The sequence below is a fragment of the Halictus rubicundus genome, chromosome 14 (genome assembly GCF_050948215.1).
Source record: "Halictus rubicundus isolate RS-2024b chromosome 14, iyHalRubi1_principal, whole genome shotgun sequence".
Lineage (NCBI taxonomy): Eukaryota > Metazoa > Arthropoda > Insecta > Hymenoptera > Halictidae > Halictus > Halictus rubicundus.
The window spans coordinates 1,526,409-1,670,587 of record NC_135162.1 but is presented as its reverse complement, the minus strand read 5'-3'; the positions used below and the strand labels follow the sequence as shown (position 1 = coordinate 1,670,587).

The 144,179-nt window shown below is 41.7% G+C and overlaps 5 protein-coding genes across 5 annotated transcripts in view; 3 read left to right on the top strand and 2 right to left on the bottom strand.

Annotated features, from left to right (window-relative positions):
* Positions 1-9,099, top strand: part of LOC143361072 (VPS35 endosomal protein-sorting factor-like) — a 10,206-nt gene extending 1,107 nt beyond the window's left edge. The window contains exons 4-18 of the mRNA XM_076800334.1: positions 1,196-1,358; positions 1,436-1,644; positions 1,718-1,848; positions 2,082-2,258; positions 5,805-6,149; positions 6,232-6,332; positions 6,413-6,594; positions 6,663-6,806; positions 6,890-7,053; positions 7,120-7,282; positions 7,367-7,559; positions 7,631-7,770; positions 7,859-8,020; positions 8,095-8,361; positions 8,451-9,099. Coding sequence (XP_076656449.1) covers positions 1,196-1,358; positions 1,436-1,644; positions 1,718-1,848; positions 2,082-2,258; positions 5,805-6,149; positions 6,232-6,332; positions 6,413-6,594; positions 6,663-6,806; positions 6,890-7,053; positions 7,120-7,282; positions 7,367-7,559; positions 7,631-7,770; positions 7,859-8,020; positions 8,095-8,361; positions 8,451-8,537 — 2,628 coding nt within the window. The 3' untranslated portion in view covers positions 8,538-9,099. The remainder of the gene's footprint in view (positions 1-1,195; positions 1,359-1,435; positions 1,645-1,717; positions 1,849-2,081; positions 2,259-5,804; positions 6,150-6,231; positions 6,333-6,412; positions 6,595-6,662; positions 6,807-6,889; positions 7,054-7,119; positions 7,283-7,366; positions 7,560-7,630; positions 7,771-7,858; positions 8,021-8,094; positions 8,362-8,450) is intronic.
* Gabat (4-aminobutyrate aminotransferase) lies at positions 8,633-17,337 on the bottom strand. The gene is made up of 10 exons (XM_076800335.1): positions 16,964-17,337; positions 15,056-15,183; positions 13,604-13,771; positions 13,169-13,255; positions 12,867-13,062; positions 11,684-11,856; positions 11,457-11,597; positions 11,151-11,308; positions 9,414-9,682; positions 8,633-9,155 (listed from the first exon to the last, which is right to left on the bottom strand). Exons 1-10 carry the CDS (start codon positions 17,025-17,027, stop codon positions 9,040-9,042), a joined length of 1,500 nt encoding a protein of 499 aa, XP_076656450.1. The 5' UTR covers positions 17,028-17,337; the 3' UTR covers positions 8,633-9,039.
* Positions 17,338-22,780: 5,443 nt separating this feature from the next.
* Positions 22,781-23,857, top strand: LOC143361023 (uncharacterized). Its single transcript, XM_076800263.1, has 2 exons — positions 22,781-23,047; positions 23,166-23,857. The coding sequence occupies exons 1-2, from the start codon at positions 22,948-22,950 to the stop codon at positions 23,855-23,857; spliced, it is 792 nt and encodes a 263-aa protein (XP_076656378.1). The 5' UTR covers positions 22,781-22,947.
* Positions 23,858-32,437: 8,580 nt separating this feature from the next.
* On the bottom strand, positions 32,438-33,417 carry LOC143360794 (uncharacterized). The gene is made up of 2 exons (XM_076799924.1): positions 32,759-33,417; positions 32,438-32,605 (listed from the first exon to the last, which is right to left on the bottom strand). Exons 1-2 carry the CDS (start codon positions 33,395-33,397, stop codon positions 32,438-32,440), a joined length of 807 nt encoding a protein of 268 aa, XP_076656039.1. The 5' UTR covers positions 33,398-33,417.
* Positions 33,418-79,589: 46,172 nt separating this feature from the next.
* LOC143360812 (uncharacterized) lies at positions 79,590-136,697 on the top strand. Its single transcript, XM_076799968.1, has 8 exons — positions 79,590-79,703; positions 88,430-88,560; positions 93,485-93,594; positions 118,100-118,245; positions 124,061-124,259; positions 130,884-131,000; positions 131,512-131,639; positions 136,251-136,697. Exons 1-7 carry the CDS (start codon positions 79,610-79,612, stop codon positions 131,627-131,629), a joined length of 915 nt encoding a protein of 304 aa, XP_076656083.1. The 5' UTR covers positions 79,590-79,609; the 3' UTR covers positions 131,630-131,639; positions 136,251-136,697.
* The last annotated feature ends 7,482 nt before the right edge of the window (positions 136,698-144,179 follow it).

The following is a 144,179-nucleotide window of genomic DNA, read 5'->3' as shown; positions in this document are numbered from 1 at the left end:
TCTAAACATATTGTCAAATGTTCATTATCATTTTAATGATCCAACTGTCTTGTCACATATACTTTGATCTTTTTGTTCGTATTGTAATAGTATATGGCTTATAATTAAAAATATTATAGACAATGGTATCAAAGATTATGTCATTAAGAACATCTATATATAATTGTGCTTGAAATATGTCTGCTTATTTTTTATAAATACAAGAAACACATATTATTAGGTATTAGTATAGATAATTATTGTGTTATTAATAGTACAAGATAGGGAATAGCGACTGGTGTGTGATATGGAAGAATGAGTGATATAAGATAAATTGTAAACGAAGTCCCATTCATTGACCGCGACGTCGAAATTGAATAAATATATATGTATACATATAAGAAACAAATACATACACTCAGGTAGTAATTTGAGGACTACTCTGCTTAAATTTCATATGAATTAACTTTTCATTGAACCAATTGTAAAAACATTTCACTGTTTTGTTCCAAATCACTTAAATAATGGAGGTCTAATTGGGCAAAACAATTCTGTCTTCTGAATGTCATGTCTATACTGGGTAGATCTGTTTGCAAACAATTTGACCTCCTGAATGAATAATGCTTTTATGTACTTATGTACACTTAACAAAATGAAACTTTATTTCATTTGCAGTTGAACATTACATTTATAAAAAAATGAATTACATTCTTTCTAAGCATAAATTATATCTAACTAAAACATAAAATACTATTGGCTAATGTCACATAAATAAAAAGTTATTCACATTTTTTTGTTCGGACGTCAAGTTTTCTATGGTTATGTATTTACATACACAGTAAAATATTCGTATTTTTATTGCTGCATATAATCGCAGTGTACGTAAGTAGATGTCCGACACAAAAACAATAGGTTTAAACAAAGTATTTATAAACAGCTGCATTTCTTGAAATAAATAAAAACCCTAATGCTGGTATTGTACATCAGGATACCTATTTCTTAGAGATAATATATAACCAGTCGCTACAGGTGTTTCAAAGAAATACACAATGCATCGAAGTTCAAATATAAAGTGTACGTAGGTATATGTCTGCCACTGTATACTCACAAACGGTACTCCGCATACAGTACCACAGATAGTATTATAAGAATTAATATTTGTTTCATACAGTATTTTACATTATTTGTAGTTTGAAATGTAATATTTATTTTACAGTGGGATTATTCTGGCAATATTGCTACTACGAATAAAAAGGTTAAAGATACTGCAGAAGAATTAGTAGAACCCTGGTCAGCAAGACGAACTGCAATATTAAGCAAATATACAACTTCAGAAAAGCTATCAATTGTTACTAGCTTTTTAACAGGTGGTGAGAAAGGTAGATTTTCCTTTTTATAAATAAGCTATGTTATGTATGTAATGGAAATTACATTTGTCGTAATAAATTTATTATAGTTGTTGTTAAAGTTCAACCAACTGGCGGTGTAGTAGATAAGGTAAGGACGAGATTGGAACAACTAGATGATTTCGAAGAAGGATCTGTTAGACAAATGTTAGACCTATCACAGCAGCAATATACCGCAAGAATTGAACAGTTAAATAATGAACTTGTACAAGCTTGGCATTCTGATCAAAGGGTTAAAGCGCTAAAAATAGCTATTCAGGTTTTTATTTTTCCAATGTTATATTATTAATTATATTTAAAGATGCACAAAAATTAATATAAAATTATTTTAGTGTGCCAAATTGTTAGTAGACACGTCTGTTACGGCTTTTTACCCTAGCAAATTTGTTCTTATCACTGACATCTTAGATATTTTTGGGAAACTTGTGTATGAAAGGTTAAAAGTTAAAGCTGAGTATTACAAGTTAGTAATCAATTCAACGTTTAATAATTTTCCTCTTTATCTTCTACTCAACATGGAATGATAATACGGTGACCCATGCAACTATGATTTCTTATATTGTTGAATCAATTTATATAGGAATGTTACAAGCCAAAAATAGATGGATATAAATATAATTTATTGTAGTTGTATGGGATACCGAATTATTATAGATCATTTTATTGCAAAATTATTTATCTCATAATATTTTGTAGACCAGGTAGTAAGGTACCAACAAGTTTACCTGATAATTTTACACCAAATATGGTACCTGAGAATGCAAAAGAAACATGTAGAAACTGGTTCTATAAAATTGCATCGATAAGAGAACTAGTTCCACGGCTTTATGTGGAGATGGCGATAATAAAATCGTACAGTTATCTGACAACAAGGTAAGATGTACGTTTTTTTATATTACATGTGTAGAAAAGACAATCTGTATAATGTTCATATTATGCAACATGTAGTGAAATACTTCACACAAATATTTCCACCACTTGAAGTGTAATATATGTTTGTTTCACTTTTTTTACTTCAACCTTTTTATGTTCAATTTTTAATAACATTCTCCCTAACAAATAAAAATTTTATTTTAAAAATTATTCTATCCTACATTAAATTCTTCATTTTTCAAATAAATCTATATAAAATATCTATTCATATATACCCGGTCAGCAAAACTTGCTTCGAGCACATCTTGATCAATGTTTTTAATCGTACTTTGCAAGCAAAAGCTGGTCATTTTGGTGTCAAAAGCATGCTTGAAGCAGAACTTGGTCCCTATTTGCAAATAATTTGCCACCAAAAGTTGTCGAAAAATTCCGAGCCTAATGCGGAAATAGAAGGCTCTGTAGTTGAGTGCAAAGTTTGCATGCAAAATGAACGAAGTTACTTAGACTTAATAGTTTATTATGTATAAAGTTTATTCATTATAATTGTACCAAGTAAACGATTTGCTTTTGATTTGCTTTGAATTTGTCACCAAAATTTGTCTACAAATTCCGACTCATCTATTTCTGCATTAGGTGCAGTATTTGAGTGTAAAGTTTGCAGGCGGAATTCTATGCCAAATGAAAAGCAAATCGAGACCAAACCTTGGCCTCCTTACAGAGGGCAGATCGATCGCACTAAGAGTAAATATCGGGCAAAATCGGAGGAAATCTTTCTGTAGGAGGGAAAACGGAATTCGAAATTAAATAATTTAAAATTTTATTTATTTTTTAAGATTGAAATATTTACAGATCTTAAAATTGTAGTTTTTTCCCCTCTTACAGCAAGATTTCCTCCGATTTTGCCCGATATTTACTCTTAATGCGACCGACCAGCTTTCTATAAGGAGGCGAAGGTTTGGTCTCAATTTGCTTTCCATTTGGCATAGAATTCCGTCTGCAAACTTTACACTCAAATACCGCACCCAATGCAGAAATACATGGGTTGGAATTATTAGACAAACTTTGGTGGCGAATTCAAAGCAAATCAAGAGCAAATCATTTACTGGGTACAATTATATTGAATAAACTTTATATATAATAAACTATTAAGTCGAAATAACTTCGTTCATTTGTAATTTTTTATTAGTTTAATGAAACTAAACAATCGAATCGATAATAATATACAACAAAGTAATATACATGTACCAATTATAGTACATTATCTTAACGTAACTATCATTTCTTTGCATTGCATCATATGTATACTAACACATAAGGAACTCTTGTTTTAAAATATTATCTAATTTTTGTTCATTTAACAGATCTTTTACAAGAATTATTTTCTGTAACTGACATTTCATCTTTTATGTTCATTCTGTCTTCTTAAGATAAGTTTGCATGTATTTTGTTTCTAAACATATTTATAAAATCTAAATTTATCATACCCTTGCTTTGTTTTTATTATGAAGACATATGTCTTGTTTGAAATAAATTACAAAGCGTTACACATGAATATCTCCAAAAATATTGATTATACGCAAAAATGTTTCAGATGAAAGTAGTTCGGTACCAAGGGTGACATCATGTGTTGGGACTTTTATTTTTACCGGTGGATACTCCAAGGTGAGGTGAAGGTCAACTTTCTTGTTTTAAATGGAATGATATGTTTTTTTATCCATCATAAAATAGTACGTTTTAAGATGAGTTCAATGACTCACGGTCATTCAAGGTTAAACATGCAGGGAAATGCAGAAAAGGTGTGATCGTTTTATTTGTACTTTACTTCGTGCCTTCGAATTTTCACACCAAAACAATAACATGTATTCAACATCAGCATTACTCAGGACAACATCAAAGTCATTATCAATGAAATGAAAACAAACGTATTTATGTAATTACTGTGCTCTTCTGCAAGATAGTCAATTTACTTTCATTACTATTCGTGCTAAGCTATCCTTCTCTGAACGATATTACTGAAATAAGTGGTGAAAATGGAAATGTATAAGAATTGTTTCGATATGTTTATGGTATTAGGGGAATGCAGGAAAAATTACAGAATGGCTGCTAATTTGTAAGCACAACGCTACCCAGATCGACCATCAAAGTCACATGTGGTATTTAAAAGACTAAAACAGCATTTTTTCCGTTCAGGTTCTTTGCAAGTGAAAAAAATCTACCTCGAACTGTGGCTAACGATAACGTCGCTACTGATGTATTGACATGAGTTAACGTGCATCTTCATGCAAACAGTAGACAAATTGCAAGAGAACGTGGAAGTAGTCATACAACTGTATTGAAAATTTTACATTCCAACAAGTTCCATCCATACCACATAACATTGCATCAGGATTTGTACGGAGACAATTTCGTCAAACGATCGAACTTCTGCAATTGGATTCATCAGAAGATAGTTGAAGATGATTCGTTTTTACCTAACGTCCTATTTTCTAATGAAGCAACATTTACAAATACTGGCAATGTAAACAGACATAACATGCACTACTGGGCAGCTCAAAATCCGCATTGGATGAAAACAACGGCGTTTCAAAATCCATGGACCCTGAACATTTGGTGCGGCATTATCGGAAATGTTGTCATTGGCCCGCATTTTTTCGAAGGACATTTAACTGGGCAAGTTTATGTTAACTTCCTACACAATGTACTACCCCAATTATGTGAAGAAGTTCCTTTAAATAAAAGGCACGTTATGTGGATGCAATATGACAGTGCGCCTCCGTTCTATGCATTATGCTCTCGAACAGCAATGAATGGAATCTTTGCAGAAAGGTGGATAGGTCGAGGAGATCCTGTAGCCTGGCCATCCTATTCGCCGGATTTAACACCACTGGACTACTTTGCATGGGGTCACATTAAAAATTGCGTAATGTCCATTAAACCTACGACGCGTGAAAACATGAAAGTCAGAATACGCGAAGCTTCTGCTAATATAAATGTTGAAATGCTGAGCAAAGTTAGAGAAACATTTAAACCAAGAATTTTTAAGTGCATTGAAGTAAAAGGTAATCATTTTGAGCACATACGAAACTAAAGTACAAATAAAACGATCACACCTTTTCTGTATTTCCCTGAAAGTTTGACCTTGAATAACTTTGAGTCATAGGCCATTGAACACACCTTAAAACGCACTATTTGATAGGGGATAAAAAAACATGTCATTCCATTTAAAAAGAGAAGGTTGACCTTCACCTCTCCTTGGAGTATCCACCGGGAAAAATAAAAGTCCCATCACATGATGTCCCACTCGCTGCTAAACAACTTTCATCTGAAACATTTTTGCTTATAATCAATATTTTTGAAGATAGTCGTCTGTAACGCTTTATAATTTCTACCCTGTATACTTTGTTTACTATCACTTATTCGTTTTCATTACGTCTTTGTTATGTTATTGGTATGTATAAAAACTTGTGTAAAAAAGCATGAAGTCTACAAATTCAGTTACATATAACAGATTTATGCAGTATTAATTTCAATTCTTTCCATTTTCAGTGAATTTAATAGCGCACTTCTCAGAATAACTCAAATGATACGAGGAATTGGAAATCCTCTTATAGCTGTATATGCTAGATGTTACTTATGTCGTGTGGGGTTAGCACTAAACAAAACGTCTGATTTTGAGTTTATAAGAAACAATTTTTATGACTTTCTTTCTACATACCAACAATTATTCAGCCCTTTTGTAAAAGATGAACTGACTAAGCAGAATATGACTATACATTCGTATTTAAATCTTTATTCGCCAGCTTTAGATTGGATTTTACAAATTTTGGTAGCAACAACACCTGAAAATCAATTGGAAGCTGTGCTTTCTCAATGTAAAATACAAACAAATAGGTGATTATCCTTTTATTACTACTATTATACTATTTATCAGTAGTATCCTGTACTTATATTAATTCAGCTTATTGTTTTACAGTTCATTGCTGTTAAATAGTGTGTTAACAGCCTTCAAACCATCATATATTGCTGTCCGTGCAATAGATTTTTTAAATTTGATAATTGCAATTCAAGATGATGGTAATTTAAAACAATAATTTCACTTACTTAAGAGTTACATTTAATATTTTATAATTGCATGCGTTTTTATCATTTCTCAGGCTATCCACAATACCAATTATACAGAAGTTTCGGTGAATGTTTAATACAGGAATCACCACCAAAAGAAGATTGTCAAACTATTCTCAATATAATATGGAAATATATAACGGACTTAACAAATCCTAACAAATTTATGCAATGTGTTGAAATTTGGATTCAATTTACTGCTATACACTTTTCTGTAAGTTTCAATATTAGTCATACTTAAGAGTAAAAGCTCATTTAACAAAGTTACTAATGTCATTGCAGGTAAATGAGTTAAATCTGTTTTTTGGAAAAATAATCGATCGACTAAATCCAAACAAAAACTTTGAACATTACTATTCACAGTTACAAAACATTATTGAAAAAATTGTAGCTCATACTCAAGATTTTGAATCTTTACTGGCTATGGTAATTATTATCTGTCTATTATGTTCTATTACACAGTTTTTCATCAATTATATGTACAAAATATTCTAGGAAACATTTTTCAGGATAATTTCTTACCTTTTATCGATCTGTTTCACAAGGAAACTATTAAAGTTGAAGTTTGTAAAACTATTATAGAAGGTATAAGTGCTCAAAATAGTTCCATAACTGATCCTATTGTTATAAATGCTCTCATGTTTATCGCTAGAATAATGCACGATTCTGTTAGGTAAGGATACTTTTTTTCTTCAAGAAATATATGTATATTTATTGTGTCATGAGTCAATAATTTCAGCGCTTTAACCGTTGAGGATGAGAAACGACAAATTGGTCAACTTATATGCAGTTTGGTGCAGCGTGTCGACTACGATCGCGATTTTGAAAAACAACTCAACTTTTACGCAGAGGCTAGAGCTGCTTTTCCTAATCTCGATAGTGTACATGTACAACTTGTACAGGTTTGTTATCATTGAAGAATCATTTGTTTGTTGTATGAGATAAATATTTGGTAATAAATGATAACCATGCTTGTCTGTGCATAGTGTGTAAATAGATTATCGGTCGACACTCGAAAAATTGTTCGGGGACATCACACAAGAAGAACGTCAGCATTTGTTCGTGCATGTGCTGCGTTTTGCTTTATTACCATTCCATCGTTAACATTAGTTCATACACGACTGCAGTTATATTTATTGTCAGGTCAAGTGGCACTTTTGAATCAATGTTTAGGCCAAGGTGAATATTTATATTTGTTTATAAAAACAACTTTATTCACAATTATAACTAAACAAACAATATTTTTTTAGCTGATGCATGCTTTAAGGCTGCTTTAAGCTTAGTTCCAGAAATGCCAAAAACTATAGACATAGATGGAAGACAAAAAAACTCACAACCATATTTACTTTCATATTTATCAAATTTTTTGTCAACTTTGTTAGTGGTTCCGGTATGTTTTCTTGAATTTTTGTAAAATAAGTAATTCATGTAGAAAGTGAACTTTATACTAAAGTGAACATTAATACTAATTCTATCAGGATAGTCCAGAATATGGTGTTTTATATTTGATGAGAGGATTGCTCAATGCTGTTCAACGTTCCTTTGAGGAAAATGTATCAACAAAGGCATATCTGTATTTGCGTGTGCTTGATCTATTATCAGTAGTAACTCAGGAGAATTATCCATACCACGTTGACAAGGTATTTCTAATAGGAAAGTTAATTTAAGAGAGTATGTATACATTAATTTATTACAATTTTCATTACACGTATAGGTTGATTCTAACGATAAGTTGTATGGGTCTGATAAAAAGTTTATCAGTGAAGTCAACAAAATTTGTTCAAAAATTGTCGAAGAGATTTTGTCTCACTTGAAGTATCTTGGGACCACGGATCAACTTGAGAAACAAGCAAACCTTGCTCTCGAGCTCTTTAATTGTTTTGTTATTAGAGCAGACCTGCGCGATCCATCATTAGCTCACATGGCTGTGAATTTATGGAATTTATCTCAACGCTATAACTTCATTGATTCAAAAGTTAAGGTAAAAGAGAGTGAAGGAATATTTCTTAGTAAAGTAGCTTATCGATCCTATGAAACTTATGTATAACTATTATATAACTATTTTTTTAGATGAAAACGATTGCTTATATGGTACAAAAGAGTCACCATAAGGAGTATAAACATTTTGCGGATATTTTAAAAAAGATGCTAAAATAAACGTTTCCTGGAAATATAAAACTAAACAAATCAAATGTGTAATTTCGCATATAGTTATGGAGCGGAAGTAAATGTAGAACTTTGACACGCAGTGTAGAAGGCATTTCGTAACAGTTTTTTTTTTTAGAAGATGCATTGATTGTAAATACATTGAGTTTGTCTTAACATTAAACATTTTCTATACGTATAACAAAACAAATTATAACGTTTATGTACGTCTCATAAAGTTGGCATACATTATTAATTTGTAATAGCGTTTGAACTAAATCATATTATATCCTAGAAGATTGACAAATTTCTTAGATAAATATAAATAGCATTTATATTTTAATAATTATGGATATTGATTTGTTCTATAACATGATAAAATTGATATACAAAAATAATGCACCAATTTTTAAAATTATTTTAATAGACCTTGCAATATTCATTATTTTAATGGAAGACTTTTGATTTTGAATGCCGTGAGGCATACAGTTCAAAATGCAATATACCTATATCACTATTTCTTTAAAACTGATCGGAGTCGGTCTAAAAATATATCTGCGTGATTTTCCGTAAATGTTAAGGCAGGTCTTAATCTTATTGAAGCCGCACCGCATCCACCACTTTGAATACCTGTAACAATAAGTAATCTTTCTACATTTTGTTTTACTTGAAATTATACACAGTGGCTTTTGGTTAATTGGGTCGTAGCTTAATCGGGACAAATATTGAAGATCGGAAACAAAAACTTGAATACAATACTATTGAGACAGTAGGCCGCTTAATTGAGACAAATTATCCGGTCCCGATGTGTCCCAATTAAACGGAGTCCACTGTAATTTTATTTTTTCTGTACCTAGTAAAATTCGAGTATTATTAAACGAGAATTACCTTTGGTTAATAATTTCTTAACTATTTGGTCTCGGAGTTCAGGCGTTGTACAGTTAAATGCAATAAATGTTCCACGACCACGGACCGAATTGATTGTACTGGAAAATTCGTTTTGTAAACTCGTGAGTTGCTTTAATGTGTATTCGCCGACACGTATAACTCTTTCCAGGAGTTTTTCATTCTTAATGGTTTCTAGAACTGCTTCCAGTAGTATCACTTTACTAGGATCACCCATCCAGGTGTTAAATACACGGAACCCTAGGTTGGGCCTGTAATAACATGATGATTGCATACATTGACCTTTATAATTGATCATGGTAAAATGGTGATCAATGATCGCAATTGCACATAATTTTCACGAGTTTTAATCGTGTATAACTCATAAACAAATGATTAATAATTTCAGTATATATATAACTTATTTGTCTCCGTAAAACACATTTTTAAAATTTTCATTACACACCCAAACAAGTAGATTCCGATCAAATTTTTCAAAAAAATTCATTATACATTATCTAGTAAACTAATCCATCTAGCTTTGCAGGAAAACTGAAATCGTTTGGTCGATTTATAAAAACGTTACTCAGATTTGAAGTGAGTGCGATCAATTATGTAAATCACTGTATGTGCATAGTGTGCCCGAAAAATAGAAGGCTTTCCGAAATATTCATATTCTTTCACGCAAATACTTCGAAGTCCTTCTTCAATTATGCTCTGTTTTTTGGAACAGACACATTTCGGAAGTTGAACCATTACGGTAAAGGACCCAATTACTGTGCTTACGTTAATTATACTTATTTTCAAAGCATAATGAATATTAAAAAGAGGTACATAACATATAAATTAAATGATTTTAATTTAAAAAATGTAATATCTCTTTTCTCATATTCATGATTATGCTTTAAAAATGAGTATAATTAATATAAGCACAGTAATTGCCCAGTAAGCATGAATTTGCCACCAAAATTTGTCTACAAATTCCGATCCATCTGTTTCCGAATTAGAGTCGGTATTTCAGTGCAAAGTTTGCAGCCAGAATTCCATGCCAAATCAAGATCAAATCGAAGCCAAACCTTGGCCTCGTTATAGAGGGCAGGTCAGTCGCACTAAGAGCAAACCGAACCTTGTTCTAAGAATAAACCTTGCTCGTAGGAGGAAAAACGGAATTAAATTATTGAAAATATATGAAACTTACAATTATATAATTTAGAAGTTTAAATAAAATTCTATTTTTCCTCCTATAGCGATTTTGCCCGATATATACTCGTAGAGCAAGGACTTAGTGCGACCGACCTGTCCTCTATAACGAAGCCAAGATTTGGTCCTAATTTGGCATGGAATTTTGCCTGCAAACTTTGCACTCAAATTCCGATCCATCTGTTTCTACATTTGTCTCGGAATTTGTCGGCAAGTTTTGGTGCCAAATTCGTACAAGACACGGCTCAAATTCTGTTTCAAGCAGGGTTTGGTCTCAAATGGACAAGTCTTTTGGTCGCAAAGTGTGATACAAACATTGTGCAAAATTTGTTCCACATAGCATTCGGCTAACTGGGTGGTACCTCCACAGTAATTGGGCCCCTTACTCTAGTTTCTATTCGATTGTAACCTGGACATCAAATTTTCGTATGCAAAGTATGTAGTAAAGATCTTGCGAATTTGTATTTGCGCGAGGAATAACCATGTTCCGGAATGTCCTATATTTTCTTGATGGACACTTCTAAGTATATCTTAATTTACTTTAAAGCTTCGGCGTGGTAATAGCCACCAATTTGCATTTTTTTACTGAATGTTACTAATTCTGGCGGAGATTCCAAATTGAAGTGCTCATGACACCACATTTTCCCTGTTGGCCCACCTCCTGTTTGAACTTCGTCGATTAATAAGGCTGCTCCGTGCTAAAATGTTAACAATTATCTTACTAGAAAATAAAACTAATTTACAACATTCTTACATTTTATCAAATAAGGGAGCGTGATATAAGTTTTCAGAGTTAACAGCACCGTCCATACTTTGCAAGTGAAAATATACATGAATAATTATTACTTTTTTTGTTATACGTTGTAATCCTTGGAAAAATTCGGGAGAAGCGTGATTATCCCCTCCTTCCGATTGAATTGGTTCCACTATCACACCAGCAACAGGAACTTTTTTTTCAGTTTTATACTTTTCGAACAATTCTTCAACCTAATAAGACAATATTGTAAGGTTCTTTGCTGTAATTTACATGGTTATTTAAATATGATACAATTAAAATTTTAGCAACTATATACTTCGGCTAAACAACGTTGATCTTCCTGTTGATTCTCCCGTATATGTTCATTCAATGGATATTTGTACTGAGGGAATGAGGCAATCGGCCAATCGAAAGCTGGAATATCTATTTTATGAATATATTTGCTATGCGTCGTCGACAGAGTTCCCAATGTTCTCCCGTGAAAAGCACCTAATAATATTGATAGTATCTTTTTAAACCGTTCCATTTATCGAAATTTTCGTAATTTCTGTTTGTTACCGATTAGGGTAAGGGACCTAATTACTGCAAGCGTGCCAATTACTGTGCCTACATTAATTATACTTATTTTTAAAGCATAATGAATATTTAAAAAGAGATATAAATATAGCATATATGTTAACCGATTTTAAAGAAAAAAATTTAATATCTCTTTTTTAATATTCATTATCGGTATTATAGTTAAAGCGTAATGAATATTAAAAAAGAGATGTTAAATTTTTTCATTAAAATCTTTAATATGTATGTTATATCTCTTTTTAAATATTCATTATGCTTCTGAAATAAGTAGAATTACACAGTAAGCAATTTGCTATGAATTTGCCACCAAAATTTGCCTACAACTTCCAATCCATCTGTTTCCGTATTAGGCTCGGTATTTGAGTGGAAAGTTTGCAGCCAAAATTCCACGCCAAATCAAGACCAAATCGAAGCCAAACCTTGGTTTCGTTATAGAGGGCAGGTCAGTCGCATTAAGAGCGAACCGAATCTTGTTCTAAGAGTAGACTTTATTTGTAGGAGGGAAAACGGAATTAAATTATTGAAAATATATGAAACTTACAATTACATAATTTGGAAGTTTAAATAAAATTCTATTTTTCCTCCTACAATAAGGTTTCGTAGAGCAAGAACTTAGTGCGACCAACCTGCCCTCTATAACGAAGCAAAGATTTTGGTCCCAATTTGGCAAGGAACTTTGCCTGCAAACTTAGCATTCAAATTCCGATCCATTTGTTTCCACATTGGGCTCGGAATTTGTCGGCAAGTTTTGGTGCCAAATTCGTACAAGACACGGCTCAAATTCTGTTTCAAGCAGGGTTTGGTCTCAAATGGACAAGTCTTTTGGTCGCAAAGTGTGATACAAACATTGCCCAAAATTTGATGGAAACAACATTTGGCTAACTGGGTAATATAGGTACAGTAATTCCTTATCCTATAATTACCTTTAAATGAAAGAATTGAAAATCGCGGGGCACCAGGAAGCTGGTTCATCATGCAACTTTCGATTTCATCTTTCGTGAAAGGGGCACCTTTCCTGTGTTTCTCAGCATACCAAATAAAAATATTTTTGAAAGCGTTTTCGTTGGAACAAGAACCGCACATCATCGTTGTAATGTGAGATAATCCTGGAGGAGCAATCTGTGCATATCATAAATAATATAAAATAATAGTATAGTATAATAATAATATAATATATATAATAATGTATATAATAATGTATTCACGCGATAACCGTGTTACATACCCCTTTTTCAAGCATAACCTTTTTCAATCTACTCGGCCAATCCTTTCCGGGGAAGACCCCCAATGCTGGTCTGTTAGCTATAATTTTCTGTTGATAGAAGTAAACGCCGCTTAACATTAACATTATAAGAATTTCATTTATTGCTATAATGTAAGAGTAATCTTTTATACAATTGGGTAAGGGACCCAGTTACTGTGGCGTTGCCATAATTACTGTGCCTATATTAATTATACTTATTTTTAAAGGATAATGAATATGAAAAAAGAGATATTAAATTTTTTATTAAAATCAGGTAATATATATGTTATATACCTCCTTTTGAATATTCATTACGCTTTAAAAATAAGTATAATTAATACAGGCATAATAATTGGGTCCCTTACTCTATTTCGTTGCCCTATTGAAATATTTTCTATTAGAGTGATTCCTGATTACCTGATTAACGGGATCAGCAAGGGCTCTTAACATAGCAGGATGGTTGTAGCCTAAAGGCATCGATGAAATTTGCATATACACATCGAGCAGAGAATTTCCATCCACATCCATTATGTAGTTACCTATCGATTTCTCGTAATCCGCGAAGAATTGTACGGAAGAAGCTTGCTGGAGACATAAATTGCGACATGTTTCATCACAATTGTACATATTTAGCAAAAACCGAGTATTATACATGAAAGTGATTTATTGCGGCAGACAGACAGCTAATTTCATCTTCTCGCAAACTAGCGAGAATAAAAATTTTAACGTAAGAAAGCAATTCTTTTGAAAAATATTTGCCGGTAGGACGCGTTTTGAATCAATATTATATTACGTTCGTGATTAGATATCTCATCCAACAATTCCTTCCCTCGCAAAGCAATAAAAAGGACATTACAGTATAATGAAAAATAAACCTCACAAACAAAATACAATTCTCAGTCAATGAGAACAAAAAAAAATATTCATAGTAATTACATTTACTGTCTGGACTTCGAAACATTAATCGTCATAATTCCAGTCGACATAGATTTAGGCATATAAATCATGTAGTCTGACAATGCAATCTCGAGAACCGTTAAAGAATCAAACTAATTAACACTAAACCTACCGAGCACAAAACATATAAAAGTGAAACGTATTATAGAAGGGAGAAGACTGAATTCATTTAAACTTTGTACGATTTTCATTATAATACAATATATGCTTAAATAAAGAAGTCAATTCAGTAATTTCTTATAAAAACGTTTTTATAATTTCAATAATTGTGAAATAGAAAACCGGTCATTTTGACCGTGGTAGGTTTAGTGTTAAGAATCTGCAAAGAATAAAGTTACAACTACCGTTTAATATTGAGGAGTTGATTGCAAACGCTAACTTATTATTTAGACATTCTATTTACAGTGTTTACTCTATATAAGCCCCAAATGCCAAACCGATAAAAGTCCCAGAACTATACTCAGTGCCGCGGGGTATACCCCGTCAGGAGCCATGAACCGAAGCCTCTAGAGCTTCGCTGTCCTTTTCTACGTTCAACGTGGATCAAAGAATAGTATCTCTTGACCGATATATGTCCCTGGCTAAATCCGTGTTTTGGATATATCGAGTCAACACCGTAGTTGGAGTATTTTTTAGAGTGTTGCGCGACGCTCAATAAGAATATCGTCTGAAAATATTTAGATCATTCCCGTTCAACAAGTCTTGCGGCGGACAAGGGGCGTCCGCCGATGCCCGCGGGCATAGCTGAGGGCAATGTGACGCGAATGGGAAATATATTTTCATAGGCTGAACCATCGAAAAGAGGCGTAGCTCGTTGCCCGCCAAGTCGCTTATGCCCGGGGAACCAAATTCTCTGCCCGCACGGGCCATAGCTGAATTGTAGTGATTTAGATGTATCTATATTCAATATACTTGTATCATATTGAGGTCTCGTAACAAAGCGCGTGATTGAGGTCCCGGTATTTCCGTTGTGACTTCTGGCTTTTTTGGTTCTTCCGACAAAACTCCAGTCAGGCATCTTTTCCACGGAATTACATGTCCTGCATGGAAATAGCAAGGTATTACTACATATGCCACGCTGAAATGTTGCGCTTAACCATTTGGCTGTTTTTGACAAGTATACTCATCATGAAGAGATTACAATATTTTGTGTTATGACGAGTATACTCGTCAAAACAGCTGGCTGGTTAATTTTTGCGACACAATTTAGGTACACACTTTTCAAAGAGGTCACAATAGCTAAATGGTTAAGGAAACGACGTTGATTTATATTCGTATTCATTCGTGTGTAGTCGATTCGACGAGTAAATATGATAAATATTCATTAGTCAGAAGAGTTTTGACACGACAATTTTACGAATAATTATCATGTACATACAGCTAAAGCGAAAATGTTTGTCACAAATTCACAGATACGAGATAGAGTACGCTTCCTCAATCACGATAACATTTGCCTCGGACTAGCGTATCGCTGCTAGTATCGCCGACTTAAATCACGTTAAGCCCTCGGGTTTAATAGACCTCACGTTTAGTTTTATTGATGTCACTTAAGGATGATTGGTTGACATACTGACGCACTTTCACACAACATATGCTCGCTACATTACAATGGAGTACGCTTGTTTTGCATTTTATTTGCTAATGTTAAACATGTTTCTTTATTTTACTCTTTTAGAAATGTATTTATTCCTTAATGTAAATTTTTGTGGAAGTTTAGCTGTTAAAAAGGTCCATAACGAACAGGGATCCAATTAATGTGGGGGTACCAATTACTGTGCCTATATTAATTATACTTATTTTTAAAACATAATGAATATTTAAAACGAGATATAAATATAGCATATATGTTAACTGATTTTAAAGAAAAAAATTCAATATCTCTTTTTTAATATTCATTATCGGCACAGTAATTGGGTCCCTTATCTATGTTGTTTAAAAAAAATGAAGATTAAATAAATCTGCGCATTACGTAAAAGTTCATACGTTTTCGGTATATAAAGTCGGAAAATTTATGTGATTAGAGTTTAAAAATCGATGTGCAGTTAGTTTGTTTAATGCTGTTGCACGTTCCGCAATATCGTTCAAATATTGTTTGATAAAGTGTCTACCAATCGATACTTCAATATTATTTTACACTAACGTACTTTACAACTGTCGCAAAAATCTGATTGTAAGTTGAACGTTGTATATATTAAGAATAAGATAGTATTTAAGTTTCCAATTTATTTCTGGAAGCACAAGGTCGATAAACAAGTTTATATGCTATCCAAGCCGCATGTACGTGCGTAAACAGTCACAATTTTGTTCAACTGTACGGTATTCAAGATTTCGATAAGATAAGCAATGAAGCAACTGTAGAGAAATTTTGATAAGGAAAACAAGAGAATAAGAACCCAAGATTATCCAACTCGTAGTACTGTCCGATTATCGTACGACAATCAATTTAATATTTCTCTTTTATTTTAAACAGTATAAATGTAATTGACGGATTGTGGCGTCATTTGTTTCAGCAAAAGTCGGGTATTTATCTTAATTAAAAATTTTCCATAATAAACACGTTCACCACAAATGAAGATCAAAATTGTTTAAACTATTAAGAGAAAAAGAAAGTGTGAGAGAGAGAGAGAGAGAGAGAGAGAGAGAGAGAGAGAGAGAGAGCGAGAGAGCGAGAGAGAGGTTTGAGGAAGAAACCGAGTATCGATTCTTTGGGTACCATGCGCGGAGTGATTTACACTTTCAAGTTTCTGACTCTCGTGTGGATGTGTCGTTGAATATAACGCGTAAAAAGCGTAATATATAGCGTAAAATGATGATAAATACCGTTGATAAATTGCCATGACAAGGTTCGGGTACACAATACTGCTTGACACTTATTGACGAGCATTTTGTACTACTCTATGGTAGAACGTGCCTCGCGAAGGGATGGATTCGCACTGGCCACGGCCACTGTGACACAGCTCCGCTGATCCTTGCGCAGGAATTACAATCTGGTTGCTCCCGAGACTGTACGAACCTTCACGAACCAGTTGGTTTTAATCGTACATTTTTCAGCTGAAACACCGCTCGAATCAACCTAGACTCGTGTAATCGAGAACAAGCCTCTAAACAATATCAACTGATTTCATAATATGTCGACAGGCCGCAGTCAGATTACGATCTGAGTCTGGACATATCGCATTATTGATAAAGACTGCGGAGCCCCATCTTCCTATAGGGCGCTTTCGTTCGTACACGGTCCCGTACGAAGTTTCACGAATATTCAAACCCAGTGGCGCGTATACTCACAAACACTTCTTTCACCAACCTGTACTATAGTAGCGCTTCTCTCTGTTGTTCAGCTCGTAACCCCCTTTATTTTCCCAATTCCCCCCCCCCCCCCCCGTTTTACAGAACACCACACAACGAGAGATCTGTCCATTATGGCTGAGCGATCATCGTACGGTTAAGAGCGACAAAGTGAGCGTTCAATATATTGTCTATTAACCCTAGCACGGGTGGGGGGGGGGGGTGTTTCCGCCGAACCCACAGTTTGGAAAACTTTAAATTTGGACTATTTTTCTTGGGTGAAAAATTCTCAAAAAATGATTTATTGTCGCTTGTACATGTAAGTTTAATATTCCGAAGACCCGTTGCTATAGGAAAAAAATTACAGTGAAAAGAAAGGAAAAACCAAACAATGCATCGCGACGTCACTACAGCGGCAATGATGCGAAACGGCCCCCAACGCTCCTTTTATCTCCAAAGAATAACAAAAATAATCCCAGAACTAAGAATCGAATGACGGAACTGATTGACAAGGAACGATGGAGTATTTGAGTTATATATACAGTCAAGCATTCAATGCAGTCAGAAGTAAATATTTATTCTGAGAGAAGACGGTTATAACTATTTTCTATTTTCTAAATATACATCTAAATGTAATGTAAAATGTTCATAAAGCATCATACGCTTAAATATTACAAAACTTTTTCTTAAAAAATAATTTCTTTTAAGAGAAATGAATGAAAAAGAGTATGGGTTCGAGGAGAGAGAGCCCCACCCCCCCTGGGAATTCGCGTGACGGCTCGAGGTTTGGGAGTACTAGGGTTAATATGGAATTATATCGTTATATGTAGTAACTGTAAATGTATTGGTCAGATTGTTCTAATAGGGATTCGATTACGAAACGGCATTTTGAATTAATCCACTGGTTTCGCATTCTATATAATTAAATACAGATGCACTGGCGGTCAAAAGAAATTTTAAATATTAATCTATATGCGATAACCATCACAATTTTTACAAACTGAAATTTTATTTTAGAGTAACATTTTATAAATATTTACATCTTATGAGATAATGGAAGCGAGAAAACTACAAAAGGGGATAGAAAATTCGTAGTTTGTAACGCGACGGGGAAACAATAAAGCGTCAAGACCCCTCGTCACCCCCCCCCCCCCCGATGTAACAGAAGAATTGCGCCGAGGCAGCGTGGCCGGCGGTTCAAGGGGAACCGCGGGGTCTGGAACCTTCTAGACCCCTAGTAACGCGTTATTGATAAAGATAGCAACGAGTCCATATAAATATCGGTAGATTACCGCGGAGTAGCCACTCTTGCTGCACCTGTAGGAGAGGACGAGGTAAGACCACGGCCGCCTACAGGATGGGAGAGTACGAAGCAATGCTATCGGACGCCCAGCAGCAGGGCTGCACCTGTGGGAGAGGACGAGTCAGACCACGGCCGCCCACAGGACGGGAGAGTACGAAGCAATGCTATCGGACGCCCAGCAGCCCAGGAGAGGACAGGGGTTGCACCTGGACGCCTCTCTGGATACATGGGAGAGGACGGCCATGAAGGCCGGCCGCCCGCCGAGAGGAAAGAACAGGGTAGCTTCCTGGCCGCCTGAGAGTAGGGACGCCTGGTTCCTCTGTACGTTTCGGAGAGGACGGCCATGAAGGCCGGCCGCCGATCGGACATGAGAAAACAGGCGAAACCGCGTCGTCGTCGTATTCCCAGAGGGAGAGTACGGTTGAAATAAACCGGACGCCCGATGGTGGTATCGCGTATTATATAAAATCTTTTCCTAAATTAATCGTTGCTAGCTTTGTCTCTCACTCTTTAGAAAGAATCTATTTTATAACAAAACCTATTTCCTCATCCTTTGTACTAACGTGTTTGGAAAATATATCCTATGTTTCCAGACATTCCGACTCCTGTCATTCCGCCACCACCGCAATCCTTTACGTTACAAAATGTTGTCGCCCAACGTGCAGGCCGAGGCTCACGACCAGAACTCCGACTCCACCTCCAATCCTGACCTGAGTCCCAGTCCAACGGTCCAGTTTTCTCCGAGCCAGTTCTCACAACTCCTCGGATCGTTACACGATAAGACACCTAGTTGTCAAAGAAGCTTTACGAGATGCAGGGAACGCTTCGACGGCTCTCATGACTACATGAGAGTCAGTGCGTTCATCGCCGCTGTATCGATATTTAAAGATATCGAAAATATTAGCGATGAAAACGCATTAAAAGGACTTCCACTACTCTTCGAGGGACATGCAGCTGTCTGGTGGCGGGGTGTACGAGCATCCGTCTCATCGTGGAAAGAAGCATTGGAGACAATAAAGTCGACCTTCGCACCTCGACGTCCCGCGTATCAGGTGTACACGGAGTTGTTCCGGACTACACAGGATTCAAATACCCCGACGGATCTTTTTATTAGTCGGAAACGGGCCCAGTTGGCAGAATTACCAAACCCGCACCCGGAGACGGTCCAGATCGATATGATATACGGTCTCCTTCGTCTTCCGCTCCGGAAAAAGATTCCCCGGGAATCGGTGAAAACATTCACCGAGTTGATCAAGCGTGCCCGAGATGTAGAAGACCTCGAGAAGGAGGATCAAGGTAAAACCCATCACCGTCGGACGGGCGGAATATTCGTCGAACCATATCCCAGGGATCACCGCCGCTGCAATATTTGCCGCCGTCCAGGACACACCACCACTGAATGTCGTTTCCGAAAGAACAACATATCAGGACCGAAACCGACGACCGCCGCAACAATGTTACAGCCGAGACTCTTACAGCCCCAGGGAAGTCGCACTCCGTTGCAATGCTACGGATGCGGAAAACCGGGAGTTGTACGCAGCAAATGCCCGGACTGCTCGAAGACGACCACACCACCTACTTCCGCAGCATTTTGCACGGTAAATGCATCAATGCAACCACGACAGCGACCAGCGGTCGACGTCACCATCGCCGGAGAAAAGGGACAGGCCTTCTTCGATACGGGAGCGAAGTGCAGCGTGGCAAGCCAAAACCTATACTTCCTGCTGATGAAAAAGGGACACGTTTTCGAGGAACGGAGAATGGAAGTCGCGTTGGCAGACGGAAATCCGCGCATACAGAGTGTTAAAGCCGCTCGGATGGAAGTAGAGCTTCGTGGTCGCCGCCTTTGGACCACCTTCGTCGTCTTGCCGGAAGGAAGGGACAACCGAACCTTACTGGGCGTCGACTTCATCGAAGACGCTGGAGTTGTGTTGAACGTTCCGCAGCGAATATGGCACTTCGTAGACGCACCGAAACAACTACACGATTTCCAGGGAGAAGTTCCGGTCGGGAATGCACCTTTCGGCAAGGGGGAGACAGGGACCCCTCTATCGTCTTTAAAAGCAGATCTAGTTCGTGAGATGCAGGAGTTCGCGGAACCGCCACCAGAATGTTTGAGCCCGATCCGTGAAGACGCGAAGGAAGTCAGTGCATTCCTACGCGAGGAAACCGAGGTGGATGAGCCAGTGTCGAACAACCATTGGCCAAATATCGACTCATTATTTGAACGATGCATCCGAACATTTGAAACAAGGATGGACATCTCGACCGTTGACATTGGAGAAATTAGGGAGGACGAGGCGGTAAGTACCTCTCCAGATGAAAAACAAGAACTCCACAAATTATTGCAAGAACACGCCGACTTATTTCAAACAGAAGCACCACCGACAGCGGAAGCTGTCCATCGAATAGACACCGGGGACCACGCTCCAATCGCTGTGCCACCGTACCGCATACCACCTGCGAAGAGGGAATTGCTGCGCACAGAAATAGAGAAAATGATTAAAGCAGAAATCATCGAGGAATGCGAATCACCATGGGCCGCACCCGTAGTTCTGGTGCCCAAAAGGGACGGCAGTATTCGGATTTGCGTGGATTATCGCAAGCTCAACGCTGTTACCGTTACGGATTCGTATTCTTTGCCGCGGATCGACGACCTGCTCCATTCGGCTAAGAGAACGGGATTCATGTCTGCGCTGGACCTACAATCAGGTTATTGGCAGATTGGTGTACGAAACGAAGACCAAGACAAGACTGCTTTCACAACGCCTTTCGGAATTTTCCGGTTCAAACGGATGCCGTTTGGATTGAAGAACGCACCGGCTACCTTTCAACGCCTTATGGATCGGATGAGAGCTGGATTGGGAGGCCGAAATATTCTCGTTTATCTGGACGATATACTGGTACTCTCCACCGATTTCAAGGAACACCTCGAGGACTTGAGAGCAGTTTTCAACAGGCTTCGACAATTTGGTCTCCGAATGAATCGACAGAAATGTCGTCTCGGATGCCCAAAAATCAAATACCTTGGACATGTATTAACAGCGGAAGGCATACATCCCGATTCGGAAAAGGTCAAGGCGATTCAATGTATGGCTACACCGGCGAACTTGAAACAACTTATTTCGTTTTTACAAACTTGTTCATGGTATAGGCGATTTGTACCAAATTTCGCCACAGTTGCCCAACCTTTGACACAGCTAACAAAGAAAAAGGCAACCTGGGAGTGGACGACGAGCCAACAACAAGCCTTCGAGCACCTGAAAGGAGCCCTTACGAGCCCGCCAATCCTGCGATATGCCGACGAGAACCAGCCCTTCATCATACGCACCGATGCCAGCGCCTACGCCATAGGAGCGGTTCTGTTACAGGGCGAGAAGGAAACGGAACATCCCATTGAATATGCCAGCAGATTACTGACGTCGGCGGAACGCAACTATTCAACCACAGAAAGAGAGGCACTAGCAGTAGTCTGGGCCGTCGACAAATTCCGAGGTTACATCGAAGGAACTTCTGTCACTATTGCCACGGACCATCAACCCCTGAAATGGCTGATGTCTTTGCGTTCTCCCAGCGGTCGTCTCGCCCGATGGGCATTGTTACTTCAACCATATTGTCCTAATATACAATATATTCCAGGTCGATGCAATGTTGTTGCCGATATGTTATCTAGACTACCAAGCGAGCCATGGAACGAAGAAAACAGAGCAGAGGTCGCAGAGATTTCCGTTGACGTACCGGCACGAGGACCAGCAGTAACCCGAGAGGAACAATTAAAAGACGAGGCCCTGAAGACTATAATCGAAGCACTAGAATCGACTACGCGAGACGACGAAATGATCAAGTGGTCCATGAAGGGATATCTGGTCAACAACGGAGTACTCTATCGACACGCTCCAAATGTGGACATGGAAGAAGCACAGCTGGTTGTACCTTCGCACGAAAGAAAGGAAATTCTTCGAGCGTACCACGACGATGCCACTGCGGGTCATTATGGAGCACAACGTACGCTACACCGAATAATCAGCCGATACTTTTGGCCAGGAATAAGCCGGGAAATCGCAGACTACGTCCAAGCCTGCGTGGAGTGCCAGAGGTATAAAGCGAATAACTTAAAACCAGCCGGTTTGTTACAGACGCCCGTTATGCAGCAAAGATTCGAAGTGCTCGCCATGGACCTCTTTGGGCCTTTGCCGTCCACGACGAAAGAGAATCGATGGATTTTCATCGTAGAAGATACAGCCTCACGATGGGTAGAACTGTTTCCATTGCAGCAGGCCACGGCGGAAGCCTGTGCAGAGGTCCTCATCAACGAAGTTATGCTTCGGTTTGGGATGCCACGACGAATAATCAGCGACAATGGCACTCAATTCGTCAGCGGGGTCATGCAGCAGGTAGCCCATTGTTTTGGGCTGCATCAGGCTTTCACCCCAGTCTATCATCCCGAGGCCAATCCGGTGGAACGGAAGAACCGTGATCTGAAGGCGCAGCTTGGAATCTACGTCGGTAGGGATCACGCTACGTGGGACGAGAGGCTGCCAACCATCCGATTCGCAATGAACTCGGCCAGATGCGTGACGACCGGGTACTCAGCAGCCTACCTTACTTTCGGGAGAGAGTTGAGGACTCCCGATGACGCCAATCGGGACTTGAGGGCCATCATCCAAGCAGAAAATTTCCTGCCGGAAATTACTCCAAAGCTGCTGACGCTGGCAGACACGATGCAGGTGGCCCAGCAGAACCAAGAACGACAGCAGGAGCAGAGGAAGGAGTATGCCGACCAACGACGCCGGCCCAACCCTGGATACGAGAGAGGAGACCTGGTGTGGGTAACCACTCACACCCTCAGCAGGCGAGAGCGGAACTACACATCAAAGTTTGCACCAAAGAGGGATGGACCATACGTGGTGAAGCGCCGCGTGGGTTCCAACAGCTACGAGATCGAGACCTGTGATGACCAGCCTGTATGCGTAGGGGTGTACCACACCTCGGCGCTAAGGCCTTACAACGGGGCACGAGCAGAACCACCAGAGCCAGTAACATCCATCCGCAAACGGGGACGACCTCGTAAGCAGCGTGAGGGCCCATCAATGGAGCACCCAAGGAAGCAAACGAGGCGCAGATGAAGGAATTCCTGGACTACTTGTCGGGACGCCGTCGTGTCCAGAGGGGGAGTCTGTAACGCGACGGGGAAACAATAAAGCGTCAAGACCCCTCGTCACCCCCCCCCCCCCGATGTAACAGAAGAATTGCGCCGAGGCAGCGTGGCCGGCGGTTCAAGGGGAACCGCGGGGTCTGGAACCTTCTAGACCCCTAGTAACGCGTTATTGATAAAGATAGCAACGAGTCCATATAAATATCGGTAGATTACCGCGGAGTAGCCACTCTTGCTGCACCTGTAGGAGAGGACGAGGTAAGACCACGGCCGCCTACAGGATGGGAGAGTACGAAGCAATGCTATCGGACGCCCAGCAGCAGGGCTGCACCTGTGGGAGAGGACGAGTCAGACCACGGCCGCCCACAGGACGGGAGAGTACGAAGCAATGCTATCGGACGCCCAGCAGCCCAGGAGAGGACAGGGGTTGCACCTGGACGCCTCTCTGGATACATGGGAGAGGACGGCCATGAAGGCCGGCCGCCCGCCGAGAGGAAAGAACAGGGTAGCTTCCTGGCCGCCTGAGAGTAGGGACGCCTGGTTCCTCTGTACGTTTCGGAGAGGACGGCCATGAAGGCCGGCCGCCGATCGGACATGAGAAAACAGGCGAAACCGCGTCGTCGTCGTATTCCCAGAGGGAGAGTACGGTTGAAATAAACCGGACGCCCGATGGTGGTATCGCGTATTATATAAAATCTTTTCCTAAATTAATCGTTGCTAGCTTTGTCTCTCACTCTTTAGAAAGAATCTATTTTATAACAAAACCTATTTCCTCATCCTTTGTACTAACGTGTTTGGAAAATATATCCTATGTCTCCAGATATTCCGACTCCTGTCATTCCGCCACCACCGCAATCCTTTACGTTACAAGTTTATTTAAAACATTGAAACAAGTAAAGAAACTGGATGGATAAAAATAAGTTTAATTCTACAGTTTTGTGATTAGTAGACAAATATTATTTTGCTGACTGGAAAGCATTATATATTCTGGTAAAAATGAAAGAAAAATACTAGGGTATAGAGGAATAGCGCGGTAGAAGGGGAAATTATAGTGCGGGAACAAGTCTTGATCTGGCAACTATGCTTTGTATGATCTCTGTTCAAAATCATTGCAGGCGTTACCGGGAACCCCGGTAACGCAAGAAACCGTTCGACACAAATAGACCCATCATAAAGTTTTTCCGCCAATACGCAGGCGAGCGGCCTCGGTTCTCGGGCGACAATAGACAGCCGATCGAGCTCGGCGCCGAAACCGGGTCAACGCACGCAGACGTAAACTTTATGTTTACGTCTGACGGATTACTTGTCGCGTGGGCCACCGATTCCCATACTCCAAAATATCAAATCCGTTACCCATCGTCCTTGTTTCCTGTGCAGCAGCGGCCGTTAGGGCATTGCCCTCGTACGCTAACTAACGCTCGACACTGCCAAATCCTTTGTCATTTTCAAAAACCTCACTCCTTATTCCTTCCGCTGTCGGTGGCCCCGCACAGTATAAATAACCCGCGACAACCCCAGCGCGGGGTCCTTTGGCAACTTTCTGATCAACTGATCACTATAGTTCACGCGTCTTATCATACGATCGACTGATCGCTGGATTGTACAATTCTGTACTCGCGGGCTTCGCATTTAGTACGTATTTTCGTGACGACGTCTCAGCTCATTGTACGTGCCTTTGTATCCACCTATTGTTTTAATATATTTAAGTTTCCATTATACTCAGAATTTACTCTACCCGCATCTTTCTTACATCCATTCTCCAGTCACCTGCCTATATCACTTTCCTACCGATCCTGAGCCACTCCGTGCCTCAGTCTCCTGTCTATATTTTCAACAATCTCTATTGTCGTCTATTATAACGTACATTATCTCTGCACACCCTTTATGGTTACAACAATTAGAACTTCATTGTCTGTATTAGTTTTACAGAAGAGGGAAGAAAATTTGTATTTATCGCATGTTGTACAAGATGCGCGCGTGTTGGCGCAGTCGCGGCGCGATCCTTTGCGCATACCAGCAGTGAGCGTGGCGCTGTGGGCTCCTTCGGCTGCCAATCAAAAGGCCAGCGGATCGGTCATCCGGCCAATCGGACATATTTACTGGTTAATCACTGTATTAGATCTTTCCAGAAAGGTCCGTTGCCGAAAACAGGAAATCGCCGGTTTTCGTGCCTCTCGAAAACGGGTTAACAAATAAATATGGGTGCCGACGTGCCCTCACCCTCTTTGGCAATCGATTCTCGGAATAGTCAGATCCTTTTTCGGTACTACCTGTCTTAACTAGCGATTTTAAAAGACGTGCTTTTCAAAGTTCAAATCAAGAACCTCGCGGTGTTGAACCTCGTGAATTTATCGAAAAAATAAGAGTAATTATAGTGTATAGAAACCAAAGTGTGCAGCTTTATTTTAAATTTATTTATTAAAGAATATTAAAACAAAGTGTTTTCGACACAAAAGTTACTTTTCCCTGTGTCCGTCTCGTGAACTCTTTTCTAATTGTGATAATCAAGTGAAATTCCTTGTACGTCTATTGAACATTTTCTGGTCCTTCAAGCGGGATTCGCGTAAACGAGCCTGCGTCTTGCGTCGACCACTTGAAATCCAGTCTTCATATGCTATCTCGCCATCTTGTCCTCGAAATGGAACTCTCGGCCGACGAATTGATCCAGAAGCTAAATAGAAGAAATAATAGAAATCTAAATAGAAAGAGAATAGAGAAAATCTAAATAGAAAAGAACAGGCAAACAGAACTCAGGCAGCGATACATACGCGATTCCAAATGTTGGACAAGCTCTGGCAAGAATTTGAAGCTAACACAACGATATCCTCACCTTCAGGCACAAGGAATCGCTGAAATCGTAGAGGAGGAATACCTCGTCCAGAGAGAAACACTGCAAGAATACAGCGATCAATTGGCAGAGAAAGCCCCGAAGGTGCTGAGAGCTTCATCATCAGCCCCGAGTAACCCCACCTCCAACCATAACACGCTTACTCGAATCCAAATCCGTCAAAGTCAAAGCCCGTGGGAGTGTTTCTTTGGTCGCTTGGTCCTGCTTGAACAACGACAAGGTATTGATAACCGCTCTTATCTTACCTAAACTTACGTCGTATATCAGCAGTCGAAAGTTGACTGGCCCCACTTATGAGATCTCGAGTTGGCGAATCCAAACATCACGTCATCGGAACCAATCTACAGTCTGTTCCACAAGAGTGTGGACGCGATATCTGAGTGCAAATAAATCTTTTCTGTAAAAAAGGTTGTATAGGTCGAAAGTACATTTAAAGAACTAATACGCACTTGTTTAATAATGTGTCCAATCACCACCATTAGCGATTATTGCTTCTGATTATTACCAAACATTTTCGATTGGATTGGCATCGAGGGACTGAGATGGCGAATCCAACACGCTGACACAATTAGCTGTTTTCCAAGAATACTGCTTCGAATTGTTTAGCGTATACGGCACTCATCTCGAAATGACTTGAATTTCTCAGTGACAGAAATGATACTAAGACAATTGGGGCTATTGCGTATTAGAGGAGACATTGTATGTTTGGACTGGCACAATCTTTGCTGCATTGGGTATCAAATTTCACAGATATTGCGTCCACGCTCTTGTGGAACAGACTGTAAGTCATCCTTGGCGCCGACGTCTACTTCGCGATAATCAAGGACGGTGTCCGGAAAGGAGATCAGCATCAACCAGCAACCCAGAATACAATATTCGGATGGATCACAGTGGGTCACAGTGAGAGATTCACTGTCAGCACTGGTGCGGCAATTTTGGGAGCAGGAAGAAGTTCCTTCTGTCTCCAACTCAACCACTCCAGAGGAGCAAGAGTGTGAAAGCATCTTCCAGGCCACTCACGCACGGAATCATGGAGGGCGATTCATCGTCAGACTCCCTTTCTTTAAACCCGTGCCCGACTTCAGCGCCTCCCAAATCACCGCAGCTGCTTCTCTGACTACAAAACTTCAGAAACTGTACTTCGCGTGTCAATGACCGCACCAGGTAAGAATACCTTCTACTTACCGTGCAACGAATTTTTCAGAGCCTCCAGCGCAACCACACAACTGAAGGTTGTCTTCAATGGCTCCTGGAATTCCTCGACCAGAGCCTCACTCAACCAGCATCTGCACACGGGGCCGACTTTGCTGCCAAACCTCAGTGACGTCATACTCCGGTGGCGAATGCATGCAGTCGTCTTGGTGGCAGACATGGAAATGTACCGCCAAATCATCATCCACCCAGACGACCGCGACTATCAACGAGTCCTGTGGAGGAGAGCGGAAAGAACGGAAGTTCACGAGTACCGGTTGAACACGGCGACCTACGGGCTAGCCTGCGCTCCGTACCTGGCAGTCCGGACGCTGCGCTAACTGGCCGAAGCCGAAATCGGAAGGTTCCCTAAGGGTGCCGCCGCCGTACTGTAGAACACCTACATGGACGACGTCGTCACCGGAGCCGCCGAGGTCCAGGAGCTGCAGCAACTAAAATCAGACCTCACTAGTCTGTGCATGATGGGCGGCTTCCCTCTTTAGAAATGGGCCTCGAACTGCCCAGAACTGCTCACTGGGGAGACCGAGACGAGCACCTTCGACGTCGAAGCCAAGGCTGGGACAACCGCGGACCACACGCACCCAATGTTGGGACTGCGATGGCAGCCGGGCGAAGACTACTTCGCTTTTTTTCCGCGGGAAAATTCTTTTCGCATGCCCCGGCTCCCTTGGGGAAGCCGGGGTTATGTGAGACTGTCTCTGAGGGGAATCCCCAGAGACACCCACTAAAACGTAGAGACTACCCTCTAAAAACCCATACCCACTTAAGCTAAAGGGGAGGTGCCTGGATCACGCGAGTACTCAAGAGGACACGTCCCAGATAACATACTACCCGAGGGAGGAGATTAGCCTCCCCTATTGCCTACGCTATAAGCTCCCGGAGTCTTCGTGCCCCGCTCGGAGCCGGTGTCCCGGAGGAACCAGCCCCGGCCGAGGCAAGAAGACGGCGCCATCGGAAGGAAGGGCCGTCGGAGGCACGATCCGGCACGCTCCGACCCTTCCTACTCAACCCCCCACGAATCCCTCTCCCCTAGGGGAGGGACGGACCGACACCCCCCACACCGAGCATAATCCCGGGGGGTCTCGTCCCAACACGGGGGGAGCTTAGCCGGGGTCAGCTCACTCCCTGAGCCCCCGACTCCACCGCCCCCTCTGGTGGGGGTTCGGCGCGACACGGGAAGTCCCCCCGCGCCAATTCTACTCCGCCCCCTCCCTCGAAGGCACCAATTGGCGCGGGGGAGACCCCGCGCCCTCCCGACCCTCGCCAAACCCCTCGTTGGGGGCACTCGTCGGCGCGGGGGGCGTCCCCGCGCCCAAACTCTCCTCGCGGAGCCCGAGTCCCGCTCCCGGGCCCGCTCGGCGGCCTCCTTCTGCGTCATTATGACCTCGCAGAAGGAGGCCACCGCCATCCACGACCCCTCGCTGGCGGCCATGTGGTCGACCACGGTCGGCAGCGAGAGGTCCCACTCGCCCACTGCGACTCTAAGGACACGGCGCGGCTCGGCCCACGCCGGGCACTCCTCTAGGGTGTACCGCGCCGTGTCCACATCCTCGTCGCAGTGGTGGCACTGCGTCGTCGGCTCCCGCCTGAGAGCACCTGCGTGAGGCGGAAGGTCAACCTTCCCCGCCTCCTGCACCATGTATCAAATAGGGGCAGGAGGGCCCGGACAATCGGACGCGTGGAGGGTGCCAGGAGCACCCCCCACTCCGCAAATACGTCCGCCCGGGCCTGGCGTTTCTGAGCCTCGTCCTCTTCCTCCTCCTCGCACGTGAGTTCCACCCCCGGCGGGCGGCGGAACGAGCGGGCGATATGGTATAATTTCGCCCGCTCCACCGCCACCAAATGGAGTGGACTGCTCACCTCTAAGCTGACAATCCAGTGGACGCTGTATCCAGGGGGGCTATCACCAAAAGCTTTCCTGGAATGAACAATCTGGTGGAACGGGCCGAAATACCTGCTCAGTTCCGCGCCGCTCCCATCCTGTCACGACAGCGAGTTCGAGACCTACGAATTACTAGAGGCAAAGAAAGCGGTCACAACCCACAATGCCAAGGTGGAAGAGAACCCAATTCTCGCAAGATTTTCTGACTACCAACGGTTGATCAAGGTGACTGCTTGGTGTCGTCGCTGGCTGCAAGTGCAGGAACCAACCACCAGCACTACGACGAGGAAACAAGGTGAAAGGGGAGCTGCAAAAAGCCGAAATGTGGTGGATGAGGCTACTGCAGGCGAAAGCTTTCCCGGATGAACTTCAGGCGGCGACGAAAAACTTACCAGTTCCAAAACGGTCCAAGCTCCTTGACATGACCTCGTTTCTCGACGATACAGGGTGTATATATTTAATGTTCCCTTACGGGTTACATAGAGATCCCGTTCCCTTTACATTTTCTTTCTTTTCGCTTTCACTCTCTCTCTCACTCATTCTTCCTTTCACTCCTGCCTCATCCTTTCTCACCCTCTCCTTGATACTTTCCGTCCTGTATTTCTTTTCTCTCCCGGTCTAATTTTTTCATCCACTCTTCTCCTCTCCCGTCCTCAGCCAGTATTTCCTTCACCTTCTCTTGAATTCCTACTTTCAACCCTTGATCTCTCGAGCACCTTTCCAACACGTGTTCCCACGTCTCTTCTTCGTACCCGCACCTTCTGCACCGTCTCTCCTCCTCTTCCCCCCAGTACCTTCCCCCCCTCATTTCATTCCCCAGCCTGTATCTTGCTATCCTCGTCCATTTTTCTTCTTTTGATCCTTTTTCTAGGTATTCGGGCCTTTCCTTTGTCCTTATTTCTTTATACCATATATTATACCTAGACTCCATTACCCTCTTCCAGTTTTCCTCTTCCTCTTTCTCTTTCTCTCTTTTCTCTATCCTTCCCCACTCTTCTTCCCCCCTTCCTTATCTCCCTCCTCTAACATTCTTCTATTCCCCCTTTCCTCTATATATTTCTTCCTCCCTATCTCCCATTTTGACATCTTCTTTCCTCCTATAGCTCTCTCTTCTATCTCCTTTAGACATTGTCTGGCCCATTCGCTTCCTTTTCCAGCTCTCAACCTTTCTTCAAACTTCCATGCCCTCTTCGCGCCCCTCGCTCTCATTTTCTCTCTTTTCGTCTCTTCCCTTACCATATACCCTGGTGTTGTCCACTCTACCCCTAGCACCCATCTTATATATCTTGCCTGCATCCTCTGCACCTCCATTCTTTCCTCCCATCCCCAGATCTCCACACCGTATTCCATCAATGGCCATACCAGTGCGTCGAAAAACCATTCTCTTCTCTTGTACTTATGTTTAAAATATCTTTTCCCTATCCCCCACACACTTTTCATCACTCCTCCACCCTTCCTTGTTCTGTCCTCTATCTGTCTTTCCTGTCCCCCATTTTTCTTGAATATGTACCCGAGATATTTTATCTCGTCTACTTTTTCTACCGTTCCATCCCCCCATCTCCACGTCTTTTTCTCTTGCCTTCTTCTTTCGAATCTTATTATCTTCGTTTTTTCTCTGTTCACTTCTAGTCCCTTCTCCTTTATATAGCTTCTGAATTCCTCTATCATTAATTTCATCCCGCTCTCCTCTTTCGCCAGCAGCACGAGGTCATCCGCATATTGCAAAGTGTACAGCATTCTTCCCCTAATCTCCACCCCACCTTTCCCTCTCTTCCTCATTCTTTCCTCTAGATCGGCCATAAGCAGTATAAAAAGCTTCGCGCTTAGCGGACATCCTTGCCTTACCCCTCTTCCTACCCAGAACTTCTCTCCCATTTCGCATCCTACTTTCACCTTAGATGTTGTCTCTCTATACACTTCTTCTATTCTTTCCCTAATTCCTTCGCTCACACCTCTCTCCTCTAATGCTTTCCACAATATTCTCCTATTCACGCTGCCTTCAGGTCTACAAAGCATCCTATTAACCTTCCCTTTTTCTTCGCCAGTTCCCTGTTTACTACATAATTCACTACATATATATTGTCTATCGTCCCTTTCTCCTTTCTAAATCCTGTCTGGTTCTCTGGCACCATCCTCTTCTCTTTTACTTCTCTCTCCAGCCTCTCCTCTACTATAATTGTATAGATCTTGTACAACGTATTCAGTAGCGTTACCCCTCTATAGCATTCGACTGACTTTCCATTCCCCTTCTTTTTTATCGGCACCACAACACCTACTTTCCACTCTTCAGGCCATCCTTCTCCATTCCATACCCTATTGCATATTTTCCACACTTCATTCCTTATATTTTCTCCTCCATATTTCCAAATCTCATTTCCCATCTCATCCTCCCCTGCTGCTTTCCCATCTTTCAATCCTTTTATTGCTCTTTCTATCTCTTCTCTTCCTATCTCTTCATTGCTTTTCTCGCTTCTTTTCCTCCTGCCTCCCCCCTCTATCTTGTTTTCTACTCCTCCTAGTAGCCCCATAAAATACTCCTTCCATTTTTCCATTTCTATCTCTTTCGCTTGTCCTTTTCCTTTTCCACCTCCCATCTTTCTTAGAAAATCCTATACCTTTCCTTCTGTCCTCGCTTTCCCTGCTTCCATTAGTATCTTTTCTCTCTCCTGCTCTTTTTTCTCTTCACACAGTTTTTTGTATTTGTTTTTCATTCTTCTATATCCCTCTTCTTCTTCTTTCCCTTCTTTCCATTTCCTTAATGCCCTTCTTAGTTCCTTCTTTCTTTCTATGCATTCCTTATCCCACCATCCTCTCCTTTTCGACTCTTTCATGCCCTCAGTACTCCTTATTTCTTTTATTACACTCTTGATCTTTCTTTCTAGTTCTCCTAGTCTTTCTCCTATCTCTTCCCCTGTTACTTCTATTTCCACTGTTAACCTTCTAAATTTTTCTTTTCCCTCTCTTCCCCATTCTACTCTTTGCGCTCCTTTCTTATCCTTCTTTCTTATCTCCCTTTCCTTTTCCTTCTGTCCTTTCTTCATTGTTAACACTACCGATAGGTGGTCTGATTCTACCCTTTCCTCTATCACCATGCTCTCTATCCCTTCTCTTGTTCTTTTGTCTCCTATCACGTAATCAATTACCGTCCTTCCTCTCTGTCCTATATATGTGTACTCTCCTCTCTCGTCTCCTTCTATCCCTCCATTCATTATTTCTAATCCTAATTCTCCTAGCGTTCTGATTAGCTTCCTCCCTTCTCCGTTTACTTTCTTGTCTTTTGACTCCCTGCAGCCTTCCCCCTCGTCTTCTTCCTGTCTTACTTCTCCTCCTTCCCTGCCTGTCCTCGCGTTAAAATCTCCTCCTACAATTATTTTTTCGTCCCTTCCTGTATCCCACCAGTCCCTCAGTACTTTGATCTTCCGTTCAATGTCTTTGTTTACATATACCCCTAGTATCTTCCATTCTTCCTCTCCTATCCTTATACTTCCTTCTATTATTCCTTCTATATCCTTTGACTCTCCCCCGCTCTTCTTTTCGCATGTAATTTCTTTTCTCATTCCTAACACCATTCCCCCTTTTGCTCTCCCTATTTTACTATCCCTAACTGCCCATTGCTTTTTCTTAATCTTTTTTTAATTTCTTGTAATCTTCTTTCCACTTTTTCCCACATCTTTTCTTCCACCCATGTCTCCAGCAGCACCATTACATCCCATCGCTCTAGGTCCTTCCAGAATCCTTCATCTTTCCCTTTCATTCCTGCTATGTTCCAGAAGCCGATTTTCATTTTTTCACTTTCCCTTCCCTTCCCCTTCTTCCCTCCCTCTGTCTTCAACTCCTCTTTATCCCTTTTCTTTACTTCTCTCTCCCTTTCTCTTTCGCTCCCCACTCGTTTCCCTCGCTGTCCTTCAATGTCTTCTCCTTCTCATCCCGTATCCACATCTTTCCTTCTATCCATATCTTCATATACCCCATTCTGACCCTTTTCCCTTTCCCTCTCTCTTTCTTCATTATCTGCCTTAGCCTCCATTGTATGTTTCTTTCTTCCCATGTGAGATCATCCTCTATCCTTTCTCGTCTTCCTGCTAATTTTTTCTTTTCTATCATTACTCTTCTTTTCTGTTCCATTGTCGCCATCTTTACCACTGCCCATTCTCCTTTTCCTATTCCCTTTTTGCCTCTTTTCTTAACTTCTTCAACCTCGAATTTTTCTCCTATCACTTCTAATAACTTTCGCACTTCCTCCTGTCCATCTCCTCCATCTTTTATCTCCAACCCTTTAATTACTATGTTCTTTCTCCTTGTCTCTCTTTCCTTTCTTTCCCAATTCATTTCTATTTCTTTCAGTCTTCTTTCCATCTCTCCTCTTTCCCTTTCTCCTTGATCACTTCCTCTTTTCCTTTCTATTTCTTCCAACTTTTTGTCTATCTTGTCCTCTATTTTCCCTTCTAACTCTATCTTTTTCACTCTCGCTTCTAACTCTTGGACCGATTTTCTGTCTCTCTCCCTTTCCTTCTCCCACTCTTCTTTCATATCTTTCATCTTCCTCATTACTTCCGTCATCTCTTTCCATCTCTCTGCTATTTCGCTCATCTGTTTTATTGTTCCCATTAATGCCCCCTTTATTTCGTCTCATATTATCTCCCTGATGTCTCCTTGCTCCCCTCTCCTTTCTTGATTCCCTCTCCTTTCTTGTCGTTCCTCTCCTTTCCCATCCTCCGGCGATCTGTCTGTTTTTCTGCTTTTTCTGAAAGGATCTTTTTCCTTTTCTTCTCTTTCCTCATTCTCTCTCTCTTTTCTTTTCTTGTCTAACCACTTCCCTAATCCCTCCACTTTGGATAGACTGTTGCACCTTGCTCTTTCTCTATTTCTTATCTTCATTAACTTTCTTGCCGTCTCTCTTTCCTGTTCTTTCTCTTCTTGTTTATTCATTTCCTTTCTTATTGCGCTTCTTTCTTTTCCCGCACGCGGCGCTCTCCCTTCTGCTTTCGCTTCTCCTGCTCTCTTTCCTACTGTGCGCCTAACCTCACTTTCTTGACTTATCACTTTCTCTATTGTCCTTTTACCCTTTCTTGCACTCTTTTCTTCCTCTAACTTCTCCTCCGATCTCCCTCTACCCCTGATCTCACTCACTCCACCTCCACTTTGTTTTCACTCGCTCTCTCACCACTTTCTCAGCTGCTCTAAATTTCACACCTTATCTCCTTCTAACCGGAAACGGAACTCCCCGACGATACAGGGTGCTTGCGAGTTAAGGGACGACTAAAGCACGCATTGCGCTCCTTCGACATCCTATCATCTTCCCTCCTGACTCCCGATTCACTGCCATATTGGTTGAGCAGGTTCACAGGGATTCTCTTCATGGCGGCGTCCAGGCCACTTTCGGAGCGCAACGGCTTCGTTTCTGGGTGGGTCCCTTCAGGCCGCAACCTGGTGAACGAAGCATCAGACAATGCGTAACGTGTATCTGATGGCGATCAACAACGGCGAATCTACTCATGGCCGACTTACCTCTACAACGAGTGACAGCAAGGCAAGGCAAGGCCGTTCTTTCACACCGGTATGGATTACGCCGGCCCAATCTGGCTAGTCCAAATTTATCTACACTTATTTATTAAAGGATATTGAAACAAAGCGTTTTCGACACAAGAATTACTTTTCCTTGTGTCCGTCTCGTGTCTATCTTGAACTCTCTTCTAATTGTCATAATTAAGTGAAATTCCTTGTACGTCTACTGAACACATGTGTACATTTACTTTAATTTTAGGTACTGACATCAAAAGGAAATAGAATTCTTTTTCATTTTAACAGGAAGGCATAACATTCATGTTTAGTAGATTTTGTTTGAAGTGTTCCAAAGTGTTTGCACAACGATACTTTCTTTGTTAGTACGAGCACTTAAAATCGTGTCTAGTGTTACGACCTGAGAAGACTGAGTCTGAGCGTTCGATGCAGCGTTTCTGCCTACGAACGTACTGATAGAGTATTATTAATGAAAACGTTTTTATTTTTCATTTTTTGCCGTGAAAACATTCCCAACAGATTCCTGAAGTGATACATTATGCTTCACATGTACAGTAAGTATGGGCCAAATTATATCTTATTTGGTGTCACTTTAATCAGAAAAATGTCACAAATATGTTGGTACAATTTCATTAAAAATAAATAAAAATAAAGAAGTTTTATTATTGCATTAGCATTGTCTCACCGATACGCTATTTTTTTGTTGCGCCTTCGGCTGCGCAGTACGTGTTTACATGCGCTTTTCAACGTTCGGCGCGGCCGCCGATCGACGCCGGTACGAAAGAATAGAACTGTACGATCTAACTCTAAACAAAGGCACGGATCAGAGAGTTTTACTTACATTGAACCTTTACTATAATTATTTTAATGCAAAAGACTTTAAACTTACTTTTCATTGCGGCACGTGTCGAACAAAATGAATTTTCAATGCATTATGTAAAAACCGTCGAATAAACAAAAAAGAAGCCTCATGCCGTATAGTCTGGCGAGGGTGCCCGTGATTCCCAGATTAGATGACTGTTATCAATATTTGAAAGACCATCTAGTGCTAAAGTTATGAATCTAGACCTCTGGGTCCTTTTCGTTGGGGTTACATTATTTGCTAATACAAGCGCGATACTAGGATGACGCATCTATGGGAAAACCCAAATGAGGATGTTTTATGGTCGATATCTGCATAAAAATTGCCTTCGTTCCTTACACAGTTCTCGTAGACATAGGTCTATCACTTGTTTACAACCTGTGAAATTAATAAACACCGTGGAAATTAAAATTGATTTTTGTTGCAATTTGAAGTTATAAATGTTACCTTTTTATCTGTTAAATTTCGTTGAACTATCTCTAACGGTTTAGAAGTTATTATTTTAGAGCGCTAAAATGGAATTTTTGCCATTCGTAGTTTCTGAGATATTCACAAAAAACTGTTTGTATTACTATTGTACCTTAAAGGTTCGATCTACGAAAAACCCTCGGGTCTGTGTTATTTTCTAGAACGTACAGCTCTACTATTTGTTTGTGACCTCGCCGACCGCATCGAACGTAATAGAAAAGGAACGCGCGGCCGAAGGTGCACTACATACCGTCAATTAAACTACTTCAAAATTCAATTCAAATTATATCGTGTTCGGTGATATTTTAATCAGAGAAATATCACAAATAAGTTGGTGAAAGTCCCATAAAGAAATAATGAAAAATAAAGAAGTTTTGTAATTAGATTAGTAGTGGTTCACATCGATATACCCGACTCCGTATCGGATTACGCGGCATGTTTACACTTTAGACCTTGTCCAAATGAGGCGTTTTACGCTCCTTTCGAGGTGCCGGAAGAAAGGCGTCGCTATACAATGTATGAAATTCACGAGAGAAAAGAAAAAAAAACGATCGAACGGATGGCGACGCCATTGTACCGGCACACAGTGCAGACAAGCACGGCATATCTCACTACGCGTGTATATCACGATGTACGATAAATTCTTTTGGAAAACTGCATATTATGAGCAAATTGATATTATTAATCATTTAACAATCATTTTTATGCATAAACATTGTAAATTCTTTTTAATTTATTAATTTTATTGTTAAATTTCATTTTATGTGAATAATTACCATTATATGTACATTAGTAACCAAATTTATATTTTTGTCAAAAATTTTGCCATTTGTCCGCCACAGTCACAGTGCGGAATTTATAGAAAAATACAATATTCGTGTATATCACGATATGAAATACATTTCCTTTGCAAAAAATATGTATTAGGATGGAAATTGTTATTAATAATCATATAATAATCATTTTTATGCATAATACAATTTCGCAATAATTATAAGTCAATCATTTTTATGTATTCTTAATTTGTTTTTAATATATGTTTATACCTATCGGAAAAGTAATAAGAATGTAAGGATGGATCGAGATTGTTTGGAAGAACGTGAATGGGGATCACATTCAAAGTACTGAGAATGAGTCGGATACCGAATAGCAGTTTGTTAATTTTGTACTACTATTATAATTTATTCAAGGTTCTTATTATTAATTTTACATATGGTTCATTTATCATTAATTTCGTTTTAAATTTGTTAGTTCTTAAAAATAAATCATTTTTTATAAAAATTGTTAATTTCTTGTTAAATTTATTAATTGTATTGGTAAATTTCATTTTCTGTGAAGAGTTACCTATATATATACATTAATGACCAAAAGAGAAGTGCCCAAAAATAAGCCATTTGTCCGCACTGTGCGGCACCCCGAATCATTGCTGAGATATTGGCCAACTTTTCTCGTACATGCGCGGCGATTTTAGCCTCACAAGGGAACATATTCAATTGATGTCAGCCGACTTTGATGAAACTTATGTGAGACATAATTCTTCGAAAAATATTTGACTCGTGTTTTTTTATCGGCAACCATCCACTTTGAAGTAGTGAAAACAGTCTTCAAAGTTGGGGGTCAAAACCACATTTTCTGGGATATCTTGGAAACCAGAGGTCGAAAAAATTTAATTTTTTCTAAAATTTAATTAATTTTGGTTTAGGAAGGCTGGACGTCGCGGTTTGCAATTGCAGACGAAAGCGAAGAATCTTTCAGCTTTGTGTTTTCTATATTTCTTTTCCGAAATTATCATGCTACATAGTGGAGTAAGGTTATAGAGGATACCACTGACAAAAAATTAAAACGCATTGACAATAGTACCTCCTCGGCAATGTGGAAACCTATTGATACGGATGTCGCTCTAATGCGCCATGCGCAGTTAATACGGTACGCACCTGAGGTGGCCCGAGAACCAGGACCGCCACGAAAAACGAGACACGCGGCCGGGACAAGGGGGCTTAGACCTCGAAAATCGGTCGAAATCCGCTCTTCTTACCGACCTCTGTCTTAGATCGAATATTTACTGTATTATGAATTCTGCTTAACAAGCGCGTCAAACCATTCCTATTCGATAGTACGTGTGTTCACCGAATTTTCAAACTTGATTTTCTCGAAAATGAAGCCTGATATGGAAAAATTTTGTTTACATTTTCGATGTATTTTTTTTATGTAGAATTATTCCAGTTGTACCACCCTGTAGAAAGATGTGTGTCTTTTTTCATAGAGTACTACAGTGTTTACTCTATATATGTCCCTGGCTAGACATAGTAAACACTGTATTAACTTACATATATTGATCAACTTGAGGTGATTGGTCATTTGGGGGATGTGTTTATACTTTCCCTAGACGCGAAGTGCCCTAAGGTCGATAACATGTAGAGATGGAATTCAAAACGATAATTTTTCCATTTTTAGAGAATCTATACATAATGCGGTAACAATGTTTGACGGATATAAACAAAATGCCGAACGACGAACGGATCGTATCTTTTTTCCAACCCCTTAATTATGTCAAGTTGGCCAGTATTTCCAATCTAACAGTATCTAGTCCATAAATAAATACATACGTTTCCCTGATTTATAGCAGACTTTATGCCAAACAAACAATATTAACGAATACATGTCGTACCGATGGCTTTTTGCGAATATCTTGGAAACTAAGCCGAGCAGCTGTTACAAATATAGGAAAAAGTTGTTAAAAATCTGGCCCCTGTCAACATATTTGAAGATCATCGAAATCCAAGATGGCGGCAGCTTTCTGTATAATTATCGAATTTAAGTTTCCGGAAAAGATAGTCTGTAACTTTTTTATTTTTGATATACCTTAAGAATTTAAAAACTATGTAATACCTAAGCTACATGCGACAATATTGTATTTGAAAATAAACCATCTGGTTTAAAGCATAAAATAAAATAATAAATAAATAAAAATGTAACGGTGTAAGTAACAGATTCTGAATTTTCTATCTCTATACATACACATTCATACCCAATGTACATAGGACATTTCTTTATCTTGGAAGACAAACAATTTTTATAATTACTCGGTTGAAGTAAGTGAAGTGCCCAATTTACAATTGATGCAATTCACACATTCGTTTAGTTTAGTTTCTTTTATGAATAGTGAATCGCTTTGCCAATAAGAGTCTTCCCGGTTAAAAATAAGAATAAAAGACAAGTAAAGTGAAATACAAGCAGGTTCGAGAAATTGGCTTTCCCCTTGTACAGTTTTCGTCAACTCGATTTTAAAATACCACTGTGCTTCGTGCCGCGAATGTTGATGCACCTATCAATTATTGTAATGAACTACGGTGGAGAAAGTAAAATTTCGTTTTCCGTAATCTGGTGTAATATTAACAAAACTAGTGCATTACAGAAAACGAATTATATCACATGGAAGCAACGCCATTAATTAAACATCGCCGATTCATATGAAATTTTAATAGCTGGTAATCTTATTTCCACTTCTTATATTATTATTATTATACAATCTATTGTTGGCAATCTTACTTCGGACTAAAGCCAATATGTTACTTTAGTTCACTAAGTAAATATTTCCCATGGTAATGATACAAAGATTGATATAAGTAGTTAGTGAATGGATTAGAAGATTATTAATTTAAATTATATCTTACCATGGTTTTCATTTCAATAATATTTTTTACATCAAGGAAGCTACAAAAAAAGATATTCCGGGAACTATGTACATCGATATAACTGGTAACAGGCATCAAAAGATTGACATATTTATATCTAATTATGTTAATTTACAATATGCATTACTGGACACTAAACGAATGTTTCTAGGTATTTTATATGTCAATGTTAATAAGTGAAAGCAGTTAAGTTAAAGTTAAATCTCTTTATTTTTTATTTTTATTTCTAAATTTTTTATTCTGCAATTTTAATATCGAGTTATATAGCAAACCTTTATTAATAACCTCCCCTTGTTAATAGCGTTTTTCGAAACTATTCAATTCCTTGACTTTCTTGGCTTTCTTGGAGTTATTAATACGTTGTAAACATATATTAAAAGGAATGGTAGACTGATTGATTAAAAACATTATCATTAATTAAAACTGACACTGTCCAACAAAATTAAACTTTTTCGAGTTTTGCAATACCTGTTGGGTGATTCTTATACACTTTATCATCCTAAAATCGAATCTGAAAGTAGAATTGCTCCATCACGCAACGTTTTCGAAAAATTTTGGTTTTTGTAAAAATGCCCGATTTTGATACGAAACGACGTGTTACGCAAAAACTAAACACGCGAGAAAGTTTTTGCGTAACACGTCGTTTCGTATCAAAATTGGGCATTTTTACAAAAACCAAAATTTTTCGAAAACGTTGCGTGATGGAGCAATTCTACTTTCAGATTCGGTTTTAGGATGACAAAGTGTACAAGAATCACCCAACAGGTATTGCAAAATTTTTTTGGTGTTGGACAGTGTATCACTAGTAAAAACCTTTAAAAAGTAAATAATATGCCTGACTTTTGGGAATCTAATCTGTAAAATTTATTACATTTCTTCAAATCTTTACTTATTTTCAACTTGTTGGGTATGTTATTACCGTTAAAAATGTGGGATCTTCTCTTTTGTACACATTGCGCCATGAATTCGCTTGTCAGCCTGGATAGGCCACGTGCATTACACTAAAAAATTTGGAATACTCAGGGTAAGGGACCCAATTACTGTGCGGGTGGCAGTTACTGAGCCTATATTAATTATACTTATTTTTAAAGCTTAATGAATATTAAAGAAAGAGATATACAACATATATACTAACTGATTTTAATGAAAACATTTAATATTTCTCTTTTAATATTGATTATGCTTTAAAAATAAGTATAATTAATATTGGCACAGTAATTGGCATCCCCACAGTAACTGGGTTCTTTCTTTAGCCTATTTCTTATGAAACGGACGCAACTTTTCCACGAAGTTATAAACCGCTTTTAATTTTTTAAAGTTATTGCGGAAATGTCTACGGTGAATTTCATAACAACGTTCGTTTTAACTAATTTTTGTTCTTCTTCTTAAATTCATAACGGTTTTTACGAAACGGATTTATTGACTGTGCAAATAAAAATAATCTACTAGACATGTTAATATTTTTTAGTCCTTTGTAACCTTCTTAAATGGTTCAGTTTCGTATTTAAGAACGTTTGGTGTTCAGTTTTCAACTCGATATTCAATCAACCACAAAAGTCAACGCATGTTTACAAATTTTTGAATATTTACGGAAACAAATATAAAATTTGTTCTACCTACAATTACCATAGGTAACAAATAATAAAATTTACAAAGGTACTAAAGATTACAATAATTGTAGCAATTATTGAAATCATTACGGGATTACTATCATATAATCATTACTATAATACCTATATAAATACATTCATGGTGACTGTTTATAGATTTTTGTAAGGTCCAGTTGTCGATTTATATACGTGTTCTGCTAAGCAAATTTAAAACATACTGTCATCCGAATTTCGCCGAATTATGACTAACGATAAGAAAGGAATGAATGTTCAGAAGATATGCAAAACTCTAGTTTGTTATTGTTTCAAACATTTGAAATTTGGTAGGAGTGTGTGCATTTTAGTGTCTAATTGTAAGAACGGAATAAGTCAGACTAGGAAAGGGTATAGCAGGTAAGGAGGTCAAAAGTGCCCCTAAACCAAATTGAATTTGCGATAGGCCAATAGGACAAAGAAAATCAGGGGTTGCCATAATTTCTCTTATAGTCTTCAATTGGAAATTCTGAAAAAATCAGGCATATTTGCGCTATTAAAATGTACATCTTTGAATTTTTTCAGAATTTTCAATTAAAGAGGATAAGAGAAATTACGGAAAACCCAGATTTCTTTGTCACCCCATTACTACCCCCCATGTCGACATATAGGGCTGGAAATTGGCACAAGGTATTTTATTTGGATAAGCTATCGAATGGGCTATTGCAGATTCAATTTGGTTTAGGGCATTTATCCGGCCCTTATCCCTCCTTATCCGGCTATACCCTTTCCATTATCATGTTGTATCTAGTATTCAGAAATGTTTGACAAACTGTCGATCATCTTATAGTTTTACGGTCATCAATATGCGTAGTATCGTAATCAAAGGTGGGCAATATTTGACGAAATAAATATTTCAAATATTATCCTAATATTTTAGATTCCATTTGACTTAAAAAATGGTATTTTAAATAGGATGTATAATTTCAAAAATAACCTTTTTTTTTATTTTGACAATCTAAACCGCAAAGTAAAATATTTCTAATTCAAGAATCTAAATCGTGAAATAAAATATTTCCATTTTAACAATCTGAAGCACAAAATAAAATATTTTATTTTCATAGTCCGACATACAATAATAAAATACTTTAATCTTAAGTAGAGTATTGAAATTATTCTATAAGTATAATGCAGTTTTTTCAAGTCGAGTTATTAAAAGACATTAAAAAGCATGTTTTAGATAATGGTGGTAAAAGTTATTTCGGATAAAGTCGAATGTGGTTTTCTGCTTCGTTTTAGCACTGAAGAATTGAGCCTTACTTATCATCGATCTACGTTCATACAACCATTCTACGTACGTGACAGGTTCCTACAAGTTCCTGCGGTTTGTAGCTCAATAATATAAACATACAATATATCTTGCCATCCTGAGGCAATCTATGCTGATAAATATATTAAATATGAACCATTGTTTTTAGTCATGACATCTAAAATAAATATTTCAAGGCGAAATTCAATTATCATCAATATTCTTCAAATAAAAAAGTATTATTTTAAAAACTGACTACATCAAATAGAATATTATTTTCAATGTTGTACGCGCAGTTTAAAATAAACAGAATTATTTAGTATTTAAACTACTGTTTTACCCAGTTATGCGGCCGATCATCTGACGGTTTTACGGGCATCAATACACGCATTATCCTAATGTATCTGGAAACCACGCCTTTGCTCTTGGACGCTGGGTAGTGGTAGTCAAGTTTTTCGGCAGTGAGGAGCCCGTTCGGTGCCGCCGTGAGTATTATTCGTCCGCTTCGCGCCAACGCATTCGAGTCGGTTCGCTGGATCGGATGGCACCGTGACAACTACAGTACAACGTCGCAGTCTTTGGCCAATTTTTAACTAGTATTTCTTCAATCGGTTAGATCGTCGGTCCTCGAAGTCTTCGCTTTTCGGTTTCGTTCACCGAAAACCCGAACCCGACGTCAATTCGGGACAGTCCTTCACGTAGAACAGGCGCCTATCGATTTTGATTTCTTTCTAAATTCCGTAAACGGCACACTTATACAGTTTTCACCTACATAATCGGCCCGTCTACCTGTATCACGACCCTGATCACGTCCTCACCGGTAAGTACTCAACCGTTCCTGCAGTACCGATTACACATTATTTATTACCGTACGATCCATTCTACGAAAAGATTTCATCGAAAGGAAACTCGTTCGCGTCGTTCCGATGGAACTTGTCAAAATAAGATCATCCTTGCGAACACAGCGATGATAGTATTTGCTTTAAAAATTGTACGTTTAGCTGCAATCTAAGCGAAGTTAGCACGTATGCATAAACCACTTGTGAAATTAATGATCCATTGATATCTTATCTTCACAAATACATGGGGTAAGGGATCCAATTACTGTGGGGCTGCCAATTACTGTGCTTATAGTAATTATACTTATTTTTTAAGCATAATGAATATTAAAAGAGATATTAAATTTTTTTCATTAACATCAGTTAATTTATGTGGTAATATATGTATGTGAATATAGGCACAGTAATTGGTACCCCCACAGTAATTGGGTCGCTTACCCTAGACCGAGTTACAAATAGATGAACACAGTTTTGTTAAAATTTTATTGAAAGAATTTCATAAGATACAGAAAGGTATTTAATTAATCACGTTTTTGAAGTATTTATCTTCGAAAATAACACGATTCTGTAATCCGACTACAAAATTATTGATTACAGAGTGAAGGGTATCTAGTTTAATTAATCGAAATGCAGTAGTTATTGATAGTTTTAAGTTTCTAATTGAACTGGAACATTGAAAATGTAACATTTGTAATGTTGAAGTTATTCTGATAGTATCGTTTCCTGTAAAATATGTCGTTTAGTTCCGTGTAAGATATTCCTCGAGAAAAACTTTTTGTAATTGAAATAAGCGGTTCACGTATGCGATGGATGCAGAGTTGGGAAAATTTTATTTTAAATAATAAATAACAAATTACAAATTAAATTAATATTTCATTCGCAAATAGTAATTAAATTTTTATTTAATTGAAAAATCATTTAAATAATTACACAAATAATTTATTTATTATTTCTTGTTTGCAAACAAAATGTCATTTTTTATTTGGATTTTAGGGAAAGACAAATAATAAATAAATTGGCGTAGTGGTGCACGAATTTCGAATTCATAGAGTAGAGGGACTCAGTCCGTTTACATCAACAAACGTTCGCGTCAACAAAAACTTAAAAAGAACGGAATAAAGAATCTGCGTCTTTCGTCGTGAACTCAATGATATTGTTTAGGGCGATTAAAGACGTTATTTAAGTAAAGCGCGTGAATCATGTAAATGAACATTTACTTAACAGCATTGTTTAGAGTTTAAGATATGGTATGACTTTAATTAATAACAAGGAGTCTCTACATTGTTTATAAACACAAACGGCAATGGGAATTGCGGGCTAGATCGGGCGAATAAAGTAGACTGTTTATATCCACGCGTACCTAACGAATTTTTAAACACGATTTTCTCAAAAATGAAGCCCCCTATGAAAAAACTATATTGCTTATTTTCGACTAGATTTTATGTGAGGAATGATCCCTTTTACGGTTGTACCATGATTTCCCAAACACTGTCGCCATTACTTCGAATTAATGCAAAAATTCGATTTATCATTGAATTTATAAGACTATGTATGACAGTATTAGAAAGAAACTCATTCATATTTTAACAAAAGAATCGTGCGTTAAGTAGTTTCGAATTCCTAATGTATTAGTGCACATTCTCCGTTTGTCGGTGTCTTACTTCGTGGTCTATTGTTACAACGCTTAGTCCAATGTTACGTTCAATACATATTCAAAAGTCTTCACAAAAAATGTTGCATTAGCTTCGGATTAAAAGACATTGTGATTTAAATCCTTTAAATACGAAAGCTAGGCATCCTCCTCGATGGGTAATGAATGCAAATTCTACCAATCGGTTTGCACACTCAACATTGAGGGGGCACCTTTTGTAAAATGAAATTCTTGATCATTTTTTTTTTTTGTTTAAATCGATAGGAAATTTCCTCAGGAATACGATAAAAAAAGTTAGAAAGTGATCAGAGACGTTCTTGTACGTTATTTTCAAAATAAAGTGAACGGTTGTATTGGGCGTAGCGGCTCACGTAGTCGGGCTCTTGTTAGAAAGGCTCGTGCTTCTCCAAAAGAAGAAAAAACGGCTGAAGTATAACTTTTTGAGGAAGAGGAAGATCTGTTCTATGGCCCTGAAATCGCAGATTAGAACAAAACCGCAGTGAATTAAAATGAATTAAGATTTTTTCACGATATACAAACAGCTAACGTGTTTTTCACGTTACTCAAACTTCAAACGCATTTTTCTCGAAACGCAAAACTTCGCAAGCCGTACAACGTAGCTCAAAAACTGATTACTCGATCTGTATGAAACTTGATATATATATTCTATAAATAGTTGACAACAACATGATGAGCTCGATTTTTTAATTTATTGTTTAAAACTTTGTTATTAACAGAAAATCATAACAGAAAATCGGATTTTTCAAAACATTACCATTTTGCAAATTTTAATAAAGGAAGAATGTTATGTTGTGCGTATTTGCATAAACTAACGATTCCATTTTGATTTTTATACCGTTATATTTACCGTTTAATGTGCACAAGTGTACAATACTTGTTAAAATTGCCATAAACAGTAGCGGATTTATAGGTCTGTCGCCAAAGGGCTACCTTTACATCTTAGCTCTCCTTTCGTTGGCCTCCAAGGGCCAACTCCTTTCTCCCTCGCTCCCTTTTACGCTTTCTCCCCATAGGTTTATCAATAGCACAACGTACAAAATTATTAATACTACCCTAATTATGTTCCACCTATTTCTCAGTTCCACCTATTTCATATGGGGTGAGTTAGGTACCTGCCTTTTGCATTCCCTTCCCGTAGACTTTAAATGATTTCTTGTAATTTCATAAAACGTCATTCCAACACGTTATTTTTATTTTTCAATTAGTTAACATTTTCATTTATTTGTCTTTATTGTTGTGATTTGTGCCTTTGCTATTTTTCCTAAAATTTGCCGCCCCATGATTTTTCCGCCCTGGGCAATATCCTCTATAACCCCCCTTCCTCCCACCCCAAAATTCGCCACTGGCCATAAACGGTTATGTACATTTGTCTTTTTACATGATAACAATTGATACAACCATTGTAATTTTTGGTCCCGATAGGGTAGGGGACTCTATTACTGTAGGGGTATCAATTACTGTGCCTATATTAATTATACTTATTTTTAAAGCATAATGAATACTAAAAAAGAGATATACATATAACATATATATTGACTGATTTTAATGAAAAAAATGTAATATCACTTCTTTAATATTCATTATGCTTTAAAAATATGTATAACTAACATAGGCAAAGTAATTGGGTCCCTTACCCTAATTGCTACTACCATTTATGGTGCAAGAAAAGCAAGACTGGACATGACAATGTGAAACAGTGATGTCGATGATAATGTCTCGCATGATCCAGTTTCCAGTCGTCATGAAAGAGTTTGGCAACCTCTATCACGCAGGTAGTCAATGTTCATCTTAAAATCCTTTCAATTTTTTAAAATTCCTTTTAACTGCTATCTCGTTTCCCAGAAATGTGGGCGGTTAGCAGGTTGATGTTGCATACATTAAGGAAATGCGCCTCTTATGAATCAGTTAGAAAATCCGGTAAAAGAAATAATTTAGGTATACAGTGAATTCTCGATATATGTGAACAATACAGGTCTTGCCAGCGTCATGTCCAAGCGACATACCTGAGCCGTATTATGTTTGGACTCTTCGGCGTTCGAGGCCTCTCGAGCTTCGTGACCCCTCACGGGGTATACCCTGCGGTAGTGGGGATAATTCCGCGACGTTTATCATCCAAGTCTTGGCGACATGTATAGAGAAATCACTGTACTATTTGGAAGGCGGTTCTCGCGTTAAATCTAATAATCTCTTTGTTAGTGAAGTGTCAGTTAGTTATTCTTGAAACCAAAATCTATTGCGTGAGAAAATTCAATTTATCTAAAATTTCTACATTTAATAAACTTTCTTTTCATGACATTCGTATACAGGGTGTTACAAAAATGTTGTATTTCTATGAAAAGGGCGACGCTCTCAACAGTACATATCGCCGAGTCGCAATTCGCCCGCTATAGCCGTGTTCTTATTGGTCCGTGTTTTTTGTTAATAACTCCTGAACGAAGCCGCGGAGAACATTTTCGCAAAGGAAAAGGTTACTTCAAATGATCGCCGGAATTGCCCCCTTCAAGGAGGTACAACATTTTCGGGTCATCCTGTATTTTTTTTATCATTTTGCTTCTATATTATATGTAGCTTAAAGTTGTTTTTATTATTGCCAAGTTTACGTGATGTGATATTATCGTTTTTCATGCTACAATTGTTTACTATGTTGAGACAACGAAACACATTTCTTTATCATTTTACATACACAGACTACGAAGTTAATGTCCTTCTGTCGGACATTAAACATCTTCGGAATGCATGTACTACTATTAACCTCGACGATTGTACCAATCAAGGTAATATATTCTACAAATTCAGCGGATACAAAATAAGCTGACAGATTTATTGTAATTGGACAGCTTGGTTGTACTTCCTTTCTTGACTGCTTAATCGCGTCGTGCATAATGAGCTTCATGTACGTGTACGACTGTATGCTCTGAAAGCTTTCTGTCTTCAGTTTTTAATGTTTCGTTACACTCGTATTTCTCGATTAAGAGAAACAAAACATTTTTATTACCGCAAACAAGTATACATATAGATATATTCTTGTTTCATTTCATTGTCTATTTACGAATTCAATAACAGTCATTCCTTAACATTAATGGTTTCGAAATTATTTGTTTCTATTTTAACAACAAAATATTCCAACATACTATAGTTGTAACATATAATGTGATTTGCATATTGTATGATCGGAGTTCAAAATAATTTTGATATTTTGAATGGCAGGCAAAAAAAGGATTTTTCTTTCTTTTCTCTTTTTTCACAATTTTCGGGAATTTCAAGATCTTGGTTTCTAATTGTTTAATGAAACTGCGGTAGAATCTCGGTAAGTCTAACATTAAGAAAATTTGTCTCATAAAAATTTTCATGTAAGAGAGGTTTAATTAACGAAAATTTAACATATTCAACTTTTAGGATACCTACACAAATGTATAGAATATGCATAAGCATAATTGTAAAAAGGATTTTAAACGAAATGTAAATGGTAGTTTGCATCTAGCTCGTATTAGTTTTGTCTTGCTTATATTAGTATTACACGTTAGTGCTAAGAAAATAATCACGAACGACAGACAGATAGCGATGACAAAGTCTTGATTTATGGATGGAAACTTCAACTATCAGAAGTTGAACGTTGTTGAATTCCAGAAACAGAGGTGAAATAATACATTCGAATATATGGTAAATGTTGAGATGTTGACGTTCGATTGAAAACATTAATATTAGCAGGTGTATAATGTACTTCTGAACATTGAATTTAATAGAATAAACCAACTACTTGTAGGTACTAGGGTAAGGGACCCAATTACTGTAGAGCTACCAATTATTGCCTATATTAATTATACTTATTTTTAAAGCATAATGAATATTTAAAAAGAGATATATAATATTTAATATCTTTTTTAATATTCATCATGCTTTAAAACTAAGTATAATTAATATAGACACAGTAATTGGTACCACAGCAGTAATGGGGTCCCTTACCCTACTTCTTAATATTGAAATTAAAATATCCCTTAAAGTATTTTTGGTAAATATAGTTTACTACTGTTCCTGCGAAGAATGAAAATTTGAATCACCTGTAATTTTGAAATTTATAGAAACACGATCTTGAGAAAAAATTCTTTCCACGACGGCATTTTCTCTTAAAAATTTTATCATATTATTAACACGATGAACTTATCACGTAGAATGCATTTTCAAGGTTACAAATTCGTGGAAAGATAGAATCGTCTGGAAAAGTTAACTCTCTCATAAAAAATGTTCTCCAAAATTAACTAACTCCAAAAAACGATTATAGTTTTAGTATAAACACTTCAAATACGTTCGTAGAAGTTGATAAATTTATTATTTAAAGCAACAAATACAAATATATGAATTGTAATTTAAATTAGTTGTAAAACTATTATTAACTTTTGCTTAATATGACGGTGGAGTAATCAAGCCTGACAAAACGATATGTCCGGTTATATTTTCCCATTGCTGGGGGTTCAAGATTCTTTTGTTAGACATCACTAAATAAACTTACGTATTTATGTATACGTATTACAATATAGAATTGCGTTGAACAAAAACATATTGAATTTTATAATTTAGGCTTTATTACCCTAAACTAGGTTTTATTTTTACCTTGTTTATTCTTTTTGTTGTAAAATTACATTATTAACTAAAACCTGATCATTGATTTTGAGAAACGTGGAAGAAGGATGTTGTCACAATGCGGATACGAAATTATGCGGAAAAAGGTCTCTCCAATAACATACAAAATATCTACCAATCCGATAAAAGCCGTAAGTTAGATTAAAGTAAAATAAAAAAGAGCTGGTTAACCTTCGTTATACCGGAGAAAGGAGTTGCTGCAGTTTATCGGGTACAGTTGAATTGTGTTGACAAAAAGGAAGGTTAGCGGTATGTTAACGATAAGTTAGAGCATTGGAATGCGTTTGACAAATTGTACGGAATTGTTTTGTACGTGCATCCACCCCTTAAATAAATATAATGAAAATCTGTTTGAATTAATGAGAATCTGAAATCAATGATTGTAAATTAAGACAATGACATCACATTTTTACATTACCATCAACATTTCATATTTTTTGCACGTTAATAAAATCCTTCATCTGTGAACACTAATAATTACAATTGACTTCGTAACAACAATTAATAGACATTTTAGATTACTCCTAAGAGTCAGAACACATTAATATCACGAATTCCGCAAATTATTTTCTATAGATTTGTCTATTTTTCGAAAAATATGAATATCTCAGGGTACTTTCCCTATGGTTATTATAATAGACCTCTCATATTCATCTAAATGCTAACAATGCAAAATTAGTAGGTGTGCGTACGGTGACGGACGTATAGTTCGTCACTTTTCAAGAAATACACACGCTACTATAAAAATCTAAAGTAACATTGACTGTATAATATCTGTTTTCAAGGTCATTATGTCGTTTTGCTGAGCCACTTGTTTGGATAGATGAAAATTGTGTATCACATACACAAAATTACGGAGGACAAACGAGCACCCTATTATTAGAACAAAAGATAAATACGTTTAAAAAACGTGTGAAAAAACGGGTAGGGTTGAAATATGTTGTCAAGGTCATCATTCTAAACAACTTTTTCCTATGCATATCACGGCCGAATGGTCTTAGTTTTTTAAATATTTTCAAAAAACTGTTGGGATTACCATAGCGAACTCCACCTTTTCCCAAAAACGAAATTTACCCTTTATGGTAGAGGGAAACAAGAAGAGCACATTTCGGCCGATTTTCGAGAACTACGGCCCCTTTTCCCGACCGCGCGTCTCGCTCCCCGTGACCTTCATAGTTCTCGAGCGACCTCAGACGCGTACCGTATGAACTGCGCGTGGCGCATTAGGGCAATACCCGTATCAATAGGTTTCCACAATACCAAGGAGGTACTATTGTCAATGCGTTTTTTTTTTTGTCAGTGGTATTCTCAATGTTCAGATTGAATTATTTGTGCGAATGTTCGTTCTCCTAAATGCGGTACATTAAAACAGAAAAACGCACAAAGTTGAACGATTCTTCACTATCGTCTGCAATGTGAACAGCGACGTCCTGTCTTCCACTCGACATTTCGAATTTACCCAGCACGTTTGAAGTCTAAACGTACGCGAAAATGTTTTTCCACGTCTAAATAAAACTTTGCCGATGAAATTAAAAGCTATTTTCCAAAATGTTCTTAATTTATTTTTCATTTTCTGAAATTACGATGCGACATAGTGGAATAGGCCTGCAGGGAATATCACTGACAAAAAAAGAAACGCATTGACAATAGTACCTACTCGGTAATGTGGAAATCTATTGATAAGGGTGGCGCCCTAATACGCCACGAGTAGTTCATACGGTACACGCCTGAGGTGGCTCGAGAACTACGACCGTCACGGGAAACGAGACGCGCGGCCGGGACAAGGCGCAGCCCTCGAAAATCGGCGGAAATGTGCCTTTTCTCCCACCCACCTTCCCGTACCACCGTTCCAAAAAACCTTTCTTTTTCTTTGAGAGCAGGAGAATGCATTTACGCACACTCGCCCAAAATGATATTAAGCCGGGTAGTGTGAGATATGTTATTTGTGGTGTGATTCTGAACAAATTTTTCCTATACATGTTGTGGCCGCTCGATTTAGTTTCCGATATACAGTGAATCCGTGTTTTATGTCAGCAGCACGGGTCTTGACGTCGCTTAAGTTAGAAAAGACACTATTCTTTGATCCGCGCTGGACGTAGAAAAGGACAGCGAAGCTCGAGTAACTTCTGTATTTTTCATTATTCTTTGATGGGACTTTCACCAACAAGTATAATTAACATGGGCACAGTAATTGGTAACTCCACAGTAATTGGGTCTCTCACCCTATGTAGGGTGTCCCAAAAATGTTACACTTCCTTCAAAGCGGTGACTGAGGTCATTTAAAGTAACTTTTTCCTCTGAGAAAATGTTTTCCACGGTTTTTTTAAGGAGTTATTAACGAAAAACACGGGCCAATCAGAACGTGGCTATAGCATAGGGATCTCGGTTCGGCGACAGCCCCCGCTGAGCGTGGCGTTGGCATTGGCCAAACCAGAATCTGCTGTTGCCGTACTCTGGTTGGTCCGCGTTTTTTGTTAACAACTTATTAATTAAACCGCGGAGGACATTTTCACAACGGAAAAAGTTACTTCAAATCATTTCAGGAATCATCCTTTTCAAGGAAATACAACATTTTTGGGACACCCTGTATACGTATAATGATCTCAATTTTTTGCCACGTTTAAAATACACAGTAAGTAATGTGCAATAAAATATATTTCTTCCAAAATATAAACTTGTTTCGACTAGTGTTAAACGAATCGTATGGCAAGGTTTGATTCAGCAAGCACAAATGGGTTGATGGCATATTCTAAAAATTTTTGTTATTAACAGTTATTAGTATTTATTTTGTTTGTTTTTGTCTCAATTTAGACAATTTTTTGGTCAATGATTCATAGAACGAACGACATCGAACTACCTTTCAAACAAAAAGACATATACATACATAAGAGCCTAGAGCGTTTATATTTTGACACGTGATATGTGTATCAGTCATTGATCTTGTAATTTAGTAATTCATTCAACAACGAGTCAGTACACGTGCAAAACTATCAACATTTGCTCCGCATATCAGTATTAGTGAATAAGAATTTCATTCAATATTATCATCTTCATTTTCATAATGTACACGTACTATGTGGTCAGTACGTTAACGTACTATTTCATTGGTTGTAATAGATATTACATGTATTTATATTGTATAGTAATTAAATTATGTAACTTTAGTTTGAAGTTCAGTTGTATTAAAATGAAATTAAATTTTCGTATTTACATATTTTTTCTATTCAAACATTCAAGAGATTCAATAAATTTAACTAGGTTTGCGAGGTGCTCAAAACACTACATAAACTCTAAAGAATCTTGAAATGCAGTTGGCTATAATTGCGTCTCACTGTCTATCTTTCAATTAGGGGTTATGGTTTTTGTCATTATACTTAAAGCTATTCTACCTATTATAGTTTTCTTTTAAAGGGAAATTATAAAGGAGGGTGCTGTGAACACCCCAGGTACGTAATAGAGATTAGAACCTTTGAGCCCTCAAGTGAAAAAAGGAGCATAAATGAAAAATATTGCCACATTCCTGAAGGAGAAGGCAGCCAAGTACAGTGAATTCTCGATATAAGTCCCTACAAGCCTAACGTTTAAAGGTCCCTCAACTACTCACACCACCGCGGGTATACCACGTGAGGGGCCAAGAAGTTCGAGAGCCGTAGCACAGTGCGGACAAACGGCCTGTTTTCGGCACTTCTCGTAGTTTGGTTATTAATGTATATATAGAGGAAATTTTTTACAGACAATTATATTTACCAATATAGTTCATAATTTTAACAAAAAATAACAATTTTTATAAAAAAAATTTATTATTAAAAATTAACAAATTTGTTTTTAAAAACTAACGAGTTTAGAACAAAATTAATAATAAATGAATCATATGTAAAATTAACAATAATAAACTTAAACAAATTGTAATACTAGTGAATAAAATGAATAAACTTAACAAAACGCTATTCGCTATCCGAGTCATTCTCAGTATTTTGGTTGCGATCCAAAATCATTGACTCTCGTGATCTTGCTCATTTCTTATTATCAACTGACCAATTTCAGTAAAATTGCAAGATTTGCTTTTTGTTGTCGTTTCTCGATGTGTTGAAATAAGCGGATCGGATGTGAGTAAAAGATAACTGAGAGAATAAGTCGGTGTTCGTGTCCTGTCTACTGGTTTTTCGCGTATAATTAAGACGATATTTTCTGATTTCTTTGTGTCTCGCCTCTAAAGCCTCTTCAGACAGAAGTCCCATTGGGACATCAAAATGATTAATAATGTCACACCCATGAATTAAAACTTTATGTATGGTTATAGGCATGTAATACCAATTGTATTTTTCCATGTATAAATCTAATGTTCAATCTTATGTATAAATCTAATCATATTTTAAAAACAAATTAAGAACACATAAAAATGGTTCATATATAATTATTGCAAAATTTTTGTATGCATAAAAATGATTATTATATGATTATTATTAACAATTTCCATCCTAATATGCATGTTTTGCAAAAGAAATGTATTTCATATCGTGATATATACGAATATTGAACTTTTCCAGTAAATTCCCCACTGTAACTGTGGCAAACAAATGGCAAAATTTTTTACAAAAATCCAAATTTGTTTACAAATGTATACTTATTGTTAATTATTCACAGAAAATGAAATTTAACAATATAACTAATACATTTAAAAAGAAAATAACAAATTTTCGACGATAGATCTTAAAGGAAAGGTATGGACACTTCTTAAAAAGTTTATAAAATTAAGAGTCGCAAAAAGTGGCAGACAAAACTATGAAATTCTTAAACTATAATAAGTAATGTATCCGAATATGCATGAATCTCAGGATATATTTTGCCGTTTTTGTTTTATGTTAATTTGAAGTTTTATATGCAATTAACAAATAAAACCACCGTTGAAAATTTGTACAAAAAATAAATGTACTTTATTAAATGTAAAAAGAATGCATATTCCTTGGTAAGCACTTTCCATTACAAAGAATTATTATTGCACACTCATTTACAGTTAATGTAATATTTTTCGATTTTTGGCACTTTAGAGAGTGCCTCCATGGCCAAATTTTTTTACAAAAATCTAAATTGGGTTACTAATGCATTTGTAATGGTAATTAGTCACAAAAAATTAAATTTAACAACAAAATTAATAAATTGAAAAAAAGAAAAACAATTTTTATGCATAAAAAAATTGTTAAATGATTTTTAAATGAATAATAATATGAATTTCCTGCTAATATGCAATTCTGCCAAAGGAAATTTTCGTACATCGTCAAATAAACATATAGTGAGATGTGCCGACTTGTCCGCACTGTGCGCCGTCAAAAAGTGTGAACATGATACGGGTCGGGTATATCGGTGTGAGAAGAGAAGACCGCTATTAATCCATTAACAAAAATTCTTTATTTTTCATTATTTTTTTATGAGAATATTAAACTTTAACTTTCTCGCGTGTTTAGTTTTCGCGTAACACCTCATGTTTTATCAAAATCATGCATTTTTACAAAAACTACTATTTTCCAGAATAATTGTATGATAGAGCAGTTCTGTATTGGGATTTGGTTTTAGAACGACAAAGTCTATAAAAATCACGCAGTTATTGCAGATCACGAAAAAAGTTTTATTTTCTTGGACTGTATTATTAATCTATATCGTGTATACATGAAAGAAGGTTACATAATTGTAAAGTTTGAAATTAATTTGATGAAAATACGATCAATATTTACTTAAAAGGGTACTATAAGTTTTTGTATAAAAAATGTTTGCACAACTTAATATAATGTACAAGTGTAATAGAAGTAGGTAGAACCTTCAGAGTAATATCTCGCACAGGTTTGAAATCGAATTTTAAACACATTCAAAAATAAATTCCACAAAGTTTAAGGTAGTTGGTATGTGCAGGAGGATGGAACGGCTAGCGTACGATGTAATAAGAAACGTCGGACCCGTTTTTATTGTCGTAATCCGACCCGATTGGCATCGCATACTTCGTGTCTACTTTCTTACGCAAGATTCTGTTGTCACTAACTGATTCAAGGCTGATCATCTGCAATTTATTCACGAGGTCCCCTAATCCATTGACTTCGATGAAACGGAACATTGGAGGAACACAATTAGAACGATTACCAGTGAAGGCTGTCATATGCAAATTAGTTTTTTTTCCTTAAATTTCAGGGCAGCCGGAATTTCCTTTCGGATCAACGTACTTTAATCCTTGTCACGGTGGACATGTCGTTTCGATAACATCGTTCAGTATCTTACAGTCTCTCTAATAACACGCTTTGTCATTTCTCCCTCGAGTGAATTCTAAATATTTAAATCATCTTAAGACTCATTATTACCTACACATTATTTAACTCTTTGCGGTCGTATTAGTTGAAGACGTGTGTCTTCCTTTTGTCATAATTATTTTTTTCTCATTACCTAATTATCATTACCTAAAACGCCTATAAATATTATTTAACTACATAGGATTCCAGTTAAACGCAGTATCATTATCTAGGGTAAGGGACCCAATTACTGTACCTATATCAATTATACTTATTTTTAAAGCATAATCAATGTAAAAAACGGAGATATTACATTTTTTTCATTGAAATTAGTTAGTATGTATGCTACATATCTCTTTTTTAATATTCATTATGCTTTAAAAGTAACTAATAGTATAGGCATAGTAATTGGGTCTCTTACTCTATATTTTAATAATTTTACATCGTTGCCTAAAATTAAGCATAGTCTTATTAACTGTACCTTCTCTTCTTCTCTACCATCTTGTACAGTCGTCGATGTTGGACCGTTACAAAAAATGACAAACACTGACGACATACAAAACATTTTAATTCAATGATGCTGGAAAGTTTGCTTCTGTATAAATTTTGTTTCAGGAATCCATGATTACCAAAATGCGATGGCCCAATATACACTTCGCAATATTCTGTTTCATATTACACGTAAGTAGAACAGGATATACACATATTTTCAGTAACAAAAGTATCAATAAAAACCATTAGTATCATCTTTAAATACTAACAATATTAGTTTGCACTTTCATTACACTGTCCAACACCAAATTTGATCTGCAATAACTGTTAGGTGATTCTTATAGACTTCATCATTCTAAAACCAAATCCAAAAGCAGAATTGCTCTATCACGCAACGTGATCGAAAAACGTTGGTTTTTGTAAAAATGCACGATTTTGAAAAAAATGATGTGTTACGTAAAAACTAAACATGCGAGAAAGTTCAGGTTTGAGTTAAAAGATACAGGGGACTCTCCTCTATACATCCATATATCCAATATATGTAGATTTTTATGTACTTCCTATCAGTTGTAAATGGTTATTAAAGTTTGAAAAAGTGTTGACGCGGGTACTTTATACGTTCTATTTGTTTGTATTATTGTGAAAAATACTTTATCTAGCAGCAATTTACTACACAGGAATACATTCTACAGACATTTCTGGTAAAGAAACTATTCACGAAAAGCATTTGGTTCCCTTAGTATATGAGCAGGTTAAGAAAATATTCATTGACAGCTTGCTTTCCAAATCCGAACCAATGCTTTCGGAATTGGTTTTAAAATGACAAAGTCTATAAGAATCACCCAAGAGACATTGCAGAACACGAAAAAAGTTTTATTTTGTTGGACCGTGTTATTAATTAGGAAATATGGTCACATATATGTTTGAACACGTGTATACAGGGTGATCCACGCAATTGTTTTAAGTCATAACTCCGTTATTATTGCATTTACGAAAAAGTGATAAAGGAGAAAGATAAATGGTTCGAAGAGCACTACATCTGTAGGCCTTTAAATTTTTTTTAGATGCAGCAGTGCATGTGCAATTAAGAATTGCATCATTTCTTTAAATAGAAATGCATATTTTTTTTTGCACAGATCGATTCTTCCGTTCATTCTACGTAAAAAATGATTAGGGTACCATGGCAAAAAATTATTAGATCTCCAGATATTTTCAAAAAATGTCTTTATTGAAGAAGATGCTCAAACGCTTCTCCATTACATTCTAAACATTTCTGATAACGTAAGAAACGTTACGACACGTTTTACGTGTTAGTAAAATACATTTTCTTGTATTTAGTGAAATACAGCTACACTTTTTCAAAATCGAACCATTTATCTTTCTCCTTTATCATTTTTTCGTAAATGCAATAATAACGGAGTTATGACTTAAAACAATTGCGTGGATCACCCTGTATACAGGGTGTCCCAGCTAACTTGATTATCCTGAATTACTATTAGTCATTTTTTTCCATTTCATGAAAATTGTAAAACATGGAATTTAAATGGCTTTGAGGGCCTATCTCATACGATACTTGCTGTTTTTATGGATGGAGGCATTTCAGAGATTTCCAAATCACTTTCATTTCTTTTTAATGGAATTTAATGGAATGACCTACTTTTTGTATCGTAAGTCAATAGAGTATCAGATTCCGAGTAAAAATGTATTGACCTTCATATATCCTAAACCTAATAGTTAACGGGATATTATCTGTAATTGATGTCCCTCAACTAGATTATGGTGAGTATATATGGATAATTATTTCAATAATATCTCGTTAACAATTAGATCTAGAACGTACGAAGGTCAATACATTTTTACGCACAATTCGACAACTCTATTGATTCATGATACAAAAAGTGGGTCTTTCAATTTAAAGAAATCAAGGTAATCTTGAAATCTCCGAAACGCCTTCACAAAGAAGCAAGTACCGCATGATATGGGTCCCTCGGAGCCATTTAAATTTCATGTTTTACAATGTTCATAAAATATATCGTTTAATAGTTATTCGGGGTAATCAAGTTAACTGAAACACCCAGTATTATTTCAGTTGTTTTATTTCTCATAAGGACATTACACTTGGTATTTATTAGCACTAACCGTACCAAACACAATATGTGACTGTTATACGTTGTTTTATAAACATGACAAGGCGCAATTCTTACAATAATATGTGCTTCAGTGAAGAAATTTATTTAATAATTTTTAATGAAAGCTTCTTTGTAATTTCCATAATAACAAAATAAAAAATGTGAAACCGGTCATTTGACCGGTCGTTATACGGTTAGTGTTAAATATAACTGTCTACACTATGCCAAGTATTGAATGTCTAATATTTGTAATAAAATTTACTTACACAGCAAGACACAACGATAAAATGCCAAAGGACGAGCTATGTTTTTTAATGAAATATAAACTCTTAGATATAGATGGTTATAACGGATGTAGTACACTGTTGTCGTTGACTGTAGAAACGTTTGTAAAATCATTGTTTAAAGTTTCGAGACCGTATGGCTACTTTTGGCTATCTTAACTAAATCAACTTGGTATGATATTTCAAACGTAAGAAATTGTGAGAATTATAAGTCTTGGCAGTAAACTACAGACTGCTGTGCTTCCACTGCAAAGTGTATAGAAAAATTTCATAAAATAATGTTTTTCGAAAATGAAACTTCGGACAAATTTTATTTCCCCAAGGAGAATACTCGATTTCATTTGAGCATCGAAAGTGCATCGATTTTCCGTACCTCGAAGCTATTGTAATTTCAAAATTGCAAAAGTGTGAAGGGAATGAGTTATGTTTATATGGACAGGTCAATTATGCGTATAATTGATGACGCCTTGCCCAAGTGCGGTGAAAAAAATTATTTTTTCCGTTGTATAACTGTATTGATTCGTTACAGTTTTCGTATTTTTTTTTGTTCATAATTGCGATATTGCCATCGGCAATGAAAGTGTATCATTATAACACGCTTTAGAGGGGGCCAGGTAGAAATTATTCGACAGACCTGTCAGTCATGTGGTTTACTTTTACACCATCATATTTCGTAAGATTGCCCTGTGTGTGTGTGTTTTTTTGTGTTAAGAAAAGCGAACATTTTTCGTCAGCGGTACTGAAGGGTGAGAGAAACTCGCAATTAACTCTTAAGCATCTAGAGAACCTGTTTACATTGTTTATACTGTAGGAGAGAGAAGGGAAAGACAAAGAGAATCGCAAATTTTCGTTGGTTTCGATATAATTTTCTGAGCAATTAAACTAAGTATATCTTTTGTATTTATAAATATGTACCTGCATCAAAATGTTTATAAACATCAGAAAGTACAGATCCAGAATTACTTTGAAGCCAGCATATTTTTTATTTATTGTTTCTCACCTAAAATTTTCTCGACTATTTCTGTATTTCACCTTGTGGGCTATTAACGAACTAATTATGTATGTGAATCTTAAACGATATTACACCGTATCGTTCATTATTATTAGTCTTTCGAGCTAGAAAATGTTATAAAGATGAGAAGAAAATAAACAAAAAGAAGGTTAACGCTGTGAACGATGAAGACATGTTATATTGCTGCATGTATTGCATTAAGAAATAGGAGAATATTCAATTGAAAAGTGCTATAATGAAAAACTAAGTACAATTAAGATGATGTTTGTGATCAAAGGTTTTGCTCTTTTGTTAAAAATTAATTTTAATATCAAATTTCTCCAAAGTTAATTACATCAGTAAGTAAATAAATAACTTGTCTTTGAACATGCGCAATAAAAAAATGGTCACCCCTCTAATAATTCATTTTATGTAACTTCCCAACTTTCCTCTATACAGGGTGTCCATTTGAAGCAAACCACTCAAATATTTTTGAAAGTATTAATGATATAGAAAAATGTTTCAAACGAAAGTTATATGGTTTCGAGGGGGACAAAATTCTATTTTAATGGTTTCTTTTGTAGATGAAGAAGCAGCGGGCATATGAAGGTCACTTTTAATTTTTTTTTTTTGGTAAATATTTACAAAAATGCGATCTCTCCGATTTCAATGAACTTGAAATATGTTGTCACGCTCATCATTCTGAACAACTTTTTTCTATATATGTAACCGCCGCTCGGCTTTAGTTTACGAGACGTAATTTGTAAAAATATGTTTCATAATTTTTCGGTCGCATATCGGTTGTTGGAATTGAAATTAATTTTGAGTACATTTTATTAATAATGTTATATAACTGGAAATATTTCTGCCATTATATGGAAAAATGCAATTATTCGATTGTCAAAATTATGTCTGCGAAATAAATTTTTTTTGCTCTCGATATAACATCAAGCTTAGGTTCGTACATTTTACAGACCTAACCCAGACCTATTATTTATTTATTTTCTTAGGGCTCCCGGACAGCCGGATGGATCCGACTGTACGAGGCAGAGTACCTAACGGCACTTTACTACCCTGTAAAGGGGCGGCGTATAACAGGAGTAACTTCTGACCTCCGCCTATCGATCTATTCCTTTTTCGGCGCGAGGACCATACGCCATAAGGCTCGGCGGCGTGAGAGAGACCAATCATTGGGTACCGAGCCTTACTATTTGCGTGTTTAACTAAGAGTGGTTGCAATGTACGGCCAGCCGGTCCCCTCATAGTCCTGCAGTAACCAGCCTTATGGTCACAACCTTTCCCTTCTCAGCAAGAGATCGAGCATTTCAGAGACTCGTCTAGCCTCTAACGAGACTAGATTGTCGTGTATTTGCCTCTATTCGTAAACCAAAAATTTCGAAAAATTACAAAAATCGCCTTATTAAAATCTACGCTTATTAAGATCTAAACTTATTATAATCTACTTATATTTAAGTTAGGTAGTCTACTCTTATTATACTCTAATTCTATTTAGGTTCGGTAATTTTAACTCTAATTATATTCGCACGCTGTTAAATTTTTTAATTTTATATACTGTAACGTCGTCCCTTTTTCGCCGCGTGTTAGGACGGGAATCGGGGACGACTCCGGGAATTTATAGGCTCGTAGGCCGGGCCGCGCTCGGCCGTGGCGATGCACGGTCCTCCCGGTACAAAGCGATCTCGGAAACTTCCCCGGAAAATAACGCACGACGAAATTACGTTACATGAGCCTTCTGCTCGGGCGCCAGGCACCGGAAGGGTGCCACGCGAAATTCGCGGAGGGAATCTCCGAGATGCGCGGAACGACGGAAAACGCGAAAGGGGCCAATGGTTCGGACACGGGATAACGGGGACAGCCCTCACGGCAGGGCGGATCGCGCAGGTTGTAATAACGAGAGATGACGTCGGCTCTATTAGGTCTTTTATTATAAAATCGGGCCGTTTACAAGCACCCGGCCACGTGGCCGCACCCGAGAGCCCGCGCTCTTTGTACAATTATTGCGAGAAGGTGGAAGACTCGCCGCGCGTGGTCATTCGTTAAAACGTGATTCTCCGCACGAGTACGGTAATACGGTACCGTATTCCGTCCGTCGGAACGGAATCTCGCGGCACGCTGGTGGTCGGCGCGATAACAAGGGGACTGTCGCGGTTTTCTCGCACGGACATACGGAACGCATACACGATGTTCGGAACGGCGCAGATGTAATTACGCGGTACGATCGATCCCTTTTCCAATTACGACTGGGACGGATTCCCCCGAGGAAGACGTCGCGAAGGGCCTTTTACCGGTCGTCTCAAAACGCCGACGGTTCGGCGTGAGGGATATCGCTCGAGACGGTGGCCCGTCTCGGCGCGCGAAACCTGGAGAACGCGACGGGGAACACCCGCCTCGCTCCCCCGCGAACTCTTCGAACCAACTCGCGAGAATAAAACGCCCCAAGAAGGGTCGGACAGAAGGACCACCGCGCGGACTTACCGTTTCCGTAGTTCGGGATCGGGACGGTCAATTCAGAAGTCTCTAATTCTCCGGATTATTGCCCCTCGTCCAAAAGCTCCTAGTCCGGAACGTTGGCGAAATCTCGTGATCGGATGGCCGGAAACACGGGCGTTTTGGGAACACGCAACACGCGGGGCGCGAGCGTTTATCGTCGGAACGCGAGACTCGGAACTTCGTAACGTGACGTATTCAAGCGGGAGGTACCACGACAGTGATCCTTCGGAATTCGTAGTTCGGTCGCGAGGACTACGTATCCCCACTCCTCGTCCTAGTGCCGATTTTTCCCTAATGGGGCGCGCCTCTCGCGAGTTTCCGGGAACACAGGATCGTATACTCGAGGAATACGCGGGCCCCGAACCCTCTTGGGAAATTCTTTCCCGAATCGCGAAAGGAGGCAGATTCGCGATCTGCCCCGATGGGTCCGCTTACACCACCCCCGCCGGGACCCCTTTCAAGTGGCTGAGGTGAGGCGGCGGCAGGACCGCGACAAAATGTCTGGATGTTCGGTGAGGGGGGTCCTCGTCCTGCAGCTCGCCTCTCGGTGTCTCGTCCCATCCGAAGAAGTTACCGGTACCGGGTTTCCTGGTCCTCCTGGGTCGCCATCGTCGAGTATTCCTGCGAATGTGCCATGCTCGGCGCGCGGAAATTCGTTATTTTGTATCCCGGGGTGATTTTGTACTTCCTCGGGGAGCACCTCCTGCCCGTTCGAACAGTCGTAATTGGCGCCAACGGCAGCCCGGTCCCTTCGCCGTTCGCGGAAATACGGAGAAGTGACGTCGCCAAAATTGCAACGTCACAACTCCCCCCCCCTTAAAGTGGACCGGGACTGCCCGGTGGTCCGCGCACTGATCCCCCTGCTCAGCCGGTTCGGAGGCATCTCCCTTCGGAAGTCTTTCTCTTACAGTACTGGGAACCCTTACCGATGGACGAATAATCCCAATCGACAAAACGAACATGCACGGGGTGGCCTATTTACGGATCTCGGACGAGAGGTATTATTCGCGTCTTGTGAGTGGGACGGAAGCCAGAGGTGATTAAATGAATGGTGATACTGTTTGAAAAATATGCTCTTTTATTATAATCTTATTTTCTATTTTTCTGTCTCGTGCCCCCCGTTTCCTGTCCTTACACCCTGGCCAACGTTGGCCCCGGAATCGTCGCCACACGGTTTTTTTCTTTTTTTTTTTTGATTTTTCCTCGGTTAGGGGGGCACGGACGGGATAAGCTACGTAACGTTCCGAAGTCGAGTTCCGAACGGCGGAACCGAAATTAACTTAACAAAAAAAAAAAAAAAATTTTCTCCAAAATGTTACCGTAGTATAATTATTTAAGTGGGGCGCTTCCCCTAAAATACTTCGAGAGGGGAAAAAAAAACTTGAAAAAGAAGAAAAAAAAATATACTTCGGGATAGTCGGGAATCATGGGGGGGGTCCGCAATCTTGTCGCCGCGTAATTCCGCTATCCTTTCCTCTCCTTACGGACGAAGAGTTCCGGATGGTCCAGGATTTCCTGGCACCAGTCCGGACCGCATACCGGACAGGTATTTACCGAGCATCCTGCTCGGCCGCACCGGTAGCAGTGTTGCCGCGGTGGTTGTCGGCAGTCTTTACGCCGGTGTCCGATTTCCCCACAGTTCCAGCATTGGTCCGGACGTGGTACCTCTGGTTTTCTCTCCCCTGCCTGCCTTCGCCAATACTCCACCCAGCGCTCCGTGGCCCGTCGAGGTCCTTCCTTCGGGGTATTACTGGTGGTTGCTTGCGGCCGTGACCCGTTCCCGCTTTTGGCCGGGGCTACTTTGGCCGGTGCCTTTTCGGCCGAGTACTTCTTGGCCGGAATTTCCCCGGTCGCGGCCTTTTTGATCGGAGGCTCCGCGGCTGCGGTCTTTTCCGTTCGGGCTTCCCTTTCTTCCGGGATGCTTTCGGGTCGGGCCTTCGTTTCCGGACTTTGCGTGGCCCTGTCCTTCGGAGCCGGGATTACGGTGGCCGGAGCTTCGGTAAGTGGCGTTTCTTCGGACGGGGTTTCCGGGGTGGCTGTTTCCTTGGCTGGGTCGGCCGATTCGCTAGGGGTTGGGATCGTTTCTACGATTACGGTGGCGCGGGACTCGCTCTTCCCCGGAACTAGTCGATTCCTGGGCTGCAGCGGTATCGGCAGCTTTCTCTTTTCTGGGAGCCCCAGCCCTAGGAGGTCCTCCACGGGGACGTCCTCGTCGTCGGAGGACTCGGTCGGCGGCCACTGGAAGTCGTCCGGCAGGCACGTGAAGAAATCCTCCACCACTTTGAGGTTGTGGCGGAACCTCCGGATTTGCCGGACGATCGCCTGGCATTGCCCCCGGGCGGCTACCTCGGAAATATGCGGCATCTGTGGGAGGTTGTAAAGCAGAGGTAGAAGGGGTGACGTTCTTCGGGGGTGGTGGAGTGTATCGTTTGAGGTCGGACACATGAGCTTTTCCGGCCTCCTTCCCTTCCATGGTGCGTAGCCCGTATACAACCGTGGATAACTTTGTTCCCACGCAAAAGGGGCCGCAATATTTCGGACATAGTTTCGCGGCGACATTCTGTGCGGCCGATGACAGTATTCTTTGTTTCCGTAGAACGAGATCGCCGATTTTGAATTGCGTATCTCGGCGCCGCAGGTTATAGTGTTTCGCCTGGGACTGATAGGCCTGCTCTAGATTTTCCGCGACCCAGGCCCGTAGGGTCGTTAAGCGCGTGACGCGGTTCCCCCAGTTTTCCGTATCCGCCGTCTCCAGCTCCGGTATTCCTTCTCCCTCGGCTCGTCGGCACGTGCGGGGGCGCGGCTCTCGTCCGAAGTTCAGAAACGCCGGGGAGGATTGGAGCGCCGAATGATACGCGGTATTATATGCGAAACGAAAACTCGATAAATTCTGATCCCAGTTACGGTGATCTTTTCCGATGTATGATACGATCATCGTTTTAAGGACTCGATTAACCCTCTCGACGGGATTCGCTTGGGGGTGGTAAGGCGGGGTTGTCGTTGTCGCGATACCACGCGAGCTTGCGAGATCTTGTATCGCGCGGTTCACGAATTCGGTACCGTTGTCGGTCAGAATAACCTCCGGCGTCCCCCATCGCGAAAATATAAGATCGTCAAGCGCTTCCGAAATTTTTGGCCCGGTGGCTCGCCGAAGGGGGCAACACTCGATCCACTTGGTGAACAGATCCCGGATTACTAACAAGTATTGAAAGCCGGCACGACTCGGAGGAAACGGGCCCATTATATCCGCGGCGATCACTACCCACGGTACTTCTACGCGGCGTCGCCCCATCAGCCCGGAGGGGGGTTTTTGTTCCACCTTCGTAAGCTGACAGGTAGGACAACGCCGCACGTACTCGGTCACGGTACGGAATATTCCCGGCCAAAAGTAACGGGTTATTATACGGCGGTAGGTTTTTTCTACCCCTAAATGGCCCGCTTGCTCCTCGTCGTGCGCTTCCCGTAATATTTCGGGAATTCGGTCTTCCGGTACGACGAGTTTCCACTCGTCGAGATCGTCTCCCAGCACTTCCTGCACCCATGGATCTGCCCTCCGACGATAGAGCTGCCCCCCGCGAATTTCCCATCCCGGATGCCCTTTCGGATTTTCCGTAACTGCGCTGAACTTCGCGTCATACCAATTTGTTTCGATCGCGGCCACGACCGGAATGCCCCCCTCGGAGGAACCCTCTTCGGTGTTCTCAAACATTCGGGACAGAGCGTCGGGAACGTGATTTAGCGCGCCTTGACGGTACGCGATCGCGAAATCGTATTCTAGCAGCTGTAGTGCCCACCTCGCTAATCGTCCGGAAGGGTTTTTTAAAGTACGCAGCCATCGAAGGCTGTGATGGTCGGTGACGACCGTAAAATGATAACCCTCGAGGTATGGTCGGAATTTTTGAACCGCCCAGACAATCGCGAGGCATTCCAGCTCTGTCGCGGAATACTTCCTCTCGGGCTCGGTTAATGCACGGCTCGCGAACGCGATAACCCTTTCTACTCCCTCGATCTCTTGTACCAGGACCGCCCCTAATCCAACCGTGCTCGCGTCTGTCTGGAGGACAAATGGTACGTCGAAGTGGGGGCAGGCGAGGGTGGGGGCTGTCGCTATAAGGTGCCGTATTTTCTCGAAGGCGGATTGTTGTCCGTCCTCCCATTTCCAGGGTTGCCCCTTCCGTAACAAGATGTTCAACGGTTCCGCGACCGTAGCGAAATCCGGGATGAACCTTCGATACCACGAAGCCATCCCAAGAAATCGCCTCAGTTGTCTTATGTTCCGGGGAACGGGAAAGGACAGCACCGGCGCGACTTTCTCGGAATCTACTTTAAGCCCCTCCCTGCTGACCACGAACCCCAAATATCGCACCTCCTCCCGACAGAATTCGCACTTTTCCGGATTCACGATGAGCCCCGCCGATTTTATTCTCCGGAAAATTCGCGAAAGCCACGAAAGATGCTCCTCGAAGGTGGACGTTGCGATTATTATATCGTCCAAATACGCGAACGCGTGAGGTTCCATCTCCGGACCGATTAAACGATCTAATAGTCGTTGGAACGTGGCGGGAGCTCCCGAAAGCCCGTACGGCATTCGTTTGAATTGGAATAGGCCCTTTCCCGGGACGGTAAACGCGGTAATTGGCTTGCTAGATTCCTCGAGCGGAATCTGAAAATACGCCTGGCTGAGATCGAGGGTCGAAATATATCGCGCGGCCTGTAATTTATCCAAAATACTTGACATAATTGGGAGCGGGTACGCGTCCTTTTTGGAAACCTCGTTCACTTTCCGAAAATCCAAACAAAACCGGTATTTGCCGTTAGATTTCTTAACCATCACGATCGGGCTCGACCATTCGCTGTTCGACGGTTCGATTATATCTTCCGCAAGAAGTTTGTCGACTTCGCGGTATATTGCCTCCTGAACTTTGGGCGAGACGGGATAGTACCGTTGTTTTATGGGACGGTTTTCCCCAACGTCAATCCGGTGCTTTGTCAAATCCGTTAGCCCAGGTAACGCGGCAAAATCCGTGAGTTCGGTTTCCAAAAATTCTCGTAACCGCCCCTGTTCATCCGCGGTTAAAATCTGTAACCCGCAACAGAGGGATTCACGGGAAACCGGACTGAAGGGGTGTTCCTCTCGCGGCCGCGACGCGAAATACCAAATCGCTCGATGATATTCGACCACGATACCGAATGTCGCTATGGCGTCAATTCCGAGTAGGAGGGGGTTCACGAGATTTTCTAAAACGTATGTGGTCATTTTCCGCGTTTCTTTCCCGATGCGTATCGCGAGATTTACCTGCTCGGAGGCTCGGTCTACCGACCCCGTGGCCAGGAGAAAGAAACAAGGGCGCTCCGCTGCGATAACCCTCCCGGTATTTCCTAATTCGTCGATCACCCGTTGGCTTATGAATGATACCGTCGACCCGGAATCGATAAGAGCGCGGAAAGATTTTCCCTCAATGTGAGCGTCGAGGATGAGGAGGGAGGGGCGCAACTCGCGAAAGTTCTCGTATTCGTGGTCGACTACGCGCGCCGAAATTAACGGGATTGGAGCCGCCCCGGTTCCCCCGAGCGGCTCCTCCGCCGGTTTTCCGACCCCGGGCCGCAACGCGGACAATCCGGAACTCGTACCCCTGGTCGCCCACACCCAAAGCAATGAATTCGTAATTGTTGGGGACAGACCCGGGACCTGTGGCCTGGTCGACGGCAATTCCAACACGTGTCGTTGGCCGACGGTTGTTTGTCCGACGGCACAACGGCTCGGCGGGAATCGGTGTTCGTCGCCGTTCCCCGGCGCTCGGCGGGACGAAGCATATCGGACCGCGGTCGGGTGCGCTCGGTGTTGTTCGGCCCTTCCCGTGATCTCTCTGCGGGCGAGACGGCTCGCCTTACGGCGGTATTCTCCGATAGGGCCTCCCGGGGTTTGCGGGGACGAGAGGGCCCGGACTCATACCACGGTTCGCCGCGCGACTCCCCCCGCTCCTCGCTCACCATATTTACACGCTCGTATCGAGGGGGTACCGGATCTGAGTTTTTAGGGTTGCCCCCGGTCCGCGGGTGGTATCCTCGCGGATCGTACGCGAATTCCGCATAACTCTTTCCCGGAGTACGGTACGGGGCCGGGTCGGCGGGACGGAGGCGAACCTCGGCTTCTCGGAGTTCCCTTTCGAGATCCTCCAGCGAGGCTGCCAACCGTAGGGACACCACGGCGCGCAATTCCTCCCTTGCCCCCCAATATACAGTGTCGATTCGTTTAGACTCTGACCACGGTGCCGCGAGCCGTTTCATCATGACCCGCATAAGGGTCACGTAATCCCGGACCGGTTCGTCGCGGCCCTGCCTTCGCGTTAAGAGTTCGCGTTCCAGGCGTTCCTGGTAATCGGGACCAACGTAATTTTCCCGCCACGCGCGCACGAACTGATCCCACGTACGGAATTCGCTGCTGGTCTCATACCAGTGGGCGGCCATGCCGGAGAGACACATCGGCAAGCAGCGTAGGAGGTCGCGCTCATCTAAATCGGCGCATCCCCGCATGCGATCTAAACGCGTCAGGAACGCCTCGGGATCCTCTCCGGGCGCCCCGGAAAAATGCAAACGCCAGTCGCGCATGACCTCGTACGCCGCAGGCTTTCGCGTCCCCAAGGGCACGGCCCAGCCGGTGCCAGTTTCGTTCGTGCGGGTGGGACGGTGCAAATCCGCTTCCCGAGAGTGTCGAGGGGTCGGTACGGGGAGGGTCGCCATTGTGCGGTACAATGGGCCCCTCGGCAGATTTAGGGCCGATTTCGTATTTTCCGGAAAATGTTCGAATTTCTCCGGGAGGTCTGTTTTACGTCCGTCCCCTAGGGGTGGCCACGCATCCCTTCCCCCGTCTTCGCCCGAACACTCTTCGTAATCTGAACGCTCCTCGTCCGCCAACATTCTCGAGAATTTCTACGAACCGTAACCCAAACAAAGCGCGACCGTTGGTATGCCCGCGTTCGAAGTCGTAAACACGCGACGGCAGGGGCGCGCGGTCGTTCGGAATGTTTACGCGTTTACGACGGTTACTATTGAACCCCGTCCGAACTCGCTATCCCAACCGACCTGCCATTCAAACCCAAGCGATTATCTTTCAACAATAATCGGTGTCGGAATCGCGTCGCGTAAACAATTATTGTTCGCGATATTTACTTCTCGCTTTCGTATCGCTCCAACCGACCCTAACGGGGAACCTATTATCCCTATTTACGCGTTCCGGTCGCTACGCGATATGAAAGAAAAAAAAACAACAAAAAAAACAAAAAAAACAACCTACTGGAACTACACGTAAATCGCTAGCGGGAAACACGGGGCACTTTCTTAGCCCAGCCACCTCAAACGTACACTCCACGTACACCAAATGATATATAATAAATTAACACAAATGCTACACACTAAAATTTTACACAATTTTCGCTCTGTCGAGTTGGTTCGTCGTCGGAATTTGGATCGACCGTAGCCTAAGCGTCCCGCGACAGTTTCCCCGAATTCGCGAATCACGGAATCTCCTGCGCGAGTCCGTCGCTATTACCGTGCCTCTCTCCTTTCTCGGGAAGAGCCCTTTCGAGAGAGAGGTCCCTGTTCGGGCGCCAAATTGTAACGTCGTCCCTTTTTCGCCGCGTGTTAGGACGGGAATCGGGGACGACTCCGGGAATTTATAGGCTCGTAGGCCGGGCCGCGCTCGGCCGTGGCGATGCACGGTCCTCCCGGTACAAAGCGATCTCGGAAACTTCCCCGGAAAATAACGCACGACGAAATTACGTTACATGAGCCTTCTGCTCGGGCGCCAGGCACCGGAAGGGTGCCACGCGAAATTCGCGGAGGGAATCTCCGAGATGCGCGGAACGACGGAAAACGCGAAAGGGGCCAATGGTTCGGACACGGGATAACGGGGACAGCCCTCACGGCAGGGCGGATCGCGCAGGTTGTAATAACGAGAGATGACGTCGGCTCTATTAGGTCTTTTATTATAAAATCGGGCCGTTTACAAGCACCCGGCCACGTGGCCGCACCCGAGAGCCCGCGCTCTTTGTACAATTATTGCGAGAAGGTGGAAGACTCGCCGCGCGTGGTCATTCGTTAAAACGTGATTCTCCGCACGAGTACGGTAATACGGTACCGTATTCCGTCCGTCGGAACGGAATCTCGCGGCACGCTGGTGGTCGGCGCGATAACAAGGGGACTGTCGCGGTTTTCTCGCACGGACATACGGAACGCATACACGATGTTCGGAACGGCGCAGATGTAATTACGCGGTACGATCGATCCCTTTTCCAATTACGACTGGGACGGATTCCCCCGAGGAAGACGTCGCGAAGGGCCTTTTACCGGTCGTCTCAAAACGCCGACGGTTCGGCGTGAGGGATATCGCTCGAGACGGTGGCCCGTCTCGGCGCGCGAAACCTGGAGAACGCGACGGGGAACACCCGCCTCGCTCCCCCGCGAACTCTTCGAACCAACTCGCGAGAATAAAACGCCCCAAGAAGGGTCGGACAGAAGGACCACCGCGCGGACTTACCGTTTCCGTAGTTCGGGATCGGGACGGTCAATTCAGAAGTCTCTAATTCTCCGGATTATTGCCCCTCGTCCAAAAGCTCCTAGTCCGGAACGTTGGCGAAATCTCGTGATCGGATGGCCGGAAACACGGGCGTTTTGGGAACACGCAACACGCGGGGCGCGAGCGTTTATCGTCGGAACGCGAGACTCGGAACTTCGTAACGTGACGTATTCAAGCGGGAGGTACCACGACAGTGATCCTTCGGAATTCGTAGTTCGGTCGCGAGGACTAGGTATCCCCACTCCTCGTCCTAGTGCCGATTTTTCCCTAATGGGGCGCGCCTCTCGCGAGTTTCCGGGAACACAGGATCGTATACTCGAGGAATACGCGGGCCCCGAACCCTCTTGGGAAATTCTTTCCCGAATCGCGAAAGGAGGCAGATTCGCGATCTGCCCCGATGGGTCCGCTTACACCACCCCCGCCGGGACCCCTTTCAAGTGGCTGAGGTGAGGCGGCGGCAGGACCGCGACAAAATGTCTGGATGTTCGGTGAGGGGGGTCCTCGTCCTGCAGCTCGCCTCTCGGTGTCTCGTCCCATCCGAAGAAGTTACCGGTACCGGGTTTCCTGGTCCTCCTGGGTCGCCATCGTCGAGTATTCCTGCGAATGTGCCATGCTCGGCGCGCGGAAATTCGTTATTTTGTATCCCGGGGTGATTTTGTACTTCCTCGGGGAGCACCTCCTGCCCGTTCGAACAGTCGTAATTGGCGCCAACGGCAGCCCGGTCCCTTCGCCGTTCGCGGAAATACGGAGAAGTGACGTCGCCAAAATTGCAACGTCACAATACTCTATCTCTATAATCTAGTATGATATAACAAAATAAAAAAATACATTATAATTTTCTAATTAATTTATCGGGAGTTTCCGAAAACGCCCAAAAAGGCCCTTTTTGGCGTTTCCGCCAAGAGGGAAGTGGGTGTTTTTGCCCGGTAAACCGCCCTTTTTTATTGTTTTATCAATTGGCCCTTGGGCTCCCTACCACGCGGCCTATTGTGAGTTTTCGCGAAAAACGCTTTCTTCCGCTCACAAAAGCCGGTTTTTCGCGAAAAAGTGGGGGTAGGCGGGCTTTTGTCACTAGGGGGTTTTGCCAAACCCCACCCCTCCCTATTTTCGAAAAATACCCCCTCAAAGGGCTCCACGTGTTCACTTTTTTCGGACTTATGAAAATTTATTCGACACCCGGTATAACCCGAAAACTCGACTTGCTACGATTTCGCCGTTCTTGGGCTCGTTGGAAAGGTCTCGATTCCCTCTCCAACTTTCTCCTATCACTTTTTTCAAAATATCTAAAACCTAACTTCTTTTTGGCCGTATCACGAAAAGGGGGGGGGGGGATCGAAAAGTTTTTTCCACCCGGGAGAGATCTCTTCCAATTCACCCCTATCTCTTAGTTAGCCCTTGAAATGCTTGGATATCAATTTTTACGCTGATCGGACAACTTTGGAGAATCCGTTAGGTGAATCGCGACCATAACCCTTTTTCTACCGTGTGAACACTTTCCTACCTTACTTTTTTGAACTCGGACCGACCCCTCGCGGTGTGGCCTCCTTTCTCGGACACTTTCTTCCAAAAACTTTTTCCGCGGAATATAGTCCTTAGTGAAAAATTAACCAATTAATTAACTAATTAACTAATTGATTTCTTCATTTTCACTTTCACTTTTTCAGCGCGAAAATTCTCGAAATTCCGACTCTTCATGCGATTAATTATCGCGAATTTGTTCGTAGCCCCGCAATACTGCACTAAACTTCTCGAAATTCCGATTTTCCTTGCGATTAAATCGCGATTTCGCTCATAATCCCGCACTAATAATTAATCGATTAATCAATTAAATACTTAATCACTCGATAAAAAATTGTCCTAATTACTTCGAATTTACTAATTAAACTCAAAATTTCTATGAGAATTCTATACATATTCTACTGAAAACTTTGAAAAATTTAGCTCCGTACTCCGTTGAGGTTCACTTCGCTCTCAGATTGGCGCGTGCCTAATCCCGGCTCTGCGGGGACTCCCTCCCCTTTCTTGCGTGTTACCTTTGCGTGAAAAGCTATTTCCTTGAGGGAGAGAGTAGCTGTCATAAATGAAAGATTTGAAGTGTTGGGTCACCAAAGTGCCTCATCTTGGCTGTTATTATACCCGGACATTCCGGTAGTGGGTGTACCGAGCTTTTATCGGTGCTTTCTTTCTCGTACAAGGCACATTCCTGCGTGCTTGCCCTCCCTGCTCTGTATAGGTATATATTTAGCGCTCCGTGACCTGTGGAGACCCCTACAATCATTCTGATCATTAATCGCGGTTTCTTCACTAGGGCTTTACTCCTCGTATAGACCGCGTCGTCTCCGAGCACATGCTTGCTGTGTTTCAACTGATCTGTTTCTTCCAGGGTTTTACCGCTAATCCGAAGTTCGCTTCCGGAAGCATCAGTATGGGTTCCGGACCCGTTGGTACCTCATCGGATCCTAAGTTGGAACTAGTTCGTCTGTCTTCTCGTTCCCTATGACCCCTGTGTGCCCTAGTACCCGGTCACTGTGGTGGAGCTAGAGGGTATACCCGGCCCACCAGTCGCCCTCCAGGCGCCTGAGGTGCCGGGAAAGCTCCGCATATCCTCTTTTCCACTTTTCCCCCAGGGGCCGGGGGGTAGAGAATCCGTAATTAGCGATTATCAGCACGATAAAAAAAGGTCAGTGCTATTTTGTTGTTTTTCATCCTAATTTCATTTAGCACTTCGTGGCAGTTCATTGCTTGTTTTGATGTGAAGGTTGCCTTGCACATCGTCTTCAACACCGCCTGGCTGTTCAAGCATAGCGTGTAGCATTTGCCTGTTTCCCTTCTTTCTAGGATGCTCTGCGCGAATTTTAGCACTGCATGTATCTCTGCCTGGAAAACTGTGGCATATATCCCCAGTACTTCGTATTCGTGCGTGGTCCGGTTGTCTATTCAACCGGTCCCTGTCAGATTGTTCTTTCTCGACCCGTCTGTGTACCAGACTTCCGTCCGTTTGCATTGGTCCGGTAAACCGTCCTTTCAGTCTGTCCTTAATAGGATCTGGATCTCACACTTCTTAAAAAGGACACATTTTGTAATGTTCCTGTTTTTAGGTACATCCGTTAGTGTCTGTGGTGACTGATTCTCCAGTGTATTCAGAATTTTGGAATTTTCCCTAGCAGTCTGTTACGAGCCAGGGCTGCGAGATGCGCGAGAGGCCGGCGAAGGGTTATTACCCCAGAAATATGGTTTCAATTTGTTAGTTTGGTATGCGGACGAACCTGATGCGAAATCAGGGAGCTGCTAGGATGGTATAATTTTCGTGGACGAACCCAATGCAAAATTGGGAAGCCACTAGGTTGAAGAAATCTCTGTTTGCACTATGGTATGTCGCGGACGATCCTGATGCGAAACCAGGGAGCCGCTAGGATAGTTAGTAGGCTTCGTAACTAATACAATTTAGTTGATACAACCCGAGCGGTAAGATTGTATCGTGTGGGAACGTTCAATTACTAGATTAGGATATTAGAAATAATTAAGGGTTTTAGATTGCACGATTTACGAAACGACATGGATATGTTCTGATTTAAATGTGTATTACAAGTGTTGGTGTCGTGATTGAATTGAATATAAGTGTATAATAAAAGTAGTGTTACCTAAGGTACACAGTGTTGATGCACTGGCAATGCGGGGTTTAAGAGTAATTGTTGAATGCCACATAGAAGTATTACCGAAATAGCGGAATCTATAAGGTTAATTTGATTCGAAGGGGACTTTAACCCGATCTGACTAGAATTGACTCTTAAGAACTCTTATTACTAATCAAAGAGGATGAAAATAAACGGGTTTATAATGTGATGTCACGTAGGGTCACATTCTCGTTTTTGTCGCTTCTAATTAAGTCGGGCCTCAGTTCGATGTTTGTTAAAAAGGGTTAATGAGAGGTTATCTAGGCTATTTCCTATCAGAAATTATCTTGACAGATTCTAAAAGGGAATGTTCTCAAGATTTTCCCAGAATTTTCCAAGAATGTTCTCAAGTTGGGACGCTTTCGTTCTCAGGAAAGGAAAATGAGAATGAGGAAAATGAGTCAGGATTAGAAAATTCTAATCAAAATGTACGCGGAGAGAGCTTCTCCATGTATAACTAGTCTATCTCCAATGTCCCCATATGTCCAGCCTGTACATTGTCTTTAATGTTAGCCCCTTTGCTTTGACGTCCAGTGGACAGGTGTTCGTAAGCACCTACAACGCTATCGTGGGGGTTGATGGTATATACCCCGTTATTCTTATCAGAGGCAAGTGTTGCAGGTAGTTAATCGCTATCTTGATGGTTACTGGGTCTGTGTCTTGCCATCATACAGCCGCTCCGTATGTTACTCGTGGGATTACTATGAATTCGTACACCCATTTGGCTAACTTCGGGCTCATGCCCCACGTTCGGCTGATTGCCTTGTTTACCATATACGTATTATTTTCCGCCGTTCTAATCTTTTCGAAGACGCGCGGCCTCCAGATCAGTTTCATATGGAATTGGATTCCTAGATCTTTTTCTTTAGTTTCAGTTGATTCCCCTTGTACCTTAGGGTGCTGCCTTCTTCATGGCCTTGGCGAACAGAATCACCTCCAATGTTAAAGGCACATTCTATGTTCAGTAGGCACACTAGGGTTATCTTCATTTTCCCCTTGGATTTCTCCATTGTGTTCATTAACCTATGTATGGCTATTTCCACTGAGTGACCCGGCCTGAAGGCGTAATGTGCTTGGTGCAATGGTTTTTCCTTTAGGTGTCTGCCTATAAGAATTTTCATCGTCTTCTGTATGAATGACGTTAGACATATTGACCTATATGCCCTCGGATTTGTATAGTCTGGTTTTCCTGGTTTTGCTAGAAATATCACTTTAACCCGTTACTATGTGTCACGAGAACTTCGGATCAAGACCGCCAACGAGAGAGATGTCGCACGCTCTATTCTAACTTTACACTTTTAAAATAGTACTTTTCACTATTGGAACTAACTGCCTGAACATTCCAACTAATTCTGTGGAATATTAACTAGGAAATATTTTGAACCTCGACAACGGTATTCGCCTTACTATCTGCATCCGTGTAATATAGGTTTCCGAAAGAAGTCACGCGTATCGAGGTTGAAACAGTTATGAACCTTTATTTGGTGAATTTGGCGTCTTTTACAGTTTTGTCGTGATGTTGTCTGGAGGGTTCAGGGTGGGGTTTGGTTTCTTCCTGGTGATTCGGGATGCGTCACCTGAAGATACAGGATCCGACTTTGTGTAAGGGATAAATATTCTATGGGATGTTGTTATATGGAGATATGAGATGTGTCAAAAGCGTATGCACATATCAGCTTCGTGATGCCGAGCTTCATGCTGGTCGTCAGCTTTATTAACGCTTTAGGGAAGATCTCGTCTACCTCTGCTGCTTTGAGAGACACTCAGTTGCGCACAATACGATTGCCTACGAACACATTGCATACATCTTTTGGACAAGATGTGCGGGTTTCCGAAATTACGGGTACCCTACTCCTCGGGACGAGTTTTTGAGAAGTCGGGCGGGCTCGGGCGGGTACGCGTATTATATGAATGCTCGGGCAAACCGACATTTTTGGAAATCCCGATTCTGTGCCCAAAAATTTTTAACTTTTTTATATAATTCTGTAGATTTTGACGAGAAAATGCCAAGAATCCAAGTTTTAATGTTAAGAGTTCACTAGTTCAAATGTTTTATGTGCGTAAAGTTAAGCGATTTTAAGTGTTTCTGACAGATAAGGTTGCCGCCATATTGGTATGTACTTCGACATTGTCCAATGATTGGAGCCACCGGAAGGTTGGTCAGGGCTAGGTTTGAGAGGGGTGCAGAGGGCCGGCCCGACTACACTTGTAAATCTACGTTATCGACATCACATTGTAGGTTTAAGAGTCCCGCGGATAAATGCAGAACTCTAATGCAGCCTACTCTGCACAAAACCACTAGGAGACTTTCTACTAATAATCACTAACACGTGTATGTAACGAAACGACTTTATTCGACTCTGGTTCGAGAGCGTTGGATCGAGACGTCTTGGCAGCGCCAATATCCCTACGACATGTGTGGGGATTTCATGGTCCTCCACGACTCCCACGACTCCCAACCATCACGTCGGGGTCACCAATGTGGGGATTTCATGGTGGCGGCGTAGGCGTACCGATGTACGTATTGATGTGTTCCGACGGTCCTCCACGGATGTGGGGACTAGGAACGTAGATCTCGTAACGAACGAGAGATTGGGGTCACCAGTGGCCAGAAGCCACACGTTCTCTGGCGAGAACGCTCGAAATAAGTGTCCAGACGGACTGTGTCCAAGATGGACGCGCCACGTGGTCGCGGCAAGGAGGAATTAGGTTATGCGCGTGAGGCCCACTCCTCACGAGTAATGAACACGTCGGGTAGCGACAGAAATAATGAGGTTTATTAAAACAAACACCGAAGGAGAGCTCGCGACACTCGAGACGAGTCGCGACAGCTATATATGGAGCCGGCACGGTCCTGCGGCACCACGCCGCAGGATAAACTTTTCGTAGACGAGACGCTATATGCGCAGCGAGGTTCTCTCGAAGAAGGCTCGGAGAAGAAGAAGGAAGAGTCGACAACGGATACGACTCGTTCCGTCCCATGACTTGGCGCAGGCGTACAACGTGCAACCTACGCGCCACCGTGCCGCCGCCCCACACATGCACACTTGTGGTGCCATCTAGCGGCTCTGCTCATTAGACGACGCGCGACGCACAGTACATACCAACATGGCAGCGGCTTCACTTGTCAAAAACGCTTAAAATCGCTCAACTATAAATACGCATAACATGGCAGCGGCTTCACTTGTAAAAACGCTTAAAATCGCTAAACTACAAATTCTCGTAACTTTTGAACCAGTAAATTCTTAACGTTAAAACTTGGATTTTTGGCATTTTATCATCAAAATCTACAAGTTATGGAAAAGAAAATTAACAATTTTTGATCCCTTTCAATTCTTTTGTGTATTGTTGTTTGAAAATCATATAACTTATTTACCTATTACTATGTCCTAACTCTGTTGAGTTTGTTTATAGTATCAAATTAATAGTATACCAAGTCAAAGTAATCTCAAATTGCCTACAAGAATACTACTTCCGACATCTATTAATAAACAGCAGGAACTTATTCAAGTATTTAGTGTTGGTAATTATTTACATTAGGGAATTTCTCACCGATTTCAATGACCTCGAAATATGTTATTAACCCCCAAATTCAGGTCAAATGACTATACAAATTTTAGTTAGGCTAAGTATTTTCATTTTTCTTGGAGTTGCCAAAGACTACGGAGAGTTAGATTTCTATAGTTATTTCAAAAGAATCTTGGTGAGGTCTGGGTTACGTTTCACTTTGGCCTTTCGGACTAACTCAAACTCACCGAGATGAATGTAATCCCACTGTTCTTCAATTCTCCTCTGTAATTTATTGATGGATGTTTATGGTAATTGATAAGAATCCTGTATCCATCTTGTTAAACGTGCCCATAGATTTTCCATGGATTGCCCAAAATTCATAACTATCAACTTTATTATTTCATGTTAGAATTAACATTACTGAATTGAAAATATTTCAGCCAATATGTGAAAAAAGTATAAAGTATACGAGAGATATGTATATGCGATTGTATATTAGAAAACGGATTCTTTGCAGTAGCAACAGTTTTTTTGCAAATATCTCGGAAACGAAGGTCGTCCGACGAAAGTTGTTCAGAATTATGCCCACAACAACATATTTCAAGGTCATTGAAATCGGTGAGGAATCCCCTATTGTAAACCATTACCCTACTATTATATGTATTATATGTTTTAAAGATTAAAAGAGAAAAATAATAATATTAGAATAATTCTAAAGGTTTCTAAACATGTTCACGTGCATGGCCATGGACGTTTGATGGATCCACCAGCACGGAACTCAATGTGGAGGTTCGGATATCCAAATCCTGTCAACTACAATGACAATGAGCTTTTCTGTGGTGGATATGCAGGTTAGTAACGGAATTTGACAAGTAATATTAATTATATAATTGCGGGGGTTTTTTGTTTTTACAGGCCGCTTTTTCACCACCTTATAGGAATTTTTTCTGGAAAAACTATTAAACTTTTTGTATTAGAATTTTGCACACGAATTTATGGGTATTTGAAGTATATATAGTCAGTGTAAAAAGTACTTGTACACCCTTCAAAAACGAGTAACTTTTTTCTTCGCAATTGTGACCAATAACATTTAAAAAAAAAATTATTTACACAATAGCTAGTACACTAATCTTTTTAATAACTCAATAAACTTAAGCCGTTTGGCGTTCATTTTAAAAAATTATTCGTTTTTGAAGGGCGTACCTTTCATACTGAATGTATGTAATTTTTTGAGTACAAACAATCAAAATTACATGAGTTATATAGGGTGTCCCGAAAAGTATCGAGAACCCTGAAAGTTGTGATCTCTGAAAGGTATTCTTTGCGATCGTGCTATTCGTATTCTGCTTTTGCTGTGCTCTGTACGTGACGTCTATAATTCTGACTGTGTCTTGTCTTTTATCAGACTGCTGTCGTGATTGGCAGTGAATACACAAGTTCTTGATTATTCCACCGTTCTAATAAATCTAATGCTCTGTACATGTTTCTCTTTCGTTAGAGAATATAGACAGATAGCACAGACGAGATACAGGAGTAGACGAATCACCATATCGGGTTTCATGTCTCACGATCTGAAATATCGACATCGTTAACAACATTTAGATTTCTTACGCCCTCTACTCTGACGAACGATAAATGTTGCAACTAGATCCACGAGAACCTTAGACCATATACCTATAATGAATGATAAAGATGCCACTCTGTACCCCATACACGAGTTCGGCCTAGCGACCTCGCTCACGAGAGCAAACCTAACACACGATTGCGGCCTAAACCAACCAGAGAAATTTCAAGAATTCGACAAGAGTAAGATAAAGAACCCAAATCGATCTCAACCAGTTAAGCGCATTCGACGTGTATACACGTCAATCCGAAACTCTATTGCGGTGCGGTTAACGTTAATGAATTGTTAATTTCTTCTCGAATAAAAATGTAATTCTTTCTCATTTTGTTTTACTGTTTTTGTAAAATATATAATAGCGGCATTTGGCCTGCGTTAGACGTATATATTCCTCATTGCTTGATTTTAATTCCGCGCCGTGAGGAATTTTTCAAATTACACTCCACAGTTAACTGGTTAAAGCTATTGAAATGTGGACGCAACGACCTATAGGCGCTTCGGGTAACTCGAGTACTTGGAAAGACCTCGGATCGGAGGACTAACAATATTAACCTATAAATATCAAATTCTAAAAACAGGAACTTCTGGAGGAACTCTACAACAAGAACTCTAAAAACAGAAAATTTCAATTAGAAAACCACAAAAAAAATTGACGGTGTTCATCGAATGAACAGGTATTCCGAAGTAGATACTTGGCCTTTGGATTAATAACTGAAAAGAGCTGCTGAAGGTAGGCCAAGAGTAAATAAAGAAAGCTGTTGCTAATTTGACAAATTTCCGAGTACTTGTAAAAAGGAGAGGGAGGTGTGTAAGCAGCCCACTCCGTGTAATGTGGATCGTGGAAGGAACTAGACACTCGCGTAGGACCCGAGAGGCAGAAAAGAGAGCACTGTTCGGTTAACTTGTTTATTTTAAACGTCGATATCTAACAAGTTCCCTTGCAGTTCGTCAACTGCTACACGTAAATTAATCGTGAAACGTAGTTTCATCAACGGCTTGATAATGTCCGAAAACGGTTGCAATATGGGCGCGGAAGCGCAGACAGGTGCTACGTGATAGCAATTCAAAAACTTTATGAAGACGACTCTGAACGCAAAATTCTTCTTGCAGTGAGAAAGCGTAAGAGAGGGGAGCGGATGACGGTGCGCGACACCTCGAGCGAGTACATGACATCCGCGAACTAGTAGATCATAGATAGCGTGGCAGGTATCGGTAAGCTGCACGCCTAGAACAGCTCGTGTCGAGGCACGGGGACCGTTGTCCACTCTTCGGTCGGAACTCAGTCCGAATCGGGGAGAGCCGGGGTTATGTGGGACTACCCCTGGGGAAAATCCCCAGCTCGGTCAACCCACAGCTCCCGGAGTCTTCGTGTCCCGCTCGGAGCCGGTGTCCCGGAGGAACAAGCCCCGGCCGAGGCAAGAAGACGCCGCCACCAGAAGGAAGGGCCGTCTGAGGCGCGATCCGGCACGCCCCGACCCTTCCTACCCCACCCCCCACGGATCACCCTCCCCTGTTGTGGAGGGGCGGACTGACACCCCCCATACTGGGAAACTAACCCGGTGGGTGTCGTCCTATCACGAGGGGAGCCGGGCCACCAAACCCACCGCCCCCATTGGCGGGGGCGCATTAGGGCGCGGGGAGTCTCCCCGCGCCGACCCCACTCCGCACCCATTCCCGGGGGCACCGGTGAACGCGGGGGAGACCCCCGCGCCCTCCCCGTCGTGGGCGGCACACGTTGGCGCGCGGGTCGTCCCCGCGCCCAGACTCTCCTGGCCGACCCCGGGTCACGCTCCCGGGCCCGCTCGGCGGCCTCCTTCTGCAACATAACGTCCCCGCAGAAGGAGGCCACCGCCATCCACGACACCTCGCTGCCAACCATGTGGTCGACCATGGTCGCCAGCGAGATGTCTCACCCGCCCACCGCCGCACTCAGGGACACGACGCGGCCCTGCCCATGCTGGGCATTCCTCCAACGTGTGCCGCGCCGTGTCGACATCTTCGCCGCAGTGGTGGCACTGCGCAGTCGGCTCCCGACCCATCTTGTGCAGGTACTCCCCGAAGCAACCGTGGCCGGGGAGCAGTTGCGTGAGGCGGAAGGTCAACCTTCCCCGCCTCCTGCACCATACATCGAATATGGGCAGGAGGGTCCGGACAATCGGACGCGAGGAGGACGCCAAAAGCGCCCTCCACTTTGCGAACATGTCCGTCCGGGCCTGGCGATTCTGAGCCTCGAGCCCCTTCTCCTCCTCGCGCGTGAGTTCCACCCCCGGCGGGAGACGAAATGAGCGGGCGATGTGTGCTTCGCCCGCTCCGCCGCCACAACATGGAAGGGCGGAACCACGGCGAGGAGCGCCCACCGCCTCGGCGGAGATGGTGCGGTAACCCCGTATGGCCCGCAGAGCCCGCCGGCGCCGCACTCTTTCCAAGAGTGCTTGGCTCCGCCAGCTGGTCCCGAGCGAGCGGTGCCATACGGGTGCCCCATACAGGGCAATCGACCGCACCACCTCTATATAGAGCGGCAGACTTTCAGCTGAGGCCCTCCGATATTAGGCAGCAGCCGCCCAAGGGATGCCACCATCCTCTCCAATCGGGGGGCGAGGAGTTCGAAGTGTCCCTCGAATCGCCAGCGGCCATCTATGACCAAGCCCAGGTACCTCATCCTGGGCCCGATATCGACGGAGGTATCGACGATGCGAATCCAGAGGTCCTGACCGCGGGGTGGCCACCGCGACCGAGACGGTCCGTACAACCGGATCGCCTCGGTCTTTGCGGCGGCCACGGTCAGCCCCGTTCTTCGGATTCGCCCGACCACGCAGTCCAGGGCAGCCTCTCCCAGGTGCCTGGTCCTCCTCCAGTCCCCCCACCCTCAGCATAAACAAGGGTGTCATCCGCATAGCAGATGACACCCGTATCCGGGGGGAGGACGACCCGCAGCACCGCGTCGTACGCCAAATTCCACAGGAACGGCCCGAGGACCGACCCCTGCGGGACGCCGCGGTGCGTCTCCCTCGTGTGCACGGTGTTGTACCGGCCGGTGAACACCACCTCTCTGCTGCGAAGATAGTCGCCGACCACCTCCCGGAGATAAGGGGGCACCTGAAAATGGTCCAGCGCCCCCATTATCTCTGTCGAGGGCAGGGCGTTGAATGCGTTGGATATGTCCAACGGCACGGCGATCAACACCCCGCCCCGAGCGAGAACCCGTTCCCAGAGGAGGCGCAAACGCTCCAGGGTGTCAATAGTCGAGCGCCCCCTCCGGAAACCATACTGGCTGTCGCTCAGATCGGGACCACCCCGCGACAGATGCTCGACGAGGCGGGCGGAAATTATTCTTTCGAACAGCTTGCCCGCTTTGTCGAGTAAACACACCGGCCGGTATGCAGAGGGAGACTCCTCCTTGTGGAGGAGAACCAGGCACGCACCTTTCCAAATCGTAGGGAGGACCCCCTGGCGCAGGCTCGCGTCCATGACGCTCCTGAACGCCGGGGCGAGGACCTCTAGCGCTAAGGCCGCTACACCACTGAGAACCCCATCAGGACCGGGGGCCTTCTTGCCCCCAGCCCGCAGCTCCCGGACGGCCCGCTACAGCTCCCACTCGGTGACCCGGAACTCGTCCGACCATCCCATGATCGGAACCGGGGCGCGTTCCCACCATCCCTCCTCCCTATCACGGAGGGGGATGAGGGTATCTACGACGCGCCCCAGGAGTTCCGGGTCTGACCTCTCCGTGGCCGGGGACGCCAAGGGGCGGAGCTTCCCAAGCACCGTCTTGTACGGGCATCCCCATGGGTCGTCACGGAGGGTGAGCAGGAGCTCATGCCAGGCCTTGGCCTTAGCAGCGGCTATCGCACGCTTGAGGGCCACGGTCGCCGATCTGTACTCCTTGTACAGCTCGGCGACCCTCGGCTCCGCGTCGCCGCCCAGAAAATGGCGGCGACGGGCTCGGCCGGCCGAACTGCGTAATTCGGCCAGCTCCCCCGACCACCAGTAGACTGACTTTCTCGGGGACTGAGCTCGGACCCGGGGCATCGCCATGTCACAAATCATTTGTAACGTGTCCCGGATTCAAGCCGTCCCTCCTCTACCCCGCGCTCCCTGGCCGAAGGCCCGTGCGGAGCGCATAATCACGGCTCTCAGTAGGTCCCCATCCAGTCGTTTCAGCGCCCATCTGGGCGCCGACGGGGTGCCACGTCGGAGGGGCGTGTCCACCGGCGAGTGCGAGGCCACCGCCACGTCCATCAGGACGTAGCAGTGGTCCGACAACGTTTCACCATCCCAGACCCGCCAGTTGGACACACGGCGAAAGGCGGCGGCGGTCACGAACGAAACGTCCACTATCGACCAGCCGTTCCACCTCACGCACGTAGGCACGGAGCCCCGGTTTAATAACCGGCGTTCCATCCCCTCTGCCCAGTCTTCTAAGACTCCGCCTCGGGCGCTGGTCCAGGTATTTCCCCAGGTGGTGGACCTGGCATTCAGGTCCCCCAGGACCATCACCGGACCAGCTATGTATGGGGCTATCATAAGCCCCAGCCGGTCCAGGAACATCCCGAGTTCGGCGGGGCCACAACTGGGTGAGTTGTAGCACCCCACGACCAGAAGTCTTCCCTACTTCACCATTACCATCCCCCTGCCCCGTTCGACCACGGAACAGGGGGGCACGGTCGCCGATTGGCGACGCGACCACACTGCCATGAAGCCGTCAATGTCACCGAACCAGTGTGGATAGTGACGGCCAGGCCAACCCCCCACTCCTCCAGGCACTGCACCATCAGGTCCTGCGCCCGGCGGCAGTGGTTGAGGTTGGCCTGGAGTACCGGCTGAGGGGCTCGGCGCGGCGTGTGGGCCGTTGTTTGGCGTCCGCGCTTGTCCCTTCCTCAGCGGTCTTCGCGGGTGGCGGGGGCATGTGTACCCCGGCCCGCTAGGGTCCGCCTCCACGTCCATTCTCTCCCCCTCTTTGGAGGTAAGGGTGAGGGGAGCGGTCGGCGCACACCCAGCAATCCCCTTCGCCGCGCTTTGGGGTGGCGCCACACCGCCAGCCCTCTTAGCGCCCTTCTTCGATTTCGGTGGCGGGGAGTACGCCTTGCTCCCGGCCTTGTGGCCCGCTGGCCTCCCCAAGGCCGCGCAGATCACGCAATGGGGCGGAGCCTTACACTCCACCGCCCGGGGGCTCGCATCACCGCAGCGGTAACAATGCCCGCTGCGGTCCTCCGCAGCAGTGCACCGCAGCCGAACATGCCCCAAGGCAAGGCAGTGGAAACACTGCAGCGGCCGAGCCGCCAGCACCACCACCTGGGCGGTGGACCACCCTACGCGCAACTTGCCGGTCTTCTCTATGGCCAGGGCAGCCACAGCCGGGCACTGCACCCAAATGGTGCCGAGTCCGCTGGGCGGAGCCTTCAGCTCCCCTACCCTAACGGACTCGGCGGTGCAGCCCCCGGCTTTCGCCACCGCCTCCATCACCTCCTGTGGTGTCACAGAGACCTCCAGGCCTCTTAGGCGGAATTCCGCCTTTTCGACGGGCCTGGACACCCTGACCTCCACCCCCCTCAGGACGGCGGTCATCTTGGCGGCCAAGGCATCGGCCTTGGTGCCCCCGTCGGCACCAGGAACCTCAATAATGAGGCCCCCGGTTACCGCCCGCTTCCAGTTCAGGGTCCCAATGCCGAGGGTATCGAGATCGATGCCCTGGCGGGCCCTCCTGACGGCCTCCTCATAAGAGGCCCTACTCCCCTCTGGGACAAGTCAATCTGACTGCCGCCGATCGGGGAGGGGCCTTCACTTTGGCCTTCCCGGGCTTGGGAGTGCCTGCCGACGCCTTGGCCGCAGCGGCCGCAGCCTTGGCCCCCGTGCCCAGAACCTCCACCCAGGTTCCCCCATTAGAGGTCCCCGGTGCCGGCGCAGGGAGCGGGGCTGGACGGGGGACCGTCGACGAAACGGGCGGGGCCGGAGAGGCAGCAGGGCTCCCCCCCCCCCCCCCCGCGGCATTCCCGCCCTTCTTCTTCTTCTTGGCCCCTCCCGCCACTGGGGCAGGGACCGGCGTCGGCGGCGCGGGCAAGGGAGCGGGCGTCGGCGGCGCTGGAGTCACAGGAGGCGACGGTCGGGGGGCCCCATGCGTGCCCGAGGCTGAGGCAACGGCCACGACTGCCCGCCGCAACTCCACCCGCATCTCGTCGCGGATGGAGCTCAGTCCCGCCTCCAGGAGCGCCCGCATTTGCGCCATCCTACCCACCGCCGTGGTGTCCCGCATTGAAGAACCCTTGGCCGATCTTAGGTTAGCTTTTAGTAAATTCGTATAGAATTCAATTAAATACACATGTTTTTATAATTAACAAGACAAAGTGGAGAGATCTCCCCAATCGGTCGGAGGAAGCCTTTTGGTAGTCCCCCCTATGGCGGCGATGGGAGTATTAGTTCGTCTCTCCGCCTCCATCACGTCTGCAGATGCATATTCTTTGTTCTCACGCTACACTGACAAATGCAAAGTTAGAATAGCATCATGTCTCAATCTTCTTCGATGAGTAGAACACAGAAATGAGGTTTCTTGAAAGTGGTGGAACACACCCTGTATTTGCGCCTTTCAATGCTTGTCAGTTTAAGTAATGCAGGACATTGAATTTCATTAGCCCAAGACTGATCGTTTGACGTCTTTGGGAAAGTGGTACACTGGGATAGTCACACCCGATGAACACTGTGCAACTGCACAAGCTCTTACCATTTTCTTCTGATGTCCAAGTGTTCACAATAATTATTTGTATCTTATATTGTCTGTATAAACTGTCTGCACTTATGGGTCTTATGCACTTGTATGTCTTTATTCACTTATTTTGTACACTTTTTATACTAGCTGCTGCTCTCCTCTGCACGTCACTATCCTACTATCCTAAAAACAAACTTAAAGAAATTTTATAATTTATGCATAAAGTAAAATTCGAAACATAAGCTCAAAAAAAAGTTTATTGAGTGTCGCTCAATTTAAAAAAATTATTTCTCAAATAGATTTGACACTGAACAATCTTCTTTTTTTCAATATTTCATGAGCTTATTAATCAAATTTTCAACACAATTCAAATTTTTGATTAATAAAATAATATAAAAAAAGTCTGAGATAAGTTGAAATCAGTTGAAGTATCGCAATCCGCAACAATCGTCGAAGCACATTATTATTCATGTAGCAGTGACTTTGGGGTTAATAGTAGCACTCAATAACACCAAAGATTGGAACGTCAGTCACATCCAATCCCGTTTAATCATGTGATGTGCTGTGATCGTGATGCCATCTGAGATAACTCCTTAGAAAGTGTATTAACAGTCCAAGGTCATACATAAGAGTTTACTTCCCCTGTTTCCATGGCCTGTTAGCCAAGTGCCCATATGCGAGGACGGGAGCGAATTTCTACTTGGGGAAAAGGGATCCCGGCGGGCCCGGTTGCACTTATGCAAATTCTCGTCGCGCAGAAATTGACGCAACGCACAATAGTCTCAGTTGATCGATAGCCTATTAATCAGCTTTTTGTCCCCGACGCTTACTGACCGGTAGCCTATTATTCGGCTTTTTGTCCCCGACGCTTATCGACCCGTAGCCTATTAATCAGAAACAGGGTCGATGTCAGGGAAGTATTTGGGGTCGAGTGATCGGTAAGAAGTGCGTAGGATGTTCAACCGCTACCGCTCGGTAAAGTTTTCCACACATCCCAGGGAGAGTGCTCGCGAGTATTGCAGTTGAATTTGTTGTGCTGTGCAGATCTTCTCCACGCGGCCATGCGGAAGGCGCATAATTCTTGTTACATCTAACGGAGTTAAATATAGTGTAATAATGATACATATTGTGTTATTATTCCAAACCCCTCGACATCTTTTAAAAAAATATTTTTTAGTTCTTAAATTGCATTATAATATAATACCTCCTTTTAATAAGTATCTTAATAACTCCACGAAATAAATTTTACTTTTTAGTGCAATGGGTACAGAATAGTGGACAATGCGGAGTGTGTGGTGATCCTTATCACTTTAAAGATCCGAGACCACACGAAGCAGGTGGTGAATACGCAAAAGGAACAATTGTTAGACACTACACGGCTGGTCAGGTAATTTAATTAAAAATTTAATCTAATTAAAAAGAAGATATGCAATAAAATTTTGAAAAAATTAGGCTTAATTTTCGAGAAAATCGTGTTTGAAAATGTACTGCATGTATACACGGTTACATCCAACAAGATTTAATTCGCTGTGTGACGTATACGACTTTCTTTCGCCATAAGTTAAAAGCTTCGCTTTGTTCTCGAGTGGGCCGGAAATGAATAGCGAGAATGTGCCAGAGGCTTGAATGTAGCGGCAAACTACAAAGTGGTCGGCTTTCGTTGGAAAAAAATAGAATGTTCATACCGTCTCGTTGTGGCATTAATTGGAAGCTGTGTCGAGCGGACAATTTCCAAAGATAGAGAGAGGATAAAGATTTTCTTTTTGCGAAAAAGACATCGTCGTCTTATTTGGAAGGAAACTGTAACACACTCCTCAAAAGAATAAAAGGATCACCTCTACGAACCCGAGAAATTGGGCTAATTTCAAGTGACCATAACTCCGGCAAAAATTGTTGTATCGATATCGTTAAAAAATCATTTGAAAGCTTGAAGTCTCTACTTTCAGAGGCTTTTTCAAATTTTTAGCTACGTTGCTTTTTAATATAGTTATAGTGTACGTGCTTAGATGGAAAAAATCAGTAAATTCGATTTTTCTTACATCTGCCATTCCTGCTTGGTTACTTAAAACCGTGCTAGGTAGTTATTTAAAGGGTTGAGGTGTTTTGATGAGCGGTAGAATGATTGGACAGCTTATTGGTAACAATAACTTGTAGTTTAATTAGAACGACTGTATAACGATTTGACCTATGTGAGGACTGGCTGAAGACTGAAGACTCGAACGCAAAGATGCTTCTAAGGCATGTGAAATTTGTGGTGGAGGTGGTAAAGAATAGTGGGAGAAAATTGGGGGTGAGCAGTAGAAATGGTCAGACGCTGTCTTACATGTGTTATGGCGCCGGAAAGTCGCAGAAAAACTCGGACGAGTTTGTCGCTTCGGGCTCAAGAGCCTTCGACTCTTAGACTAATTTATTGCCTCTAGTCGGGTGGACGAAATGTCTGGAACTTGGTGTCAAATTGAAGAGACACTTTCATGGGTCTCGCATTACGTTGCGTCTTAACATATAGCGTTACAAAGAAGACTTTAACAGTTACAAAAAATTTTGTTCAATTTCCAGACATCATATGGGGAGAGTACAATTTTTTTGATAAATCGCGTTACCATAATTTCAAAGCGCCTGCTTTTCTGTGCGAGGAACCTGGTTGTCGAACATAATACGATTTTTTTTGTTCAAGTTATGCAACATTGAAGCAAAAATAGTCTTTTTAACTTTAACTGGCTCTAGAAAGCGAAAAATCATCGTAGAATCTTGTGCAAAAAAGCAATAGAAAGAGTATTTCTTTCTCATGAAGGCACTTCTTTTGTTTTTTTAATTTAATTAACACATCAATATACCAGGTCATTCTGAAAATATGCTTAAAATTTGCATAATTTGCATAAGTTCTGCTGATTCGATTTTAGCACTTGATGAACCAGCTGCGATAAGTTTTCATCTATGGTAAATGTGTTTAAAGTTACCGGTTCGCATAACATGAGTTCGATAGAGGTGATCCTTTAATTCTTTTGAGGAGTGCACTTATCCTGTTCATAAACAGGAAAATAAGATGATAATAATTTTCTAAGGGTTTTCTGATTCATGATTTTTTAAATTCAATAATTGTTAAATATCGCATAGCTCTTGTTTAGAAATAGGATAGACATCCCTCAGCGAAATTTGTATTTAATAATCATCGAAAAACTATAATTTTGTTTTATAAATTGTGTCTTCTTGGAATTATAAGGATTATTATCTCGTGAGAAAAATCATCCCTAAGCTGCAGTTTAATAAAGCTCTTATTTGATTCTCGACTATAAGTCTCCATCTCCTACTTGGCTTCTCTTTATTAAAATTATAATTATTTTGAATGCAGAGTCTACTAAAGAGGAGAGTTCTCGGAAAAATAATTGTACCTTATTATAAAATAAAGTTTTTAAGTTAACAATTTTTGTATATACAGGGTGGCCCATATAACTCTGAACAGCTCAATATCTCGAAAACTATGCCATCGATTTTAAAGTTCTTAGTCTTAAATTGCATGGAACTGAAGGGCCTTTCTGACTACATAAACGTGAAGTGGCCTCCCTTCCCCTTTAACGGGGGAGGGGAGGTACCTTTGTAATTTTAAATGGAACCCCCTATAAAATGTTACATATTTAGATTCCACCGGAAAAAACAAGTCAATTTTGTCTGAAACATTTTTTTGTCAGATACTTCCATGATGAGATATAACAGTTTGAAGTTTCGAGTTGTAGGTACTTGAAGCGCTCGGAAATAGCGTTATGGAATTATGCGCGCTTCATAATTTAGAAACATTTCATAATTTAGAAAAGCGGCTTAGTAAAGCTGTCACTAATGAAAATAATAGTGCCAGTATTCTTGCTGCAATTACATTAAATCCTCATATTAGTCAACGTGCACTTGCACAAACATCACATATTAGTCATTCATCAATTCAACGAATTTTGAAACGGCAAAAGTATCATCCATATCACATGGTTTTATCACAAGAGCTTTCGATAGCAGATTACGATCACCGCGTAAGATTTTGTGAGTGGCTGCAGGGTGTTGTGGAAAATGACTTTTTGTGCAAAATACTTTTTTCCGATGAGGCCACTTTTATGAATTCAGGGCATGTAAATAGACATAATCTGCATTATTGGGCCGTGGAAAACCCAAATTGGATGCGATGTGCTCCCTTTCAACATCGATGGTCTTTAAATGTTTGGTGTGGCCTAATAGGAGATTTTGTGATTGGACCTTATTTTTTTCAAGAAACTGTAACATCTGCAAGTTATTGTGATTTCTTAAAAAATCATTTGCCTGCGCTTTTGGAAGATGTGCCACTGCACGTTAGAAGAGAAATGTGGTTCCAACAAGACGGCGCATTTTGCTCCTCCACATTTTGCAATCATCACCAGGCAATTTTTGAACGAAAAATTTGGGAACAAATGGATAAGTCGTGGGGGACCTCGTCAATGGCCTCCTCGATCCCCCGATCTAACACCATTAGATTTTTTCTTATGGGGATATGTAAAGGACAAAGTTATGTTTGAACCACCGACGACAAAAGAGGATGTAAAACAAAGAATACGTGACGCTTGCGCTTCAGTGACTCTCGAAATGTTAAAAAATGTTAGAACAACTTTGATGTTTCGAGTAAATAAATGTTTACAAGCCCGTGGTGGACATTTTGAACATTTAATTTAAAGTACATTTTATTTCTTCACGAATAAGCAAAGGACTCAAGCGCGTATAATTCCATAACGCTATTTCCGAGCGCTTCAAGTACCTACAACTCGAAACTTCAAACTGTTATATCTCATCATGGAAGTATCTGACAAAAAAATGTTTCAGACAAAATTGACTTGTTTTTTCCGGTGGAATCTAAATATGTAACATTTTATAGGGGGTTCCATTTAAAATTACAAAGGTACCTCCCCTCCCCCGTTAAAGGGGAAGGGAGGCCACTTCACGTTTATGTAGTCAGAAAGGCCCTTCAGTTCCATGCAATTTAATACTAAGAACTTTAAAATCGATGGCATAGTTTTCGAGATATTGAGCTGTTCAGAGTTATGTGGGCCAACCTTTACACACTGTAACATTATAACTAATGAAAAGACAAATTCAATCATATATACATAATATGTTGACCTTCAAATGACCTTCGAAGGAGTTATTCTTCAAAAAACATAACTGAACGTACTGGGACCATGTTCATGCTTGCAGTACTCCACTAGGGTCTCGTTGATGTAAACACTGAAACATTGTCGAAAGATATATCTTGTTTACAAACTGCCGTACCGTGCAGCACTTTGTGTCATATTATATCATTATCCAATTATAATTTACATTTATTTCATTATTTACATTTGTTTTTGGTTTATTTCGTAGATGTTCTTCTTCTCTACACTTCCAGTTTCTCTAAAAGGCATGGAAATGGTCCTGACAGTTAGAACACTCGGATGTCTTCGATCAGGATATGTTCTTGCATATTGTAATTCATCTTGCACTGCGTTTTGTATACATTTGCAGTAGACAATTACAATATCACATTTCTCATCGATTGTATACGTCATTTCACGGTACGGCAGTTTGTAAGGAAGAGATGTCTTTCGACAATGTTTCAGTGTTCACATCAACGGGACCTTAGTAGAGTACCGTAAGCATGAATATGGTCCTCGTACGTTAAGATATGCTTTTTGAAGAATAACTCCTTCGAAGGTCATTTGAAAGTCAACATATTATACATGGTTGAATTTGTCTTTTCATTAACTATAATGTTACGCTAATCAAAATATATACAACCTCCTAGCAGCTCCCCGGTTTCGCACCGGGTTCGTCTGCGTTTGAATCCATTCCTAGAGGCTGCCTGACTTCGCATCAGGTTCGTCCTCGACGTTTATAATCCTAGCGGCTCCCTGATTTCGGATCAGGTTCATCCGCGTACCTAACTAACAAATTGAAACCATATTTCTGGGGTAATAACACTTTGCCGGCCTAGCCTAGAAAATCTAAATATTTTATATACTTTTTTTGTATATTTTAAATTTGTATGTGTTAGTTCCATTAAATACTTGTGTTACAAATGAAATTTTTATAAATCACGTGTAAAAATCTATTTAACTGGACCAAGAAGAACGTCACCCATTCACGGGTGACGGGGCCCCCACGGAAGCATACACGTCACCCAGATGTGGGCGATGTGGTGACGAACGTATTAAGAGAGATAAGAAAAAAGAAAAATTTGTACACTATTCTATGAGATCCTGGACTGAAATTCGTTTTTATCACTAGCTTGTAATATTTATTTGTTATATTTTCCTACTTTACAGGATATTGATGTCGAAGTTGAACTTACGGCGAATCATTTAGGAAGATTCGAAATGTATCTTTGTCCGAACAATAACCCAAGAAGTGAGGCAACCCAAGACTGTTTCGACAGGTAAGAAAAGTTGTTTCTGTTCTGTCAAATATAGCATGCAGTGTTACAGAGTCCAACTTTTTGCTTTGAACAGTTACTGACACAAAACATAGTAGGTGTCCCAGAAATGTTACTTCCTTGAAAGGGGTAATTCCTGAGGTAATTTGAAGTAATTTTTTCTTTTGCGTACATGCTCTCCGCGGCTTCGTTCGAGAGTTATTAGCGAAAAACACGGACCAATCAGAGCGCGGCTGCAGGTCCCGCTGAGCTTGGCGTTGCGTTGCCATTGGCCGAGACGGAATCCGTTCCCTGTAACCGCGCTCTGATTGGTCCGTGTTTTAATAACTCCTTAACAAAGCCGCAGAGAACATTTTCGCAAAGAAAAGAGTCACTTCAAATTACTAGAGTGTTCATGCTATTACTGCGCAGTATTTTTCTGGCAGATGGTAAATATCAGGAAACCGGAAAGAGGAAAAAGAATTACCGTTTAATGTATATAATTACATAGCGTATGTAATATATTTGTATTTGCAATACTTTCTTAGAAATGAAATTGGCCTGCAATTTTTTTTAAGGGGACGCTATATCAAGGTCATTTACCTTCATTAGCCATAAACCTAATAATTAACGAGTAATTTCACTTTATTTCTTGAAAATTTTCTTCGCGTAATATTAAGTTAAAAATTTAAAAATGCATTTTAACGTCAATTTTTAAGAGAACGGTTCATTTTTTACCCATGGTTCCCTTGAGAAGTTTGTTTCTTTCGATGAGTAAAATACGATATAATCATAAAAAAATTTGGCCTTGGAAAAGTGAGTCAAGGTCAATTTTGCACCAACTTTTCAGACAATCATTACACCGACAACATTTCACCGATATTGATTTCACAGACATGGGTAGTTCAGCGACAATGTTAAGGTACATCGATGCTTGTTTTCACCGACATTGATTTCGCTGACAATGAATTCGCTGTCATGGTGAAATTATTGACATTGACGCTGTATTTACTTACGTGTATGCGTAACTGTATTTGTATGCCATTTTCGTCTTATTGTTAAGTAATAACTAAGGTATAATTATATATTGGAATAATCGTTAAGTTATAAGATGAAAAGTATACATTGAACTATATAAGAATAATAACTAAACGTAATGACTAAATATTGAAAAAGAGTTTTATTATTGATTTATTTCATATTTATTTATTTATTATTGAAATATAATTATAAGGTTACACAATGTGCCAACGCTTTTAAGAAATTCAGTTGTGTATATTTATCACGGTTTTGCAATTATCTCTGTATCCGTCACACTTTTGTACGATCTGCCCTTCTCTTCTTTTTTGGTGATTCACCTCGCAATCATCTTTCTAACACGTTCTCTATAATCACTTGTTCTGTTCGAATCTCTATGATAAGCTGAATTAATCCCAAGTTATGACGATTGACCAAAGTCTGCGATCGTCGATGCCAAGATTCCACGTTATTCTGCGTTCGCGGAAAGTTATTTAAATAATTGTCTAAAACAAACCAGAAATCCGGTTGAAAAAGCGGTACACAAATTACTGTATTCCCATTACGCTTATGTATAACACTATGGCGATTTTAAATTATCAAAAGTATTTGGAATTTCCTCTGGTTTTAAGTATTCAAGGCATGAAATTTGTCTCACTACTAAGCTAAATATTTCATCATTTCCGTACTTACTTGTTAATCCATTTTTTTCTATCTCCCATTAAATTTCGAGTCTTAATAATAAACACAAGTTATTATCGCCCATTCAAGCAGATTGTCATGTTTTTTTGAAATTTTCATTTCTTCGCCTTCAAGGTCATCCCAAGGTCATGGAATACTAGGTCGTTGAATTCGTCTTGACACGGGCTATAATACTGTTAAGTCAAAAATACAAAGTGCCATTTAAAAAAATGAAGGTGACTGTTGTTTTTATTAAAGGAACGGTGAGAGTAAAAAAGGACACTTCACAAAACAGTCGAGGATTCCGAATAGACAAGAAACAAGACTTTATTAATTATATCCGGACCGAAATTACAACCGTCAATGTCAGCGTGTCGCGTATACTTGAACACTAAAAAATCTCGACACACCGAAAACACTCTACAGTCCGAATGCTTGAATCCTAACTTTCTGCTGCGGGGTCAGCTCTATTTAAACTAAAATTGACTAGGCGGAGGTATCCGCTAACGGGGGAAAAATCATCCCTATTCGCTAGACGACTTGGGGGAGGAGGGTCTTCTTGATCCGTGGAGGAGAAAGTCACTCCCTCAAGTCGTTTTAGTGCACTTCTAAAAAGTACGACTCCCGCAGCAGCGCGTTTACGGTACCCTAAAATGGGCCTCTTAATTTATGGCCCCCTCGACTGGCGCAGGCCAAGGGTAGTGCCAATTGCACGGATGGCCTGCACATGTATTAGGACCCACTCTGTCCGTTCGGGGCCTTCGTTTACCATTTTATGGCCTCCTTTTCCGTAGTCATTTAGAAAACGGCGGAAAAAAGGGAAGGCCTGTTCGGAAAAATATGCTAGATAGTCGAGGGGCCATCTGTGCCGCTTGTAAATGCACGTGCATTTCTCACATCCTCCCACCTTGAGTCCTGGACTCAATACGCTTTCGCCGAATGACGTTCATAAATCGCTTAAGACATAAAACGGAATACCTACTAAACAACATAAAATGAAAATACATGGAGTTCCGCTTGGGATAATCTTCACGAAACATAATAATCGGGTTTTCGAATAATACGCCCGCTTCGAGTCCTAACAACGTTTTCGATATTATAAGTAGGTTGAGCCTCGCGGTTTTTTTTCGTTGTCGCCGTCACGACTGGTTTGCTCGTTTAACAAAACTTCACGCATATCTTTCCCGTTTATATCACTCCGTTCGATCTCTAACGGGTAAATTCGCTGTATCGGTCTCTTTAATATGCCATCTTTGGTTTTTAAAATCGCTACCCTAACTGTACCGTCGCGACCTCCGATCAATTCTTCTATTCTGGCCAGCGGCCAGTCGATCCGCTTGCGATTATCGTCACCGATCAAGACAATATCCCCCAGTTTTATTGTGCGGGTTTCTTTCACGTTACTTTTGAAAATTAACTGGCTGAGGTACTCTGTCCGAAAACGTTGACGTAGATGTTCTATTATCTCTTGTTTACGTCTAAGAACTCGATTCAGGTCAGTTTTTCTAAAAAGATCTATGTCTGGACATTCAGATTCCCTTACTTCGTTCAGAAACATCGCAGGTGTGAGAGGTTTTGGGTCATCCGGTGAATCCGAAACGTATGTTAAAGGCCGCGAATTAATCGTACGCTCGCAGTTAACTAGGACGGTATACATTTGATCGTACGTGAGGCATGATTTTCTAAGCACTTTGCGTAGAATAACTTTGACCATTCCTATCAATCGCTCCCACCAACCTCCCCACCACGCTGCCGTTGGTGGATTAAAAATCCACTGTATACGCTTAGCTGAACTGGTCTTAGCGATAATATCCCAATTCAGCTTTTCAAAAGCGCTGTTGGCTCCTACAAAATTTGTGCCGTTATCGCTATAAATGACGGAGGGTCGATTGCGACGACCGATAAAATTATCTAACGCATCTAAAAATGCTGCCGTCGACAAAGATGTGACAAGCTCCAAATGTACCGCGCGATATACGGCGCATGTGAACAAGCATATCCAGGCCTTTTGTTGACCTCGCAAATATAGTGGTCCCGCGAAATCTACGCCTGTAACCTCGAAAACCGCCGCGTCCCTTACGCGATTTAGCGGTAACGCTCCTGGACTTGCTTTCATGGGCTTGGAGCATTGTCGTTTACAAATGACGCATTTTAAAATAATTCGTCGTACAGTTTTGCGCATCTGAATTATCCAATATTTTTCCCTTAATTGGCACATTACTGATTGTACCCCAGCATGGTTCATGTTCTCGTGTGTCTCACGAATCAGTAACTCTACCGCTTCGTGTTTGTTGTCTAATAATATTGGGCACAGAAAAGGAAAACTGTCATCCCGTTCTATTATCCTTGTTTTTAGTCGTAATAGACCATCGGTGTGCTTGAAAACTTTAATGGCAGACAACTTTGGGTCCTTTTTTGCTGAGAACATTTCTTTTTGCAAACATTTTAATAGTTTTACTTCTGTTTCGTAGATCTCTTTATATGTCAAATATCTCTCTTTTATGCTTTCTTTTCTCAAAAATTTCTTAAATCTCAGCATAATACTAAAAAATCTTATTAGCTTGTTATACGATGAAAATCTATTTACCAAGCTTACATCTATGTGTTTGACATTAAGCATTGAGATCTCGGCGGACTTTTTTAGCTCACTATTTACCTCACTTTCGTCAATTTTGCCCTTTATACTTGGCCAATCTTGCTGACGTCCGCGCAACCAATCAGGCCCCTCCCACCAGCGCGAATCGAGTAACTGTTTAGCTTGACATCCGCGCGACGGAAGATCGGCTGGATTTAGTGGTCCGGGTACATATTTCCACGTCCACGATTCTGATAGACGGCGAATCTCGCGTACGCGATTCCATACAAAAATACCCCATTGACTGTCTCGATTTATCCAGGTCAAAACTGTAGTTGAATCGGACCAACAAAAAACGGGAATGTCTCTACAACTGAGGGCTTGTAAAATGTCGTCAGTTTGACGGCTACCTATGCACGCGGCCAGGAGTTCGAGACGTGGAATAGTTGCGTTATCCGGTGCGATTCGCGCTTTCGCGGCAAGTAAATGCAATTCTACACGACTATCGTTTTCCACGCGCAAGAAGGTGACCGTAGCGTATGCTGCCCGGCTTGCATCACAAAAGGTGTGCAGCGAAAAGACGCCCGTGCCGAATTTTCTCGGCAGTTCGATATCACTTAAATAGTGTAATTGTTTCTGCCAATTACAAAACTCTTTCCGCGTATTTTCGTCTACCGGTGTGTCCCAGTCATACCCCGCGTTCCACAGACCTTTTAATATTAGTCTCGGAATTAGTGTGACCGGTGCCGTAAAACCGATGGGGTCGAACACCCTATGTGCCATTGAAAGAATTTTTCGTTTCGTTACTTCATTACCGCGGTTGTCGAGAATTGCAGGATTGATCGATATCGTATCGCGAGCTTTATTAAATAAAATTCCGAGTACGAGTGTGGTTTCTTTTCCCGAAAAATCGTGAGTATACTCCCACCCCGTAATTCAAAATTACCCTCGGCCATTATTCCCTTCGCTTGTTGCATAAAAGAGCTTAATTCTGAACGAGATCCGACACTCGTGACACAGTTGTCCACATAAAAGGATTTTGCTAATTGGTTAATAACATCTTTGGACCATAACTGTTGATTCTGCATCTTCAAAATTCTCGCGAAATGGTATTCTAAAACTGCCCCCAACAAAAATGGGCTACTTGTAAGGCCAAATACTACGCGCTTATGACGCAATGTTACTAGTTTTCCTTCCGAAAACCATAGAAAACGCAAATAATCGCGGTCTTTTGAATTAATCTCGATTTGTAAGAAAGCTTTACGAATGTCCGCAAGAACCGCCATTGCATTTCTACGAAATCTCAATAACGTCGCTGGAATCAACTCGATTAGATTGGGTCCCTTCTCTAAACACTGATTCAATGACGGAAAACCCTTCTCGCTCGCCGAGGCATCAAATACTGGTCGTATCGGCGTAGTACTTCCGGGTTTTAAAACGTGACGATGAGGCAAATAGTGGGCTAAGTTTTTCAATTGGTTGTCTGGTACGCGCTCAATTATGCCCTGTTCGAGCCACTCTGCTAATATTTTATCATATTCTTCATACAGGCCATCTCTGTTTAGTTTTTTCACTGTACCATTTAATCTACTTTTGGCTAACTCGAAATTACGTGAAATTGGTGCGTGGTTCTCGACCCAGGGCAATCCAACTGTGTACCTTCCGTCTTTGCTTAAAGAAATGTTTTTTAGAAAATTTTCCTTAACCCTTAATTCTTTAGTGATCTGGGTCGTTCTTTCGATCGGATCCTGTATACCTATGAGGTCTAATCTCCAAAGATCCGAAATACCCATCTCACCCGCGAACATCGTCAATGCGGTAGAGGAACAGTTTTCCTGATCGTTTGTAGGGTTTTTTCCCATAACTACCCAACCTAATCTCGTCTCGAAGGCTGTTAAATCGCTCGGTAGATCGCGTTTCTTCCCGGTAAAAAGTTTGCCCGCCACGTCAGCGCCTATTAATACATCTATATTCCTATCCGAAACATTCGTAGTCTCCAGATCGGTGAGAGAAACGTTGGCTTTTCCTAATTCTTTTACCCAAGGACCCGATTTAATCGTTGGGATGTCCGTGCAAATCGTGTCCTCGTTCATGACTTGAAAATTGCATGAATATTTCCCATCTAAACTCTTCATACGAATCAAATAAATATCGTGTTCCTCGGATCCAGAGTTCGCACCGCCAAACAGTGTGTGAGTCACTGCTCTTTTTCCGAGAGGTTCATACCCCATAAATTTCGCTACCTCGGAACGAACATACGATCTGTGTGAACCCTGATCGATAACCACGCGTGCAACCTTTCTCTCTGAATCGGAATACAGTACGACGCGTAATGTTTGCAAAATGACGTCAGGCATATTAATAAAACTCGCGAGGCTCTGTTCGACGTTTTCTTTTCTATCACGCGTTTCGCTTTTACTCGGAGTCGCATTTCGCGTTGCGTTACATAAACTCGGACACATAAGTACCGAATGACGGTTACCACAAAATGCACACGATATCCTAACTCGGCAATTACTCGACTGCTGATTCGGTTTTAAACATTTGAAACAGCATCTTTTTTGTTTGATCAAATCTTTTCGTTCGTCATATGATAATTTTTTAGCCTTGTCACAATTCGCATTTTCGTGATTACCGTCGCAAAATATACATTTTAAACGTCTTTCCTCACCCGAAAACAAAACGCTGGCGCTCGGCAGTTCCGTCAGTGGTCCGGTCTTCTCCTTTCCCTTGCTGTCCCTACTTCTTTTTTCGGCAAGGGTTGATGATGTGAAGCCGCTGATCGCCATATTTATTCTCTCCTCATTGCTGACCTCGGCCTTGAGGAACTGGAGAAGTCGTGTCAGACGATCCGGAACTTCGCCACCGTCCACTGGTTCGTTGCTGGTGTGGCGGCCTTGGCGACGCCTGTACGCCTTATGCCGCGGAAATCCCCGAAAGCTTTCCAAACTCTCTCTGTCCCTTTCCCATTGTTTTGTATTTCCGCTCTGTGCGGGTCTAGGCAGTCCTCATCCACATCTGACGACCAGACCCACGCGGGCCTAACCGTACGACTTTATGATCCCTGGGTCTCGCTGGGGTCTGCTCAAGATCTAAGAGCAGACCCTGGCGAACCTTCCCGTTTTCTCCTTATTTATGACTTCCTTCTCCTATTGCCTTTTTCCGCACGTGCGGACTTTCCTCTCCTTAATTTCCTCTCCTTAACTTCCTCCCCCACGAAGTTTCCACTACCATTCCGCCTAGGTTTTGGGCAGTCTGACGAAGTCTGTCAACGGGAAAGGACAGAGAGAGAGAGCGAGTCGCGAACGTTTGAGAGACAACAAGTCTCCCGCACGAGGACACATATAAATATATTTACGTGAGGAAACCACCACGGAGTCATTCCTTTCACCTTTCTTCCGTTACCCACAAATTGGTGACCCCGACGTGATTCGTGCGCCAGTTAACGTGATTCGCCCCGTGATAGTGAAGCGATCCGTACAAACTTTAAGAACCGGGCGCGTTGTGTGTCCGGAAGTGTGAACATTAGTGCCGCGACTGCATACCTAGTTAAGCTCCAGCGTTAGTGTACTTTGTGACTTTCCGCCAGACATTAACACCGAAAGACTGCCACGATGACTGATACGAACGACAGTCACCATTTACCGGGTTCGTCCGTAGATCGCGTCGCGGTTCGGATACCCGAATTCTGCCCATCTGATCCGGAAATGTGGTTCTCCATGGTGGAGCGGAGTTTTGACGCGGCCGGGATAACGACCGAAAAAACCAAGTTCGGATACGTGCTTGGTGCGTTGCATCCGCGATACGCCGCGGAGGTCCGGGACATCATCATGAACCCGCCCGACACGGAGCCGTACCAGCGGTTAAAGAGCGAATACATTCGGCGGTTGAGCTCCTCGCAGGAACAGAAAACGCGGCGCTTGCTCGAGCACGAGGAAATAGGGGACAGAAAGCCGTCGCAATTCTTGCGGCATCTGCGAGAATTGGCCGGAACATCGATGGATGACAACATCCTGCGGACCCTTTGGGTGGGCCGGTTGCCTACCAACATGCAGGTGATCCTGGCCACGCAGAGGGACGTCGAACTGGATAAGGTGGCCGAACTGGCAGACTCCATTGCAGAAACGCTGCCACCTCGGGCACACGTCAACGAGGCCGCAGCCCGCAGCGCACCCTCCACATCCTCAGCGCGGGACAGTAGTTTGGAGTCCTTTTTGAGCCTGAAGATTGCCCAGCTCGCCGTTACGCTGCGGCAGGAAATATCCGCGATCCGGCAGGAGTTTATCTCCGAGGAACGTCCTTCCCGTCAAGACTGGTCACGGCGCCCCAGGTCTGGCACGCGGCAACGAAGGCGCTCATTTTCGCGATCGATGGAGCGCAGCGCGGAAGCCTACCAAGGAAAGTGCTGGTATCATTGGCGTTTTGGACATGACGCACGCCGATGCCTGCAGCCCTGCAACTGGACGTCACAGGGAAACGACCTGGGCAATCGTTGATGACGGCCAACGACCCCCGCTCAACGTCACGCCGTCTTTTCGTCACAGACGTCGAATCGAAGACGCAATACCTGGTCGACACAGGAGCCGACCTCTGTGTATTCCCGCGTCGAGGGTTGCGCGGACCGCGGGAGAAATCGACGTACGAGCTGTCCGCGGCGAACGGGACAACGATCAACACCTACGGCATGGTGACACTCACCCTCAACCTCGGACTACGGCGGGATTTCACATGGAGGTTCGTGGTAGCGGATGTGACGAAACCCATCATTGGGGTGGATTTTTTGGCCCACTTCAATTTGATGGTGGACATCCGCAACCGCCGACTAGTGGACCCGATGACCTCCGTATTCGCGCGAGGGCAGGCAGTCGTCACGGGGACACCTTCAGTCAAGACGGTGGTTGGCGCTTCCATATTTCACCAGCTCCTCGCCGAGACCCCGGAGATCACGCGTCCAGGGGGACTTCCAGCCATGATCAAGCACGCCACCGTACATCACCTGAAGACGACCCCAGGACCACCTGTCGCGTGCAGGCCGCGCAGGCTAGCCCCGGACAGGCTTGAAGCAGCAAGGAAGGAGTTCGAGCTGATGATGAAGATGGGAATCGCTCGCCCGTCCAAAAGCTGTTGGTCGTCGCCCCTTCACATGGTCCCGAAGAAAGGCGAAGACGCATGGAGGCCCTGCGGCGACTACAGGGCGTTAAACGCAAGGACAATTCCAGACCGTTACCCAGTGCGCCACATTGAAGACTTTGCGCAAAACCTACGCGGTAAGCGGGTATTCTCCACCCTAGATTTAGTCCGCGCATACAACCAAATACCCGTTGCCCCCGAAGATATACAGAAAACGGCAATTACGACGCCGTTCGGACTTTTCGAGTTTCCATTCATGTCTTTCGGGTTACGCAATGCTGCACAGACGTTCCAGAGATTCATCGACGAAGTTCTCCGCGATTTTGATTTTTGTTACGCCTATATCGATGATATTTTGGTGGCGTCGGAATCTCAGGAACAGCATGTGCAGCATCTTAAATTGTTATTCGCGCGGCTCAAAGAATACGGCATTATCGTAAATCCCGCTAAGTGCAATTTCGGGCAAGAATCCGTTAAATTTCTGGGCTACCTAGTATCCGAAAACGGTACACAACCTCTACCCGATAAGGTGGAGGTCATAAAATCATTTCCGCTTCCGAAAACCGCGAAGGATTTGCGTCAATTTTTAGGAATGGTCAACTTCTATCGCCGGTTTATCCCCAACGCCGCTCGTAGTCAAGCCACTTTGAACAGATTGCTCGCGGATAACATAAAAGGCAAGGCGCCCATAGCGTGGACAGAAGAAGCTCGAAAGGCATTCGTTACCTGCAAACAGAGCCTGGCGGAAGCGACCCTGCTATCACACCCTAAACCCAACGCCCCACTAGCGGTTACCTGCGATGCCTCCGATTTTACGGTCGGAGCCGTCTTGCAACAACGCATCGGCAATGAATGGCAACCCTTAGCATTCTTTTCGAAGAAGTTAGGGGCTGCCGAACAAAAATACGGGGCTTACGACCGCGAGTTACTGGCTATATATCTCGCTATTAAACATTTCCGACATATGATCGAGGGTAGAACCTTTGTTATTTTCACAGACCACAAGCCTATTACCTTCGCATTCAGACAAAAATTAGACAAGTGTTCGCCGAGACAATTCAGACACCTCGACTTCATCTCACAATTTTCTACCGATATTCAGCACGTTTCTGGAAAAGATAATGTCGTTGCCGATGTGTTGTCCCGAATCGAAGAGGTACAAACCCCGCTAGATTACGAGGCCTTAGCGAAATCACAAGCCGAGGATACGGAGATACAAACTTTTCTGCGCGGAGAATCCAATTTAAAATTGCGTAAGATCCTGCTGCCCGGATCAAACATAGAAGTGTTTTGCGACGTCTCAACGAACGTAGCGAGGCCTTTCCTTACAATTCCCTTTAGACGCACGGCTTTCAACACAATTCATGGCCTAGCCCATCCCGGAGTCAAAGCGACGGCCAAGCTCATGACACGCCGTTATGTTTGGCCGTCAATTAAAAGCGATGTTCGTTGGTGGGCACAGTGTTGCGTTCGATGCCAGAAGACAAAAGTCTCGCGCCACGTTACCTCGCCGTTAGCTTCTTTCGTTCCGCCATCTGCGAGGTTCGAACACATTCATTTAGACATTGTAATTTTGCCGGTTTCCGAAGGTTTTAGGTACTGTCTCACCTGCGTAGACAGATTTACACGCTGGCCCGAAGCGTTCCCCATAATAAACCAGGAGGCTTCAACAGTAGCGCGAACGTTTTATGACGGTTGGATAGCTCGTTTTGGCATTCCGTTACGCATTACCACAGACCAGGGAAGACAATTCGAGTCTAAAATATTTTCCGCGCTAAACGAACTGATCGGCGCGAAGCATCTACGCACCACCGCATACCACCCCTCGGCCAACGGAATGGTAGAAAGGTTCCACAGACAACTTAAAGCCGCGATCCGTTGCCACCAATCGAATCGGTGGACGGAAGTTCTTCCATCAGTTTTGCTTGGAATCCGAGCCGCTTGGAAGGACGATTTGAAAGCTACGTCGGCCGAGTTAGTGTATGGCGAATCCCTGCGCCTTCCGGGAGAATTTTTGTCTTCGCGTCCAACAGAAGACGGAGAAAACGTTTCTGATTTTGCCAACCTTCTCCGATCTCATTTCTCCAAACTAGGCCCGAGAGGTGGTTCTCATCACTCGGCTAGCCGAACGTTCGTGTTCAAAGATTTAAGTACCTGCTCACATGTTTTTCTCCGAACCGATGCCTCAAAGTCAATTTTGCAGCAAGCTTACGAAGGCCCATATACCGTAGTACATAGGGGCCCTAAAACCTTCAGAATCCTGGTCAAAGATAAAGAAATTACCGTGACCATCGACCGGTTAAAGCCCGCTTATATTCTCGCAGAAAACGATATTGCAGAGCCGGCCATTACACCGGGTCCAGACCTGCCTAGGGCAAACATTACTCCAAGTACACAGAACGCGGAACATCGCGTCACCCGTTCTGGTAGGCGGGTACATTTCCCTCAATATTATCAAGCAGTTTTTCGTTAGTTCATTTGCGTGTTAGACTCAGTTACGTATATGCCGTTCTTTCGTGTTGTGACCCTTATCGCGTTCCCCCACATAGCGTTTTCGGGCGAGTATGATAATCGGCGTAAGCATTGTAAATATTGTAAGTAGCGTAAGTAGTATTTCGTAAGGACATGTTTATATCTAAGTTCATTGTATTTCGTTTTACGTGTGTATCATAGTGCGATGGCGAGTAATAATACTCGGTAGCGGATAGTGGGTTTTATGCTCTAGTGCCTGTGTACGTTTAACGTAATTACGTCAATTACTGGCAGGGGGGTACTGTGGCGGCCTTGGCGACGCCTGTACGCCTTATGCCGCGGAAATCCCCGAAAGCTTTCCAAACTCTCTCTGTCCCTTTCCCATTGTTTTGTATTTCCGCTCTGTGCGGGTCTAGGCAGTCCTCATCCACATCTGACGACCAGACCCACGCGGGCCTAACCGTACGACTTTATGATCCCTGGGTCTCGCTGGGGTCTGCTCAAGATCTAAGAGCAGACCCTGGCGAACCTTCCCGTTTTCTCCTTATTTATGACTTCCTTCTCCTATTGCCTTTTTCCGCACGTGCGGACTTTCCTCTCCTTAATTTCCTCTCCTTAACTCCCTCTCCTTAACTTCCTCCCCCACGAAGTTTCCACTACCATTCCGCCTAGGTTTTGGGCAGTCTGACGAAGTCTGTCAACGGGAAAGGACAGAGAGAGAGAGCGAGTCGCGAACGTTTGAGAGACAACAAGTCTCCCGCACGAGGACACATATAAATATATTTACGTGAGGAAACCACCACGGAGTCATTCCTTTCACCTTTCTTCCGTTACCCACACTGGTACTGAACGCCGACCGTTGCCACGTTCGAAGAATTTCCTCTGGTAGCGAGGATTCGACGAGTGGGTACAACATCGTTGCACAATTGTCCGTTTTGACGCCAAGCGTCTCAAGTGCGCGAATATGCGCTGATATCTTGTCGTAGATTGTCGAAACATCTACTTGTTTCCCTTTATTAGTCGCATTCTGCAACGCAAGCGAAAGTAGCTCTCGGGTGTAAAACTCGATGAGCAAATCGTCTCGACCAAAACGGTTTTTGAGACTCTCGAAAGCTTTGTCGTAATTTTCCGCCGTTGTCGGGAATCCGTTGACGACACTTTCCGCTTTAGAGCCTTCTTCCATCATCTGTTTCAAGTATTCTAATTTATCTTCCTGGGAAACAGATCGGTCCTCGTGAATCTTTCGGAAATGTGACCAGAATTGCAGCCATGTGCTCACACTTCAGCTGTATTTTACGACCTTCAGGAACGGCCTCTTAAATGGTTTCTCGGTCTGGGTCGATGGTTGACCATTTGTTTCTTGTCGACTGTTTGTGGTGATTTGTCCTATAAACCTCAACTTGGCCTCCAGAAACTTTTCTTTATATTTGTCCTGAGCCTCCATGTCCGTTACGATGTCTTCTTCAGTGGCTGTCTCTGATAGAAAATCTACATACTTCGAGTTAGCAAGTTCCTGATCTTGCATCCTTGACTCGAGCATCTGCAGCGCAACTTGTCGATCTTCGAACGGAACAGTCGCGTTGTTGCATTTTGCAATAAAGTTGTTGAGGCTCTTCGTAAACAGTGTGCGGTGGACCGTCCTTTGTTTCTTCGAGGTGTCCATTTTTTCTTGAGATTGTTCTACCACCACTAGTCCTGTCACGGTCGCCAGATGTTGTTTTTATTAAAGGAACGGTGAGAGTAAAGAAAGGACACTTCACAAAACAGTCGAGGATTCCGAATAGACAAGAAACAAGACTTTATTAATTATATCCGGACCGAAATTACAACCGTCGATGTCAGCGTGTCGCGTATACTTGAGCACTAAAAATCTCGACACACCGAAAATACTTCTACAGTCCGAATGCTTGAATCCTAACTTTCTGCTGCGGGGTCAGCTCTATTTAAACTAAAATTGACTAGGCGGAGGTATCCGCTAACGGGGGAAAAATCATCCCTATTCGCTAGACGACTTGGGGGAGGAGGGTCTTCTTGATCCGTGGAGGAGAAAGTCACTCCCTCAAGTCGTTTTAGTGCACTTCTAAAAAGTACGACTCCCGCAGCAGCGCGTTTACGGTACCCTAAAATGGGCCTCTTAATTTATGGCCCCCTCGACTGGCGCAGGCCAAGGGTAGTGCCAATTGCACGGATGGCCTGCACATGTATTAGGACCCACTCTGTCCGTTCGGGGCCTTCGTTTACCATTTTATGGCCTCCTTTTCCGTAGTCATTTAGAAAACGGCGGAAAAAAGGGAAGGCCTGTTCGGAAAAATATGCTAGATAGTCGAGGGGCCATCTGTGCCGCTTGTAAATGCACGTGCATTTCTCACAGTGACCTTGACAATACTATAAAAAAAATGTTTTTCGAACTTTTTTTATTGCAATATATAGCCAATCGAAAACTGATCAACTTTTGTTGAAAATATTTTTTGTCAGACTATCGCAAGTACTTAAAAAATCGTGAAAACTGTTACGTGGGACACCCTGTATAATGTAATCGCGGTAGCTTTACATTTGCAGTTATTCCCTTTTTTTTAACTCTTTTCACACACCCAGTAGTACTTATCTTCTTTATTTCTACACTTCTTATGTATAAAACCGTCGACACAAATCTTTGGTTTTCCACGATTAGACAACACAATTTCTGCTATTTGTCGCTTAGCATTTTGATTCGACGAATTCATTCTGCAGATCAGATATGAAAAGCATGAAACGACTAATGCTCACCAAATCTGAGTATATAGGGTGTCTCGCCTAATTCGAGCATCTAAAATATCTTGTAGCTTGTTTTTTACGATAGTAAAAAATGTCAGAGGAAAACATTAGTTGGTTCAGAGGGACAAATATTATGATAGGCAAAACAATTTGTTCAAGGTTATATTTTTTGAGATTTCAAGGTCACTAAAGTTTTTTTAAATGCAATGATATATTTTTATTATCGCTGTATGATAGCTGAGGTCAAGACGAATCCAACGACCTGTAATATCACGACCTTCGCGTGACCTTGAGTACAAAAAATTCATATAAGTAGGGCACTTGATGGAAATAGTGAAATAACGATGACATGATCCTCCTAGGGTTTCAAGAAATGTTCTTAAACCTTGACTAATGACTGTAAACACGCTTACAATAAATTGTAAACACTGATACAAATTCTTCTCCTTTCGGTGACTCTAATCACTACGTTTACGAAATTCATCGAGATTTATTCGATTGTGAAAGATAACGTTACTTCTCTGAACTCTGAAACGATGGTGTACAGTGATGCAGAAAAGATACAAATGATTTTAGTTTATGGTGAGGCTAAAAGTAACTCAGTACAAGCAAATCAACTGTACCCAGAAAGATACCCTGAGAAAAATCATCCTTCTCGACAATGGTTTGGCCGCATAATTCAATTGTTTTGTAAAACAGGGAGTATTAAATCACTGAACAGAAAACGATCAAAGCCTGCTACCAGAGAATATGCCGAAACTTTTGTATTGGCTACAGTCAATATTGATCCAATTACAAGTTGTCGAAAAATTGGAAATTCTTTAGGCATTTCCAAAGCAAGTGTGTGTCGAATATTGCAACGTCATAAATTTCATTCATACCATACTTCCTTACATCAGGAGCTTCATGGCAACGACTTTGAGAATCGTGTTGCTTTTTGTACATGGGCATTGCAGCAAATACAATGATGGAGTATCGCGTAGCATAGATATATGTATATATGGAGAGTATCGAATGCGCGCGCAGCACTCGATAAAACAAAAGAGAGAACGGCTCTCCCGCGTGGAACAGACGAAGGGCTCTCTCTCTCGCTGACCATGAGACAACGAGCATGTAGCGTTTTTCAGTATATTTATATTTAATTAGTTCTTTATTGTTCGCATGATGTAAAGTTTATTTCAAGGAGATTAAAGTTTATATATATATAATGAACGGAGTTCTGTGATGTAACACCTCAATCCCACAACAATTTGGTAGCAGAGCGTGGTTACGCTGAATGGGATTGAAACACGTGTTGCACCGAAAAGAAAGATTAACCGGTAAGATCGAAAGAAACGAGTAATCATGGCAGAATTGGCATCGTTTGCTATTTCAAGAATAGAGCCATTGACGAGCAAGAATTACGCTCTATGGAGCATGAGATTGGCAGCATTAATTAAGGCGAAACATCTATACCAAGAGGTTATAGTACAAGATGAGCCGATTAAGGACGAAAACGATGCCGAATCTGTTGCGAGATGGAACGATTGGTCGAGAAAAAACGACGAGGTATGTGCAATTATTATCCTAACACTTTCGGCTGAACAAGCAATGGCGTGTAGAAATATAACTAAGGCGAAGGAACTATGGAATACAATAAAAAGGCGGCATGAAGGGGCCGAACGCCAAAGGAAAACGCAGTTGAAGATGAAACTAGCGCGTATTGAAAAGTTAGAAAAGAAATCAATAGACGAATACTTGACGAGGGTCCAATCTTTAGCAACAGAGATCTCAGATGAAGGCGAACTAATAGATGAAGGCGAACTAATCTATTTTATTATCGAAGGTTTACCAAATAAGTATAGCGAAGTAACAACTGCGATATCCTCAAATCCTAATATAACGTATGAGACGATGAGAGAGACATTATTAAAGTTCGAGAGTAAATATGATAAGATGAGGAATGAAATAGAAGCCAAGGCATTTAAAGTTATAGAACAGAAGAAAGGTAGCTGCTACAACTGTGGGAAATACGGCCACCTTGCTAGAGATTGTCGAAGCAGGCCAAGAATTCAATCAGAGAGAGGAAATAATACCAGTACCGAAAGAGGCTACAGGGGACAACACTCGAACAATAAGGGGAATCGACATGGATATCAAGGTAAAAATAATTATAAGAGTTACAAAGACAAACGAACGTACGAACATCGTGATGAATACGCGATGAGGGTTAGGGAAAATTCTGACATCAACGCTAACATATTGGGAAACGGAGAAAAAACTGTCTGGATGTTGGACTCTGCGTGTACTTATCACATGAGCTTTCAGAGCAACATCATTTCTAACCAAAGGCCAGAAAAAACAGAAATAACTACCGCTGAGCATGGGCGGAGCATTACGGCAGAGAGTCGTGGTACAGTGCGTGGATTCAGTAACAGGAAAGACCTCGGAATCACTCCAATAAGGATGGAGGATACGTTATATTTCCAGATCTTAACTGTAACCTTATGTCTGTGCCAAGTTTGGTAAAAAGAGGCAAAAGAATCATTCTTGATGAATACGGTGCTGAAGTCTACGAAAAGAAAACAGGTGAGCTAGTTGCCGAAGGACGTTTTGAAAATGATGCTTTTTTAATGCAGATTGATATTAAACGAGATCAAATGAAGCCCGAAACAGAGTCATGTTTGAGCGCAGCTGAAGAGAGTCGCGAGCTATGGCACAAAAGATTAGGACACGTCAACTACAGATACTTACAGAAGATGGCAGATGAAAAGTTGGTCGATGGCCTACCCAAGTTTGGACGGGGAAATGATATTTGTGAGTCTTGTATCAAAGGAAAAATGAACAGATTGCCTTTTCCAGACGTTGAAGTGGAAAAGAGTCAACGAATTTTAGAAAGGCTGCACGTGGACTTGTGTGGTCCTATGCCAAAAACATCTCTCGATGGAAGTAAATACATGCTGGTAATAGTGGATGAGTATAGCCGAAGATACTTTGTTGAATTTCTACGCTCGAAAAGTGAAACAGCGAGCAAGCTGAGAGCATTTATAGAAAAATGTGAGAATGAAAAAGAAAAGAGAGTAAAGTATATCAGATCAGATAATGGAACTGAGTTCATCAATGAACCGCTACTGAACTATTACAACGAAAAAGGAATTAAATGTGAGAGAACGACGGTACATACGCCTCAGAGCAATGGATTGGCTGAAAGAGCCAATAGATTCCTAATAGACATGGCAAGAACGCTGCTGATAGATGCTGGTTTACCCCAAGAGTTCTGGGCAGAGGCTGTGTGGACTGCGTCATACATTCACAATGTTGTACCAACAAAGAGGAGAATCATAGTACCATTAGAGATATGGATGGAAAGGAAACCATCTATTAAACATTTAAGAGTTTTTGGATGCAAGGCATTTTATAGAAACGACAACTTGCCTCGGAAGAAATTTGATGAAAGATCAAGAGCCGCTGTCTTCATTGGGTACTCGAGGGACAGAAAAGCATACATAGTGTATGATATAAAGAAAGAGAAGGTAGTTGAAAGTAGAGATGTAAAATTCATCGAAATGGAAAAGGGATATATAATGCAGAGGAACATAGAATCTGAGACATTAAACTATGTTATCCTATACAGTAGTACGGAGGGATATATTGAGATGAGAAACCAGACAGTCTCGATGAATCAAAGCCAAGATGAAACAGGAACACAAGAGGTTACTAATACGGTAGAAGAAGAAGAATTGAATACAGAAATGAACACTGAGGAATTTACAAAAAGAGGCAGACGAAAAGGTGACACAAATGAAGTTTTACAAGAAAGACATAATCGGATGAGAGAAGAGAATGAAAGACAATTGCTGAATCAAGGTGTACGAAGATCTTCTAGAGAAAGGAAACCAAACGTGAGACAGACTGCAAATATGAGTCGGGAAGACACCCCGAAAACGTATGATGACGTCATTCGATCAAAGGAGAAAAACAAATGGTTGGAAGCAATAGAAGGTGAACTAAAGAAATTAGAAAATTACAAAGTATGGAAAGCAATTGAAGAACCAAAAAACGAAAAAATAATTAGGAGCAGATGGGTTTTTGCGAAGAAAGGGAACGGTGATGGCATAAGATACAAAGCCCGATTAGTTGCTGATGGGTCGAGACAACAAATAGGCAGAGATTATGAAAATTCATACAATCCAGTTATGAAAAAGGAATCTCTGCGCACACTATTGGCAATAGCAGCAGCTAGAGGATTTCAAATAAAATTCATAGATGTGGAGACGGCATATTTGAACAGCAGACTGAAGAGGAAGGTATACATGAGACCCCCACAAGGAGTCAACGTTGAAGGAGGGAAAGTTTTCCTGATTGAGAAAAGCCTGTACGGTTTGCCAGAAGCAGGTAGATGCTGGTATGATAAGCTAGTCGAAATTTTGAGAAAAGCAGGTTTGAAGTCGACGAAAGCAGATCCGCGCGTATTTGTCACGGAAGAAGGTAACGATTTCTTAGCCGTAGGATTTTATGTAGACGATTGCGTTATAATTGGTCAAAATGATAGGATAATAAATATGTTAATATTAAAATTAAAAGAACAACTGAAGATTAGAGAGTTGACAGGTAATATAGAGTTTCTGGGAATCAGCGTTGATCGAACCAAAGATGGCTTTCTATTGGGTCAAGGGAAGTTCATAGATGAAATTCTGAGTAGGTATAGCATGCAGAACTGCCACGCTGTCAGAACACCGGGAGTAATAGGAACAAAGCTAGACGAATACGAGGACTCGGAAAAGGTTGATGACATCCTGTATCAAGAAATCCTGGGAAGTATCGGATACCTGGTTGCTGGGACAAGACCAGATCTGGCATTTATTTACAGTAAACTGTCGCAGTATGCTAAAGATCCGCGTGAGATGCATCTACAGGCGTTAAAGCGGGTGCTGAGGTATCTCCAGGGTACGAAATCATTAAAATTAAAAATAGGTTCCGAAAGTGGCAAGCTGATCATAAGTTCAGATGCAAGTTGGTGCACAACGAGCGACTCGAAATCATTCGCTGGGTATACAGTGAAAATAGGAAATTCCATGATTGGTTGGAAGAGTCGGAAACAAAAGATGGTAACACTATCCACCACGGAATCAAAATTGGTTGGATTATGTGATGCTGTTAGCGAGGGAAAATGGATGGTTGGATTATTAGAGGAGCTAAATCAATTTGATTTAGTTGTAAGACCAATTCAAATCAGTACGGACCTTCAGGCAGTGATAGACTGGATATCAAATCCGAGAGTTAATAATAGGAACAAACATATTCATCGTAAATATCACTTCATGAGGGATGAAAAGGATATGGGAGAAATAACACTACAATACATTAAGTCATCGGAACTGGAGTCTGACACAATGACCAAAGACTTGAGCGCAGACGTGCTACAGAAACATTTAAAGAGCTTGGGTTTGGAATACAGTTAAAGTTGCGACGCGAAAGGAGGGATATGATGGAGTATCGCGTAGCATAGATATATGTATATATGGAGAGTATCGAATGCGCGCGCAGCACTCGATAAAACAAAAGAGAGAACGGCTCTCCCGCGTGGAACAGACGAAGGGCTCTCTCTCTCGCTGACCATGAGACAACGAGCATGTAGCGTTTTTCAGTATATTTATATTTAATTAGTTCTTTATTGTTCGCATGATGTAAAGTTTATTTCAAGGAGATTAAAGTTTATATATATAATGAACGGAGTTCTGTGATGTAACACCTCAATCCCACAACATACAAAGAAATGAACATTTCTTTTATGACTTTCCCTTTACTGTCGAAGCTACTTTTTCTAGCCATAAACAGCTGAATACACATAATATGCATTATTGGTGCACTGAAAACCCAACATGGCTTCGACAAGTAAATGTATGGTGTGGAATCGTTGGTGATAATATTATTGGACCATTTTCCATCGATGGCACTTTGAGTGGCATAAAATATTTTAATTTTTTAACTGACGTATAACCTGATTTAGTGGATAACGTTTCCCTGCTTCAAAGAACATTAAGGCATACATTAATAGCTCGCCAAGTACTAGACCAAAAATTTCCGCAAGGCTGAATCGGTCGTGGTGCAGATATTCATACACGTCTTCTTACACCTCTTACAGATATTCTTACACCTCTAGATTTTTTTCTTTGGGGTACAGTAAAATCAGAAGTTTATGACGACATTCCCACAACACCGGAAAATATGAGAGAACGGATTAGAACCGCATGTACTACTATCAGTGATCAAGTTATGAGGAGGGCCAGACAATCGTTCATTAATCCGTTACGTAAATGTATTGAAGTTAATGGACATCATTTTGAACACTTGTCGAAATCAGTTTTCATTCATTATTTATTCTGTCATCGTTATTTCATTATTTACATCAAGTGCAATACTTTTATGAATTTTTCATACTCAAAGTCACGTGAAGGTCATAACATTAGAGGTCGTTGGATTCGACTTGACCTCGGCTATCATATAGCGATAATAAAAATATATCATCCTATTTAAAAAAACTTCGATGGCCTTGAAATCTCAAAAATATAACCTTGAACTTTTTCCTATCATAATATTTGCCCCAGTGAACCAACTAATGTTTTCCCCTGACATTTTTTCCTATCATAAAAACAAGCGAGATATTTTAGATGCTCGAGTTAGATGAGACATCCTGTATACTGGTGCAGTAACATTTTTATGCATTTGTCGGTCGGTGAAACAAGCGTCGATGTAAACATTATCGGTGAACTACCATTGTCAGCGAAATCATTGTCGGTGAAATGTTGTCGGTAAAATGATTGTCGGTGAGTTGATACAAACCCCGCTGTAACGGTATTAACACATATTCTAATGGGAAACGTAAAATTAAACGCATGTTATCCTATTTTCAGTTATAAATGGGTATAATATTGTTACGAAAATGTGTAAAAGTAGCTAATGCTGCATTATTAGGTTTATAATGTAAATAATTTCTGTTAACACTACAAGATCCCCCAAGATGACATGTTCCAAATTTTTTAATTTACGATTGTTGAAGTAGTAAAGTAAAAATGTATACATAACATTTATTTCTTTGGACATATGTATATCATGATAAAAATTGCTGAAAACCTGGATAAATACATTTTTGTTACTTTTAAAAGGAAATATAAAATGATTACTTCTAGTGCTCCGTAGCTATAGTGTTAATAATCTCGAGAAACCACCTCTATATTCTTTAAATTTATTTAATGATATTACACTTTAAAAATATGCAAGACTTGTGTATTTACCTACAGCATTTAACACGTTCAATGCATACCTACTAGCGTCACTACGTGATAACAGTCACTTTTTATGTCAGATAAAGAAAATCAAATTGACTTCGTGCATATTATCATACAGACTGTTATAAAAAAACCTACAATATTTATATGGTACATAGGAGGCACTGTAATGAGTAAAAAAGACTTAGTAAACATAGGTCGAAAGGTCAACTACATCAGAGATATAAACATTTTTGTATGTTAGCATCAAGATTGAATTATTGGTTTCCGTCTTATGCGATGTTTACCTCGGTGTTTATGAACTGCGATCTAAATGTCCTCATTCAATTTCCGATAGAACATTTCATCGGCAATCAGTAAGTTATCATCAATGCTCAATTGTGATTCTGATTTCAATTCCTTCGCATGCGATGGAAGTCAGTAAGACAATCTTGATGCTAATATACAAAAATGTTTATATCTTAGAAACGGTTGACTTTTTGACCTGTTTACTGAAGCATTTTTACTCAATGTCAGTACAATATGTTCTATCAACCATATAAATATTCAATGGTTTTTTTAAACACCTTGTACAAAATTACAACGCGTACCATTATATTCAGAAAATTAGTAACATTTTTGGGACAATATTTTTTTTCATATTTGGGTAAACTTGTCGATATGATACCTTCTCATCGATTTCAATAAGTTTTACCTACGTTGTCAAAGTCATCATACTGAACAACATTTTTTTTTAATTTTTGGCGATTGCCTTTAGTTTCCGAGATAATCGCAAAAAAAACTCGTTAAATTTAGGTTATAAGTATACCTTACTGTTGTACAAGCTGTCACTGAACGGTAATTAAAATATACAGAATGATATACAGGATTTCGAAGAGAAGATATAGTTGAAATTGGTTGGGGATAGGTTCCTGAGGCGTTAGGTGGATAACGGCCGCCCCTCGACACTCCCACGTTAATCTAACACCAACCAACTTCAAATCGGTGAGATCGTTGTATTTTTTAAAATAATGAGCAGCATGTATCCAATAAACAATTGATTCAAGCTTTTAATATTTTATAATATTGTTACGATGGAAGCTGTCGATTGCGGCGATCGAGAGAAGTTGGCCGTCGTATCGATATTGTGGTATCCGGCCAACGGGGTTGTTGTTAAGAAGAAGACAGACGACAGAATCTCTCGAGTCGACGAAGCGAGAGCACGCACCTGTATCGCATCTTTTAACATTGTCCGTTGACAGCCAATAAATAGTTATATAGTTGTTGGTAGTGTTCGGTGTTGTTGTTTAGTTGAGGGATGTGTTCGCCGGCGAGGCGAATTTGAAAATTTTTGGTCCCATAACGGAACTCTAATGCCGAAACTATCGTCCGGAAATCGTTCTGTTTGTCCACGGAGAGTGAAGTCAACACTCCTCGAGCAGGGCCCTCCAAAGACGCAACCAAGGCCAAAGCTTTCCTCGGTTCATCCCAACCATTCGCGCGAGCTATTGTGTCGAACTGAATTCTATACTCTTCCCATGAAGCTTTGCCGTCAAATCTAGGAGGTTTCACGGTGTATCCCAACTCCGAAACACCGCGAAACACGCCAACTGCGTCATTTACAGGGACCTGCTGCGAAAGCGGAAAAACCGGAACCGCGGACCCATTAGGAACGGACACATTTATATTTTGAGTTTCACGGTTCTCAGTAGAATTAAGGAAACGCGGCTGTACAAGACTGTGCAGATTCTGCGATAGCACCTGACACTGTGCCTCCAGGATCCCAAATCGTCCCTCCAGGGCAGCTTCCCTTGCAGCTTGAGCGGCTCTGTTTGCTGCTTCCCTCTCTTCAAACCGGGCCCACTCCTGTTCCCATCTCTGTTCCGCGATTTTCCGCTGCTCTTGAAACTGCCCCGAAATGTTCCGCTGGAGGCCTTCGAACAGCGTCTGTAACATCGTCGCATCTGCTCCCGAAGTGGATGTCGTTGTTGTGGAATCGCCCGCACTTCTGACACCAATGTTGCGGAGGCTTCGCCTCCGCCTCGCCGGCGAACACATCCCTCGACTAAACAACAACACCGAACACTACCAACAACTGTATAACTATTTATTGGCTGTCAACGGACAATGTTAAAAGATGCGATACAGGTGCGTGCTCTCGCTTCGTCGACTCGAGAGATTCTGTCGTCTGTCTTCTTCTTAACAACAACCCCGTTGGCCGGATACCACAATATCGATACGACGGCCAACTTCTCTCGATCGCCGCAATCGACAGCTTCCATCGTAGTGTTTCCAATATGTTTGACTATCCTGCATTAAAACTTGCAGAATAAAGTGTACCTACTCATAATCTTGGTTTATTAAAATTTGTTTCGAATATCTCGTAAATTAAAGCGGATCGCCCAAAACTTTAAAGGGAAATGTTGTTTGGAACAGTGACCTTGACAACACATTTCGAGGTCATTGAAATCGAAGAGGAGGTAGCACATCGACAAGTTTATTCGTATTTCATAAGAGAATACATTGTATATAATATAATGTTATAACTATGTTGCCAAAATATGCAGTGGTTGCGAAGATGTTAATATAATATTTTGTGCGTTATTACAAATGTAAGTATCGTTTAATATAATAGAGCAAATTTTTTGTTAAGGTATCCATTGTACGTTTCCGGAACTCGAGATGTGGGATTTCAAATTCCTGTGGACACTGAAAAGAAAGCTATATTTCGGTACACGGTGACTTTGCCATCGTATGTTACTTGTTCTCAATGTGTGATTCAATGGAATTACTATACAGGTTTGTACTTTCTTCCACACAACAAAATTTTATTTACATAATTATAGAAAATCGTGGAGGCTCAAAGAAAGTAATATTGTTTTCCAGTCTGATAGACAAAACAAGCAGATGTCAACCATGGTACACATATACAGGGTGTCCCGGATTTTTCTGGCAAAACTACGGGAGCATATTGTACAAGTAGAAATAAGAAAAAAATGTTGTTTAAAGTTCGGTTAGAATCGCTTCGTTACAAAGGTATAAACAAATGAATTTGAATTTGGTAACGGCGGACTATTAGATGAATATCAGCATATTCCTCATTTGAGAACACTTGGTATTTTCACCACGATTTCTTGATCTAACAGGTGTTGTGGTAAAAGTAACACTGATGTTTAATCATAGTAAACATCAGTTTAATCATAGTAAACATCATTAGTTAATCAAGATAGTAAACATGATAACTATCGACGAATAAGATAAACATGTTCCACTTTTCATAAGTTCATAACTTTGTAATAAAGCGTTTTTAACCGAACTTTAAATAACATTTTTTTCTTATTTCCACTTGTCGAATATGCTCCAGTAGTTTTGCCGGAAAAATCTGGGACACCCTGTATAGGGTGTCAGACGTGTCAGGCGACTATTCCTATCGAATAACATGCGTATTCGCTGCAACTCAATTTTCTTGAAAACAAAGCTTCGGATGAAACAATTCTATTCTATATTTTCGATTTATTTTCTCATGTAGAATCACCCCTCCAAGGTTATACCATCAATACCGGGACACCTAGTACACATATAATAATTAGTTAGTATTACATGCATATTTGGTTGTACAGATTAGTCAGATCAAAATACAGCCAATCTAAATGAGAATTTATGGGTAATATTGGAATAGTGGTATTCGATCTCTAACAAGTACAAATTATGCACTATTGAAAATATGACAGAACAAATCCTAGTAATTACAATTGCCAATGACTTCTGAACAAAATATTAATTTATTTCAAATCGTTACTTAATCCTTATTAAAGTGCAACATTGAGGCAGAAGATAAACTGAATAATTAATCAATTAATTACGACATAATACAACTAATCTATGTCTGTTAAATTAATATACGCGGAATTACATTCGCATGTGTGTCCAATAATAGAGTCTAGTCCATTTTTTGTTTTATCCAGCACGCATTGTATACAAAGTATTTTATTTGAATGGCTTGATTGTATTTATGTTCTAATTAATGTGCAGACGGGAGCAAAATTAAATGGACACTTTAGATATTAATAACTTTTTTAAAACTTGGACCAAACAACTTGAGTTTTTTTAGATATAAGGATTAGTTTACCAGGTAACGCATACAAAATATTTTGAAATTGGTATTGCTCGGAATTTCGATGAAAAAAGGAAAGTTCACGACCTTTAACTATTTTTATCTGTGCTCATAACGAAAATGTAAAATGTGCGTTTGGCGAATCTAACAAGGAGACTGCAAAGATTACGAAAATACCCCATTATAAGCGCAGACACTCAAAAGTTTCCGATATTTATAATTAAATTTTTGACATAACCGTAAAATGCCAATTTAGTTCACAAAGTTACCAAACAGTGCTTTGGCGTAGCGGCAGCGTTCTGAACTTGTGAATCGTTCCTGAGCGACCGTCGAGAGCGGACGGCCTCTCTCGTGTCACTATAAATTCCAGTGTCCAGTGCGCTATTTAATAAGAATCGGTGTGCCAAACAGTGGCAGTCCAACCCGCTAGCACCCCCTCCCCCAAAAAAAACAAAGGCCTTCAAAACTCCTCCATAGATAACCAAAACAACTTAAAATGCGCTAACTGCAACCAGACCGGACACCCAGCCTCCTACAAGGGCTGCCCCTACATAGAATTCGCTTTAAAACAAAAAAGAGAATCACAAGCTCGACACACCCAAACAAGCTCATTTTCAATTAGTCCTTTCCTCAGTAAAAATACATTATTTATTTAGCGTCCGAAATGCATTTTTTCATGTACAATATTTTTAAAAATATATTACCATGAAGGGATTTGAACACGAGCCGATGGCGTACAAGTTCAGCTCGCTGACGCTACGCCAAACCACTAGTAACGTTGTGGACTAAATTGACATTTTATGATTATGTCGAAACTTTAATTATAAATATCTCGAAAACTATTAAGTGTCTGCCCCTATAATGGGGTATTTTCGTAATCAGGAGAACTAAATCTATAACTCTACAAAATCTCAGCTAAATCGGTGACGACAAGGCTTTGCAGTCGCCTTGTAAGTGAGTTATACAGGGTGTCCCAAAAATGTTGTACAACCGTCTAAGGGGCGGTTCCTGAGATCATTTGAAGTGACATTTTCATTTGCAAAAATCGTCGTCTTTGTAAGCGTGTTACAGCATGTATTTTCGACATGCGTTATGCCCTTCCTAAACGTTTCAGAAAAACCTTACGTAAGATCAGTGTTCTTCGAACTGCGGTGCAGAGAACATCTCTAAGGACTTATTAATCCAAATCTCACGGTTGCTAATGTGTGTGTTTTTAATAATCATATTTAAACTAATCACTAGACTGCGGATTTTTATGCAAAATAAAGGTTGGCTGTTGCTATTGCAAGAGACAGGACCCAAACAGATATTTGATTCTTACTTTAATTATTTTAAGAAGTTGAAAATAATAAGTTGGTGTTTGTAATGTGGCGTGTAAATTGTAAATATATTATCATTAGGTTACGAGCGTCTAGGTTTAAGTACCCTGTAGCCTGACCATTTGGGACACAGATGGTTTGCAGGCGAGCGGCGATGGCCTGCAGAACCGTGTTCCAAACCTTCGCGGAAAAAACCGTTGCATTTGTTACCCAGGTACATCGCGGGGAGAAAGAGAAGAACGACGGGCACCGAGACCCTTGACGAAGGGAAGATGTTTAGAATAGTTCTGAAGATCGAACTACACAGCGTAGAACAGCGTGGTACGTGGTAGACGTATTTGATATAGTTTTAGTTTAGTTAGTTTAGCATCGTTAGTTCTCAATAAACTATATTTTCCGTTCCTCGTCTTACACACGAACTTGATTTCCACCAAAACCTTTCAATCCCACAATCTTTTGGGGCCTCGGCCGGGATTGAGTGAGCGGTGGAATCGAGCAGTGCAGGTGTAAGAGAGAGAACTATAAGAACTGAGCGATCGTGTGGACTATTTAAAACAGAAAACTGCGGAACGTAAGAACCCGCGTAGTATAAACTCGTGAAAATCATAAAGTGTGCAGTGTACGTAACGCGATGAATACCGCGCCGAGTGAATTTACAGTGACGCAATTGAAAGACATTTTAAAAGCGAAAGGTTTGAGCACGATCGGTGTGAAACAGGAGTTAATCAACAGACTCATGGGAGACGATCCGACATCTTCGTGGATAAACGAATATAAGAGTAGCATCGCAAGTGAAGACCCGAAAGTGAACGCAACGGGTAGCAAGAATGTGCTCGGGTCGCCAGGTTTCTCAGCCGACATCAGAGAGATGGAAGTCCTCAGAAAAGAGGAAGAGCTTGCGGAGCGCGGGGCGCTGCTTGCGGAGCGCGAGATAGAGTTGCTAAAGCGAGAAGTAGAGATGATCCGCGAAATGCAGAGACTGAGCACCGAGGAACCATCCACATCACAAAATACAGCGGGGCATCCAGGTCAGCATGGTCCGGGGATAGTGAACGAAGCAATGAAAGCGATGCTGAATTACTTCGACGGAAACGGTGAAACGTTCGATGCATGGGAGAGGCAATTGACGCTACTACGACAAACATACGGGCTAGACGACAACACGACAAAATTATTAGCGGTGTCGCGTTTGAAAAATAAGGCCCTTGAATGGTTTCATTCGAAGCCAGAGCACGTCGGAATGCGTGCCGATGATCTGGTGAAGGGATTAAAGGACATTTTCGGTGACAGGCAGAACTGAATAGCGGCGCGCAGAAAATTTGAGAGTCGTATATGAAAAAAGGAGGAACAAGGCATCGCTGTTGGAGGTGTTTAAGGGAGTAGTTTTGACCTCTAATACATATAGAGGTGCGAGGTACAACATGGATGCACCAGAGCAGAATTGGCAGAGAAATGTTGGGGTGCAACGCGCAGAAATGGGAATGCAGCGGCATGACAGTGGGGTGCAACGTGGAGGTGCAGCGAGCTACTGTTGGGCCACGCCGATGGTATGAGATCCAGCGACAGGACAACGTGCCCCGACGACGAGATGACGGGATTCAACGACGCGGTGAGGGCGGTCAGCGACAAGCTCACGTGGTACAGCGACGGGGCGACGGGATGCAGCGACGCAACGAAGAGTACCAGCGACAAGAAGTGCGAGATACAACGCCAGGAAGGTGTTACAATTGCGGGGGCCGCGATCATTATTTCTACGACTGTCCATTGAGAAGCAGAGGGTCAAAATGTTTCGAGTGCAGAGAATTCGGACACGTTGTGGCGAACTGCCCGACGCCAGAAGACACCAGCAACCGAAGAAAGCCTGGCCGTGCGACAGACACCACGAAATAAGTATTATAAAAACGTATTTATTTCCGAGCATGAGGTGAGCTCCTTGATTGACACCGGCAGCGATTTATGTTTGATTCGGTATGATTAATATAATAAGCTTAAACCTAGGGTACCTGCGTTGAGGGATAGCGACGTTTATTTTCGCGGTATAGGCTCGAGTACGAATAAAGCGGTCAGCGAATTTAATACAGAAGCGCGGATAGACGGGGATACATATCCGATAATAATTGTCGTAATACCAGATTGGTTAATGGCACACGGATTCCTAATGGGAACGGACATTTTAACTGTTAAACAAGGGCAAATCATTATTCGCAAGATAGAAAATAATAGCATTCCGCACATTGCCGAGATTAACTTGGAATACGAGGTGAACGGGGTAGACACGTCTTAACACAAATCGTTACAACTGAACACATAAGTTTGGCGTTAAAGTAAGTATATTGGAACAGTTTCACATACTTTAAACCACTGCTCTATTTTCTTTGCAATTATTGGATGCATACACACATATATGTAAGAAGATATAGGGTCGATGGTTGAATACAACAAAACATACATAAAATTCTCCCCCCCCCCCCACACACCCCCTTCCGGACGCGAGTGCAACTTTCCCCAGGTTCTTCAAAAATGGAATCCTAACTCTTCGTTTTTGCGACCTACCCTCTATGTATACAGGGTGAGACACCTAAAAACTTCACCGAAAATAACTCCGTTGTTTTTAGTAATACGAAAATCTGTTTCAAGAAGAAAGTATTTCGTTCAGTGGAGCAATAATTTTGACGGAGAAGTTTTTTCTCTAGGTCATATTTTTCGATATTTCAAGGTCATCGTCGTTTTTCTAAATGGAACGACGTATTTTGATTAGTGTAACATTACAGCAAATGCATAATACCATGCATAATATGTTGACCTTCGAAGGAGTGATACTTCAAGAAGCATAATGTAACGTACATAGACCATGTTCATGCTTATCGTAATGCACTAGGGTTCCGTTGATGTAAACATTGAAATATTGTGGCGGTAGACCGCTTGCAAATGTGTCCAGACAAAGGACAAAAGGTAGAAATGTTATGTCGGTATGATAGAAAATGACAACAACATAATAAAAATTTTTTTCGTCTATGGAAAAAATTTGTGCTCAATCTGACTTGACCGATTTTCGGAACTTTAGCCATTATCACAGCGTAAATACAGATGTTATGTCACGATTACACTTGTACTATCAAAAAATATTGCAATAACAATTTTGTGAGTGTTAATAGCCTATTAATTTCAAAATCCTTATTAGGTAACATGTGGGGCATTTGTGACAATGGAACCGAAGCCAGCGGTTGCGGAAGGCCTGAAACTTTTCGAAACTGCGCTGATGTTAGCATCGTAACAAGTACAGCTGGAGTGCCACCCCTCTTTGTACAACAGGATAATCCTTTCCTCCTTTATTACAAAGACTACCGGTCACCAAGCAATATATTCCCACTGGTTGTCAGGTGAGCATTCTTTCAGGTTCCTACATACAGAAAATACAGTTTCGTTCCGATATAAGACGGTGGCTTGGGAATCTCTTTCGCCTTGATCCGTCAGGGGACCCATACAGCTTGACTTTATTTTCAAGTGGGTACAGAGTTAACATGGAGAATGTGCGAAAGGTTTAAATATAGCGGCACACTACAAAGTGGTTGGCCGAGCAGCAATATTTTTCATTGGAAAAGGATAGACTTTCACATATCCTCTCGTTCTGACACTAACAAAGCAGTGTGGAGCGGACAACGTCAAAAAAAAAAAGAATAGGGGATAGAGATTTTCTTATTTCGAAATAAACATCGTCGCCCTATATCGAAATAAAACTGTACTCATTTACAGGGTGTCCCAGTTTAAATTCCCAATTCATATCTCTCGAAAATATGAATGATATGACAAAATACAGTTGTGTCTGTTGAGGCTATCGGGCGTAAGCCGTGTCCTAAAGGAAGAGATTTCCCAACGTTTCGCCAGCATTGCAGCTAGCTTCATCAGGGGGTCAGAAGACACACTGATACTAAAGTGTGTCGCATTTGCGTTCCACTTATATAGTTGGTTCACTCATTGTTCTGGTTCGGTGAGCACCAATCAAAGTTGACTTTTTTAATTGGGCGGCCGAACAATTACTGTTCTAAATAGAACAGAGCCGGGCAATTTCTTTCCTGCTGCCGCGTTGCTGCGCCATCCCCGCCGTTAGTTTGCCGGTTCTCCACTCTTCACTCTTAGTTTGACTTTATCTCCAGAGCCGGAGAACTGGCGCGGCGCGGAGCCAGAGTAGTTCCACTAGAGGAATTAGCTGTTCACGATTTTAGCACGGTTTCAAAACTTAAAGCCATAGTAAATTAGGTAATTGGATTTGTCTTGACGTCAGCTATAACATTATTAAGTAAAAAAATATATAATAGCAATTAAAAAATCAAGGTGACCTTAATTTTTTAAGTAAAAAAATTCTTTAATTTTTTATATTGAAGTTTATAGAAGAGTAATTACTGATTCATTTTTGTTGGAAACATTTTCTTGTCAGAGCACCGAAAGTGCCTGAAAAATTGCGATAACATGTGAATAATGAATGATATTCAATATATTATTGAAACAAATGGTGATATTTTAAATCTGTCGTCACAGGTGTATTTCTTATAAAGAGACATATAACATTGCCATCTACGCCATTCCTTTATCTACAATAGTTTTCAAGATATTCGTGGAAAATATTTTTTACCCTCGACTTTCAGGCTTTGACCTTAGCTGTTACCAGGTTTAGAAATAACAAAATAATTCCTATCTCTGCAAATAATGTGTTTTATTATCTTAAATTGTGATTACTTGGCCGTCTTATCTTAAAAGAATTATATGACAACCTCGTAACCTTTTTAACGCTCCGCGCGGTTCCGCTCATGGAGGCGCTTTAAACAATAGTAACTTTCTTCTGAGGACAACTGTGGACGTGATATTGGTATGATTATACAGGAAAAAGAATGTTGGAAACATTCAACGTTGAAAGGAAGTGGGACTCCTTGGGACTTGAAATGTATTCATTGTCAATTATATAAAACGTAGACGATTCTCCTGAGTCAATTGAATATTACTTTTTAAAATAAATTATGAGCAATATTTCTTATAGACAACAGAATATGGATCCATTGTAGCTTAATTAAGGTCGCTATTGTAATAAATCAACAAAATATAGTGTTTTCCCGATATATGTCAACAACACGGGTCTTGCCAACGACGTGTATCGTCCAGTACATACTATTCTTTGATCCACGCCAAATGTAGAAAAGGTCAGCGAAGCTCGCTGTTGAGGCCTCAGTCGCCGAGGAGTTTAGACATATGTACTCTCCGTGCCTCACAAGAAGTCTCCTGGCAGGAATTCGAAAGGAATGCGGCAGCAAGCTGTCCGATTAGACTAAAAATAAGTAGCAAGGGCTTGACTCGTGTCACACGTATTGTCGGTTCTACCGAGCTAGGTTTTACTCGCTTCTACTTGGCTAGAACGCTCACACACACTAATCAGATCGCGTGATGGAGACAGTGAATGGAAGCTTCGAAACCGAGTGAGATAATGCGAAGCGAGCGATGCAGTGGCGCACAGTAGGCAAAAAGCGCCAAAACGTGGCCAAAATAGGAAGGAGTACTTCAATTTAGTTCAAAATTGATACTCATAGGTTTCTCGGGTCGCTGATTATAAATCTGATGTCAAAATTACAAAAAAACAAAATGGCGGTTGCGTAACCAAAAAAATTATTGGACTTTCCTGAAAATTAGTATTCCCATATTTTTCGGGCCGACGAATATGAATCTGATGTCAAAATTACAAAAAACAAAAATAAAATGTTTTTTAAACAATAAAAAAATTATTGTTAAAAAAGAAATTGTTGTATCAGAAAACTCTATAAGTGGAACCATACAATGCTTATTTAACAAATTTTATTATAACTTCTAAATTTCTCGAGAAAACATGCTTGTAACTAGTACTATGACTACCTCTGCGTCACAAAAATGAATCGCATTACGAAAGGGGCAGTTTTGGGCAGCTACTTTTTCAAAATAATGTTAAATAATAGTATCTACTACAAGACTCGACAAGAATCTCCGTGGAATATTGTGGAATATACAACTTTTAGTATACATTTGTAAAATCTGTGCACTAAGTTTTATCGTTCACTTCATACATTCCAAACATTAATTAATATAAATCCAATGTTATTATTATGTATAGTATTTACTTCCAGGAACAGCATCCATCGTACACGCACAAAAAAAAATTCAATTTCCGTAAAATTGTAAGCTTGACACCTTTTTTTTCACGACGTAGTTCACTGCACGAAAACTGCGAGACGACTGTATGGGATATTTGTACTCCCACCATTTAGCAGGTATAGGTATTATAGTAAGACTTTTTTATCTTCGGCTTCTTATACAATCATTACCTGAGAATCCAATACGGCAAGAGCCATACCCCTAACGTGAAATTCATTTTTTGCATTTTGGCCACGTTTTGGCGCTTTTGGCCCACTGTGTGGCGTAGGGACAGGGTCGAATGTATCCTTTTTTATGGATAAGGAGGAAAATGCTGTACGCACACCCCAGAATGAGGTAGTGTGGGGCTCGGGTCGCAGATGTTCGGCGTACCCATACTCACTAAAAACCTAACCTCACCCGGGACGGTCCATAGACCGCCCTCTACTTCCACGCCTCTAGCCCGTGGTATGAGAAAGAATGAGGCCCCGCTGTCCGCATTTCTCTCCTTCATTCTCCTCACGAGATTCTTCCACACACGTTCTTGGCTCTTAGAGTCGAATGTATCCTAGGAAGTACTACTATTGCTTGAGACTCTTCTGGCGAAAAAAATGACAACAAAGATAACATTAATTAACATTTAATAAAACATACATACAACTAGTTTACATTTAACTTTTAATTAACATTTGGAACTGAAAGAGAATAAAGAAACATAAATTATCTTTTGATAATAGTTTAATGCATAAATATATAAATAAAGATAACAAAATATCAAACATATACATAAAATATCAGTATTTAACATATTTACATATAATTTCTGTTAGAAAATAACCTTTATCCAGTGACAATAACGACTTGGATATGACCTTTATTCTGTATGCGTCGTTTGAAATAAGTAACACACCCTTTACGTATATACGCCGCCATATACCTATCTGCTAGCACGCCTTTGTTCGTTCTTGCGGAACGTCTGTCTAGCGGCTGAATCACTTGGTTGCCTAAATTGACACTGAAGTCGCTACCACCTTCGTCTGGGGAACAAAAACTTTCTTCATCGTTATCTTCTGTTCATGATGGTTCTTGCGTGATGTCCTCTCGCATGCTTCCTTGATATCCGCCGCTTCGCCCCTTGAAAGTATCACTTCAACTTGCGATGTATCCTTATTGACTATCCTTTCGCGGATCCCATCCAGAAAAACTACATCTCGACTAATCTTGACTCGGTTTGTCTTCTTATCCAGTAGTCGATACACTTTTGATTCCTCGGAATAGCCAACAAAAATAAATTTTTCAGCCTTGTCGCCCAGTTTTTGTCTTTGTTCTTTATGAATGTGGGCGTATGCTTCACACTCGAAAATGTGTAGTTTACTTACGTTTGGCTTTCTCCGATATCAAATCTCATATGGAGTCCTCTCTGTTCCTTTAGCCGGCAGCCTGTTTTGCAAATAAGTTGCTGTACATACAGCTTCGCCCCAGTATTGTTTTTCCATATTTGCATCTAGCAGCATGCATCTTGCCATTTCCAACAGAGATCTGTTTTGTCGTTCTGCCATTCCGTTCTGTTGTGGCGAATAGGCAGCTGTAAATTGAGACTTAATCCCTTGATCCTTTAAATAGTTCTTTTTTTTTTTTATTTATTTGTTTAATGTTGCTTCAACATCAAAGGTCATTAGCAACACGGTACATTTTCTTACAACATATTATACATATTTGTATCCTTGATATACTTGGCAAGACCGGCGATATACTCCTTAGAACTTAACAGAATGGGTAAGGATCTAGGCAACAACATTTTTTCTTTCATTCTCATATTTTTTGCATTCTATTATTAGGTGATTTATGTTAACTGGTACTTTACATATATCGCAGATCGTGTCTTCTTTCTTATTTAACAAAAATGAATGGGTTATTTCTGAGTGCCCAATTCTGATTCGAGAAATTGAAGTTTGAATTTGACGATCTACTGGACTTGGAAGTTTATGCCACTCAAAATCCGCTCCTTCGTTATGATATTTTTGTATATAATTCCTTTTAATTTTGTCAAATACCTGTTTCCTAAAAATTTCACGTAGGTGGTTTTTAAGATCGTGTAATCTAGTATAATGGGTGATTTGTTTCATTTTTGTGTTGCAGGCTGCTCTATCAGCGTTTTCATTACCTTGTATACCCATATGCGATGGAATCCAGCAAAAAGTAATGGATTTGCCGGTTTCAACCGCCGAGTTATAACTTTCTTGTATTTCCTGTATACATTCATCGGTTGTTTCCAAATCTTCAATGGCCATAGTAGCACTCTTTGAGCCTGTAAAAATTGTAAATCTATTCTCAGTGGACTTTTCGATTATTTCTAGTGCTTTGAATAAAGCTAGGATCTCGCTACCGAAAACTGAGCAGATGTTATTTAGTCGATAAAAATTTGTTACAGTCGGGGTTATTACGCCATCCGTGTATATATTGATTGCTAATGGGTCACTATTTAGAATCTCTGCATGCAGTGATTGAAATACTGTAGGATCTGTCGAATCTTTAGGGTATTATTCCAAGCTCATATTAGTTTCAAACTTCATTTTGACCCAAGGGGGGAAGGTGTGGTGCTTTTTTTGATATATTTTGGGGAAGGAAAAATTTAATTCTTTTAGAATTTGGTTCAGTGTGTAATAGATAGGTTTAGGTGCTTGAGGGTGAGAGGAAAAGGATTTTGAATTATGATTACAGAAGATCTTTGAGAAGACTGGATTGGTACTAGTTGCCGCTCTTGCTGTTGTAAAAATTAGTATTAGTAGTTGCCTCCTGTCAGTAAGGGACATTTCACAGGCCTCGAGTAGGATTTTGATGGTTGGGCTTGTATGATATGCTCCCATCGCATACCTCAGTGCAGTGTTATTAATCGGTTCTAGTGTTTTAAGTGTAGATTTACTTGCAGAGCAGTCAATTCTTGCTCCATAACCGACCGGGTCACGGGAAAAAACCCATGTAGATGCGTTGGATCGCACCAGTGTGTACGACGATAAAGGCAGGCTGCGGAGGACGCGGACAGACTTTTGCGAAACGCGACGAAACGACTAACATTACGGAAACACGATCAACGATACGATTCACGGCTCATGACTAAGGATTCACGATTACCGACACATTTATGTAGGATTTCCCTATTTTGCGCGATGTTGCGATCGAATTAAGTAGTCGATCTACGTAGGCAGGAATCAATTAATGAGCCGACTCGTAACGAACACATACTATATTTAATGAGAAACATAAAATGACGGAACAAAGATATCGGTACAACGACACAACCGTACATGGCGACAGCCGACGAGAGACTCCCTGATCGTCTCTCCTTCGCATTTTTTGTCGACGTTGTTCGCTCGTCTTTTGTCTCGACGTTATTCGTCCGTTTTTTTCTGTGAATCCGCGTTTCGCCTGTTCTTCGCGGGAAGCGCATTTCGCCTGTTTTTTCCTGGAATCTAGGCATCCCACATTTATTATACTCTTCGCGATCTTATCATTGTAACTTCCGCTGCAATATTCAGAATAAAGGGCAGATATTTTATATACAAAAATCCAGTTCCTACATTAGCAATTAAAAATTTCTCTGATTTGTGACAATAGTGGCACGTAAGAATTAGGAATATAAACACCTAAGTAATTATATCTTATGCAAGAAATAGAGGTTTGCCACAAAGATCTGATATAAAGTCCAGTGTTACATTTTTGTAAATGTCATATACAGGTCGTACTGTAGGTACTGATTTTATTTCTTAAATGATGCATAGAGTAACAACTACAAATAGACTCTAAGCTTGACCCGTGATGTAAATGAATATCAATAAAGGACATTTTAATTTCAGATCTCAGGTGTGTGTGCCTACTCCACTTTACCGACGTATACCGGGAATGAGGAATTGGTGCCAAAGCAATTGTCTTCGATATCCACCAAACTGTCCAACAGATATCTGTCAATGTCCGTAAGTATATTTTACTGAAGAGTCAAAAATCTTGCTCAAGCGCTTCATCTTCAATTTATCTCTTACTGTTTGCCTTTTTATATTTTGATTCCACGCCGTGGACGTAACACCTTATATGACATTTCAACATCTAATTAAAATGTAGTAACAATTAATGTCCTATTAGACAGTGGTTACTCTATGTACGTCCCAAAAGCTTAACGGATAAAAGTCCCAGAACTATCCCCACTGCCGTGAGGTCCCAAAAAGCTCGAAAGATCTCGGTCGCCGATGAGTGTAACATAATACTGGTCGGGTATATCGGTGTAAGACGAGGAGACCACTACTAATCCAATAACAAAACTACTTTATTTTTCATTACTTTTCAATGGGACTATCACCAACATATTCGTGGCATTTTTCTAATGAAAATGATGCCCAATATGATATAATTCCGATGATATTTACTTATAAAAATGAATAACATGTAACTAAACATTATGTAACTACAACGTATATTGTTTCCACACAGGGAAGTATGCGATGCGATTGGAGAAATAGCAGGAAAGGAGGGTGCAAGTGTTTATTGTATGGATAAATGCCTAGTCTACCCATCTAACTGCCCATTTCATCGTTGCCGCTGTTACTGATCGAATTAAGGTATACAACATTGAAATATACAGGGTGAGGCCCCTAAGACTTTCAGCAAAAATATCTCCGTTATTTTTAGTAATGCGAGAAATGTTTCAGGAAGAAAATTCTTTGGTACAGTGGGGTAATTATTGTGATGAAGAAATTTTTCTCTCTAGGTTATATTTTCCGATATTTCAAGACCATCGTCGTTTTTTTCTTTAATGGAACGACGTATTTTGGTTAGTGTAACATTATTTTGCATATTTAATTATTTTGCTGGAGCGTCTGTTATCGCCGTTCATTCGATGATGTTCTGTTACACGCTTTTTCTTACTCTTTCTCTCTCACTTTTACTCTTCCTCTCTTACTCTCTTAACTTTAGACACTAAAAAAGCGCTCGGCCCTTCGTGGAGGCTTCCTTTATAGGCCGCCGCTAGCCTCACGCACGCACGCATACACACTCGCTTACCTTGCCGATTTTCGCGGTTAACCGGCATTGTTTTCTTTAGGCTCGTGCCCTCGCCCCTAGGCCGTTCACCTACATGTGGGAAGCGAAACCGTTAAAAGCGGACGACAGTTAGAATTTGCGAATACACCGTGCGAGGATGACTCATATGTCGCGATCGTTGGCGACCGGGGCGAGCGCCGATTATTTGTAAATAGGTATGTGCGACAGGTGAACGACCCGGAGAGTGAGTGCGAGAGACTGAGATCGAAGGTGCGAGAGAGAAAAGAGTGTAAGGTGCGATAACTGCGAAAATGCGTGTGCGAGTGAGTGTGTGTGTGTTTAGAGGCCACTGCGGGTGGTAGGTCGCGAAAAGGCAGTCGAGTTCCGAACTCCGTGAAACAGAGACGGTTCGAGATTCAGAGACAGAGTGAGTGAGAGAGAGAGAGAGAGAGAGAGAGAGAGAGAGAGAGAGAGAGAGAGAGATTACGGTCTAATCAAGAGAAGCGGAACGTGTTAGTTGTATCTTGTTCTTTGTTGACAAATATATATATTCTTGTTGTGCCAACAATTTCTACTGACTCCGCTTACACCATTATTCCTACATACACTCCGCGACAAAACGATGGCACACCCTTAAATATTGCTATTTCTGAAAACTGTGATGAAATTTGATACGTTTCTCTCTGTATATGTACTTCGGTGGAGCTTCAAGGCTACTTACACTGGCGGATTTAAGCGCAGGTTACAGATTCTAGTCTAAATGTAAACATCCGGGGTCACCGACGTGACAAAATGATGGCACAGTCTTAAAATTCTTTCTCTGCAGTTGACATTGGACCGTCAGACTGTTTGTATCGTGTACTGTGTTACTGTGCATTAAATATTGTGTTTCTTATTATCTTCTATTAAAATTACACAATGGGTAGTGGAAAATCTTTATCCGATCCTGAAATAAAAACGATTTTGACATTTTGATTTCACTCAGTTTCGAAAATTGCACGTATTATACATCGGAGCAGAAAAGTGGTGTATAATTTATTATGTACACCACTATAATGGTGTATTATTTATTTAAAAAATCCCAAAACATACGGTACAAAAAAGAGTTCCAGTCGACCGAAAGCAGTAAGCAATCGCCGAAAACGTGCAATTTTAAAAGAAGCTTCGAATTCTTCGGGAACAGCACGATAAATTGCTAAAGCAGCTGGCGTACATACAAATATACGTAATGTGCAAAGGATAATAAAAGAATGTCCGCACTTAGTTCGAATGAAATTGAAAAAAAACCACCTTTAACCGCTCAGCATAAATCAGAGCGTCTGAAATTTGCACAAGAGCATATACATTGGAGAAAAAAGTGGCGTCGTGTTATTTTTAGTGATTAGAAAATGTTTAATCTAGATGAGCCGGATGGTTTCGCACACTATTTTCACGACCTGCGGAAAGAAGAAAGGATATTAAGCCGCAGACACATGGGTGGCGGAGGAGTAATGCTTTGGGCCTGAATTGGGTATCGAGGAGTGACTGAAGTAAAATTTATAAAGAAAACTATAAACAGCAAAATTTATATAGATTTGATAGACGAACAATTAACTAAATTCGGACAGACAATTTCCGGGGAAAATTTTATATTTCAGCAGGATAATGCAAGTGTGCATACTGCAAAATGCGTTAAGCAGTACTTTGAGCAAAACAAAATTTGTGTCTTAACGTGGCCAGCGAGATCGCCAGATCTCAACATAATTGAAAATTGTTGGGCCCAACTAGCAAGACATGTTTATGAAGGCGGAAGACAATTCCAAAGCCTTCCAGATTTAATAACGTGCATAAAATAAAAATGGACAAAAATACGGCCAAAATATATTAAAAAACTCTTTCAGTCACTTCCGAAACGTATGTTGGCCGTTCTAGAACATAAGGGAGGCCACACAAAGTATTAAACATAATGTTATATATTTTATGTACGTAAATCACGTGTTTTTTTTTTTTGTATATGTGCCATCATTTTGTCGTACCGATTTTTTGTTATTTTTTGTTTCCATAAACAAACGGACATTTTCTTTAATTTTATTGTTTGTAATGTAGTTTATTTTGTAATCAAAATGTATAAGTACCAAGAAAGACTAGATTTATTATGTCGAAATGATGAAAACATTGAATTTTCGTGGCGTGCCATCTTTCTGTCGCGGAGTGTATCAGCTGTTTATCACTCGGACAACGACCGTTCTTTTTGTCAACGAGGAGCTGACGACCTGCCTCGGCGATGTTTACGCGATACCGTGAAATCTCGTTGTAAGTCAGTCCCGCCGTTCTTTTAACTGACACTCATACGAAATCAGTGGTTCTCGCCGAGCGTCCCATTTGAAATACACAGGGCACGCTGGAAACCTAAGAGTCATACCGTTTGAAAGTCGTAAGAAACCTATGACGTACAAACGCGACTGACGTTCAAACGGAAGGAATATCCGTCTCCGATATAATGTTGCAAGGAGAAGCGAACAGCGAAGCTGGAGAGCCGCCGTCGCTGAGGAGTGTGCCACACATTGTCGGCTATATCGGTGTGAGATCAGAAGACCACTACTAATCCAATTACAAAACTTCTTTATTTTTCGTTATTTTTTATGAAGCTTTTACCAACATATTCGTGGCATTTTTCTGATTAAAATGAAACCAAATATGATATAATTTCGATGACATTTACTTGTGTAACAAGCGATAAAAGTTTCGAACACAGAGAAGGACAGCGTATGGGAAGGAAAGAGCCGCGGAGAGTCGCGGCCGCCGGGAGAGATCAAAGCCCGCGTGAGCGCAGACCTTTAAATGAAAAATTTAACTTCTGTATTATTAATTATTTTTTAATGAGACTTTCACGAATATATTTGTGGCATTATTCTGATTAAAATGATATCAAACGCGATATAATTCGGTTCACATTTACACTAATTTTCCGTTAATGTAATTGTTATGGAATTACTTCCATCGTTCATTACACACGTAAATATCATCGGAATTACATATATCATATTTGGTTTCATTTTAATCTAAGAATACGTTGATAAAAGTTTCATAAAAAAATAACGAAAAATGAAGAAGTTTTGTAATTGGATTAGTAGTGGTCTTCTGGTCTCACACCGATATAGCTGACAATGTTGTGGCCGCGACGGCTCTCGAGCTTCGGCACTCACCGCGGTGATGTGAGGTTTTTCACTGACTTGGAAACGTAAGGTTGGCACTGGCATACAACGAGATTTCAGTGTAATGCCGGTTTGCATATTTCGCTTCCTACAGTAATATGTTGACCTTTAAATCATCTTCGAAGGGGTTAAAAGCATAACTTAACGTATGAAGACCATGTTCATGCCTACCGTACTCTACTAGGGTTCCGGTGATGTAAACGTTTCCGTGTAATTCTCGGTCCACGTTTTTTCTTCTCTACACTTCCACTTTCTCGAAAGAGCTTGAAGACGCTCCTGATAGTTGAAACATTAGGATGTCTCCGATCAGGATATGTTCTTGTATATTATAATTGAGTTTGCACTGCGTTTTGTCTACATTCGCAGTAGACGATTACAATACCACATGTTTCATCGATCGAATATGAAATTTCGAAACTGGGACTGAAATCATACTGATATAATGCGAAACAAAGTGCTGCAGGGTAGTCAGTTTGTAAACAAGAGATGTCTTTCGACCATGATGTTTGAATGTCGGCGTCACCGGAAGCCTAGTAGAGAACAGTAAGCATGAACATATTCTTCGTACGTTAAGTTATGTTTTTGAAAAATAATTCCTTCGAAGTTCATTTGAAGGTCAATATATTATAGATGGTTGAATTTGTCTGTTCATTAGCTATAATATTACGCTAATCAAATACGTCTTTCATTAAAAAAAAACGAGGATGACCTTGAAATATCGGAAAATATGACCTACAGAAAAAAATTTCTACGTCACAATAATTGCCCCATTAAACCAAAAATTTTCTTCCTGAAACATTTTTTCGTATTATTAAAAAGAACGGAAATATTTTCGGCGAAACTCTTAGGTGTCTCACCCTATGTATACAGTACATATAAAACTGTATTATATTATATCAGTGACACAATATTGATTTTGTCACTTCGTGGGCACGTTTGATAACACAAGAATGATGGTTTCTTAAATTTAATTCAAAGGTACAATTAATTTTACAGTTTCAACAAGAAGACCCAACAAGCAGATGGAAATGTTATAATTGCTGCGTTCGTTTTGTAGCAGAAATTGTAATCATAAACAAAAGTGAATAACAACCATACTTGGAATTACTCGTTCATCTTTATATAGACATTGCCGTCCAGAAGATAGTGTTCATTTTGTTCTTTCATGAATATTATTTCACATAAATTTCGCAAGTGATATTACATATGAGCAACGCTACAAAAGATGCATCTGCTATAATATAAAGTAAGTCTACTTGTGCAAATAAATGGACCATGATAAATCATTTCAATATTAAGCTTGTATAGCTCATCAATATTAAAGAATTATTGCTATAAAACTTAATGTGTTTTAGAAATGTAGTTCTTGCACAAACGGACATGAAGGTACATAAGTTTGTAGACCTAAAAGAAATAGGTAAATTAAACAAATGTTGATCTCAGGTAATTACTAATAACTAGTGTTATTCAACATTGTTTATAACTACATTTGGAGGACTTCACCATCTGAACCATTAAAAATGAAGAATTTTATATAAATTTTGTAAGCGTTTCTTTACTGCTTTTACCGTTCGTGAGAGAGAGACGGTTACAACCCTTGCTTTTACGTTGATGAAAGGTTCGTGCCTCCAGGTACTGAAAGACGGAGAGGTTTTGATTAGGTATCGAATAAGTTGGAGACGATGTGGGAGGTAGAAGTGAACTATATTCTGTGAAAGCTATGTACAGAATACATTCTCCTGTCCTGAGGTCGCGATGTCAATTAAATGTTCACATCGGCAGGTTCTTCGGAATCAGCCGTACAAGACTCGCGGTTCCTCGATTTTCCCGAACGAACGTGAGTCGTCGTAACATACGAGCCCCCGCTGATTACTCAGGAGGCGTGCCCGTATGGCGACACGTACGAGGTGTCGGTCAGACAGCCGACCCTGAGGATCGCCTCCGTCGTCACCTCGCGGTGGTTTCAGAGGCTTTCCGGTATCGGTGGAAAGACTTTAACCGCACCAACTCTATAACGTACCGCGTCGCGATTATCCCATACGATGGTAGTCCGTCGTAACATGCGAGGGTTTCGAGTACCTGTGCTCGACTACCCGACTTGGGAACGATATATCTCCCTTCGTCTCCTTTCAATTACACTGTCCAACACCAAAAAAATTTTGCAATACCTGTTGGGTGATTCTTATACACTTTGTCATCCTAAAACCGAATCTGAAAGTAGAATTGCTCCATCACGCAACGTTTTCGAAAAATTTTGGTTTTTGTAAAAATGCCCGATTTTGATACGAAACGACGTGTTACGCAAAAACTAAACACGCGAGAAAGTTCAAATTTGAGTCAAGAGATAGAGGGGACTCTCCTCTACATATTCATATAGTCAATTATATTTTTATGTACTTCCTAATAGTTGTAAATGGTTGTTAAAGTTTGAAAATGTGCCGACGCGGGTACTTTGTACGCTCTATTTTTGTATTTATGTGAAAAATCCTTTATCTAGCAGGAATTTACTATACAGGAATGCATTCTACAGACATTTCTGGTAAAGAAACCATTCACGAAAAGTATTTGGTTCCCTTAATGTACGAGAAGGATCAGAAAATGTTAATTGACAGCGTGTGCGCGACGCGTTCGCGCCAGACGGCCATTGCAGCCTTTTCGCGACTCGCCAGGGCCGTCGCTATGCGTAGTCGACGTTGGTACCACTCAAGTATGTCTTTGCTTACTATGCTTAATTAAATACATTTTTTTTTGTCTTTTTGGGTGCCAATCATTACAAAAGATTATAAAAATACGAGTTATATTCACATTTCATTGTGGAAATGCTTAATATAGTTTATAGTTTAAATGCTTAACATAATGGAAATGCGTTTTAGGATGACAAAGTGTATAAGAATCACCCAACAGGTATTGCAAAACTCGAAAAAAGTTTAATTTTGTTGGACAGTGTTATTATTCAATTACGACCGTTTATTACCGTCTGCAAGGTTTCATAAATCCGCTATCGTGCGGTTTGCACGACACTTCCTCAGTTGGAGGTTTGTTCAAGACGAAGGGACACAGTCGGTTTGACTGTGTCGTCCCTGAGTCGGTTTGACTCGCTCGCCGCGTACCGGACCGCCCGAAATTCTCGAGACCCGAACTAGATCGCTCCCAGACGTAGAGTGCTCCAGTTTCGTCGCGCATCGACCTCCTTCGATCCGTATCGCGTGGGGATTGATGCCCGCGCATGCTAATTAGTGGGGGATCCTGCGATCCTTCATTAAGACAAGGATAGCAGGAAGGCCAGGACGTCGTGGTGGGGGCCCGCGTCGATCATGCGACACGCCGCCCGATCAATATGTAATCGATACGGTTACAGTATCGGTAATCCGTACCGAACTAGTCCGAGGAAACCTCGTAGCTGCTTTAGATTTCGAGGTGGTGGAAACGCGCGAATCAAGGCAAGCTTCTCCGGATCTTGTTTTAGCCCTTGTGTCGAGAGAATGTGCCCGAGGAACTTGATTTCACACCCAATGAACTTAGATTTCTCGAGATTTAGGGTAACATTATTGTCTCTCAGCCGTTTCAATAGGGCGGTGAGATGTCCGAGATGTTCTTCGAACGTTGTGGACAAGCAGGGAATATCATCGATGAAGTTTACGATGAATCCGTCCATCCCCTCCAGGATCCGTCTCAATGCTCTCACGAAGCTCGCGCTGCTCGTTTTTAGCCCTAAAGATGTTACCACGTACTCGTAACATCGCCCGCGGTACAGGAAGGCCGTGTATTTCCGTGATGCCTGCGACAATGGCACTTGCCAAAAGGTATTGGTCAGATCGAGGCTTGTTAGATAATCTACTTTTTGAAAGCGCTGGAAAATCGCATCCGAAGTCTCTGACATCGCATGTTTACCCACGTAAAATCAGTTAGAAATAGTACAACGGTTACATATTTGGCGCCCAACGTGGGGCGGTCTGGTCTGGACGAGCAAAGCATTGGAGAGCCAGAGGATGAGTAAGCCTCGAACGTGTAAGACCGCGGCAACCACAAAAACGGACGACATACCTGATGCGAGCGACACACAGGTAGAAACCATATCGATGACTCCACGTGTTGCAAGAACACCGCCACCAGGTACACCCGGTGGTGAAATCAAGGGGGTTCCCGCCGCGACAATCGACGTGCGTACTGCAGGGTTGAGCAACGCGGCCGCCGCAAAGACCGAGGCGATCTGGTTGTACGGACCGTCTCGGTCGTGGCGGCCACCCCGTGGTCAGGACCTCTGGATTCGCGTCGCCGATACCTCCATCGAGATCGGGCCCAGGATGAGATACCTGGGCCTGGTCATAGATGACCGCTGGCGATTCGAGGGACACTTCGAACACCTCGCCCCCCGATTGGAGAGGACGGCGGCATCCCTTGAGCGGCTGCTGCCCAATATCAGGGACCCTCAGCTGAAAGTCTGCCGCCTCTATATGGAGGTGGTGCGGCCGATTGCCCTGTATGGGGCACCCGTATGGCACCGCTGGCTCTGTGGGCCATACGGGGTTACCGCACCATCTCCGCCGAGGCGGCGGGACTCCTCGCCGTGCTTCCACTCTTCCATTTGGTGGCGGCGGGGCGGGCGGAGCTATACCACATCGCCCGCTCCTTCCGCTGCCCGCCGGGGGTGGATCTCACGTGCGAGGAGGACGAGGAGTTCGAGTCCCAGATTCGTCAGGTCCGGACGGACGTGTTTGCGGAGTGGGGAGCTCCCTTGGCGCCCTCCACACGTCCGATTGTCCGGGCCCTCCTGCCCATATTTGATATATGGTGCAGGAGGCGGGTTAGGTTGACCTTCCGCCTCACGCAAGTGCTCTCCGGCCATGGTTGCTTCGGAGAGTACCTGCACAAGATGGGGCGGGAGCCGACTGCGCAGTGCCACCACTGCGGCGAAGATGTCGACACGGCGCGGCACAACCTGGAGGAGTGTCCAGCCTGGGCAGAGCCGCAGTGGGCGGGTGGGACCTCTCGTTGGCGGGCGTGGTCGACCACATGGCCGGCAGCGAGAGTATGTATGTATGTATGTATGTAAATTTTATTGTTCCCTAACGGGTTACACAGAGATCCCGTTCCCTTTACAACTGTATTTTTTCTTTATTTTATATTTTATTATTCTTCACCTATCAACTTTGTCCGTCTTTATTATCTTATACTATACTATCCTACATCTTTTAAATATTAGACTCTCATTTTCTTTCTTTCTCTTTCACTCACTCTCACTCATTCTCACTCATTCTCTCCTTCACACCTGTCTCCTTCTTTCTCTTCCCCTCCTTTAGATTTCCATCCTGTATTTCTTTTCTCTTGCGATCTAATTCTCTCATCCACTCTTCCCCCCTTCCGTCCGCCGCCAGAATCTCCTTTACCATCTCTTGTATCCCTGCATTCTCTCCTTTTTCCCTTGCGCACACTTCCAGCACGTGCTCCCACGTCTCTTCTTCATATCCGCACCTTCTACACCTCCTTTCCTCTTCTTCCTCCCAATATCTTCCTCCCCTCATCTCATTTCCCAGTCTGTATCTCGCTACCCTCCTCCATTTCTCTTCCTTTGTTGCCTTCTCTAAATACTCCGGTCTTTCCTGCACTCTTATCTCTCTGAACCATTTATTGTACCTCGATTCAACTGCCTTCTTCCAGTTTTCCTCTTTCTCTATCCCTTTCTCTCTTTTCTCTATCCTTTCCCATTCTTCTTCTCTCCTTTCCTTCTCGCCCGCTTCTAACCTTCTTCTATCTCCCCTTTCTTCTATGTATTCTTTCCTTCCTTTCTCCCACCTTGATATCTTCTTCCTTCCTCTAGCTCTCTCTTCTATCTCTTGCAAGCATAGCCTGGCCCATTCACTTCCTTTTCCGGCTCTTAACCTTTCTTCGAACCTCCATGCCCTCCTCGCTCCCCTGACTCTCATCTTCTCTCTCTTCGTTTCCTCCCTTATCATATACCCTGGCGTCGTCCATTCTACCCCTAGCACCCACCTTATATACCTTTCCTGCGTCCTTTCTACTTCCTTTCTTTCTTCCCATCCCCAAATCTCCACACCGTATGCCATCACTGGCCATACCAGCACATCAAACAACCACTCCCTTCTCTTGTACTTGTCTTTGAAGTGCCTTTTCCCTATCCCCCACACGCTTCTCATCGCACCTCCTCCCTTCCTTATCCTGTCTTCTATTTGTCTTTCCTGTCCTCCGTTCTTCTTAAATATGTAGCCTAGGTATTTTACCTCCTCTACCTCTTCTATTGTCCCATCTCCCCATCTCCATGTCTTCTTCTCTTGCCTCCTCCTTTCGAACCTTATTATTTTTGTCTTTTCCCTGTTCACCTCTAGTCCTTTCTCCTTTATGTACATCCTGAATTCTTCTATCATTAATCTCATACCACTCTCCTCCTTCGCCAACAGGACAAGATCATCCGCATACTGCAATGTATACAGCATTTTTCCTCTTACCTCTACTCCACCTTTCCCTCTCCTCGTCATCCTCTCTTCCAAATCCGCCATGAACAAAATAAATAGTTTAGCACTTAGCGGACACCCTTGCCTTACCCCTCTTCCTACCCAGAACTTCTCTCCCATTTCGTCTCCCACTTTTACTCTGGCTGTAGTTTCTCTATATACCTCTTCAATTCTTTCTCTTATACCTTCGCTCACACCTCTTTCCTCCAGCGCTTTCCACAAGATACTCCTGTTAACACTATCAAATGCTGCCTTCAGGTCTATGAAACATCCTAATATTCTTCCTTTCTTCTTCGCAAGTTCCCTGTTTATTATATAATTCAATACATATATGTTGTCTATTGTACCTTTCTCCTTTCTGAACCCTGTCTGATTCTCTGGTACCATCCTCTTCTCTTGTACTTCCTTTTCTAGCCTCTCCTCTAGGACTATCGTATATATTTTGTACAATGTATTCAGCAAGGTCACACCTCTATAACATTCCACTGTTCTTCCATCACCTTTCTTTTTTTATGGGCACCACTACACCTGTTTTCCATTCTTCTGGCCATCCTTCCCCATTCCATACCCCGTTGCATATTTTCCACACTTCTCTCCTTATGTTCTCTCCTCCATATCTCCAAATCTCATTTCCCATCTCGTCTTCTCCTGCTGCTTTCCCATCTTTCAATCTTCTTATGACTCTCTCTATCTCCTCCATTCCTATCTCTTCCTCTCCCGTCCCTCTTCCCCTTCTCTTACCTCCCCCTTCTATCTTGGTTTCCACTCCACCCAGTAAACCCATAAAATACTCCTTCCATGTTTCCATTTCTATCTCCTTCATCATTCCTCCTCCCTTTCCGCCTCTCATTTTCCTTAGAAACTCCCAAACCTTTCCTTCTGTGTTTGCTTTCCCTGCTTCGATTAATATCCTTTCTCTTTCTTGCTCTTTTTTCTCTTCACATAGCTTCTTGTACTTGTTTTTTGTACTTCTGTATCTCTCTCCTTCTTCTTTCCCTTCCTTCCATCTCCTTAATACCCTTCTAAGTTCCTTCTTTCCTTCCATGCACTCATTATCCCACCATCCTCTCTTTTTCTTCTCTTTCTTGCTCTCGGTGCTTCTTACTTCTTCTATTACTTTCTTGATCTTCTTTTCTAGCTCTCCTAATCTCTCTCCTATCTCTCCCCCTGTTATTTCAATTTCTTCTGTTTGCCTTCTGAATTTTTCTTTTTCCTCTCTCCCCCATTCCACCTTCTTCATTCCCTTCTTTCTCTTCTTTCTTCCCTCACCGTCTCCTGATTTCCGACCTTTCTTCATCGTTACCACTACCGGTAAGTGGTCCGATTCTACTCTTTCTTCTACTACCATGCTTTCTATCCCATCCCTCGAAGTTTTGTCGCCTATTACATAGTCTATCACCGTTCTTCCTCTGTGCCCTATATACGTATATTCTCCTCTCTCGTCTCCTTCTATCCCTCCATTCATTATTTCCAATCCTAATTCTCCTAGCGTCTTTATAAGCTTCCTACCTTCCCCATTTACTTTTGCATCTCTTGACTCCCTACTTCCTTCCCCGTCATCTTCTTCCTGTTTTATTTCTCCTCCTTCCTTGCCTGTCCTTGCATTAAAGTCTCCTCCTACAATTATTTTCTCCTCTCTTCCTGTGTCCCACCAGTCCCTTATTGCTTTCATTTTCCGTTCTATATCCTTATTTACATATACCCCTAGTATCTTCCATTCCTCCTCTTCTATCCTTATCCTTCCTTCTATTATTCCTTCTATTTCTTTTTTTTCTCCCCCGTCCTTCTGTCCGCTCATTATTTCCTTTCTTATTCCCATCACCATTCCTCCTTTCGCTCTTCCTATTTTACTATCCCTGACCGCCCATTGCTTTTTCCATACATATCCTTGTGGTAATTTTCTTTCCACTTTTTCCCACATCTTTTCTTCCACCCATGTCTCTAATAGCACCATCGCATCCCATCGTTCTAGATCCCTCCAGAATCCTTCATCTTTCCCTAACATTCCTGCTATATTCCAAAAACCAATTTTCGTCTTTTCTCCTTCCCTTCCTTTTTCCTCCTTCCCTCTCTCTATCACCCTCTCTCCTTTTTTCCTTTCCCTTACCTCTCTCTCACCTTCTCCCTCTCCCCCCACTCGTTTCCCTCACCGTCTTTCAGTATGTGACGGGTATCCGTCGGGGTGGAGGGAGTGCCGACTCAGCCGGCTGCCAGGGGTCGGTAGCGCCTCGAGGAGGAATAACTTGTAGAGTTGTTTTCGGGTAAAATATTCGTTTATTGTCCGTATGTTCGTTATTTACAGTGGCTCGATGGCGGCGGTATCGCGGTGTTATCGCGGCGGATCGGTAGCGTGGCGGATCGGTATCGCGGCGGCGCGGTATCGCCTCGGCGCGGTATCGCCTCGGCGTCGGTATCGCCTCGGCGTCGGGGAATCGGTCAGGGGTTTGCAGGACGG

What these genes read in the sequence shown, in the direction of transcription:
- Gabat (XM_076800335.1), bottom strand. Translation starts at nt 17,027, where the DNA reads ATGCTCGTCAATAAGTGTCAAGCAGTATTGTGTACCCGAACCTTGTCA. An exon ending in TACAACGTATAACAAAAAAA is followed by an intron (nt 11,309 to 11,456) that starts GTAATAATTATT and finishes TTAACATTTTAG; the next exon opens with CACGGAGCAGCCTTATTAAT. An exon ending in TAAGAAATTATTAACCAAAG is followed by an intron (nt 9,156 to 9,413) that starts GTAATTCTCGTT and finishes TTATTGTTACAG; the next exon opens with GTATTCAAAGTGGTGGATGC.
- LOC143361023 (XM_076800263.1), top strand. Translation starts at nt 22,948, where the DNA reads ATGGATTTTCATCGTAGAAGATACAGCCTCACGATGGGTAGAACTGTT. An exon ending in CAGAGGTCCTCATCAACGAA is followed by an intron (nt 23,048 to 23,165) that starts GTTATGCTTCGG and finishes CTTTCACCCCAG; the next exon opens with TCTATCATCCCGAGGCCAAT.
- LOC143360794 (XM_076799924.1), bottom strand. Translation starts at nt 33,397, where the DNA reads ATGGTGTTAGGAATGAGAAAAGAAATTACATGCGAAAAGAAGAGCGGG. An exon ending in AAAAATTTAGAAGGTTAACA is followed by an intron (nt 32,606 to 32,758) that starts GTGGAAATAGAA and finishes ATAGAAAGAAAG; the next exon opens with AAGGAACTAAGAAGGGCATT.
- LOC143360812 (XM_076799968.1), top strand. Translation starts at nt 79,610, where the DNA reads ATGGATCCACCAGCACGGAACTCAATGTGGAGGTTCGGATATCCAAAT. An exon ending in GACACTACACGGCTGGTCAG is followed by an intron (nt 88,561 to 93,484) that starts GTAATTTAATTA and finishes CCTACTTTACAG; the next exon opens with GATATTGATGTCGAAGTTGA. An exon ending in ATATTCCCACTGGTTGTCAG is followed by an intron (nt 124,260 to 130,883) that starts GTGAGCATTCTT and finishes TTTTAATTTCAG; the next exon opens with ATCTCAGGTGTGTGTGCCTA.